The following is a 114,793-nucleotide window of genomic DNA, read 5'->3' as shown; positions in this document are numbered from 1 at the left end:
AAAAAACTCAAGTAAGACAAATGCGGTAGAAAAAAACACACACTAAATACGAGAATTTTTTTAAATAAATTATTTTTGCCCCAAACTCGAAAAATTGAAACTCAAATTAATAGCATTGATTATGAGTTGGACTTCAACTAAAATGACAGATAGTCGAATCTTGTGATTTTTAGGTATTCGAAGTCCTAACCTTGTATGGCACGTTAAACTTATAATATTATATTTGTTAAGGCCAATAAGAATTATAAATTAGTATATATTCATTGTATTAGATACCCAATTGATAAAGACTGATCACAAAAATTGTTTCCTGTCACTATTTGAATCTTGGAATTTTGACCTTCAATTGTATATATTACTGCATGCTTATTTTCTCTTTAGCCATATTAATATTGACAAGCGTTATGAGTAATTGAAAGATCCTACCTAAATTCTTTGAAATATTGAGTAGGGGTTTTTGTGGACCGGACCAAGTCAATATAGACCATCATAAGATATATTAAGATAAGTAACTGCCACTTGTATCCTATATAGTTTGTGTTCGGTTCTTGGAAAATTTGACGGATGATGTGAGAAAAATAAAATAAAAATGAAAAATAGAAATAAAGAAAAATGAAGTGAAGGGAAATAAAAAAATAAATTTAAAATTGATAAATTATTTTTATGTATTTCTTTAAACTCATTTTACTTATTTTTTTTTTCATATTATATAAGGATTGAATAACTTAAAAATGCATAATTTTTTAATAAATTTTAATTATATTTGATATTCTTTTATATTTTTTATAATAAAATTAAATTTAAGAAAACCATTTTTAATTTTTTTTCTTTACTTTGTATTTTTTGGGAATCAAATATTATATTAAATTCTCTTATTGAAATTATTCAAAACATGAAACATGTTGGTTGCTCAATATTTTAATTGAAAGATCCTACCTAAATTCTTTGAAATATTGAGTAGGGGTGTTTGTGGACCGGACCAAGTCAATATAGACCATCTTAAGATTTATTAAGGTAAGTAACTGCCACTTGTATCCTATATAGGTTATGTTCGGTTCTTGAAAATTTTGACTATGAGAAAAATAAAATAAAAATGAAAAGTAGAAAGAAAAAAAGAATAGGTGAAAGGAAATAAAAAATAAAATTAAAATTGGTAAATTATTTTTATGTATTTCTTTAAACTCATTTTAATTTTTTTTTTCTATTATATAAGGATTGAATAACTTAAAAATGCATCATTTTCTAATTAATTTTAATTATATTTGATATTCTTTTATAATAAAATTAAATTTAAGAAAACTATTTTTAATTTTTTTTTCTTTACTTTGTATTTTTCGGGAATCAAATATGGTATTAAATTCTCTTATTGAAATTATTCAAAACATGAAACATGTTGGTTGCTCAATATTTTACTCTCACTTAGCAATATTAAATTTTATTTACTTACATATTAGATTTGGATGAAGAAGTTAACCTTACAATTTTAAAGCTCTTCTTTCATTTCTTTACTGAATGCATCGTTCGTAGGGTCCATTTATAATACCAAATACTATACATATAAAAAAATTACCATCTGGTGTCATGTATGTACTTTTTTTTAGTCAAATGATTTGTATCTTAATTTCATTTATTTGTACTATTCGTTTAATAGTATAAACTTACCATATATATTCAACAGTCTAAATTTGGACTTGATAAGTACAACTGCAATATCTTAGTATAGTAAAACCCTTATAAAATAATATTTATGGACAAAGAGAAATTAATTGTTACTCATTTATCAATAAATAAATAATTTATTAATTTATAAAAAGTATTATGTTTCTATAATAGAGTACTATTAAATCTAAAAATAATGATTATAATTAATCGTAAAGATATAAAAACTCATAAAAAAAAAAAGATATGATGTCAAATTTTATTATCCTAAAAGATGAAGAAGTTTCAAATATGTGATGATTTTGTGCGTCGGTAGAGCCAAATAGTGCCCAAAAGGGGCATCTTGATAAAAATCATTAGGGATAATAAAATTTGATCCCTTAACCTTAAATTTTAAGGAAACTAGTTGTTTTGTCAATCTGAAATAAGTTTCATATATTATCCTCCCCAAAACCTCTTTCTTAACTCTATCCTTGGTTTCGTGAAAGAGTGAATCGATGAATTTTTACTTAATATATATATATAGGAGTTAATTTCACTCACTTCCCTTAAAGTTTTAGCGAAATACAATTAGTTTTCATTGGTTATATATAAATATATATATATTAATTAGAAAGAAGGTGAGTGAAAATATTAGATAAAAATGATATGACAGACATTTAATGAAATTTCAAATTAATGAAGCTGTGTATCGGTCAAATTATAGGAAGGTCAATAAAATTAACTCATATGTTAATTTATATTTTCTTAGGTTATTTCTAAAGATATTATTATTTTATTTATTTAAGTTTCTTATTAATTTAGTGCATTAACCCGATTGGCATAAGTAGATTTTATTATTTAAGCGTGGTTATTATTTTATCAAGCTTTTATGCTCGGATTTGTTTTCTTTAACTAGTTTTTAACCAAGGCGTTGCTCCTAAATGATACCTGGACTGTATTGTCGTTAAGTCGCTTTCATATCACAGCTCACAGCACAAGTTGCAATGATTGATAGCAAATTGCAGTGTTTGATAGCGTGGATATAATTGAACCAATCTTCACGCTCACCATTCATAGGCGCTCTTAACGCGTCATTGATGCTTTGATTTTCATTAAACTATAATACTCCTTTTTTTTAAGGGTATGTTTGGTTTTCAAATAAATAGAAAAGAAAATATAAAGGAAAGATAGAAGGTAATAAAAATAGAAGAAAATTTAAAATTTAATTTAAAATTAATAAATTATTTTTATATGTTACTTAAAATTCATTTTACTAATTTAACTTTTTCATATGAAAATTTAAAAATACGTAAGTTTTCTCTAATTAACTTAAGCATCAAAGTAATTATACAAAGGGTTCTCAATGTAATTTTTCTTAATGTGATCTATCATCTAGTTCTATAGTCATTCGGCTACATTGGGTTATTGAAAAATTTGAAGGAAAATGTGAAAAAAAGAAAATAGAAAAAAAGTATAAAAGAACAAAAATGGGAAATAAAAAATATTTTAAATTAATAAATTATTTTTATATATTATTTCAAACTTTTTTTTTCTTATTTTTTTAATTTTCTATAAAACTTAAATAATTTTAAAATATATAAATTTCAAATCAAATTTAATTATATTTATTTTTATATATTTTTTCATAGTGAATCAAATATAAAAAAAAAAAAAAAAAACATTTTTTCTTACAATTTTTTTTCGAAACCAAACATAACCTTAGAGTTAGGTTTTGAAAGCAATTCATATTTAATGTCTTTAAATGACAATATATTCATCACCATCTTTGGTCAACCAAAAGTTTTAGGTTACAGACAAAATAATCTCAATTTGTAAATCTAACCTCAATATTTTTTCAACCTAAAAAATGCTTAGATAAGTCTAATAACTATTTTCAAAAATGATTTTTTATTCTTTAAAACAAAACAAAAATAAGAAAACATGTTTGTCAACAAAAAAACCGTTTTCCATTTTTTATTCTTAAAAACAGAAAATAAAATATTTTCAAAAAACATTTTGTAATTGTTTGGGTTGTTTTCATTTATTTCATAAAAGTTGTTTTAAAAAATAACTATATTAACATGTAAAATGATTAAAAGTAAAGTAGTAAATACAAAATTATTTTTCAAACATATTTAAAAATATTAAAAATAAGTTAAAAATATTTCAAATTCCCAAATAAATTTTTGTTCTATAAAACATAAAAAAACAGTTTTTAAAGGTTATTCTCAAAAATTATTTTAAATAATTATTTTCGAAAACATTTACCAAACCTTATTTTTTATAAAAACATCCTTACTTTTTCTTATAAAAATAAAATTTTATTTTAAAACTCAAATATAAATAATCAAAATATTGAAGAGTATTTATGTTAAAAATGAATCACTTTTCCAATTCAAACATGTGACGGGTTAAATTTACGGATTTGAATCATTTCATCTCTTTTAATCACCTAATCCAAAGTTTTATTTACATGTCATATGGTCATTTAATTTACTTAAATCAATACTCCAACAACAAACAAACAACATATCATATTAAAAGTACTATTGCCATAGGAAATTAGTAACAAATAATTAATGTTCTCTATGGGACCTCCATGGAAGAACAGGGAAACCTGTCTCCTACCTCACATGGTACCAAGCCATCATTGAATATAGACAAAGATGCCCTGGCTTATTAATCAGACTGAAACACTGTCTCTATGATTATATGTACACTGAATATAAAAGTTTTTTGTCAATGTTCAGCATGTTGCTCAACTGTTCTTCTGTTTATGATCACAGAATTGGAAGCATTTAACACCCTTTAACATGGTTCAATTTGCTGAAAGAGAAACAGAAATGATTAGTCTATTTTGAAATGTTAAAAAAAAATAATAATAATAGTTTATGAAAATATTTCTTAAAAATAATTTCCACTTATTTTAAAAAATAAGATTTTGTTTGGGAACTTAAATATAAAAAAACTGGTTTTTCAATTTATTATTCATGACAGTGCGGGAAACTTGTATATAATATAAAAGTTTTCAAAGTATCATTATTATTTTCAACCGTTGCTCAAACCATTGTGAAAAAAAATTGAAAATGCCTTAAATTTGTTTTAAAAAATAAAATAATTTTTAAAACAAATTATCCAAAAATGGTCTATTGTCAAAGGCTTTTTTTTTTTTTTTTCAAATTAAAAATTGTTTTATCTTTTTTAAATTAAAAAATTGATTTCAAGAACAATTCTTAAACTAGACAATGCTTTTATAGTTATTTTTCGAGCTCCAAAAATACAGAGTAGTATTCGGTTCTTAAGATTTAGTTGATAATATGTATCACTCTTTAACACGCTTTCTTAACTGCGGATAGCTCTATCGCATTTTCTAACACCTTTCCTTAAATATAGATATCTCTATCACTTTCCCCAACCACCCTCTCTCAACTACAACCTCTCGTTTGATTCCATACCTTTATCTAGAAAAATAGGAATATCCATAAACCAAAAAAAAAAGAAAAAAATGAAATTAGAGAAATAAACATCCAATGAAATTCAAACTCATAACCTACCATTATATGAGATTCTAATATTACGAAGTTTAGAATAATATAAAAGCAATAACGCTTACACAGATTTTCCTACTTTAATTACTGATTAAGCAACTTGCAAACACATAAAAAGATTGAGAATTTGTTTAGCCAACATACAACAATTATAAATATCAATATATGATTGATATCAACTTCAATTATAGGAAAGGAAATTTGACAATCACTCTTCAATTTCCTTTTTATTTCACAAACATACCTTTGTAATGTTTGAAAACCAATTTATATCCAACGAGGATAGATTACATCTTTTATGATATTTGACCACCATCATTTAGGTAACCCATCCTCGGGTTTAAGAGTAACATTATTGCACTATAACATTACCTCATAAATAGTAAAAATTAAATTAAAAGCTAGAAGTTGCTTAAAAAAACTCCGATTAAACACACAAAATATTTCCATTACCCATAAGAACAATCAACGTTAGCATATCTTTCTGTTCGACTATGAAACTATCCTCAATTGTCTTCATCATTATTGGCTAGACTTTTTTTTCTCCAATGAGCATGAGTTCATTACATCACATCGCGCTTAAAGATAAGGTTGGAGTAACATGTTATGATCTTTTTATATTGGCACGAACTCTGTACGTTTCCGCTATGTGTTTAAAATTCAACTACCTCATAAATAGTAATTAGGTTATCAATAATCAAACTACAACCTTGAACTAAATATCTAGTGAGTATACCATAAAAATTAAATTAAAAGCTAGAAGTTGCTAAAAAAAAACTTTGGTTAAATCCACAAAATATTTCCATTGCTCGGAAAAATAATCAAGATTAGCATAGCTTTTTATTCAACTATGGAACTATCCTCAACTGTCTTCATCATTATTGACTAGACTTTTTTTTTTTCTCCAATGAGCATGAGTTCATTACATTGCATCGCTATAAGATAAGATTGGAGTAACATGTTATGATCTTTTTATATTGGCATGGACCATATATGTTTCCCGTATGTGTTTAAAATTCAACTACCTCCAAACCTGCATTATTATATTTTATCTACTAGATATTTAATGTTCCTTTTGAAAAGGGTCCATGTCAAATTCATTGGGGAACAATGTTGCTAGATTCCTTTTATGATATTGAATGGATATGTGGCTATACAATGCGTAGGAAACAGATCACATGTGGAATAATAGTACATTAGTTAGGGAAAAAGTTTATAATTAAAGTAACTTCTTTTAACCTTGGAAATACAATTTTAATTTATAATAGAGAAAATTTCTATAAGAGGAAATAAATTATACAAATGGGATCAAAATCAATTTCTTACCTAATATGAGAGTCTAATTGAATCGATTGATTTGTCCTGATCAGTATTGAGAAGGGTTTTAAAGCCTATAGTATTGTGCCAATATAAAGAAGGATTTTGAAGTCTGGTGGCCTTTTGTCCTAAACCTAAGATGAGGAAACAACATGTGTTTGAAAATCCTAAAAAATTAAGGATTTGTTTGATTTTCAAAAAATTATAATAAAAGAAAAAAATTGTTTAAGAAAATAATTTGAGAATGTGTTTGAAGTAGGATAGAAAAATAATTTATTACCTTTAAATTTATTTTTTATTTTTCTTCAATTTTTTTTTTCATCTAATTTTTCTCTCTAGTTTTTTTTCCTTGTATTTTCCCTCGAACTTTCCGTGACCAAACACAGCCTAAAAGAAACTTTGTGTCAATGCAAGAACTCTAGGCAGATGAGGGAAAGAATGCAGTTTCTCTTTACCGGTATTGAGTCAAATATTGTGTATGTGAAGGGTTAATTTGCATGCATAGCGACAAAATCTAGAGAAAAGTGACTTCCCCTCTGGGAAAATTCCTCCGTTTGGCTCCATAGAAAATATCTTTTCACACTGCAGGATCAGCCTCAAGCAGCTGCAAATGCCTTGAAATGGTTAGAATAAAATGGCACATGGAGAAGAAAACAAAGAAAAATATAAGCTGCCCACTACCAATCACGACTACTAAAAAATCTGCAAATCTTACACAGTAGGAAAATGATTTCCATGGAAACAAACAAGCAGAAAGAAAGTCAGATTAAGCCCATTTCCTGGATCTACTTTTCTGCTGAGCAAAAATCATGACAATGAAAAACAATACCGAAAGGGGAGCAGTGGAAAAACGAAAAGAGCAGTTCTGTAGGAAATGACTTGCTTGCGGTTAAGAGAAGAACTATACATGCAAAGAAGCATACAAGAGTGATATTGGTTCGGCTCGTCTTTGAGCCGATGAAAATGAATGAAAGAAGATGAGCCGAACCAATACCACACCATGTCTACTTCTCCAGAGAGAGTACTCCATCTATGATCTTCATTCAATGGTTAGGAGAATGGAGCTTCTTTCCTTTAAATAGATCCACCAGACCCCAGAGCTGTACTCCTACGAGCGAAGGGCTGAGAATAAGGGTGGACACCATAATTACTAGGCATATAGAACATTATCGCTATCAAGATTTAAATCAGGAATCCCATACCCGTTCCTTGGTTACAAATCAAACCAAACAAAGTGGAGGACCCTTTTAGGCTTTTAGCCATGGCACGTGGGATAATAGTACGGAAAAGCATTCCTAACATGGTTTATCGATGATGGAAATGATCATGGAAGTTAGTATAGCAACCCATTTCCCTTATAAAGATATTGTTTGTTTTAAACCCTTATAGATTTCAACATTAGGTTAATATCACAATCACTCCATGTAGTCTCACCCTATAATCGAGAGATCGATCGATTTTGATACCATTTGTAATAATGATCAATCCATGTATTACTTTGGCTCATTTTGATGGGATTTATTAACTTTTACGTTGGTTTAGTTAAAAAGGGTCACTAATATATATAGTTTTGGTAACTTCTTTTTTCTTTATATGATATGGAAGCTCGGTATAAAGATGCATTCCCAATATGGTTTATGGATCATCCAAATGCTCCTGGAGTTAGTTTAACAACTTATTTTCCTTTGTAGATATTATTTGTCTTAAGCCCTCAAAAGCTTTAAAATATATTGAAATCACAATCACCTCATGCAGTATATAGTGTTTTCTCACACCACATCAGGTGGTCGATTTTTATACTATTTGTAACAATAATCCGTTCATATAATATTTTTGGTTTATTTTGATACTATTTGTTCACTTCTATATTGATTTAAAAGTTGGTTAATAAGAGTCACTACAGGTATATAGTTTCAGAAATTTCTTTTTCCTTCATCTAATGTAGAATATTAGAGTCGGTGTTCATTCTTAACAGTAAAACCAATCATCATTGCCACAAGGACAATAAACCAAATGAATGAGAGATTATATAAATGTACAATCATGTGATTGTTCTATGTAAAAGGTGGTGAGAGGAAAGCTAAATGTTCCCCATTGTGCCTTAGGTTTGGTTAAAACACTGGAAAGCACTATGGGAGAAGATCATAAAGCAATGGATGGGATTAATTATCAATTTGTGAACAAATCTTTGTTTGCTTAATGCCATTACCAACCATTTGTTAAATGTAATCGAGGACAGCAACCCACCAAACAAGGTCGTTTCAATCAATTCTATGTCCATAATCTCTTGGAAATCTTTGGCATATATATAGGATATCTAAAGGATTAATAGAATCTTCTTTTCCTACTAAGGAAATTCAAAGGTTCGTTTCTTTTCCTTTTAGTATTCTTGTTCCGAATCGATCATTGACTCTGCTTAGTGGTAGCCTAAAATGTATTATGCTGGTCAAAAGGGGACTGTTATTTGTTTATTTCTCTCTTCATGAACACAAAAAGAAGAGGTTAGACACGGATTATAGACACGTATTGAGAGGTGTAGAGGTCTAGTTTGGTTGGTTTATGAAAGAAAAGTTAATCGAACTACGGTCAAACAAGTCTCTTTGTTGTCAAATAGGATCGATCTTATTGGCTTTTGGTTTTCCCATAGTGTGATCATGATATTTTTTACGAGGCAAAGTCCACAACCAAACTGCAAGGCATTAGTCTCACCTCGAGTATGGACAAAGCTGAGGTAGCAGCGGTTGCTTCGCTGTTAGTAGAGTTTTTATTCTTGGCATGATTTCAACAGATATATCTACCATGTTCAATTTGTCGTTAATGGGTGGATTTAATTCAATGTAGATCCGAATATATTCCCATGTATCAGTAAACGTTATCAGCAACTTTGTTGCTGTCAATAAAGTTTAAAGGTTATTCTTAGGAGGGGTGGTTATAGGGCTTATTGCTTAACATGTCGGCAAAGTTTAGGAGAGGAGGCAAGGTTCATTTCCACAGTCTTTGGATTTCTAGCATGGAATAAAAACTTTGGTTATGCATGGGGAAAGTAATTAGGAAAGAAAAAAAATGAATAAAAGAGAAAATAATTTTTTTATATTTGGTTTCAAGGAAAGTATAAAAGAAAATCAAATATAATTAAAACTAGGTATGATTTTATATATATTATGATTTAGGTTATCTATCTTTACTTTAAAAAGTTATCAATTAGTTACCATTTTAAACATATCAAAAAAATTATTAAATACTATTTAGAGCCCGTTTGGTGGTAATTTTATAAAGCGTTTCTAACATTTCTAACATTTGAAAATTTTTATCATTCAAATATTAAAAAGACTGAAAATGTTTTATAAAATCACTACCAAATACACTCTAAAACACTTGGGAGTTACTAAAATCATAATGAAATCTTTTTCCACCAGGAGGTCTAGCTTGAATTTTGGTGGCCAAGATGAGAGATTTTCTCAACCAAATAAATTTTAGAAGTCAACAAGGTGAATTTAGGATATTATCAACCTTGTTCAAGAACTTAAACATTCGTTCTATTCTTAAATCAAACTCATGATTGAGTGGGGTTGAGTTCAAGAAGAAATTTAAACAAAAAGATGTTCGACGAGCATAGATTAATGATATTCAAGTAATGAAAAAAAATTAAAAGTATATAATAAGATTCAACGTTTTAAGGTTATGAAGACTACAAGTAAAGTTAGGAACGGCCTAAGTGTAGGTTTATTATTGATAATGGAAGGTAGTATCCAAAGGGTTTTCACATGGCACCTTATGACCTTGCCCTTTACAACAAACAGACAATCATCATAGTGACATTAACTTTAATATCTAATTTCAAGAAATGATAAAAAAATTAGCATGCGAGTCGGTGAGGAAATAACCCTTATAAGTTATATTGTAAAGAGCATAATATTTTATAATAATAATGATAGTTGATTAGTGGGCCTAAACGAACTTTGTAATTTTAACATCTATTCAAAGCAAAGTGACATAAAAAGCCAAAATCTACTCAAAAATTAAGTTTTAAATGATATTCTAAATCTACCTTTACCTTGATTAGGTCTTTATTCAAATTCCTCTCAATCGAGGCATACTTCTAAACACAAAAACTTATCTTATTACCTATCTTATTGCGATCTCCACTTCATATGTTTAGGTCCAACCTTGGGGCTTGAGTCACAAAGGAGTTAATGAGTTAGATCTAGCCTCTAAAAAATATAAGAAATGTTAGCTCGACATACGTAGGATCCCTAACCAAACCTTATTACACTTGGCTAATGGACTTAACTAACTTGTGTACATCAAAGCCGTTGTAGCCTAGAGTATCAATTCATAAATTGTATCAGACGAAGGTGTTGTTTGTTTTTTGACTGAATAGAAAAAACCAAATATTTGAGTTTTTTCTGTTTAGCCAAAAAACAAATACCACCTAAGTTCATATATAATATTGAATGTGTTGAACTTTGATCTAACTATGAAATATTCAATCTTTATCATTATAAATCGTCTTCAACACTTTCTTTACAAATTATTTATCAAAATGGTCATTTCTAAAACAATGGTTAATAATTTTAGAATATGTTTAGTTCTTGAAAGTTAGGGAAAGAAAATAAAGAAAAAAATTATGAAAAAAGATAATTAATTATATTTGACAACTATTTTCAAGAAGAATTTTTTATATTTTGGAATATAAAAAACAGGTTATAAAATTATTTTTTATTTTGTATTCTTAAAAACACAAGACATGATGTTTTTAAATAACATATTTGAATTATTTTTATTTGTTTTTAAAAATTATTTTTAAAATAATTATACTAATATAGAGGATGATTAAAAATAGAGTATTATTAAATATAAAAATTATTTATAAAACATACTTACAAATATTAAAAATAAGTGAAAAACACATGGACTTTTGTGTTATATACAAAAAAAAAAAAAAAAAAGGAAAAAGGAAAAAGAAGGGTTACGGTCCTATGGATTCTTTCAGATAAAGATAAAAAAGGAAAATGGAAAAATCGGAGACGGTGTCGTTTTGCAGGCGAAGGATACAAAACGGTGCGTTTCAGGTGGTCACCTCTTCTCTGTTCTCTGAGCTGCCGTCATCGTTGTACGGAGAGCATGGCCAAACCCTAGAACAAAATTCCATATATCCCCACTTTCCACAAATTCAAATTTTCTCGGGAAAATTTTGGCCTAGCATTTTCGTATTCACAATCTTTTGATTGATAGCCGCGTCATCAAATTTTCTCGGGAAAATTCTCTCTCCCACGCACTGCTTTCTTATAGTGTTTGAGGTGTTGGGAGAGACATAGTTTTTATATGGCGGAAACGGTGCGGGAAGTGCTCTACGAGACGCGAAATCACGCTTCCAGACCTTATTGTTCCAATTACCCTCCTCAACAGGTCCAGGACCTCACTTTTGATTCTCCATTTTGCTGAAATTTGCTTTAATTTTCCATTTTTCCTTAATAAACCAATCAATGTACTTATTACTTTGTTTTTCGATTCAGCTAAATGAAGGTGCCAAAGGGAGTTTTCTGTCATTGCCTCGAGGTATGTGTAATCTTTGATATTTAGTCGTATTTTTCTCTTCATGACAGTTCAAAGCAATGGATTTTGATCCATTGTTGATTTGATCACCTTGTTTGCATTCATAACTTTTATGTTCTATATGTGCACTTTAAACGCTTAGTTCATGTTGAATTGTTGTTGAAGTTTATGTGATTTAAATGCTTTTGGCATCAGTTAGATGAGTGTTTTTATAATGATATAATTAAAAAAGAAACCAATACTCAAGCTATAGGTTTATCGAGAAATTAATAATATAAATGTGTTCTTGTCTGAGTTACCCATTTGGGTCATTTTTCACCCTTGTATTTGATTGAGGAGATTGTTCGGGTTGTCAGCAATTTCTGCTATATGTTGGATGTAACTGAGAGGGAATGTCCAAAAGGGCTTATGGTACTTTTAATTGGTTTGTTAGTTATGCTTCATCTATGCCTTTGATTCATGTGATATATCTAATAACATAGGACGATTGCATTCATGAAGTGGGATGGTCAAAGGTTGTACTGTTTTTCTCGAGTTATGCAATATAAGAAGAACAAATCATCATTGTTGTTCATGAACTTCTATCACTATGATAAACCCAAGCAACTTGTGCATTTGTGTATTTCCTTGCCATCAAATGTTATTATCTTGATGTCATTCCTTTCCTTCTTGTCCTTTTCCCCTTAAATTTTATGAAGGTTTGAGTCAGATTAAAGAGAAATGGAGTGATTATAGGCGTCCAAAAAAATTGAAGAGATGGGTATCCTTGTTTGTCTCCCTGAGGGGTGAACGTGTGGCTGTAGCTGCTGGAAATCAGATAACCATTTTGCAGAAGGATGATAACTACCAGGAGCCATGTGGCATTTTTACAAGTAAGATTAATTCATGATTTCATAGAATAATGTCTATGAAATAATGGTACAGAAATTGTTACCGTGGTGTTATTATGTCATGTCGTATTTAAACAACTTTCCCATCCCTGGGTTAGCAATTGATGGTCTCATCAAATTTTGTTGACTAAAACTGTTGCATACTTTCATAATGCAATCAGGTAACAGCCTTGGGACATTTATATATGGAGCCTGGTCAGAATCTCATGATGTTCTTGGAGTTTGTGATGACTCTGAAACTCTATATTTTATCAAAGGAAATGGTGAAGAGATGGCAAGAAGTACGAGGGCACATTTAAAAGTTTCTTCACCGATAATAGGCCTGATTCCGCAGGATGATTCTGATACAAGAGGATCTTGCTTGTAAGTATTGATTCTTGTTCAGCAGCTGCTGCATGAAACGCCCATAAGATAATTTCTTATGAGTTCCTTGTCAATCTTGGGTTATGTAGATGGAGGTTTTTGTTTTAGAGTTGATATAATCTCAGCTTTTATGTTTTATTTTTAATTTTTGTTTTTTCGGTTCAACTACTTCAGAAGTCATTGTAACTTTGATACCTGCTGAAGTGAATGGAAATGTTTATAGGTGTAGCTTCAATCTTCTTACATCAGATGGCTTCCTTCATAATATTGAGATCAGTCAGGATCCAGCTGTCTCCATTTCATCCTTTCGCACCTCGAGTAATGGCCTGACTTTAAAGAAGCAGTTCCCACAACATGTTTTCTGCTTGGACTACCATGTAAAACTTTCTTTGCTTATCGTGGTTGGTAGTGCCAGTAGCATATCAATCACCTCTAGTGGTACCACTGGTATGATTTTATACTTTTTGTGTTATTTTATTTTAGCCATAATCTTTAAGTGAAAATCTGAAATTTTAGCCAGCCTTATAGCTTGTGTGCTTTTACGACTGCAACCAAACAAACAATATATCTCATCTATGAGGTCTGCCTGGTAAAACAAATAGGAACAATTAGAGGTCTTTTGACCATTCTGTTCCTCTAAATGCTGGATTTTTTTCTTTTGTTGCCAAGAAGGTTCTCAGAAAACATTCTCATCAGTTCAGAGTTGTCTTCATGCTAATTTCGGCACAGGCAAGTGGCAACTTGTTCAGTGTAGAAAATATGTTGGGAGGTCCTAAGCTACTTTGTAGAGAGCCATATACAACTTGGCAGCTCATGCTTTAGTTCTAGGTTCAAGTCCAAGATGACATCATATTTTAGTTGAATAATGTTAAGATTTTTATTTATTTATTTATTTATTTATTTTTTATTCTTTTCTATCATTTTCAGTGAAGTGTGAACATGAACAAGAGCCTTTCAGATTTTAGTAGGCAGGTCAAAGATCTTCTAAACTTAAGTAGTTTATTAATTGTATGTTTTTCTTCCAGGATCCCATCATCTTTCTCTTTGGCGTAGAAGTAGTAGCTTAGATCTGGAACCAGTGTGCTCTACTCAGGTTGAAGGCTTATATTCCAAACCAAAAGGTTATATCGGTCAGATAACATCCTCAAAGGTACTAATCTCACCACATGGGAAATTCGTGGCTACTCTAGATCTGACAGGATGCCTGGATATTTTTAAGCTGGATGGAGAATGCTGTTCCCTTTCAAGTTTTGCTTATGGAATGAGAAATGACTCACAAGAGACAGACAATTTGTCAAATGAAGTGGGAAAATTCTTAAATGGTATTGTGGATTTCACTTGGTGGTCTGATCATACCCTTGTACTTGCCAAAAGGAGTGGCACAGTGATCATGCTTGACATTCTTAGTGGTATAAAACTTCTGGGAAATGATCCTGTATATTCTATGCCTGTTTTAGAAAGAGTACAGCAGTTCCAAGGACAATTTTTTCTCTTAGAGAGCACTTCATCCGAGGAGAAACACAATATATCTACTCATGGTGAAACAGGTGATTTGCATCATATAGAGCTGGTTACAGAAGATAGACTTAATCAGGCTGACATTGCTAGATTACAATGGAGCTTGATATCATTTTCAGAGAGATCTGTTCCTGAAATGTATAATATTTTAATTAGCAATACAAAATATCAAGCAGCCTTGGAATTTGCTGTTCGCCATGGACTGGATACAGATGAAGTTTTAAAGTCACAATGGTTGCACTCTGGCCAAGGAATAAATGAAATAAACACGCTTTTGTCAAATATTAAAGATCAAGATTTTGTATTATCTGAATGTGTTAATAAAGTTGGACCAACGGAAGATGCTGTGAAGGCTTTACTTGCCTATGGGCTCCATCTAACTAGTCGGTATAGGTTTTCTGAATCAGATGATCATGGGAATGGCCAAATTTGGGATTTTCGTAAAGTAAGACTACAGTTATTGCAGTTTAGAGACAGGCTGGAGACATTTCTTGGGATAAACATGGGCAGGTATGAGTCATATGACATAATTGCTTGATTTTTCCCCCCTAAAAACCTGCACTTTTTAAAACTAAATATAGTTATTTGAGTGGTGTTTTGATTAGATTTTGGATGAATTCCCTAGTTAAGCTTGGATGATTGTGCATGTGTGCTGAAAGGTGAAAGCCTATCTATAGATATTAGAGATGGAATATCCTTCCCCTTGCTGTGGGGTTTTCTTTTGCTATATTACCATATAAATTCCTGCATTCCAATTAGCATTTGTTTCGTTGCTTACCTTTTCTTGTATGCCTTGTTCTTCATCTTCTTTATTAATGAATTATCTACCTCGTGAATTTTATGTGCTTTTGATATCACGAGAGGCATAATTTTGAAATCATGAATCTGTATGCTCCTTTTCCGCTTCTATGGTCAATGACAGTGGAATGGGTATGAGAACAATATAAAACTGTTTATAGAAATAATTTTTTTTTTAGGTAATAAACATTGAAATATACAGCAAAAAAAAAAAAAAACAGTACACTCAAGTGGATAGGACACATACTATGAGCACCAAATGACTTTGCCACAAAAGAAAGAGAACAAAAAACAACTCTCTCTCTCAACACAATCCTAACTAATCTACAAAATCAATCAAACAATGTAACTCATGAGAAAGGTTACTTAGGAAAGAAAATTTCAGCTTTTGATCAAACTGCCCCTCATTTTCGAATGCTCGTTGATTTCTTTTCTTTCACCATTGAGGAGTAGTTTTCTTTACCTTCTTCCATTTTCTTCCTACAAAGAAGTCATGCAAACTTAAAAAAGTTTCTTTGATTGTAGAAGCGAGCACCCAAACTCTGCCAAATAAGGAGAACAATAGCTTCCATAAAACTTTGATTTGACATAGTGAAGGAGAATGTGATTAATTGATTCCCCTTCATTTTTACACAGAAAACATCTATTTGCACGAGATTGCTTTGAACCACATGAGCAACTAACTTAAATGAATCCTCACAAAAAACCTACATATCATCTTTAAATGACAGGTGGGACACCTCCACTCCCTAGCCGCCTTTCCCCCTCACCTTGAAGCCTAACAAATAGCCACCCCCTTGCCTTCTCCAAAGACAACTCAATGCCTCCATTGCCAACACAAATAAATAAGGCGAGAGATGGTCCCCTTGTCTCAATCCCCTAGAGCTCTAAAAAAACCAAAAGGGTTACCATTTACAAGAACAGAAAACTTTGCTATTAATATGCACCATTAAACCTATTCAATTCATTTATGGCTGAATCCCATCTTTTCAAGAATTTCTCAAGACTTTCTACCGGGACTTGGAAATCTACCTATGTTTCTCAAATGCTAGCTTAAGATTATCATTCCCATATGGATTAACTAAAAATTATTGACTTTGTAAGTATTAATAATTTTATTGTGTATTTTCGTTCATTTTACTTTATTTTCTTTGATGAGTATGAAGAATTCATTAATTTTATATTATTATGCCCTTCCCTAATGTTGCTGAATGCTTTCTTTACAAAAAGGAAATGTGTTTAAAGTTTACACTTTGTATCATATTATTAAGCTTTTTTGAGGATTCTTGTCTAGTTTGGGTTCCATTCTTCAGATGGTTTCCACTGACTTGCAGCTTAACAACCTAGTCTCGTGCAGGTTCTCTGTGCAGGAATACAACAAATTTCGCATTATGCCTATCAATGAAGCTGCTGTTGCACTTGCTGAAAGTGGAAAAATTGGGGCCTTAAACCTCCTTTTCAAGCGTCATCCTTATACACTCACTCCTTCCATGTTGGAAATTTTAGCTGCTGTCCCTGAAACAATTCCAGTTCAAACATATGGGCAGCTCCTTCCTGGGAGGTCTCCTCCTACCAGTTTTGCTCTGAGGGAAGAAGATTGGGTTGAATGTGAAAAGATGGTAAGCTTTATCAACAGACTACCTGAGGATAAAGACAGCAGCGTTCGCATCAGAACTGAACCCATTGTGAGGCAGATCTTGGGATTCTCTTGGCCATCAGCTGATGAACTTTCTAGTTGGTACAAGAATAGAGCTAGAGATATTGATACTTTTAGTGGGCAGCTAGACAACTGCCTGTGCTTGATTGATTTTGCTTGTCGTAAGGGGATTGGGGAATTGCAGCAATTCTATGAGGATATCACATACTTGCACCAGCTTATATATTCTGATGGCAGTGATTCTGAAATAAATTTCACCATGAATCTTTGTGCATGGGAACAGTTATCTGACTATGAGAAGTTCAAGATGATGCTTAAGGGAGTCAAAGAAGAAAATGTCGTTGAAAGATTACGTGATAAAGCAATTCCATTTATGCAAAATAGTTTTCAAGATGTAACGTCACTTTCTGAAGCTCTAGTGGCAGATAGTCTTTTTTCTGTAGATTATAAGAAGGCTGAGTCATTTCTGGTTAGATGGCTGAAGGAGGTTGCTTTGGAGAATAAATTAGATATTTGCTTGATTGTCATTGAGGAAGGGTGCAAGGACTTTGAAAGTACAGGCATTTTCAAGGATGAGGTTGAAGCTGCATATTGTGCTCTGCAGTGCTTATATTTGTGCACTGTTACAGATAGGTGGAGTACAATGAGTGCCATTTTATCAAAGCTTCCACATGTACAAGGTAAGTTGTGCTGTGTATGGATTTGATCTCAATCATGATAAATGATGTTTCCTATTTATAAACAGATATTATGATGGGATGGTCAGTCTTCACATTTGGATGAGGTTAGAGTACTCATGGCTTGGGATTAGACCAGGCTAAATGATCCAAAATAAACTTTCTCTAAAAAGTAGCTTAGGTTAAAACATTTTCATTATTGCATTTTTTCATACAGGAAGCAACTTTGCTTGTGTTTTCTGTGACAGTACATTGGAGATTTCATGGTTGAGAATCATCTTGAAACCAAGAATAAAAAGGATCATTAAAGAAAAAATTTCTTAATCCCTTATGGTAAAAAACACCAAAGGAACATGGTCATATACCATGATATCCAAAAGTTTCTTTTGTCCAAAATTTTCTTTTATTATGATCCAATTTTTTTCAGAAATTTGTTAATCTGGAAACCATGTTTTTTTTTCCTACTGTATTGCAAGGTAGCAACAGTGTGTAGTGTATGCCATGGAGATCCCCTGTATAACAGAGTCTAGTCGTAGGGTAGCAACCTATTGAGATACAACTCTATACAAGCTAGTTTGGAACTTAATGCTAAGACTATAATTACATAACTCAAAAACGCCTTGCTTCATGGCCGCACCTGACTCTTTGATTTGTGACCTCATAATTAGAGTTGATTCCTAGTTTGCCCTGTTATTGTTTCAGCAAGGAAACATATATGGTCAATCGTTTCCTCTTTTCCTTTTATTGTTTAAATTTGGATGTACATCTGGCATTCCAATAGGATTCCATAAATTCAAGGTGGTGTTGCAGTGCATGACCATTTTTTGTATATATGTGTACTTGTAGATTTAAATATATATCTAATTAAATCAATATCACCATCTTGGGTACTGGATTTTGTCTCCTTGAACATAATGGGGAATATCTATACCTGACAGATACTGAAAAATATTTCAAGGGCCTTGAGCAAAGACTTAAGCTGGCTGAAGGACATATTGAAGCTGGGCGGCTGTTGGCATATTACCAGGTCAGAGTTATGCTCTGCATGAGTGATTCTTTTGGGCTTTGGATATTTTATAGAGGGAATTATATGGATGAGATCTCTGTAATTGCTTTTTTGGGAGAATGTGTCACTAGAAATTGATGGTGAGTGCTAGTTATTCTCATTTTGGTGTCCCCAGAAACTAAACTGCAACCTGGCTGACAAATGATATAGGGGTTATATGGTATATTTTATAGCCATCTTCCATTGATTAGTCTTCCCTATTAAACTGGAAGCTGGGATGGAATGGTATGGTAAATGCATCTTCTTGATTCAAAGTAATTGGTTTTGCCTTTGTACCTTATTTGTCTAGAGCTGAATGTGAATCTATTTAAATCAGTTCAAAACAATCGAAATAGTGAGAATATTGAGAATATTCTTAGTTTCTATCTCTACTGAAATAGATGCCTGGAATAGAGAGAATACTCCCTTTCTGGAACTGAAGGGAAAAAAAAAAAAATCAACTGTAGGTACTGTGGATAATTAGAACAAGAGTGACTATAGTACATGACTTTTGATAAATGTAAATGTTATAACCCTGGATAGCACCATAGACTATCACATGCTTGCATGATGTGGGTTCTGGCTTTCTTGTATTTTATGGAATTCCCCTCATGAGGCTATGATTCATTACTTGAACTGCATTATGGTAGTTTACCTGGTTTTATGAGAGGGAATTGTGGGAAAACACTAGAAGATACAGCTTCTGTAACCATCTAGGGAGCAGTATGGTGCATTTACTGTAACATCTCAAATGACCAGCTGTCTTCTATCATGTTCCTGGAGAAGGTAGCCTATGGAGTGAAGTTAATGCTAATTTTTTATTTGTTTTTTCTGCCAGTCAAATGATAGTTTGGAGTTAGAACTTCAGTGTCTTCTACGTATAGAGAACAATAGTTATGCATGGAATTTTCTAGCATTCCCAATTATATATTTGCAATGTGGAATTCCTGATTCTAACATTGTGTCAAAAATGATAGGTGCCATTTTATGCTAGAGAACAATAGTTATGCATGGAATTTTCTAGCCTCCCCAATTATATATTTGCAACGTGGAATTCCTGATTCTAACAGTGTGTCAAAAATGATAGGAGCCATTTTATGCTAGAGAAAAATAGTTATGCATGGAATTTTCTAGCCTCCCCAATTATATATTTGCAACGTGGAATTCCTGATTCTAACATTGTGTCAAAAATGATAGGAGCCATTTCATGCCGCGATTCATGATTACTGTAGTATATTGTTGATGATTATGCATATAATTGACTGTGACAGGTAGACTTAGTGTTTAATCGCACGTATTTGTATTCAGGTTCCAAAGCCATTAAATTTCTTTGTAGAGGCACATTCAGATGAAAAGGGTGTAAAACAGATTCTTCGTCTCATACTTTCAAAATTTGTTCGTCGACAGCCCAGCCGGTCAGATAATGATTGGGCAAACATGTGGCGTGATATGCAGTACTTGCAAGAAAAAGTATTTCCTTTTCTGGATCTAGAGTATATGTTGACTGAATTCTGTAGGGGACTGCTGAAAGCTGGGAAGTTTTCTCTCGCAAGGAATTATCTAAAGGGTACTGGTCCAGTTTCTTTGGCATCAGAGAAGGCAGAAAATCTAGTCATTCAAGCTGCAAGAGAGTATTTTTTCTCAGCTTCAAGTCTCGCTTGCTCCGAAGTAAGTCATTAACAGGTTATATTCTATGATTGTCTAGGAGTATTTAAGGAATGGATTAATATATATTCAAGATTCTAAATTGTAATTTATTAATACGGCAAACTTCATACATGGTTTTATGTCTGCTTGGGAAGCTATAGAATCGCATCAGCACATCGTGATGCTGCTTTCCTTATCGTTGCACTTCTTTTTCTTGTAGTCCTATTGTTGTGAGTTCTTGCACAACACACATTCAAAAAGTTGGACATCATACATGACATGATAATTCCCTTCTGATGCTGATTTCATTTTGGTGTGGATGTGGTACATGATCCAACCTAGCAGCAGAAAAGCTATGGAAATGATCATGTTTATGCAATTCTAGGTGAATTCATAATGGCTAGGCTACTTGTTATTTTATTGTCCACATTCTTCACCTCTCCTTTTCTAGCTTGGATACACAAAACCCATGTTGCAACTTTTTCCCTTTCAAAAGTTTTAGTCCTGATGAGTTGGTTTCAATGTACAAAATAATTAGACCAGTAAATTTATAATTTTGCTTTGATGACACAGTCCACCCTAAAGGGAGGTTGGAAATTTGCTAAACATGGACCACAAGGTCTAGGTTTGGCAGATTTACCAATGGAGTATTTCTGTGATGTTAATCCTATGATTTATTCAAGCACAGGTAACCTCATTAATAGCTATAATGTACAAAATTACATTTCATGTATACTGTTTAGATCCTGTGTATTTTTAAAAACCTAGAGATTCTAAACTTCCATGAGTGTTACTTATAATTAACAGCTACTTCACTGTTGTCATAAAAAACTAATGAGATACACCAGGGGTTGTCTTCCTGAATATGCAGCATGATCAATATAATTTAATGTTATTGTGATTGAGACATTCTCAAAAATCTAATTTTGTTAAAAGTTAAATATATTCTAACTCTGATCTTTGCCACAAAATATCCCCATTCAAATTCGTCACTGATTATGCTGCTGTAACTTGTTTCAGATCTGGAAGGCTAAGGAATGTCTGAAGCTCTTTCCAGGTAGTAGAAATGTCAAAGCAGAGGCTGATGTAATTGATGCTCTCACTGTTAAACTTCCAGAACTAGGAGTCACTCTTTTGCCAATGCAATTTAGGCAAATAAAAGATCCTATGGAAATCATTAAAATGGCAATAACAAGTCAAGCTGGAGCTTATCTGCAGGTTGATGAACTCATTGAAATTGCCAAACTCCTTGGATTGAATTCTCAGGATGATGTATCAGCTGTTGAAGAAGCTATTGCAAGAGAAGCTGCGGTTGCTGGTGATCTACAATTGGCCTTTGATCTCTGCCTTAGTTTGGCAAAGAAAGGACATGGTCCCATTTGGGACTTATGTGCTGCTATAGCAAGGGGTCCTGCTCTTGAAAACATGGATATAAATTCTCGAAAGCAGCTACTAGGTTTTGCCTTGAGTCATTGTGACGAGGAATCCATTGGTGAACTGCTACATGCATGGAAAGATCTAGATACGCAAGGCCAGTGTGAGACATTGATGATGTCGACAGGGACAAATCCTCCCAATTTCTCAATTCAAGGTTCCTCTGTTATCTCACTTCCAGTTCACAGTATTCAAGATATTATTAATCTAAGAGATTGCTCTAAACTAGTTGAAGGGGTTGACAATGTTGATCAAGAAGATCATTTCAATGACATAAAAAACATGCTTTCTGTTGTTGCTAAAGATTTACCCTTGGAAAATGGGACTGATTGGGAATCTCTTTTGAGAGAGAATGGAAAAATTTTGTCTTTTGCTGCATTGCAGCTTCCATGGTTGCTTGAATTGAGTAGGAAGACAGAACATGGTAAGAAATATATTCCTAGCTCAATTCCTGGAAAGCAGTACATAAGTGTGAGAACTGAAGCTATATTGAGCATTCTGTCCTGGTTGGCAAGGAATGGTTTTGCTCCTAGAGATGATCTGATTGCCTCTCTAGCAAAATCAATTATAGAACCACCTGTTACTGGGGATGAGGATCTCATGGGTTGCTCCTTTCTGCTAAATCTTGTGGATGCCTTTAATGGGATTGAAATAATAGAAGAGCAGCTGAAAACAAGATTGGATTATCAAGAAATTTCTAGCATGATGAAGGTGGGGATGACATATAGTTTAGTACACAGCTCTGGAGTTGAGTGTGAAGGTCCTGCCCAGAGGAGGGAGCTGCTGCTGAGGAAGTTTCAGGAGAAGCACATGTCACATAGTTTGGGTGATTTTCTTTCTGCTTTATTTGACTCCTAAAATCTAGAATGGAACACTTTCATTTACAATGCTTGTGGTTTTCAAAAAATTACTTGAAAGAGGATATTGTTTGTGTTATTTTCCAAGCTATTACATTATTATATGATTTCTCATGTCCAATCTTTTGAATTCAGATGAAATAGACAAACTTGACAAAGTACAATCTACTTTTTGGAGAGAATGGAAACTAAAATTAGAAGAGCAGAAGCGCTTAGCAGATCATTCTAGAGTATTAGAGAAAATAATTCCTGGAGTGGAAACTGCCCGCTTTTTGTCTGGGGATTTTGCCTACATTAAGAGTGTTGTTCTCTCACTAATTGAATCAGTAAAGTTGGAGAAGAAACATATTTTGAAGGATGTGTTGAAATTAGCTGATACATATGGCTTGAATCACACTGAGGTATGCAGTTTTGCATATATTAATCTTTCAAAACATAATCTTAGAAGAAAAATGCATGCCTATTTTAATCTATTAATGGAATCTGTTTTAATTCCTTGTAGATGCTATTGCGGTTCCTAAACTCTGTCCTTATTTCTGAGGTTTGGGCTGAAGATGATATCATAGCTGAATTTTCAGAAGTTAAGGGTGAAATGCTTGCTTGTGCTGTTGAAGCTATCAAGATCATTTCCTTGATTATCTACCCTGCAATTGATGGAAGCAACAAACCACGCCTTGCTTACATATATAGCCTGCTTTCTGATTGCTACTTGAAGTTGGAAGAAATCAAACAACCATTACCAGTTATACATTCTGAGCCAGTACAAGCATCTACTATTGGGCTAGCTCATTTTTACAAGGTCGTTGAGCAAGAATGCAGAAGAGTCTCCTTTATTAAGAATCTTAACTTCAAAAATATTGCTGTATTAGGTGGTTTGAACATCAAATGCTTCAAAAGTGAAGTTCTCAATCACATTGATGAACATAGCTTGGAGGCATTGGCAAAAATGGTGCAAAACCTTGTCAACATGTATACTAACCCGATGCCTGAGGGTCTCATATCATGGCAGGATGTATACAAACACCATGTTCTGAGCTTGTTGATGGCTTTGGAGGCTAGAGCTAAAACTGATAACCATATTGAAAACCCTGAAAACCTTCAGAGCTTAATTAGTGAACTTGAGCAGAACTATGATTCTTGCAGACTGTATATCAGTCTCTTGGGACATTCAGATTCTCTGGACATTATGAAGAGGTACTTCACAGTGATCATTCCTCTTAAGGGTTATTCAGAGGGTCTACCTGATAACTCAACATGGCAGGACTGCCTCATTGTGCTTTTAAATTTCTGGATCAAACTGACTGATGATATGATGGAAACTGTGTCCCATGAAACTTCAAGAGAAAAACTCGAGTTTGATCCAGAGAGTTTAACGAAGTGTCTCAAGGTTTTCATAAGGTTGGTGATGGAGGAGAGTGTCTCCCCCAGTCAGGGCTGGAATACTGTTCTTGGCTATGTCAATTATGGTCTGGTAGGTGGATCTGCTGTTGAGGTTTTCTTCTTTTGCAGAGCTATGGTTTTCTCTGGTTGCAGATTTGGAGCCATTGCAGAAGTATTTTCTGAAGCAGCATTGAAGCGTCCATCCAGCTCAACTTTGTTAATTGACACAGAAGGAAACTTTGATGGTGTTCAGGATCTTCCCCATCTCTATTTAAATATATTGGACCCCATTTTACAGAACTTGGTTGCTGAATCCCATGAACACCAGAATTTACATCGTTTGTTATCATCTCTGAGTAAATTGGAAGGTAATTTGGAGGACCTGACGAGGGTCAGGCATGCAGTTTGGGAGAGAATAGTCATGTTTTCTGATAACTTGGAGCTACCAAGTCATGTTCGAGTTTATGCTCTAGAGCTTATGCAATTCATCTCAGGTGGAAATATCAAAGGCTTTTCTGCTGAGCTGAAATCTAACATTCTTCCATGGGAAGATTGGCATGAGTTGCACTTCACAAGTAAAAGCAGCGAGACTACTACCAATCAAGGACTCCCAGATCATGCAGATACATCTAGCAGGTTTACGAGTACTTTGGTTGCCCTTAAATCATCCCAGCTGGTAGCAGCCATCTCATCCAGCATAGAAATTACCCCTGATGATCTTTTGACTGTGGATGCTGCAGTTTCATGCTTCTCAAGATTGTGTGGAGCTGCCACCACGGATCCTCATATTGATGCTCTGCTTGCTGTTTTAGGTGAATGGGAAGGGCTTTTTGTGATTGAGAGGGACTTTGAAACTTCTCCAGAAGCACATGATACAGGAAACAACTGGAGCAGTGAGGATTGGGATGAGGGCTGGGAAAGCTTTCAGGAGGAAGAACCGGCTGAGAAGGAAAAGAACAAAGAGAGTTCCTTCTCTGTTCATCCTTTACATGCCTGTTGGATGGAAATCTTCAAAAAACTCATTATGCAATCTCGATTCAGCGATTTGCTAAAACTGATCGACCGGTCATTGACAAAATCAAATGGAATGTTGCTTGATGAAGATGATGCCCAGAGCTTGACCCAGACAGTACTTGGGGTGGATTGCTTTGTTGCTCTGAAGATGGTGTTGTTACTGCCCTATGAAGCAATGCAGCTGCAGTGTGTAAATTCAGTTGAAGAAAAGCTGAAACAAGGAGGCATCTCAGACACCATTGGCAGGGACCATGAGCTTTTACTCCTTGTATTATCATCCGGGATCATATCAAATATCATCACCCAATCTTCCTATGGTACCACCTTCTCTTATCTCTGCTATTTGGTTGGAAACTTCTCTCGCCAGTATCAAGAAGCCCAGTTATCAAAGCTCAAACATCAAGAATCAAACAATCCCATTCTGCTTCTCTTCAGAAGAACTCTCTTCCCTTGTTTCATTTCAGAGCTTGTCAAGGCAGACCAGTCGATTCTAGCAGGCCTGTTCCTCACAAAATTCATGCACACAAATGCTGCCCTCAGTCTCATCAACATCGCCGATTCCAGTCTTAGCAGGTACTTGGAAAGGGAGCTCCAAGCCTTGCAGGGTAAGGAGTTCGATCCCCAAGAGACTGGTTCCTGTGACACGTTGGGAAATACTGTTTCCAGCTTGAGAGGGAAATTGCGAAATTCCATCGAATCTGCATTAGCATCCCTTTCCAGCAATGTTAGGTAGAAGGTTTTTCTTGGAAGTTGGTTTGAACATGGAATTACACTGCTATTTTAGGGTTTGTATACACTGTCCTACAGATTTGGACAATTCTTTTGTCCATTTTTTTTTTTTTCTAAATTCAGGAGAGGTTGTTGGAGGGTGTTTGAGTTCTAAGAATTTATAGGTTTTGAGTTTGTACACTAAATATGGATTCTTTTTCTTTCACCCAGAAGAATACATTTGCATTACAATTTACAGTTGGTGCATTGATGGTTTTCAAATATTACTTCAAGGTATATTCATTTGATGAATTAGGAGAATTTGCAAATTTCAGCCTAATCAGCCTGAAATTTTTGTATATCCAGCGCAAAATCTTGGAAATTCAAACAAAATTGTCCACAAAAATTTTTTTGTTAAAATTTCTAGGAGCAATGCTTCTTAGAAGGTGTAGAAATGGCTCTAACAAAGTTTATTTCTACGCCATGGAATGTATGTTTAAGTATGAAGAGTTAGTCATTCGATTTTACAGCCAATGAAAATTCGGGACTAAGGAAAAATGTAAGAAAACAAAAATAAAAGTGGAGGAAAGAAATTCAATAATTTTAAAATATATAAATTTTTAATTATATTTAATTCATTTTCATTTTTTTTCTTGTTAAAATTAAATATTGAAAACTATTTTTTTTAAAATTAGATGATGTTTGTTTTTTTACTTAATTTTAAATAAGACTTTTATACTTAATAGTATTAAATATTAGGTTATTTGTTTTTATAATATTTTATTTTTATTAAATATTAAAAAATAAAAAAATTCAATATATTATTTTATTTATTTAGTAAAAAGTTTATAATAAATCATTAAAAAAAAAAAAATTAAACACCACCTTAATTTAATAAAATCTAAAATTTCAAATATTCGCTTTTTATTTTTCCACCATCAATCACACCTCTGTTTTAAACCCATTGCCAAAAATAAAAATAAAAATATTTGAACTTTTCTCCCAGCAAAATTCTCAATTTTCGCGGTAAAAATTTCAGACACGTGGCAAAAAACATTAAATGGTACTTTACGTTCTCAAGATACCGGCTCTATTCACGGGCCATGCAAGCTTTCGTATTCTCAACCTCAACCCAAAGTACTCTTACAGCGAGTTCCAATTATAAGATACTCGCGAAAGTCGTGAACACAACTCATATTTCACCTGACAAGTGAGTTGAAATTATATGTTCAACAGAAACGATATGATGGAGTCTGCATGAACCATACAAATTGTAGAACTCGGAAATGGAGAGATTGCCAGGAGATCTCTGTCTCAAGATTTTCTACTTGTTGGATCACCAGAACCTTGCAACTTCTCTTCAAGGTCAGTGAATATAATTTAATTTAATTTTTTTAATTTTTTTTCCTTTTCTGCAAATTGAGTTCTTGTGTTTTTTTGGGTTGAATTATCAATTGCTCAATTCTTGTGTTGCCTGTGTTGAATTCTCAGTTTTGTGGTGAGATCTAAGATGGGTATATGTTGAATATTGTTTTTTGATTTTGGTTTTATTTTTTATTTTTCATTTTTTTCTTCTTAAATTGTTGTGGTTTATGTGTGGAATTCTCAATTTGGTGGCAAGTTTTGTGCGTTGAATTCTCGGTTTTGCGGTGAGATATGAGATGGGCGTATTGAATTACCTTAAATTTTGCAATTTGTTTGTTTTTTTCCCTTCAGACCTAGTTTGGTTGCCGGGAAAGCTGGGAAGTAAATGAGTGAATAGAATTCTGGGTCTTAAGTGTTTTAGTTTTTAGCATTTCCGTCTTTCTTTGTAAATTTCAGATTGAGTGTTCTATTGTTTGTGTTGAATTCGCCCGGAATTGTGTAATTCTTGTCCTGATTTCTTGGTACCTTGTTTGGTTACTAAGAAAACCGAAGGGAGTGAAGCAAAAGCAGATTTTGAATGCTCTACATGATATTGCTTTGGGTTCAGAATAAAGAAAGAAAGAAAAAATGAAGATCACATCAATTCAGTCTCTGATCATTAAATTAGGGGAAGTTTTTGTTTTCCTGAATCTCAAACTATTCTGATTAAACCTTTCAATTCCCTCTTTCCCACCTTTTCTCAGCTGCCTAATAGCTGAAACCAACCCTTCAACTTGATTTAAACTCACCCTTCACCCTAACCTTCTTCTTGGCAAAAATCATCTAATTTTCTGGATCCACAGACTTTCCTTTCCTTTCCTTGTTTTTGTTGCTGAGTTCACAGCTTGAATTCTCAATGTTAGCTAGCTGATAAGGTTTGTTTGGTAAATTAACAAACATGGCTGTTTGATTTCATATAAAGTTTGCAGGAAGTGGAAGGTGTTGGCCTCAGACAACATTCTATGGTCAAACCTATTCAAGGAGAGATGGGGAGAAGATCGTGCTGCATTCTATGCCCCTACTGGTTTGAAATCATGGAAAGATGTGTATGAAGCGCAAGACCGGTGTGATCGAGTTGGATTGTAAGTTGAAAGCCTTCCTAATTGTGGTTGATTGCAATGGCTAATTTTTCCTGCATCCCAAACATCACTGAGTAATAATGTTGAGCAAATTGATTAGAAAACCAAATTATTTCCCTTCTCCAATCTTAGATACAACATTGATAATTGAAAACTAACATCGTACCCTGGACGTGAGCACAGCGCCAGAGAACCAAATTCTGTTTTTTGTCCCAATCTTAGTAAAGGAAATGAAAAACAGAATAACCCTAAAAGGTGTGTTTGGCATGCAGAATTAGGAATGGAAATGAAGGTGAACCATAGGATGAATCAAAATCCTTTTTTCTTTTTTTTTGTTAATAAGCATATCAGAATAGATAAAAATAGCAATAAAGAGGTTGGTACAAAAGTGGAACAACTAAAGGTTGCCAAAGTACACCAGGAGTATACAAAGGGAGCCAAATGAAAAAAGAAGGGATAGGAGAGGACAAAAATGGAAAAAAACACCTGCCCAACAATTACTTAGCGCCTAACCAATCAATAAAATCGATCAAAGACGTAGACTTTCCTTCTAAATGAGGCCTAACATAATCCTTAAAGGAAAGTAGAAAAGAGGATTTTAGCAAATGATCCAAAGATCCATGTCTTCAAAAGCCCTCTGATTTCTTTCACACCAAATGGTCTAGAAAAGACACAAAAGTGCAGTTAACCAAGCTTTCTGCCACTTTTTTCCTACCTGACCCCCATTCCAGCTTAGCAACATCATCCTGACTGAGGAACACATCACCCATTGTAATTCAAATAAGGAAAAAACCAATTGCCAAAGTAGGCCAGCTATAGCACAATACAGAAGTGAGTGATCAATGGATTCCTCCTGTTTACGCATAAAGCATCTATTTACTAGTGACACTTTCCCTTCTTTCCCAAGTAGCTTACCAAGCAAAAAGACCCACTCTCAATGGGACCCATGGGTTCCAAATGACTCTGGTTGGGAAGGCCTTTGCACCCCCAGAGTCCAAGTAAGAATAGAGAGCTTTAATGAAGAACTTTCCGTTTCTTGTACCTGACCAAATCATTGTATTCTCAACATTATGTCTAATTGAATGTTTTTGGATATTCCAAAGAAAGATCTCCAACTCCCAATCATGGAACTATCTAGAGAAATTGGGATGCTAATGATCCAGGTTCCCGTTTTACTCCCACATATCAGCTACCCACACATCCTTTGAATTGACAATAATGAATAATGTGGGAAAGACTCTTTTAGCAATATCTCGCCACACCACTTGTCTAGCCAAAACTTGATTCTCCTCCCATTTCCAACAAGGAAGTGGGTTCTGCTTTCAAACTTCTGAACAATCACCTGCTTCCACATAGAATCCCTTTCAAGGGCAAACTTTCATCCCCACTTACCTAAAAGCTCCATGTTAAGGATAAAAAAATCCTTAATGCCTATGCCCCCTTTTTTCTTCTCCACGCAAGCTTTAGCCCAACTCACTAGGTGAGGTTTTTTCTCTATAGCTCCTCCACTGTACAAGAAGTCTCTTTGTACCTTTGCAAGCCTTAAACTCACCTTTCTCGGAATCACTAATAAAGAATGCAAATCCTTACTAGAGTGAGTTTTAATTTTTATGAGAATTTTTTTTTTTATATTTTCATTCCCTATTTCAGTGTTCTAATACACTCTTTGTGCTAAATTCTAAAATTATCAAATGATAATTTATGTAATATGATGTTATACCTTGGTCAAGAGCAAAGCTTTGGTAGCAAATTGAATAGATACCTCTGTCTAATCTTAGAAGAAAGGAAGAAAGATGAAGAAAACCCTTAGTTTGCATTTGATATGTGACAATAGGAAAGGAATTGGAATGGGAATGGAGGAGAGTCACAATACCTTGTCTCGAACAAGAATCAAAATCCTTAAAAGAATCTGAAAATGAATTTTTGATTCATATTCCCATTTCTAATCATAATCCAAAAGTATTGATAAGTGGGAAATGCACTCCATTTCCTATTCCCATTCTCTACTCCGATATTCCAAACACACCCTTAAATATACAAATTTTAGGCTTGGGTGTAAGCAGAGCTTTAGCACAGTTGTTAAAGGCATGCTTAAAGTGCGCCTAGACTCAAGGTTTAACCACTACTTGGTTATAGCCTCTTGCTTGCTAAGACATGCTCCTTGTTTGAGAGATGTGTTTTGTTTACTTTATTTTCCCCTTTTTAACACTTCTATTCATAAACTTTCTAATTGTATTTGAAATTTATATAATTTCATTATCCTTTTGTTGAACACTTCTTTTAAATATTTAGAATGTTAAACATTTGTTACTTGGATTGGATTTTTGGATCATATTCTATAAAACCGGTATACATCGTAAGTCATGTTTCACTTTCTTCAAGCACGCGCCTTATGTTGCTCCTAAGCCTAAAGAGACTTTTACACCTTCTAAAACTACGAGCTCAAGTCTAAATAAGTTTGCTCTATATCAAAGGTGAATTAGCTTGAGGGCATTAGAAAGGACTTCTACTCAATTATATTCTGCATCATTAGCATTGTCTTGAGTTTGTGAAAAGCTGTATCCTCATAGCTCTTCCACATAAAGATAACCATGTAGTATATGTTTCCAGGGGCCTGAAGATAATCAGAGAAGGTGTCGGCGACTACTACCTTGTCCACCAAGGCGAAATCCAACACCATCTAGGTTCCAAGAGACAAAGAAAGGGGGCAACTAATTGTTCATTCAGTTCAGAAACAGGCTTTATTGGAGAAGGATGCTCAAATGGAGAGGAACCCTGTTTGGGGATTCTAGACAAGATCCTTTTCTTCATTGGGGATTTGGAAGTTGCTTCAACAGATGCCAAACGAGGCAGAATACTGTAATTAGTTTATCGATAACTGAAATTGTATCTAATCTATGCTCTGGTATGGAATCTGATCACTTTGGTTTGAATATTTACCTTCATTGATAATGTAACCATCTCATTTGCTCCATTCATTTCTTGTAGCTTAAATCCATCGGCTCGTAGTTAAGAGTAATATTTAAGCATTCCCTGATTATATATAATAAATACTCTTAATTTTATTAAAATAATTCATACTTGCCTGTTTTTGTTAGAATAACAAATTAAATTATTGATTTGTTATTTATTTTTCAAATAGAAGTCAATAAAATTAAACATATCATTTACATTTATGCATTCATCTGTATTCAAATTTAAGTTAAATTCAGATTAAAGCAAAATGTGCGAAAAGAAATACAAAGGGCTTGCTTGGTAAACAAATTTTTGAGGATCATTTAAAAAATATGATAGTTTTATATTTTTAGAATATTGTTTTGAATATAAATGCATAATATTTTCATAAAAAATAGACTAATTTTCATATTTGAGTTTACAAACAAATGCTCAAGTAACTGTTTTAACATCGTATTATTACAAGTATACAACAAGTGTGTTCTAGGCTTTCAATGGTCCTTCCCCTTCTCCAAATGGCATTTTAAGAAAAGCTCGAAACCAACTAAAGACGGGCATACGAACTTGCAGAAACCATTTATTATCACAGGTGAAAGAGGCCAAAAAGACCATGCCATTAGAGAGCAGTTACTTTAAGAAATGAGTTGAGCATAATTTAGCAGGCTGCCAATAGCATCCAAGTTTTTCCGGGTAATCGCAAAGTTTTGCTGAACATTCCTATAATCCCAGCATTAGTTTGATAAATTAAGGCTATGTTTGGTTCTGGAAAGTACAAAGGAAAGAAAAAAAATGATAAGGAAAATGATTTTCTCATGTTTGGTTGTCCTATGAAAAATATCAAAGAAAATCAAATATAATTAAAACTAATTAAAAACTTATGTATTTTTAAATTATTTAATCTTTATATTGATGAGTTAAAATAAATAAAATGAGTTTGAAGTAACAAAAAAAATAATTTATCAACTTTTAATATATTTTTTTATTTTCCTTCACTTTTTCTTTCCTTCTACTTTTCTTTTGTATTTTCTTTCCCTCGCATTTTCCCTCAAATTTTCCGGAACCAAACATAGCCTAAGGTTATGTTTGGTTCCCAGAAAATACTAAAGAAAGAAAAAAAAGGCAAAGGAAAATGATTTTTTTATGTTTGGTTGTCTTATAAAAAATATTAAAGAAAATCAAATATGATTAAAACTAATTAAAAACTTATGTATTTTTAAATTATTTAATCTTTATATTGATGAGTTAAAATAAATAAAATGAGTTTAAAGTAACAAAAAAAATAATTTATCAACTTTTAACCTATTTTTTTATTTTCCTTCACTTTTTCTTTCCCTCTACTTTTCCTTTGTATTTTCTTTCCCTTGCATTTTCCTTCAAATTTTCTGAGAACCAAACATAACCTAAGGGAAACATGTGGAAAAATATTCAAGTACTACTCTCATTCAGTAATGATTCTAAAACCAGATATATAAAAAAGAATAGCATCTGAATTACAAAAGCATCAAAATTACAAAAGAGAGCATTTAACAAGCTTTTATGCGCTACTCTGTTGATCTAACGACAGTAAAAATGAAATTATAAAAAGCTTAAGTGGCCCTTGCTTTTTCCTCCCTGCCCTACCTCCATTTTGTTTGCTGGGCAGACCACTGTTTTCTTATACACTGTCTGTGGTCCTCATAATAAAATTGAATTACAGCTTCAATTAAATAAGATTTTCAATCCGTTTATGGAATGAATCTAGTGCTTGTTCTCACCCTTCAAAAAATCTCTGTGGTCTGTCATCTGGGCATCACTCAGATGTTCAATGGCTCTGCCTCCATATTTTTGTCCTTCATTGATGCCCAATCTTCTGTCTCTGTAATGAATATGAAAATAGTGCCAGTCGTGAGTGCCAAGAAACCATAAAAATGGGAGGTTGAATAGAGCCTATATCGATTCATGGATTAGAAATTTTCTACATCTTGTCCACATGACAATCATACGTCATGTATAAGGCTCAAATGAGACTGGGCTCACTTGCATGCTAAGTTTAAAGCTCATTACATAGGCAAGATTACGGTGTAAGGATTATACTTACTTGACTTGTCAGCAATCACCATGAGCCGCCTTTGCAAGATAGATGCCACAAAGAGGAAAATCGAGCACATGCCAAACATGACAGTGATGGGGAATGCATTAACCTTCAAAAACATACCAAAAACAACTATTAAGCAACAGAAGGAACGATCACCAGAGAAGGAGCACATAGAAGTCTTCGCATGGTCGATATCCAAACTAAGGGCTGGTGAAGAATTGGATTGGTCCTTGGGTCATAACAAGATGGCTGCTAATGGATTAGATTAGTACTTCAGTCATAACTAGATATAGAGATTGGCATGCTAATAAGAATAGGATAGCCAACCACCAGTTTAAAGTTTATATGGGTTTTTTTTGGGTTCAGTTTGATTGAGGGTGCTCAAACAACGCAGGGAAAAAGGGGTGGGTAAAGGTTGAGTTGCCCTGCTCTTCACATAACCACGCCTACTACAATGTAAGGTCAAGCAGCGAATTAAGTCATTAAGGTTACATACATTATATAGCACGATGCACACAAAGATATTGAGGGGAATGCGGAAGAAGTTCATGATAGTGCTTCTAGCCTCCTCTGGAATGTACTGGGACCTCATCTTCATGATGGACGGCCAGAAGATCCCCACACAAGCCTCGAATGTGCAGAAGCCAAGAAGCTGGACACAACCTGCAAATGAGATGCTTCCGCCTTTCACCTTCGGAGGTTCTACCAAAATCTGCTCCAAATTAGCAATAAGTTAAAGATGGCAAGAAAAATTCAACACCCAGAAAGAAAATACCATATGAATTGGAGAATTGACATACATTTGTCACAATGGGAAGCAGGAGAGAAGCAGAAGAGATCACAAAAACGATCTGCATGTAACTTTCAGCTTTGAGTGATGTGCGGGCCAGCAGTCGAGAAGCAATAGAGCTTCCCAACATTGAAGCCAACATGAAAGTTGCAAAGATGAAACCATGGGGAATCTCCTCATCATTTGGGCTTAGAGCAGGAGTCCAGAGGAACACAAAAGTATACATTGAGCCTTCAAACAACGACTGAATTGCACCCAGCAACGCAATTTTCTCATCTGAACCACATGAAACATAATACTAAAGCTCCAAGAAAGGAGGAAAAAACTGAAAAGATGAGGAAACAGATGGATAAACCCATTGGGATAGCAAACAATGCATTCCTTAGGGGATAATCTAATTTAATGGTACAAGTTATTTACCTTTTTGCTTATTATAGAAAACATAAAGACAGACTCAGCATTTGGTAATCATATAACGGAAAATTTATATTCAACCATAGTATTTATTTGTTTAAAAAATTTATAACAACAAAAAGAGGAAAAAGAACTACCAATTAAGGCCTAGCTTCTCTGCACATTTTACATTAACTTTCTAAAGGCAAATTTAAAATAAAAAGGCAACCAGCAGGTCAGATGTTTGGCAGTTGATCAATGATAATTATACGCATAATGCATGTGCTTATGTATGTAGAGTTTCAAGGTCTACTCCATGGGCATTCATAGGCTATGATATCATATAAGATAGGATCAATGCATACAATGCAAAGCTTTGGGAACCTACCAGAAGCTATGGCAACAGCAGCTCCCTTGAACTGTGTAAGCAAGTCCTTGTTCTCTGAAGGATCACCATAGTTTTCAGACCATGATGACAAAATGACAGCCATACCAACAGCTAGAAAGCATGCAGCAGCATCAAAAGGGGCCACAGGGCCAAGGCTCAAGTTATCTACTAGTAGATTTCCAAACAACCCAGCGAGAATAGCAACAAGGCCATTGCCAAGAAATATCGCCTTTGAAAATGTCACAGACAACCATTGTTGCTCAAAGCCCCTCTGCACAGATTAAGGTGGAATATTATTACAATCATCAAAATGGACAGGTAATTCTGAAATAAGAATTCTACATCAGTTATTGACAAGATTTAGAGGGGTTTTTAATAAAGACATAAAAAGATGGTGAAAGCACAACTAGATGGTTCAGGTCCCCTAGATCAGGAAGTCCTTATGATCCGCCCAATTAAACAGTTAATCAATTTAACAAATGCAAGATAAATTTGTCAGCACTAATATATTTTAAGATTAAGGACAAAGTGACAACATCTCACCTTGTTGTGCTCGGCAACAAGCCATGACTCAAATGCTGAAAACAGGAGAGAAGTGGCGATACCTCCCAACACACGCCCCACCATTAAAATTCTGTACTGAGGTGAATGCTTGGTAATGCAGCTCAGTATATAAGTAATGCAATAAGTCACACAAGCTCTCTTCCGTCCCCTGCATTCATTGAATGAAGGCATTGTGAATCAAAACTAGGATTCCAATTCTAAAGAACAATGGATCCACAACAACATTTAGTAGGAAATCTCACTGTTTGTCAGCTAGAGATCCAACAATTGTGCCAAACAACATGGAGGACCCAAAACCAGCAATAAACAACTGTCCAATCTCCCCTTTTCCGAAGCCATACGTACTGTAGAGGAAGTACACATAAGGACCCTGCAACCAATCCCCGGCTATTGCCACATAAACATCAATCTGTCAGACATGGAAATAGAACTATGTCCGAAAATTTCAACTCATGTTTTATAGCAAAATTACCCAAAAACACAAATCTATTAGATGGAAAGACGAACATGCCTAAGAACTTCGATAAATATCAATTATTCTATACAATCAAAATCAATAATTAGCTTCACATGGTGGCTTCCTCTGGCAATCAAAGGAATTCCAAAAGCTAGAATGTATATTAGGATGCAGACAAAATGAAAAATCCATTCAAATTAAAACATTTCTCCAAAGCAAAATGATTATCATCGTGAAGACTTTTTAATACCAGCTATGATTTAGTGGGTCATCAACGACATGGATTGAATTAAAGCAAAGAAATACATTACATAATGAAGCGGAATTGACAAGGAATTAATTATTAAAAAGCATTCACATGATCTACAAAACCAGTGACTCCACTAGCTAATGGCCTCACAGCCCACACCCTCAACGCTCCGTTTGGTTGCCAAGAGAAAAGGAATATGCATTTTGAATCTTAAAAGGACCACAATAAGACACCCATTTTCCAAAACCAAACACAAACACCAAACCCAAAACTCACATTCCCTCCCCACATTTTCCTGGCAACCAAACACCCAGATCCGACTCCAAACCCAGATCCCACATTCAAAACAAACGGATCTAACAAACCACACACATGACACAGCAGATCCGCAATTGCGCAAGATCCACAATGGAAAAACAAAACACTAGTCAGATCTAGAAACCATTTTCCTGGGATTTGAATTTTTACCCATCATGAGAGAGTAGACAAGAAGATAATTGTTCTTGAAAGAATTGAAAGCCGTGGTGGTATTGATTCGGTCCTTGTTGTTCTTGCTGAGCTCAATAACAGCTACAACTGCAGAGAGTGCACCAAATACAAGGAAGTAGAAGACCTCCATTGCTGTTACAGAGAAGAGAGAGAGAGAGGGAGAGTTAAAGATTGTATGGAAAGTAGGATTCCAAGGTTATTGACAGACACAAATTTATAAGGGGAGCAGAGGATGGGGTTGGATCCTCTGCTGTGGGGGTTTAGTAAGTGCCTGCTGTTTGTGATTGTACTTTGGATGGTGGTAATTTAATTTAGAAAAATGCTTTAAAAATTTATGAATATTATGGATTTGTTGTGGATGTTCCTCATAAGTCATAACATCCTTAAAAAACAGCTTTTAGAATCATTGTTAAAAACATATTTTAATTATTTTTATTAACAATTTAATAATTTAAATATAAAAAATAAGTCAAAAATATGAAAAATAATAATAATAATTTTATTGTCTTATTTATTCGGTATATTATGAAGTATTTTTTTTCCCATCTTTTCCATCATCCAAATCAATATATAATAAATACTTAAAAATATATCATATTTATTTTAGAAAACAAGTTGTTTTCAAAACAGATTTTGAAAAATATGTTTTGGGAATCAATTCCACAAACTATTTTCAATTATTTATGAAACAATAATTATTTTTATGCTTAAAAATTTTATTATTGCCCACCTTCAACTATGGACAACAATTTATTCGTAAATATTTTTTATTTTAGTTGTTAAATAAATAAAAATTCTAAAGGTGATTTATGGGTACAAAAAATGAGATAATGAATTTTTATTTTTTAAGTACAAAATTATTTTGTATTTTGGATGTATGTGATATTCATAATTTTGAATCTATATGAATTAAAATTCTTACATAATTGGAAAACTTTTTGAAAACTTGACATTTTTTATTCCTCTAGTGAAGATCTCTTGCCACCTAAAAATTGATAGTTTTTCCTCCTAGGATAAGGAAAGTGAAAACCAAATATAATTTTTTTTTCTTTATTTAGGAGTAAATTTAATTTTTATAAATTTTATGCTAATAAATTTATATTAATTCCCAAACAATTTTCTCAAATGATTCTAACTTATGAATGCAATAAACATTGGGTTTAGCAAATATTAGTCTAATCACATTTTTTAAATTTTGAGAATCGTCTTTAACTTAAAAAATAGTTTGATGGTATTTGAATTAAAAATAGTTTTTTTTTTTTGTTAGATTTGTTATGAAATATGATTATTTTTACTAAAATTGTATATTATATGATACATATTTAATTTATTAAATAGAATTTTATAACTAAATAATTTTTAATTATTTTTTAAATTTGATCTTAAAAACTAATTTTTAAGAATAATTTTTTAAAACATTACTAAACAAATGAATAATTTTCTTAAAAAATAAAAAAATAATAATTTTTGTTGAAATGGAAATGAATTTTCAAATTTAGGCTTCAAATGTTACCCTATAAGACTTCATAATGCTATCATTGTCCCTAATTGTAATGGTCACCTCATTGTCCCATCATTATTTCCTTATGGTTGTTGCTCCATCAAGTCTTTGAAATCTAGCAGCATCGCCATTCATATATAATTTTTTTTTTTTTTTTGAAAATTCTCATAAATTGACATATTTATTTTAAACTATCACAATCAAGAGGGTGCCCATCACCTCAATTAGATATGAAATTGCCCATCAATAAATGTCTTGAAATATTTTGTTAGAGGTTTGAATTTAAATCTTGTCTTCATAATAATTTGGAGCCACAAACCAACAAGACAAATAAATAAAACATTAATGGAATATGATATTTTAAAACATCAAACAGGCAAAATTTAAAGATTTTTTTTAATTACAAAATAATAAGATGAGCATTATATGATAAGGAAGAAAAAATATGTTCAATAAATTCTTGATAAAAAATCATTTAAAATTTTTTTTTTCTACAAATGTATTATTTTTTGAAAAAAATTTGAGGGTGTTTCATTTATTTTTAAAAATTTTTTAACAATAATTTAAAATATAAAAAATATTTTAGGTATAGTACTTTTATTAACAATATTTAAAAAAAAAATTATTTTTTATGTTTGAGTTCCAAATATAATTTTATTCATGAATAATGAGAATTATTTTTAAAATCATTAAAAAAAATGGTTTTTAAGAATCTCGAAGTTTTGGGTCAAAATAGTCCTTTAAAAAAAAAAATGTAATATCTAACCACTCTTTCAAACTTATGTTCAAATTGATCTCTTTGGTACCACGTAGGTGTTGACTTCATTTTTGAATTAAAGCCATAGTTGTCAACTGCGACTTTAACTAGTTTTTTTTAATTAAAAATTATTAAATTATAATTTATGATTGAAATTTAAAAATATATTTAAATAATAAACTATTTATATTTAAATTTAAAAATCTAGTATTACTTCAACAAACATAAATTGATAAATAGAAAATATTATAATTGAAATCTCAATTTTCAATTGCGCCTTAAAAGTATACTATTATTTCGATAAAGATAATTTATCATAATACAAATAAATTAATATCTTAAAAAACAACAAATTAAATATCTTAAATGAATAAATTATACAATTTTATATATTATTTATATGTTATATAAGTTTATTATTTTAAGATTATTAATTTATTAATAAATAAAATATTCATTTATAATATCTTCTATTTATCAATTTATGTTTATTGAAGTAATACTAGATTTTTAAATTTAAATATAAATAATTTATTATTTAAGTATATTTTTAATTTTTAATCATAAATTATAATTTAATCATTTTTAGCAGTTGATAACTACGGTTTTAACTAAAATGACAAAAAAAATATTTTTAATGACATGGCTTCTACTTGGTACCAAAAATGTTAATTTGAATATAAGTTTGAAAGGGTGGTTAGATGTTATAAATTTTTTTTTTTTAAAAGGGTATTTTTACCCAAAACTCATAATCTAATCTGGCCGTTGTTTCAGAAGGTACAACCAAGGAAAGCTAGAAACCCACAGGATTGTAGGTGATCCATACCGCATATGACAGAAGCCCATGCTGCTGAGAGGACGCGGTTTCACATTCAAGTACAGTTACATGACACGTGGCAATATCTGTACGGTGAATTAAAGTAATACTGGTAGTCGTAGGTCCTCAGTGTGTCGGTGGTTTCGGTGTAAGCAATAGTGCAAAACGGCACGTCCTGGGATTTCTAATGTGGGCCCCACCATTACCCATTGTTTCTGGGCCGTTTTTGTAAAATGGGCCCACAAACTAGAAAAAGTCTTTGATAAATTAATGATTAATGGGCCTGGTTGGTCAGAATTAAAAAAATCCAATTGTTGTTTTAGAATTAATTAATTAATTTTTTAATGAAGATATGAAAGAATCAAGTGGTGCTCTAGTTATTGAGCGCAACCATCCTATGGTCAAGCTTTTGAGGTACATGAATCAGATGTGGTCTTTTTCTTTCTTTCTTTTTTTATTGCTTTGTGATTATTCGGAAGCAAGATATTTAATTGGGTTAATTTGATAGATTACCATTATTGAATTGTCCTGTGGATGACATGAAATGCAATTTTTTTTAACAAAATTTAGTGAAAAAAAAAGTGTGTTTTCATTCCCTCTTGGAAAAAATAAATAAATAAATAAAATAAGAATTCGGGTTTATAAAATACAAATTTTAAACTATTATTTAAAAATAATCAACATTTTATACAATTTTTTTATTAAATATATTTCATTTAACCAATACTATCTTTTAATGATACGAGTATTATCTTTAGTCATCTTATATATTAGTTTTGATCAATGAGTATATACAATTTGAATTATTTTTAAAAAATTTATATTTTATAATTATTTTTAATACTTTCTTATTATTGTTTTTATATATTTTTTTCTATTATTAATTTATCAAATATTTATTTATTGAATTTTTGCCATACTTTCAAATATAATTTGTTTTAAGGGAAAATCCAAAAAACCTTGTTGTTTATTTTATTAAAAAAAATTATAATATTAAAGTCAATATTATAAAAATAATAATAACTAATTTTCAATGCTTTTTTTTTTATATATATTTCTTCCACTATAAAAACCAAAACTAAATCTTTTCCTAAAAAATGTAGAATAATTGAGCAGATGAATTTCAGAGTTTGTTTGGAACTTTTTTCAAAATTTAAAAAAAAAAATTGAAAATAATTCTTAAAAATAACATTTTGTAAAGGTTTATCAAACATACCTTTGGAATTGAAAATTTATTTTTTATTTTAAAGAACATTAAAACTATTTTTAATAACAGTTGCCAAAGAGCCCTCAATGGTGTGGTTCATCGAGTTCTTCATGGAAAGTTTAAAGAAGCCGTACTTGTCCACCTGGAGAGTTTAAGAAAAGAAAGGGCGATGGTCATGCTTCTATTTATTACATGTCATGTGCTCATCATGAACTCCAGATTACAATTTTTGGACAAATAAAAGGAGAAAAATGTCGTGGCCAAATGACATATTTCTCATGGTATGTACTATGTACCCTATACTTAAAAGTGTAGGTTTTAAATGCCTTCAATTCTATTAATAAAATCATATATTATAACATATTTTTTAAATATTTATTTGCATTTTCAATTATTCATATATTTTTTATAATAAAAAATGATGAAATTTTCTATGATACAAAACAATAATATATAAGGAAGTTTTAATATTAGTCATTAGATTTTAGATTTTATTATATAGTTTGGGGAGTTAAAAATGAGATACTATTTGGGGTTTTTTTTTAAATAAATTAACTAATAAAAATATTTCAATACTAAAAATTAGCCCAAAAGTTTTGCATTTTTTATTTTTTATTTTTTATTTTTAAATAAATTAACTAATAAAAGTATTTTAAAATATTAAAAACATTAATGCATCCCACACCCATCACTCCTTTTATAAAAACATGGGAGGAGAAGGGGAGATGAAGGCAGCCAGCTTGGAAAACTTTTGTTATCGATCGTTTGGTGAGACTTTTATCAATTATCACTACGACCCAAAAAAGGATGAAATGTGGATGAAAGAAATCTACACACGAACACACCCCTTAAACCTCCACCACTCACGCTGATTCTTTCAAGCCTAAAAATCCACAATCTCCATGGCCCACACTCACTTCCCCCAAAGATCTCCCAAAACATCACCAGACCAAATGCCTCGATTTCATTTCACTCCAATTCATCGACAAAAGGGCAAAAGCTGCGGAGATTTTCGCAAGTCTCCCCCTCTTTGAAAAAATGGCAGCTCTTGCTTCGATCACTCCACACTCTTCTTCTTCTTTACATCCCAAGTCCCACCTCTCTTCAAACACTAGTCACCACTCCATTTCTTCGTACTGCGTGACCAGATCAGTTAGAACTAATAGGCAGAGACTATATTCAGAGTCTGGCTCTAGGGGCCTAAAGATCCAAAGTGCAGCAACAAAACCCGCAAAATCGCCAGGTATGTCTGTTTTTAGTGTGAATTTGAGCATAGTAACAAGTTTTTTCGTTCGCTTTCTGGAGTTAACGAGATGGATTGATCAATTCAGTGATTAAGTTCGGGTTTTGAGGTGCATACTAGACTTAATTCATCTAGTTGCTTCTTTGTTCTTGTTTTGAGGGATTAGCTGAGGAAGACTGGAAGATTAAGAGGGAGGTTCTGCTAGAGAAAAAGGTATGCACCTCTTTCTATGTCATATGGGACTCATTCAAAGATTTCAATGAACCAATAAACTAATTCAACAACAATAATTCAATAGTAATTTATGTTATTGCGCACCTGGATAACTCATAGATCACAAGCAGAATTCTTCCTTTTTATCCGGTGAGAACTCCTGGAATGTTTATGATTTGCAGGTAAGGAGTGTGGATGCCAAGGAAGCTCTTCGCCTTCAGCAAGAGAATAACTTTGTGATTCTTGACGTCAGGCCTGAAGCAGAATTCAAAGAGGTCAGTTCTTCATATTTGATATTGAAATTAGCAGTATGGAAGTCAGTACAAGAACTCATAACCCCCTGCTTATGTTATTGAGATTAAATTCTTCAGTCAATAGGAGCAGAAACAGAACACATTTTTTTTATATTTTCGGGTTGCAGGCTCATCCTCCAGGCGCTATTAATGTGCAAATATATAGGCTTATAAAGGAATGGACAGCGTGGGACATTGCTAGGCGTGCTGCATTTGCATTTTTTGGCATATTTGCAGGCACAGAAGAGAACCCAGAGTTCATGCAAAGTATATTGCTCTTACCTAATCATGCTTTGGGTCGTTGGATTGCTTCTGGATAATTCATGGTTTTGGGATTAACTAAATGTATGGTATCATGCTAACAGGTGTGGAATCGAAAATAGATAAGAGCGCAAAGATAATAGTGGCTTGCTCATCTGGGGGTACCATGAAACCGTCCCAAAACCTCCCTGAAGGCCAGCAGTCAAGGTGGTTCTTCTCCTCCTATTGTATCTTCCTCTTCCCTTCTCTCTGAAACTTCATTGTGCCACACCAACTTCTATGAGAATTATACTCTTATTCCACAATGTTAATATAATACCATTCTACCCTAGGATTGTTTGATGAAAACCGATAAATGAGGTAAGAAGCAAGAAAAATTCAAGATCATGACATTAATGTAGACCAGGCATGTAAGGGCATTACCTGATGCAGGTCCTGTTTTTGGTGGGTTCTGGGACCAGTGGATTGGTAACAGATCTAACCTTTCAGTTCAGCATTTTTGCAGCAAGTGGTGGTATACGAACTTGAACCTGTATACGAACTTCTATGAGCATTTTTGCAGCAAGTGGTGGTATACGAACTTGAACCTGCATGTCCCAAAGTGGGAGAACGAGAGTAAACTATATATCGGTTCTCCAACTTTCTGCATTTCTACGTAGTTTCAGCTATTTTGCAGAATTAGTATTATGACCTTGAAGATGGCATAAAAGAGCAGACAGGATATCAATTCTAATAGACACAAAAGATATGTGTTACTACTATAAGAAACATGAATAAAAAGGAAGGGTAAATAGATAGAAAGTATATGATCTTGCCTTTAGGTCACATACAATTCATGGGCAACAACTGACATTACAACTATAGAAGCTCTAAAAGCCATATGGTTCCAAGTATAATTCATTTTCTTGGATACAACCAAACAAGTTGGTAACTTGATGCTATTTTCTGCAGGTCACTGATAGCAGCCTACTTACTCGTCCTCAATGGTTACACCAATGTCTTTCACTTAGAAGGGGGACTCTACACATGGTTCAAAGAAGGCTTGCCATCAGTTTCAGAAGAATGAAATCTCCATCAGATTTAGTTATTTCTACAGAAGGTGGGTTTTTGTAAAAGGATCATGTATATCATCATTGGTTCGACTTGTGTCCTTCGTGTAAGAGTTTGTAACATATTTGGAGGCTTATGTTATGTATCTGGGATGCTAACTAGTAGGCTGTTTCTAACATTTGTTGCATATGAAAGAAATGGTTGCGTACCTGCTTACAAGCCACACCAGTGAATGAAAATTGCTACCACACAAAAAGGCAAATGACAGATTATTAAAAGATAGTTATGACAATAAAAAATGAATGTTAAAAATAACATTGTCAAGAATCCACAAAAGATCGAAAATCATACAGAACAAGGCACAAGTTATGGATGCCAAGTCATTAGTCAATGGTATTGGATAACAGTGTCATTGATAGTATCCTAACAGAAACCGGAGATCCCCACATAAACAGCATTAGATAACCGTTGATGTACATAACCGTGACAATGTTGTACCAAAAGCGTCACCAATAAATAACAAGCCATTGTAGTTCCTATAAGAAACAGGATTTTCACTCCAGTAAAACTCAAGCTTTCACAAGGTGGCAAGCAGCAATTAATTTCCTCCCTTTTTTTCAGAACCCAGTGTTGGTTTTACATATAAAATAATCAAGAAGTTTCAGGAAGGCGGTATACTGTGATCTCCTGCTGCTTGAAATACCGACGGTCCTCTTCGTCAACAAGAACAAGGTTCAAATAATATTTGACGCTGAATTTGTTGTTAATGTTGCGGTGTGTAGGTGTCAGCTCATAGGGACTAAGAAACAGTCTAATTGGAATTGATTCACCTGTAAAAAAAGAAAAGGCTTGTGGATTGATACATGTATGGAATATGTATGAAACCTGAAGTGTGGTTCTGAGGATACCTCTTACTGGAGCACCATCCATCAACTCAAACTTTGCTAGTGTCTCCGTCTCAACATGGGTGTTGGCCCCTGATCCTGTTGACTCTCGCCGTCTGATCTCGAGATCCATATTTTTTATCTTGATTCTTACAAGAAGAAAATATATCTTCCCGATAATAACATCTTTCAGATGATACCTGGATATTTTAAACTTCAATTAGCTATGACAAAGATCTTCCCTTCTAACTTAAACTCGAAAAAAAGGCAATAATTGAATCCACCATCCTACTCCCTAGTGCTTGTGCACAGGTGTGAAACCTCACCCAGACCAACCAAATTGTCCATACTCATTATGTCATGATTAAGCAAATATCTATTTGCAGTCAAGGGACAAAACTCAAACACCAGAAGAAGACATGTTATTCCAGGTTTCAGTACCATAAAAAATCTGGTTGGCAGTTGATTCCTATCTAAGAATCCAACCACCCAAAAAGGAACTGCATATCCAAGTCAAATGAATTATGTAAAACGTACTTGCTTTTATTGTACTCAAACTCAATGTGTAGGCAATCTTCAATTCCAACCTCCATCTGGCAAGCATTTAGATTATGTTAGAAGTCCGAAAAATCATTCTTAATGGGATTTGCATGCTAAACAGGATAGAAGGATAACCCAGCTCTACAGTACAATGATATCATACCCACCCAATACCAAAACAAAGACACTCTGCTCAATAAGTTTTCCAGTCTGTTACTAGATTCTACATGAATATTAATAAGGATGAGAACAACTTCCATGGTCATTTAAAATTTGAGATCGCCATTTGAGATAACAGTATGCAACAGGCTACAATAGGGGAAAAGGATTCCATAAAAACCATCAAGGTAGTAACAATTTCTTCTCACATACACCTAACCTACAATGGGCTATCTGTGCAAATGAAAGATTATACTAACCTTAATACTAGTGTTAATTTCCGGAGGTGGGGTATAGTTGCGAACCTGATGCATTAAGAATAACACCATTATAAGATCAAAACTGTATTAATAAAATTATCAAATTGATAAGACCAGAAATGCTTTATAATTTATATATTAAAAGATTGTGAGGCAGTAAAATAAGCATTATATAAAACTGTATTATTGATATATCTATTTAATTTCCCAGTAAGAAGCAACCATTTCCAAATTACAAATAAATAAATAACATCTATGATTTGTTCAAACCAACAATTTACTATATAGGCTGTCCAAGATTTATAATCTAAAATAAAGTTTCAAGGTTCTAGTTTAGCAAGTAACTCAAAATCACATTCCATAATAATCTTAAGCGTGCACAACTAATCTTAAATACTGCCAATATTAATAAAAGCAAGGCATAAATAATTCTCCTGTATATCTTAAATACAAAAGATCCTTTTTCCTCGGCTTTTGCTAGGGCAATATTAGGTAGTCAGGCATTAACCACAACCATTCCAGGCTAGGAACTGGTGGTTGTACAGTACAAGGCACAAACAGGTATTCTGAAAACCACCAAAAAACAACCATGAAAGATTTAACAGTTCTAGGATGAAGTGTCTGCTTATATGACTGACTCTTGAAGTTTCTTTTTCCCCTTTCTTGCCTGCGCCATTGCCCCAATAAGAGGGCTATCATGTCTCCAAGATTGTGGTGTTCATCCACATATTGTCATAATTCTCAGCCCTCTAGGAACTGCAAACATCAGTATCTGAGGGGCCAGATACATGAGAAAATTTTTGCGATCTACTGCAGATATGGGGTAGAGTTGCCGAAAATATATTAATTTGCACATAACCACATCCTTAAAAATTTTTTTTGATAGGTATAACCACATCCTTAAATTGATAATGTAAGAAATATGACTTTAAGGTATCTTTTCTTCTTCCTCTTTTTGGAGAAGAATATGCACGGAAGATTGCATGACCCCTTAAAAAAAAGAAGAATCATCAATTACTAAATGTTCTTCACAATACAGAAAGATTACCACAAAATCTTGGTATTCCACAATGCTACCACCATAGCCACGACTGATTGTAACTTTTAGGACATACCTGCAATGAACAAATTTGAGATAAATTGTAAATACTAGTAAAAAATATCACACACCATATGCTTTTAAGAATTATATTGATCAAAGCATTTTAAAAATTCACACTTTGTAGATTACTATACAATTAATCATTTCCAATTTCCGCTCATGCCTAAAGGGCGCTGAATTGATAAAACCAATTATTTTCAATTTACAAACTAAACAGCAAAGAAAGTAACACTAACATGTTAATATTCAACCAACATAAGGAAGTGACAAAGCCTATGAGCACATGAAGTACCAAAACTGATCCACATGGAAGAAGAATATCTTAAGTCAACTAAAGAAGAGTAAACCCAAAAAGGGAGGATCTACAATTTTGTAGATTCAAGATTAAAGACCCACAATCTTGAACAAAAAAGCTTGGACTTAAGAGGTACTACAATACTTGGAAATACAATTGCAACAAAAAGGTGAACAAAATCAAGTTTTGAATGGATTAATTAAGTGGAACCTGAAAATTCATTTTGATATCCTTGAATATCATATCAACAAAAAAGCACAATAATACAGAGCAATGACTTTATTTAGCTTTTCCAATGGATGCAGGGAAATTCAGGTAAGTGCTACTACAGAGTACAGATATATTTATATGCCTTAAAGAAATCTATTCCTAGCCTTGTTCATTGGATACACAAAGTTAAATAAAGATCAAAGTGAAGTATAGTCACAAAAGCCAGAGAAAAACTCACGGAACTATAGCAACAATTCATATGGTCAATTGTAAAATTCCAAAGGGTTAACCAACGAAAGAATATTAATACAGAGATTTACTATGAAAGCTTTAAAAAATAATAAATATGTTACCTAAGCCTCACATTAACCCCATTGTACGTCTCGTATGGCATTTCAACTGTAGAAAATTCAAATGGATATGTTTTCCTTTCATATATTTCTCCAGGCACATCCAGTTCACGAACTGCAAAAAAGAAGAATAGAAGTAAAACCAATCTCTTATTGCTGATAGGTTTGATTGTTGTTTCACCTCATGGTTGCACATACAAATTTATAAAATCAGTAGTATTAATGGCATGAGGTATAAAAATAGAAAGAAAAAGGAAAAAAAAGAAGCAAGGTTATTGTTTAACAAAGTGGGAAAAAAACCCTGGGCTCCTAAAAAATCCTAAGATAATAGCATGAAAGCCAGAATAAACTTACCAAGGGAGGTAAAATCATAGAAGTTGCCTCTGTCAAAATACATCTCTGCAAAGTGAAACGAAGTTTTCATTAATGTTTGAAAAACAAGAAACAGCAGTTCCACCAAACTGAGAGACAAGATTTATTTATTTTTTTATCAGAGCAAGACAAGGTTTATTCAGAAAAGGAGAAGAACAAAGAATGAAAATGCCAAAGAATAAAAAACAGTAAATAATTATAGTAAACACTTCCGTCAGTACCAGCTAACACAAATATTAGCTAGCATCCAAGTTAAATGAACTAAAAAATCCAAGTGTTAACAAGCTAACAGAGGATAGTGATTGGTTTCAAGCATGCCCCTTTTGACTAAAATTAATGAAGATATTAAATGAAAGTCAAATATCTAAAGAGGATTAGATATTCATTTATTGCCCTTGATGTCTGACTCAAGTGATAAAGCGTTATAATCTATCAAAAACAAAAATAAAAAAATAAAAAATAAAAATAAAAGGTGATAAAGGGCTGTGGAGGGTTTTGCAAGAGGTTCTAGGTTCAAGTCCCACTGGGGACAAAAATTTACCCATCAAAAAATAAACAAATAAATATCCATTTCTTAGTTAAAAAGGTTGAAGATAATATATCTAAAGCAGAGTGTAAAACCATGTGTAACAGAACAACCCGAAATCCAGGATTAACCTGATTAGGATGATAACAGTTAACCATACACAATATGGTAGAATAACCATGTGCAAGTATGCAACTATGTTAAATACTTTGACACATTTACCAGTACCTAAAACAAAATTTTCAACCTTCACATTCGCTTGAATCGCAAAACTATAGGAACAAGGAAATGCAATACAGTGTTTAATTCTTCCTTTTGACACGCATCATACTAAATTGAAAGCATTGAACAAAAATGTACCTATCTGACCAAGGAGCTCAATTTTCACACCATTGTGTTCAACCTTCTTTCCCTGAAGTGGTTCTATAGATATCTGAAAGTATTACAACATAACAATATTTTTTCAGCATCAAAATTATTAATCTAAATTATTTCCAGTTATTTTCTGAGTACAAAAACTAAACATACAAATAAAGATAACACATAACTATGATATCATGCAAGATACCTTTCCAGAAATGTTTTCCTGACTTTGAAAAAGTGGGACCATTACTGTCTGACCATTTTCTTTCTTTATTGGAACCTACAAAATCAAAATGCCATGTTAATAGCAAAATATAGATGAACAAATCTGAACTCAGATGGAAATTAAACAAAAGAATTCATCAATATTGCTCATTAGTCATTGAATCTAAAATTTCTTCAAGTAACAACATAAAGCCCCTAACAAAACCACAAGAATTTTATTAACTATTCCAATGACCAGATAAGGATCAAGACTAAAAGTAAATTTTTATCAGTTGTTCTTGAAGTTCTTCAAATCCCACCATAAAGGGCATCACAGGTCAAATTATATTATGAAGCCCACCAATCCCCCCATTTGCATAATTATGAACCCAAAAAATAAAGCTGAAGACATCCATTGTTCACAGGATGACATACGAGTGACACTATTATCCAAGGTTATTCATTTAGTTCCAGAAAGCAAATGCCATATAATTGATAAGATTCACGCCCCATTAAGCAATGGATAAGAATCTCCATTTTTCTCTTTCCTTCACTTTATGAATGAAATCAAACACAAAGCAGATATTAAAGTTCTACTAGCGTGCACCACCAAGCTCAACCAAATACCTGCTTCCGACTTTTTCCATCAGCAAATGTGATCGAAATATTACATGATGGCTTGAAAGCTCCAATTAGGTAATTCTGAAGAAAACAGAGTGAATTTTCACAACCAAACTTACAATTTCGTAATGGCCAAATAAATAAGAATTATGATCAATCTGAAGCTAGTTGAGAAACTTTACCATATTGTTTAAAATCAGACCCCCAATTCAAAAGCCTTATCTAGAACACCAGAAAAAAAATACAATGTCAATTTCAAATTTTAAGTCACAACATTTAGAATAGCTAAATATGCACAACTGGAAAAAATTCAAGCCGAGATTTTTTCTCCAAACCCTACACCTGCTCAGCTCTCTAATAGTGTAAACCTTCCTTTGGTTCAGTGAAAGAACAAAGGACATCAGACGAAATGAAACCAAATGCTTCCTTTATCAAATTCAAGCATTTTCCTTTTCTTTTCCCCTTTCTTTCATTCTTTCTCGGGGAGCAAACGGACGCTAAGACTGGAAATGACTGAAAATCAGTATTTCTTCCACTAACTGGAATCACTACACCTATAACTCCACACAGAGTCAAATCAGCATCAATGAGAAGAGTAAGAAACACGGATCACATGAAATCAATCCACAACCCGAAATTACTCTCAATTTTGCAACACATTGAGCAACAAGATCAACATCAAATGCCTACAATTTCGGTCACTTGGTTTCCGCTACTCTATTGAAAATTGTTCCCGAGAAAAAAAAAATGAAACAAAAAAGAAGTCCGGAAATTTTTATTATTTTCCGGGAAAACTAACGGGGGGAAGCGAGGGTGAGAAATTGCCGTACCTCGCAGTTGGTGGAGCAAAAACCAAATTGACTGTGAGCTGGAGCCGGAAAACGAAGCCTGAGGAATCGGAGGATTGAAATCAGAGAGTCTTTTGCAGAGATGAAGAAACTCGTAAAGCGAACTCGGTGGATCGACCGATGGGACTCCACAGTTGAAATATGAACGACGACGCAGTATCTGGGCCTAACGGGCCGGGTTCATTTGCACCCGCCCGGCCCTTTTTGATTGGGCTTGGGCCCGCCCAACGATTGGAATTTACCAAACTGTCCCTGTGGACAAATACATCAAATTAATGGTATTTATTGTAATTTTCTTATTAACGAATGGCATTCATTCTTTTGGCTAAAGAATGAAATTTACGCTATATATGCATACAACAAAACAATTTGTCAATATTATTTAATGTGAACAGTATTATTATTGTTTCATTAAGTTTTGTGTGCTTGACAGAGCAATTTATTTAACACCAACAATTCATCCACTGATTTAGGCCTAATAAACCAAGTTCGTTCATTTGCATGCACCAAATCCATATTGATTGGGTTCAGCTTCGTCCAATGCTTAGAATTTACTAAAATGTTTAACCTGACGATTCAATTTACATTTCGAGTCAAAGATATTTATTGTAATTTTTTGTCACATTTTGACAATTTTATTTAATTTAATGTCAATAATATTGGCCTTTGAAAGCTTTCAATTGGAATATTGAATTACTAAACCAAACTTATAAACTCAATGATGTATTCATAAACTACTCAACGTGAGGAGCAAGATTTATTTGAAATGATTCGTAACACCGACAAGCTATTTGGTACTATTCTAATGTATTAAATAATGCCGATTTACATAAGACAAAAAATATTTGAATCCATATGAGATGGGTTTTCTTTAAACCATAATTCTAAAAAGTTGGTATTGGTGCAATAAAAGTTTATAATTAATTATGAAGTAACTTTCTCGATAAGCTAAAAATATGTCTTCTAATAAAAGCATCGTATTAGTAAAACAAATTATAAAAAAATCATTTTGTTATCTTCGGGTTTTTTCATAAAGGCCTTTTCATTTTAACAATAGAACTTCAATATAATGGTTTATTTGATATTTAAACACAATTTAAGACTTACAATGCTTGGCTATTATAAACACGTTGGAATGAATTTTGTAATTTATCCTTAAATTAATTGTGCATTTATTTACTTAAAGCTTATATTGGATATAAGCTTTAAGTAAAATATTAAAATTAAAAGAAATAACTCATAAAATATAGACTCAATGAAATTATATTCACATAACATACAAATATATTTAATTTTATTATCTAAATAATTTAAAATATTATAAATATTCAATATAGATTTAATTGTGAATAAAATTTGGGTAGGTTTGATTAGGTAAATTCTTTTGTCTAAGTTTAGACAATATTGTACAATTTTATGTAATCCATGGTTTAAAATAATTATATTTAAGATAAAATATGTATTCCATGAAACAATTAAAATATTAGAAGTATGTTTGAAATGTTTGAACACAATTGGACAACATATTCTCTGTACGCCACAGCATAAAACACTAAGCATGTAAATGGACTAGGCTTGGGCCCTCTTGATTTGGGTTGTGGTGGCTTAAACTAGGCCCAGTGGGCTGTTGTGTTGGGCTTGGAATTCAAGTCTTAGTTTCATATGACCCAAGCCTAGTTATTTAATAAATATAAATACACTTAGTCAGCGTAGGTTTTAAGTTTCATTCATTACAAATTTATTCCATTTATAAAATTTATTTTAGAGAGATTTTAGGTAAAAGGATTTTAGATAGATATGTTTAATAATTCTTTAAAACATAAATTTTATATATAAATTATATTTATATGAGTGTTAATTGACGAAATTTGAAATTAATGATAAATTATTATAATTATACAAAAGAGGTATGAATGAAATTAATTCAAATAAAAAATAATTGATATCTATATATATTTAAAAGGTAATTCATAGTAATAAAAATTTAATTTTCAACATTCAGCTTAAAGTTAGGGTTCAAGAAATTAAGGCTTTCCATAACATGGACACATGATTTTAATAATAAATATGAGTATTTTTATTCAAAATGTTTTTTAATAAGAGTCCGTTTGATAGTGATTATTAAAAGAGTTTTTAGTTTAAAAGTGTTTTTGAAATAAAAAATCGCTTGAAGTATTGAAAATCATTTATAACGTTTTATGATTTTAAGAAGCGTTTTTAGTATTTCTTACACTTTAAATTTTTTATTTTTCAAGTATTAAAAATGTTAAAAACGTTTTCTATAATCATTGTCAAATACACTTTTAATATATAATTTTTTAAAAAACACTTTTAGAAAAAATGTATCCACTAAAAATACTTCGAGTAGTCTCTATAAACTCACCCGCTGCAAAATCCTAACCATACTTATTTTTCATTGTTTCTTCCTTTCTTTGCTTCCTTCCCCCATCATCTTCTTCCTCAAATTTTTATTTTTATTTTTATTTTTCCAACCAAAAAAAAAAAGCAAATAAACAAAGAAAAACACTTATCGAGTGTGCAACATATTTATTTCAAACTTCTAAGAGGTTTGAGTGAAATTAACCTGCAAAAAGAGTAAAGTATGATCAAAATAAAGGATTTGTAAATGAAAATTTTGTTACGTGTTTGGTTCATTGGTCTTATATATATAAAAATTTAGTTGTTTGGTTTCTAAAAAATATTAAAGAAAAAAAAATTAAGAAAAAGGATTTTTTGATGATTTCATAATATATATAAAATAAAATCAAATAATAATTTAAATTAATTATCATTTTTTAATTTTTTTTAATCTTTATATAAATAGAGGAAAATAAGTGAAATAAAATTTTAAAAATATGTAAAAATAATCAATTAACCTTAAATCTATTTTTATTTTTTATTTTTTATTTTACTTTTACTCTCCATTTTCTTTCCCTTACATTTTTCTTTTAATTTTCTTAAAACCAAATATAGTCTTAAAATAGAAAAAAAATACTTTTATGGGCTAAATGTTTATTAAAAAACTATAGTAAAAACATATTGAAATTTATAATAATTTTCATTATTGCATTAGAAGATGTAGTTCTCAACTTTTTATTTAGAAGAGCAAATCACTCCTTAAAGAAAATATTTTTAGGCTTTGAAAGGAGAAATAAATGGCGTTACAAATAAAAATATATACTACATATGCTCCTATATGATAAATACCATCACTTTGATGTTAAAATTAACTTTGATTTTGAGCTCTTCTAATTAATATTTTTTAAAAGAAAAAAAGACAATTATGTCCAAAAAAACTAAAAAAAAAAAAAAAAAGGCCTAAATAAAAATTATTAATAAAATAAATAAATGAATAAAAGTTCTCCCACTTCTATATGGACTATAGAACACTTTTCACAAATGAAACATATTCCTATCATTGATTGCAAAGAAAGGAAAAAAAAATAAACACCTCTCTACATCATCTAACTTTGAATTGGACTTATGAAACACCCTACCAACTAATTACACTAAAGAAATATTAAAATTTAAAATACATGGAAAGTAATTTATTATTAAACATGTTATTAAGGTATTGTAATTTATTGTGTTATCCAAAAAGAACCTCATGATCCATTTTTTGGAGCGTCCTTATCGGTGGAGCCCAAATCCAACGGCTCTTCTTTTCTACCACTTCTCCTCAAGAGCCCGTAGAGTTTCCGAAACTCCCTGACTGTGTGTACGCTCTCCCTGCAAATCACACCACCCGGTTCAGCTGACTCCTCTGTGGACCGGCCCGACGAGCTTTGAGTCAACCGAATTTTATTGGCTGTGTTGGTTTGCAATGCGTTGATAACCGATTTGAGGGCCCGGGTCGCGGAATTCCGATTTGATGTCATGATTTCGCCTATCTCGGCTGGGCAGAGACTCGCTCCGGTCTGGAAAATCTCTTCGACCTGAGGGAAAAGCCGGTGCTCTTTGATTCCTAGGTGGCTATCGGCTAACATTTTGAACGATGAGAAATCGCAGAGGCCGAACTGTACGTGAACGTCGATTCTGCCGGGTCTTAGGACCGTTGGATCGATTTGATCTGGGCTGTTCATTGTGAATACCATCACGCGCTCCTCGCCGCAGCACGAGAGTACTCCGTCCATGAAGTTCAGCACGCCGGGGAGGCTGACGGTCGTTGATTTATCGATCAGGAACCGGTCGAGATCCTCAATCAGGATCAACGACCGGGGTGTGGTTTGCAGAAGGAGGAGCTTGAGATCGGCATCGTCGGAGACCTGAGAGAGGTCCACATCGTAGACGTCGTAGCACAGGAGTTTCGCCATGGCGGCGACGAAGCTCGATTTTCCGGTGCCGGGCGCACCGTGAAGGAGGTAACTCCGTTTCCAAACACGGCCGAGCCTTTGGTAGTACTGCTTCGATTTGAGGAAGAGCTCGAGATCAGACTTCACCTTGCTCTTGAGATCGGAGTCCATCGCCACAGTTTCCATCGTCGCTTGATGCGTGAACGGAACAGATCTCCACCGTCCATCGCTCAACCGACGACTCTCGCAGTTGATGTACAGCTTCAATTCTCTCTCAAACTCCTCATATTTAGCCAGTATGTGCTGAAGGTACGGACGGAGAATCCTACGCTTATCCTTCTTCCTAATCCGCAACACAAAACATCTCCGACCGTCCGATTCTCCAACGACGTTCGTCCACGCGACTCTGGCGCCAAGGTAACTATCAAAAACAGTCTGGTTCGGGTCCAGAGACAAAACGACGTCGTTTGATCTAGAACCAGTCACAAGGTTCGCAAAATCAGAATCCTCCACTGAAGCCAAAGAGTTGATGTAAGCCGAAAGCTTCCGATACAGTTCATTTTCCTGCAAAAGCTGATTGTACTGCGGAACCCTATAGCACTGCCACACATAGCACATGTCCCCCAGAGACCGAACCCATTTTCTAACGATAAGAATCACAGAAGTTTTGAGTAGCAGACGGAGAATCAAGAAGGTGGCGGCGAATGCGAGAAGGAACGGGATTGAATCGGAAAGAATCATTGGTTCTGACTTCTGAGGAGTGAATTTCAATGAACACGATGAGAAGTCACGAAAGATAATATATGGTTTCGGGGAACAACTTGTGGGGGATGGTTTTAACGGTGGTTGAAGGTTTGACGACTGCGTTGGCCGGCTGCAGAGGAAGGAATGGGGTTCATGCCTCGGCCATCAATCTACGACTCATGACCAAATTAATTGTGGAATGAGAATAATGTGTATAGTGGAATGAGACTAATGTGTGTTTTCAAAAATAGTAATACGAATTTCCTATTAGTCTCCCTTGCCTTAATTATACTAACAGCTACGTTTGTATCATTTTTCTTCGGAGTCGCATGGTTCTTTGACTAAAGAGTAAAAACAACTCCAAATCTGAATTTTTTTTTTTAAATTTAGGGATCGGAGATATTTATGGAGTGTGTTTTGCGAGGCAAAAGTAGTGTTAAAAATAATAGAATTTTATTTTATTTTATTACTTTTAAGGCACGATTGTGACAACATTTGACAACTCTTCTGGCATTACTCCCTCTCTCTCCTACCAAACGTACCCCAACTTCTCATTGTTCTTACAGTACTAATAATTAATTAATTATACCTAACATATGACTGACTGCGTCACCAGACACCAACTATTCCACCGTCAACTTTGCTTTGCTCCTGGCTAAGACTCAGTCGCAATATCACTAAAATCCTAACCTAGTTGGCAAATTTGAAATTGAGGACTTTCAATTTAGACTAATATGATTTTTCTTGTGTCAGTTTCTCAATTGTACTTGTGTGTGATGGCTTGATGGGAAAGCCGCCAATGGTTTAACTTCAGCATAGTCTTTTGTCTCTTCTATGGATACATGTTTGTGTTGAATTGAATTGGAAAAAGCAAATCAGGATAGCGATTCCGGAAACTTTTTAACCCTACTTGTTTGAGTTTTTCTTTTTCTCGAGAAAATGGAAGAAAAAAAAAATTTGTCAAAAACAAAACGATGGATTATGGCTCAACCTCACTTGAGTTATTAGCGTATGTTGACTGATAGGATAAATTGGTCCAACCTACCAAACCGATCAAATTTTTATTTATTTTTATGAGTTATATATATATTTATTTATTTATATATTTATTTTGCGCTCTCTCGATTGACATGTATCCATTAGGGAAAGTGCGACAATAAGTAGATTGGATGCAACTTTCAATGCTTTAACCACCTCTACCAGGCCACTATAAAAATGAAATTGTCCTCATTCTGGTAACATTTAATATAAGATGACTCCATGCATAATTGTGGTGGTCCGAGAATTCCCAATACACCAACTTACGTTCTATATATTCATAGCCATCATTAACATAGGAACACCCTCATTGCTTATAATATGCAACAACACGACTGATGTTATTGCATCTACCATAAAAACTCGAGTTATCGAAATTTTGGTTAAATATATCTAACCCAATAGTTCTAAATTTTATCAAATATTTTTCATATTTTAAGAAAAAAAAATTAAAAGAGATATTCGATACGAAAGGTAAATGAAAGTGAGCCGAAAAACTAAACATCCTTTATAGACATGTGAGCATTGACCACTACTCTTTTATCCATTTACATTTTTGATTGTTGACTGGATTGTTAGAAAGGGTAAGAGTTAGGTGAAGGTCTCAACGACCCACTACTCTCGATTTTGTGGGTGCGTTTCGGGCCTGATCCTTACTGTTAAACCAAATCAAAATAAACCGACTTAGAAACCGAACCGATCAATTCGCTCTTTAACTTTATTTGATTATTAATAATGGATTAGTCCAGTTCAATTTGACTTTAATGTTCGAAACCGAACTCACCCAATGATTTATACGCTCCTAAAAATGAGGCTAGAGCTCTCTATTTTGAGTGTGAAATTACCCGAATTGGCCAAACCCAAATTCAGTGTAACACGTCTAGTGCCAGCTACATCCAGGAGGGTTCTCAATCATCCACAGCTGTTTTCTCAGGGGGGGTACTGGCCACATACGGGTCAGACAAGAACGAGAAGAGGTGGGTGAAATTGGAACACGTTTGGATACTCGTATGAATAAGTTTCCTAGTGGTGGTCCCTATATAAACACCATATAACCCAGAAACCAAACAATACTTTATACAAGTCTATAACTCCATTATTCATTCCCACTTGCCTGTTAGGACGTTGCAGAACAAGGACCCATACCCTATAAAACCCAGACTCAGACCATGAAGGTACAAATGCGGGAAAATTGGGCTCAACCAGACCACATCATCACATGAAATCCACTAATTTCATTCCCTATACTTGAGACGCTGATCTCGTTACTGTTATGCTAGGAAAATGCCTACTACCAAACTTACCTGCCTGGAAACATCCAACGGTTTCCAGAGTATAACAAAGGTAGGATAAAGACCCGGTGCTTTCAAGAAAAGAACCCCATCAACTTAACCGGGTAAAGAGACTCAATGATCAACAAACCCCTACAGAATTCCTTACAACAGTACACAACATGATGGAGGTTATCAAGAATTTTATAAAATATGGGTAGTGTTGTCTTGATACATCATCAAAATAAGGATTCTAAAGGACTTCCAAGAATTCATCAAATGCCTACGAACGTGACCCGAACGATCACAAATTCTGTGATAATATGGCAAAAAAAATTAAAAATATAAGTCATCTGGGCATAATTTTACAAACCAATTACCAGATTGCTGCTGGGAGGAGGGTGGGTGGCCTCCCTTTTTAAGGGTCTTGGGCATCTGATTGAAGGTTCATAATTTGAGAGAGCACAAGCTTAGAGAGCTCACCAATTGCAGATTGAACCTGATAATCATCTGGCTCCCTATTCCCTGACCACCCCGATGATTGTGGGTTCAAACCAGTGTATTCACTTGCAGCAACCTTTGTCTTTCTAGATGTGGCAAGAACTTTCTCCAGATCCAACTGTGACAATGGCCGTGGTGCCTGAAAAGGAACCATAAAGTTACCAAAAAAGTCAGTAATATTTCAAGAGCCTGCCATATCCAGCTACAGCAAATGCATTGTCTTTTGATTCATCGCTGAATAACACTTTTGATCCTAGGAAAGCCCAATAATTTTGCAGGGCAAAAGCTAGCTGGTCCAAAGAAGATGAAAAAGAACTTGAAACTGTGATATTTAGTTAAATTGTGTCGACTATCTTAGACAGATATCATTACAATTAAGCAAACATGATTTGATGCTAGAAAGAGTGAAGTGGAGGATGAGCAAGAGCAGCATCAAAAGACACTGAAATAGTAGTCAAATTTCCGGAGCAACAGGTGTCACCAAAAGATATGGAAAAAACCACCTGCCACAGAAACTACTACTGCAAGAAGGTTTTGAAGTCACTTCCTAGTTACAAAAACGGTATCATCTTCTGCAAATCAGATGCTTTGTTCCTTAAAATAAATATTATTATTATTACTATTATTCTCACCACCAACAGCATGTCATTTTTCATGACCTACTAAACCCTAGCATACCATCATAAAGAAAGAGATACGAAGTAGAAGGCAAACTAGATGATAACAGATAATAATGATAAGAATACTGACAGGAGATGGCTTCCCATTCTTCTCGTCATCTAGTAGCTCCCTGATAGGAAAATAGGCTGCTTTCTTGCAGAGCTCAAGAATATCTGAACCAGTGTACCCCTCACACAAGCTAGCAATGCGGTCATAGTTGATGTCATCTGCTACCTTCTCACCCTTCAAAACCACCTTCAGTATCTCCACCCTCTCTCTGCGATCCGGTATCCCAATCTCAAAGGCCTGAGGAAGACGTCGAAGAATTGCTTCATCAAGTTCCGATGGACGATTAGTAGCAGCAAGGACCATCACCCTAGCATTCTCTACATGAAACAACATCAAATTGTCACAAGTGGAAACCTTTTCCAACTAGTTTAACTAGCAAGTACAAGTAATCAGAGAGAGGCATTTATTTGAAAAGGGCAAGAAAAAAATGCACTTCATATGTGAAAAAGAAAGAACCACAAGGATTATAGTTGTTTAATGTATAGAATACTCACGATCAGTGGTAAAACCATCCCATAAAGCCATGAACTCAGTTTTCATGTTTGCCATTGCTTCATGGTCTGTTGTCCGGCGCTGACCCAAAAAAGTATCAACCTCGTCAATGAAGATAATAGCAGGTTGGAGTTTGTAAGCCAAGCTAAATACAGCAGCCACTGCAGAGTTTAGAAAAGATCAACGTTCAGATCAAAGAGAAACACTTGGTAGTGGTAAAACAAGACCAATTAAACAACTTTACAACCAAATTTTCAACAAATGCATCTTTATGCGATACAAAAGATCGTACTCAAACGCAAGAAAGTGCCACACTCAGTTAAGCAACTTTACGGTCCACTCATCTTGTGCTCATGCATCCACATTTTTTTAATACATCCATCAGCAGCTTTAGGTTAAGTTGGCTAGCCAAAACTAATGAAATTAAAAAATATTGATGATTGAACTAACTTAATCTACAATCCATAATAAATAGAATGGAACAAAGGCTGTTCATGCAATGTGACTCCTATGGCTGAACTCGGACATTGAGATCAAGCAGACCACACCCAAAGAGCATAGCAGAATGCACAGGACCTACCCAGTATACCCAACCTCAGCTCAACCAGACTCAAATCTTTTGAGCTCAAGTTAAGACAGGTGCAGTTGGGTTAAACAGGGTACAGGAGGTGAGGTAGAAGATGACTGTGTGCTATGACTGGTATCCAGTCTTTCATCACAACCATGTTCATTCCATTTGTCTCTAATTCATATAGTCAAGCATATATAGTGATTACTACAGGTGGTGCAAGCCAATGAAAAGCATCATAAAATCCTGTAACTGCAGCTTTCTAATTCATAACTAAAGTACATAACTTATCATATTCAAAAAAAAAAATGTAAAGAAAATTCCTCAAATCCAAGATAAGCAGTGAGAACATATTCCACTCACCAAGTTTTTGCGCATCACCGAACCATTTGCTCATTAAGTTTGATATCCTCACATTAATAAAAACGGCTCCAGACTCCTTTGCAATAGCTTTGGCCAGCATGGTCTTTCCAGTGCCAGGGGGTCCATATAACAAGACTCCTTTCTGGGGACCCAGAAGCTTCCCATGTGAAAACAGCTCAGGTCTTCGTAGCGGAAGAATTACCAGTTCAACTAATGCTTGTTTAATGGTTTCCAATCCTCCAATGGAATCAAATTCCACATCAATATGGTCAGGGTTTATGACATCACAGGCTATTACATCCTGATAATTGAAAAAACACAGATCAAACACACAAGCAACAATTATATTTCTGAACCTTCATTGTCTATAACTTAAATTTTCTACCTTATAAGGATGATCAAATTCTTCATGTAGAAATTTAAGACAATGTAAATTGCATGTTCTAATAAAATTTAAATAGAAGATTAGAGATTCCTTCAAATTTAATTTATATTCATCCTATTTCCAAACAAGAGAAAGAAAATGAAACCTGATTCCACCCAATTCCTTAACTTTCGTTTCCATTAATCAAATCCATTTTGCTCACAAATGCAGTTCCAAGCAAAAATTAAGTGGTTGAGCAAGAACTGATATCAGTAGCCAAAGAAACAAATAACTGTTACAATTTAGACCGTGAAAATCAAATCAAATATTATTTTATAATTAATAATACCACCAAAGAAAGAAATTGAAACCCAAGTCCTTATATTTCATTACCATTAATCAAATTCAATTTCCTCAAGAATTCAGCTCCAAACATAAAGGAATTAGAAGAAAGAAGCGAACACCAAACCCTAGTTCAAATATCAATCCCCAAAATGAACAATGAACTATATATAAACACTTCTTCTTTTTTCAATCAATTAAGACACTTCTTTTTTTTCAATCAATTAAGAAAATCCCATCCCATTCCTTTACTTTTATGTCAATTAATTAGATTCCTTCTCCTCAAGAATTCAGGTTTAACAAACAGCAAGTGATTATCAACAAGAACCAAAATCCAAACCCCAGCTCAAATATCAATCCCAGAAAAGAAAACAAATGCCAATACGAATTAGGTCACGAAAATCAAAACCCATGTTTCCTTTGCAACCAATATCAGAAAGAATTGAAAAAATTATTCAAGCAAAAACACATTAAAAAAAAGAAAAAAAACTGGCATAACCTCATATGAATTGGTTTGAATGAGGGGTCGACCCAAGCGCTTGGCGATTTCCTTCCTGTGTTCAAGGGCTTTTTTGGAGGATTCTCGGTTCGGGTCCAGATGTCGAAGCCCCGCAAACAACACCAAACAGCTCAGAGCAGCACTGGCTGCATAGAGAACCAGTTCTTGCAAGAACCGAGTCTCTCCCATTCCACTGATTATTTCTCCTTTTGCTTTGTGGGTTTTTTGGGGGATTTTTCTTGTGGTTTTTCTCAGTTTTTTGATGTGGCAATGGAAAAGGAAGTTAGGGTTCAAGGGAGATGTCGTTTGAGGGGAAGGCTCTGGGTTCTTGGAGAGTAAGAAATGAAATTATGTGAAAAGACCTCAATACCCTTATATCTATTTTTTATATTATTTTGTTAATATTATTGACCTCGCTCGAGCTTGAAGTCAAGGTTTATTTGAAATTATATTTACTTATAAATCTAAAGGTTTATTTGGTAATTATATTTTTAAAAACAGATTTCTGTTCTTAAAAAAAAAACGTATTTAATAATTAAAAATTATTATTTTTTTTTATTTTTAAAAATACAACATGCGGTTGATTAAAAAATATATATGAATAATGTAATTGTATGAAATATTATCGTTTGATTTAAGAGATATTTTTGAAAAACATATTTTAATTATCTTTTATTGTTTTTACTTTCTAATAAGTGTTTTAAAAAATAATTATATAAACACAGAATACTTAAAAATAAAGTAATAAATATAAAAAAATATTTTTAAAATAATTTAAAAATATTAAAAATAAGTTAAAAATATTTCAGAATTCAAACACACTTTGTTTTACAAAATATTAAAAAATAATTTTTAAAAATTATTATTAAAAAATCATTTTTTATAATTTTTATAAAATACAGTAATCAAACAAGAGCTTAATCACTTTTTTTTTTATTTTATTTTTTATTGAAAATAGAATTGCTTTGTAAAACTAAAATAAAAATTACATTAAGAAAAATAACCCCTTTTTATTTATTGTAAAAAATATAAATAAATAAATAAATAAAATCAAATTTTAATATAATTTAAAATTTATTTAATTTTATATAAAAAAATCAATAAAGTGAGTTTGAAAAAAATATATAAAACTACTTTGTTAACTTTAAATTTTTTATGCTTTTTTCTTTCTTTTATTTATTTATCATATTTTCTCTCAAAAATTTTAAAATCTAACCATAAGGTAATAAAATATTTGAAAATAAAATAGTATTTTTCCTTTTTTAAGTGGTAGAAGTTATTATAAATTCTTGACTAAATAGAAAAAGTCAAAAAATATATTTTTTTAAGGTAAAAAATAATATATTGATTTTTCTTTATTTTTTAATATATAATAGTAATAAAATATTTTAAAAAAAAACGACTTAATACTTAATACTAATAAATATTATTTAGTTTAAAATTCTATTTAAAATTAAGTAAAAAAACAAACACCACCTAAGTCTCATTATGAGATTTTAATTCATCTTTTTTATATAGTGTTAAAATTCACTTATATTTCATTGATTTTCACTCATATTCCCATCTACCAAACACATCCCGATATCAATTTACGGAATTTTGGCATTGTGGATTTTGTCTTTGTACATTGTGAACGTATCCAATAACACATGTTTACTTTTTGTAATGCTTTATTAAGCAATAGCTTGACTACTTGGTAGTTTGAACAAAGCAATCTTAGGGTTCTATCATGTGGTTTTGGGTTGGGCTAAGAATTGGGCTTGGGTTGGGCTAGGAATTGGGCTCAACCATGGGTAGCCCAACCTTAAATGCGAACTTTGGGTTGGAGTCTTAGGATACATAAATTGATATGTTAGCTTGGAAATGGAATTCATATTTTCGTTAATAAACTCTCAAAATATAATGAATGCTATATTTTTATTTTTAGTATTTGGTTAAAATAGAGAGTTTAAGGCTATGTTTAGTTCTCAAAAAGTGTTAAGAAAAGAAAAAAAAATGTTAAAGAAATAATTTTCTAATATTTGGTTTCACTATGAAAAGTTAAAAAGAAAATCAAATATAATTAAAAATAGTTAAAATTTTATGTATTTTAAAATTATTTAATTTTAAAATAATTAAATAATTTAAAAATCAAATATAATTAAGATTAGTTAAAAATTTATATATTTTAAAATTATTTAATTTTTTTATAATGGAGGAAAATAAGATAAATGAATATGAAGAAACATATTTAATTAATTTATGGACTTTGAATTTAATTTTTTATTTTTGTTTTTCTACTTCTACTTTTTCTTTCTTTCACATTATTCGATAACCAAACATAGTCTAAGGGTTTGTTTAGTAATATATATTTTGAAAAATTTTAAAAAATATGTATAGTTGTTAAAAATAGTTTTAATTTTTTTTCAAAAAATAAATTTTATTTAAAAACTTAAATATAAAAAAACCAGTTTTCTCTACTTAAATATAAAATTTTATTTCATATCATATTGATCCATATGTGAAATAATTCTTTGGGTCTTATTATTATTAATTCAATTTTGGACGAATTTAACGGTGAGTTTAGTTGTTAATGTTTTTTAAGGTATATACTTATTGAATGTAGTTAAAGTTAAATAATGACTTACATGTGAAATTAAAGTGCATATTACGATGACAAACGAATGTCAAAGCACACAAGGTATAGGTGAAAAGTGGTAAAGCATTACTCATCACGTTTAAACATCTCAGAGTGTATTCAAGTGTCATTTTAGGGAGTTCGAAACTTTCAAATTTATAGTCACATATTTTTTTTATCTAATTTTTATTTCTAAAATTTGTGTTTGATAAGTTTTAAAAGGGTAAAATTCTCTATGATTAAGTCATAAAGTTTTTCAAAAATTAAAGGGCAAGTTTGGTTGAAAATGGACACCCCAATAAGAGAATAGTCATTTTTAGAACTTTAATCTTCATCTCTTAAACCTCTAAAAATATTCACAGAGTATCATCTCTACATGTGATTCTTGAGAAGTACTTTGAAACATGTGGATATGCATGGTTGAGAAAGCAAACACAAACAATGGCCTTTTAAAAGAGATTCGTAAAGCACCCACAAAGAAAGTAATAATTATAATAAACAAAATGGATGGTTTAAGGAGTTAATACGTACAAAGAATCTAGGAATAGCATTATTGAATTTAATTTTTAGAAATTATATTTTAAAAATAAAATAATTTCTATTATTTAAAAAATATTAATGAAATAAAAATACGTCTCTTGACTACATTAAAAGTAAATGTGTTTTTGTAGACCCTAGGGCCAGAGTTTTTTTTTCTCACACTTGAAGTCAGTTGAGCATTTCATTTCCAGGAGCGGGGGGTCAGTTTCTTCAAGTGTAAAGTTGCATGGACGTGTGGCAAAGACGTGACTTGCCATGGTGGTAGCAGAGAGCAGGTGGAGGCTTGCAGGATAAGAGAAACAGAGAAAAGATAGGGAGCAGTTGAAAAAACAAGAGGATAAGAGAGAGAGCGAGAAAACAAATAGGGGAGTCTGGATTTTGGGAGCTGCAAGAAAGACAGCAAGGGTTGACAGAAAAAGAGAAAACAAAGGAGAGGAGTCCGGAAGAGGATAGCAGCATAGGTAAGTTTTCTACAACCTGCCGGTTCTTTTTTTTTTCACACGATTCTATTATATTTTGCGCATATGAGGATTCTATTTTGGTGCAGGAATAGGAGCATTGGAAACTTTTGCATATTCTTATGGGATTTGAGTTTGTTTGCATGCATTTTCATGCTTGATTTCTAATTTGTTTCTGCGGCCTCGTTTCGAGATCCTGTATGAAATACTGGCAAGTTTTCCTTTTGGAACCCTTTTGAACTCCATTTTGGCTCTCTTCCCACTTCACATGGCAGTAACAAAGCTACCATTTCCCATCAACCCATTTCTCTTTCCATCGTTGCCACTCTCTTACCTGAGCTTTGCACCTCCACCCATCATTTTCTACCATTCATCTACAACTAGTGGACGTCTGGGCCTTGCCAAAAGCGAAATATAGAAAATGGAGAAGGACAACCCAAGCCAAGCAACAATCTTCGTCCTCATGTACCTTGTCGGAGTTGTCTTCAGGTTCAGAGATACTGTTTCAATCCCGAGCGCTTCTCTTTACACTGCCGACGATAACTAGCACACCATCTTATTTTACCTTTCTCACAAAGTGATCGATGACGCCATTGATGAGAACTCCAAGCTGATCTTTATTCGAAAGGGCTTGGGTTGCGTTTGAGAGAAGTTTGGTTCAAAACTTGCAATTCGAGTTTCGAAAGCTCCATTTCCAATTCTACAGGTTTCGATGTAGCTGGAGAAGCAAGTCTGTAGTGGGAAATCGCCATCCTTTGGTGACTTGCATGGAACTCTACAGGTTTCGGTGTAGCTAGAGGAGTAGCGTATGTGACCAATTACTTTCCATACTTTTAGCTTGCTGCTAAGTCTCCACGGGATCAAATGTTGTTGGACGCCTTATTGGTACCATTTCTGATGAGTGTTTTTCTAATGACAACACTATGCACGGCTGGAAATAATGTTAATAGCCACTAGTGCTGCATATTCCAATGAGTGAGGTCTCAAACAAAAGGCTAAAGCAAGCAAAAAGAAAAAAAATCAACAAAGTACAATTTGATTGTGCACAACCTATTATAAAATATATGTAGCCTCTACATACACCATTAACATTTGGTGGGCCTATTTTTCATTTTTTTTAAAATGCCCTCATCTCTTTCTTAATTCCCCATTCACGTTTTCAAATATTAATTTTCAAAACTTAGGTTTTTAAATCTAATTTCCAAAATCCCAATTCCCAAATAATTTTTCAAAATTTCAATTTTTTTCAAATAATTTTCAAAACTCTAATTTTTTTAAAATCCCAAATTTTAAATTTAATTTTCAAATTTTCAATTTTCAAACTTCTGTTTTCAAATAAATTTCCAAAACTTCAATTTTTAATTTAATTTTCTAAAACTCCAAATTTTTAGATTTTCCAAAATTTCATTCTCGAAATAATTTTCCAAAGTTCCAATTCTTAAATTTAATTTTCCAAAATTCCATTTTTCGAATAATTTTCCAAAACTACCAATTTTCAAAATTTCCAAAATCCCAAAATTCTAAATTTAATTTTTAAAATACCATCTTCAAATAAGTTTTTCAAAAATTCCAATTTCCAAATTTAATTTTTAAAAATTCCATCTTCAAATAAGTTTTCCAAAAATTCTAATTTCCAAATTTAATTTTTAAAATTCCATTCTCAAAATAAAATATCCAAAATTCCAATTTCCAAATTTATTTATTTATTTATTTTTAAATGTCATCTTCAAATTTAATGTTTAAAACTCCAATTCCTAAATTTAATTTTTAAAACTCCAATTTTCCAATAATTTTTTAGACTTCAATTTTCAAATAAATTTCAAAACTCCAGTTTTCTTTCAAATAGTTTTAATTCCACTCCATTTTTCAAATATTTTTAATTCACAAATTTTCTTTGATTTTTAAATAATCTTTTGTTTTCCTTAACTTCTTAAATAAGCATGAACATGCAATTTTCATAATTCCAAAATAATGGAATTTGTGGGACCAATTCATGCAAGATAAATTGGGCTTTGGTGGAGGCTCTACATATGAGTTTTCTTTTTTGATTGTCAACTGTTATGCTTAATGAATATTGTCTGATCTTTGTCTTGCTATTTGATATGAATGTGATATATTTTGTATTCATTATTGTGCACTAACTCTGTTTCATGATAGCGCTTTATTACATGCAGCCAAAGGTATGCCCTCACTCCCATTTTGCTTATTCTTATACATGATTTGTTTTATTATTTGATCATTGCACTAATATCCATTGATTTCCTTATCAATTGTCACACTTGTTTCACTTTATTTAGTAGAGACCCGTTTTTAAGGATTTAGAGGATGCTTCGGTCTTTTTATCTTACATTCCCAATAGGTAACTTGACTCCTGGACCTAGACTCGATTTTTCATAGACCTGCTTTTCTAAATAAAGAATCACACTTAGGGTTTTTATTTTCTATTCTGTTTTCCCTTTAAAATAAAACAAAAATAATTGGCGATTCCAAGTCTTTTTTAAAAAAATCAAATTTTCACCAAATAAAAAAAAATGAGTCACATCATCGAGTGGGAACACATCGAGCAAAATATGGGGTCCACAGTTTTTTTTTTCCAATATGACATTAAAGAAAACCTTACAGTTTTAAAACGGGTCATTACTCTCATGGTATTGAAGGATTAAGAACAAGTCATTATAAATGGTTTCAAAATCCATCATCGCCTTATGGGATTAAGGGGTTACAAACAAGTTATGACAATTTTTGTTATCATTTGTAATGACTTGTTCTTAACAATATAGATATATCTATTTTGGATCCAATCGATTTTTATGACTTTAAGACGCGTTAGTAAAATCAAGAGAAGATAGTATAGACATAACATTATGTACTTTTTTCCCTATTCAATATAATATATCATAACAATCTTACTAAGAATCGTAAAAGTAGCTTATTAAATAAAAGATGGGTGTCAAAATAAATGAACTTTATTGGAGATATGAGCATCATAACGTCCTTTTTCTATTTTTTTTTTTGAATGATTGATATCCGAAGTGTCACAAGCCACTTTTTGAGATATTATTCATATGGCTTATTAAATACATTGTATTATAAAAGTACTTAATTAAATTCCTATTATTAGTGATAGTATAGAGAAATAATAATGTCGTATCTAAACTAAAAATAAAGATTATTTGATTAAAAAAGTCATTAAAAACCCAAATTTAGAAATTTAACCCTTCATCTTTTTTAACCTTATTTTGACAAAAATACCTTTATTTTTTTCTCTTATAAAAATAATTATTTATTTTAAAACATATTGTAAATACTTAAAATAATTAAGGACATTTATATAAAAATAAAATAAAATATAATTGAATACGATGTGATGGGATTATAGTAAAGGTAAAAAAGTAAGTTTTTTTTTTTCTATATAATTAATTTTCTAATTAGATAACATCATTAATGCGACACCAAAAAATATTCATTATTTATCCCTATCATAGGTTTTTACCCCAAAGTAAGTGAACTTTAATGTCGGTTTTTTTCGGACCTTTATGGAAATAAATGAATTTCATGGGAGTCAATGCCATGGAAAATGACATCATTGGTCACTATCTATGGACCGCCTTAAAGTGAAAAAGCAACATTGTAGACTTCTGAATACCTTTATAGCTTGTTGCCTAATATAATAAAGTCATGGACGACAAGCAACCAAGTATTAATCTTCTAAATGGATATTCCCAGAGAATTGCATTATTCAGTAATTGGAATCATAGTGATTAGCAATTTTGTGTCTAACTATGACTAGTTAATTTGTGAGTGAAAAAGAAAAAAAAAGTATAGTGTTATCAAAGTGATAAAATATTTTTTTTTTTGTTTTTTGTTTTTTGTTAATTTGAGTGAAAAATGATTAATATATGAAAGTTATGTTTGGTTTTCAAAAATAATAAAAATAAAATAAAATATTAAGGTTATGTCTTATTTTTGGAAAAATTGAGGGAAAATGTGAGAAAAAGAAAATAGAGAGAAAAAAGTAAAGAAAAATAAAAAAATAGATTAAAAAAAATAAATTATTTTTATATGCATCTTTAAACTCTTTTAACTTATTTTTTTCATTGTATTCAGATTAAATAATTTCAAATTTCATAAATTTCTAATTAATTTAAATTATATTTGATTTTCTTTCGTATTTTTCATAATGAAACCAAACTTAAGAAAACTTTTTTTTTTTAATTTTTTTTTCTTAATACTTTTTTGGAATCAAACATAGCCTAATTGTTTTTTTTTTTTTTTGGTTTTAATGTGAAAAACAATTAAATATGATTAAAATTAGTTAAAAATTTATTTTAAAATTATTTAACTTTTATATTAAAAAATGAAAATAGGCGAAATGATTTTTAAATTATATATAAAAATAATTTATTGACTTTTATTTTATTTTTTCTTTTAATTTTATGGAAATCAAATATAGTCAAAATATATTATTAATTTGTTATATACTCAAGGTATTTTATACCTTAGGTGTAACTAGATCATTGTTTCATACAAGTGTGAAAGCATTTTCATAGAAGAACAAAAATTGGAGAGTCCATGGCCATTGATAGTGATATCTTTTTGTCACCATCATGGCAAATATGGAATGTGAAAGAAAGCAACTACAAGAGCAAGAATCAACTAAATTAGAATCCCTATTAAAGAAGGGTAGAGAAGAATCACATTATTTTAGAATTGGGGTTGCATTATGATTATCAAAATCTTATATTTAATTGGGTCATTATCTTGTCACTTTACATGAATATGATATATTGATAAATGGACATCCTATTTTTATACCATAGGGTTAGGAAACCATCCATAGGCATTGTGTGTGGTCATTGTCATCTACCTAAGAAATTGGTGTACATCAAAGTTTTACCAAGAGTATTTTCCTATATTGGAATCTTTAGTCATCTATAACTTGTTTGAGTGTAACGATTTGTACTTTTAAATTTGACGATGTCAAATATCGTAAAAGATTTTATTTAAAAATAGAATTTATTAATATAGTACATTGTTAATATTTTAAAAATATTAAAATAAAATTAAAATTTTTAAAAAAAGGTTAAACTAAAATTCATATAAAATCAATTAAGTCTTAAATACAATAAAATTTTATTTTAGGAAAAAAACTTGTCATCATACACACTCCAAAAATATTATAAGAATTCAAATTTAAAAAATACAATTTTAATACATCTACATTAAAATAAATAAGATTTTACCTTTTAAAATATATATACACTATCTTTTATCATTGTATTTTATTTAATCAGATGATGTATATGGTAGGTGGAAATGAGGAGTATGAATGAACATCTTATTTATTTTTTCATTTCATTTCCATGTTGAAATAACTTAAAATGATGATGGAAATAAAATTAAAAGTGATTTCAATTGAAATGAAATCCCACTTATAAGCGGGATTTCAATTCATGGTATTTTGATTCCGTGTAAGTTATTTTTAAAAATATTTTTTAAAATTAAAAAACTAAAGAATTTTTTTAGATAAGCTGTTTTTAAAATAAAATTTTAATTTTGGTTTTGTAAAAAACTAAATTTAATTTATATATTATAAATTTAATTTATTTTATGTCTTATTAAAAATAAAAATAGTTTTTAATTACAAATAAAGTAAAAATGAGTAGTTTTTAATAAAATATGAATATTAACAATATAATAAAATCATAAATTATATATTTTTTATAAATAATATAAAAATATAGATATTAACATTAAGTGGTTTATTTGTTAAAAAAAAAATAAATAATAATAATTCAAAATTAATAATTTCTAATACTATTTATATGATTTTATAAATATTATATAAATATGGATATTGACATCTTATAAAAGCATAATTTATTTATTTTTTTTAAAACAAAGAATATTTATTTAAAATTACTATTTGCTAATACTATTCTATTATAAGGAATATAAAAACAAATATAATTTAATTTTTTTTAAGGTATAAATGAGCCAAATTTTTTATACATTTATTACTTAATTAAATTTTTTATATATATTTATGCATTAAAATATAATAATTGAAATCACCAAATTCATTCCTATTTAAAGATAATAATAATGAAAACAAAATATTCATTTTCATTTTCATTTCTTATTCTTGCTTTCTAAACACACCTTCCTTGTGTATACTTCAATTTGTTGTTGTTTCGTAGGCTTTTATTTTTTATAAAAGAAAAGTGGATTTTAACTTACTAATTTTAAAAAATATAGAAAAAGGAACTCGAATTTTTATAAATCAATTTTATCTTCATTAATTTAAAAATATTTTAAAATACATTCATTTTTTCATAAGTTAAATAATTATTTTATGAAATACCCTTTTTATTTTATAATATTAAATGAAATTATAAAAAAAATTAATTTATCATTTTAATTTGATAAAAGTATCTCATAAATAAATATATTATAAATTTTTATTATATGATATGAGATATGAATCATTGTAGAAAATTTCTCTATTTCCCTAATTAATAATGATTTTGTATCTATATTATATAAATCCACTCATCTTCTCATATTTTTTTTTTAATAAAATTGAATAAAAATTTTGTTAGTTGACATCAACAATAAAATAAAAAATTTAAATATTTTTAAATATAATTAAAACTAAAATAATTAAAAATTAAATACAATTTAAAATATAAAAAAAACTTAAAATTTAAAATAAAATAAAATATTAACACTTATTATATTTTCAAGTCTTTCTCCATATCTATATTTTCTACTAGTTCACTTTTAGTGAAATGAAAATTCATATTTTATTTTTATATTTTTAGCTTTAATTTTTAATTTTAATTATATTTTAAATATTTAAAAAAATTTATTTTATTGAATTGAAATCAACTCTTATTATAAATAAAAAAATTGTTAATAGATATTATTGACTTGGCAAGTAAAAATGTCATTTAAGGAAATAATTATTTAACTTATAAAAAAGTGTATGCATTTTAAAATATTTTTAAATGAATAAAAATAGATCTAATTTATCAAATTTAGAGTTTTTTTGTTAAATTTTTTTAAATTTGTGAGTAATATATATATATATATATATATATATATATATATATATATATATATATATATATATATATATATATATTTTAATTAAGGTGGATATGGAATCACAAATTTTCCTTTATTTTATTAATATTTTTAATTATATTATTTTTTTATTTATTATTTATAATTATTGATATTAATTTGGAAATTTACTTTGAGTTGGTCAAAAGTATGCATAACAATATCAGAAAAAAGGGCGTTAGAAGTTATGACGACACAACAATTTTCCGATCCTAGAAAAATACAAAAGCCTCAGAGGCTCGGAAATCCACGTGCCTCGAACGCACGTGACTCGACGCGCTAATCAGACAGGTGAATTGTGGACCCATATCTGACAGGCACAGGTGGCGTGACGTGATTGGCTGACTGTCCATTTTGTCAACTTGCGGAGAGGCGCAGCGTCTACATATCACTGTCACTATCTGTGTCACTTTGTTTTGATTTGATTTAATCTTTTGCCCTTTCCGATATGCCATGTTCCGAACGCAAGGCAGTGAAAGTGATGGCACTTTGAAGGGAGGGCTGAGCCCAATCCATCATCATCTCTGCTCTTAAAGGCCACTAACATCATCCACAATGGAGATGGAAAGTAGAGGAGAGGGAGAGTCAACGAGCAGTTATTGATATGGAAAGTGGAAAGGAAAAAAAAAGCGTAATAGTTTGATTAAGAGATTAAAGTGTAGTACAAACCCCAAATTTGTACTTCAGAGCAGTACAATGGAAGTGGAGGCTTAAGCTTTAAGATTTTGAAGGATTTTACAGTTTTAGTTGGTGGGGTTTTCTTGCTTCTAAAATTGGTTTTTTCGTGGGGAATGAGAAGAGTGTGGATAGATAGCGAGAGAGAAAGAGAGTGACCCATTTGGATGTTTCTGATGCTGAGGTCGGGTGAATTTTGAGGACCCAATCGGTGGTTTGTGGGTTTGATTGTGGTTTATGGGTGAATTGGTGGAGACTCATCTGGCTGATTTGAGGGATCCGAGTGGAGGGATTGAAGGTGATGAGTCCATATTTGGGGGTGTTTCTGGGTCTGTAGGGAGTCGTTGAGGTGTTGAATGAGGTTTCAGAAGATCAATCTCGAGGTTCGGGAAGTTTTTTTTTTTTTTGAGTTTTTCCCAATCTCAATCTAGAGAGAAGAAGAACGACAGAAAGGAGTAAGGTAAGATCGCCCTTTTCTCTGTCTGTTTCCTCTGTTTCATTTACTCTCCTCCGTTTGGCTGCCTGGAAAACTGAACCGGAAGGGAACATCAATTTGGTTTCCAGAAAACGAAAAAGCTCTCCCAAAGAGATTTTGGTTTTCTGGATCCCAAACAACGAAAAAAAAAAAAAGATCTAAGTTTCCCTGTCTTTTTTTTTTCTCGACAACCGAACATGCCTTTTCTCATTGAATTAGAATTTCAATCTGGATCCTTTTCATGCTTGAATTGACACCAGAAAAGAAGATTCCGATCGTAAAAAAATGGTGAGAGTGAACGGGGAAGAATCGAAGGAGATCGACGGAGTGGAACTGGAACAGCCTCAAGATGCGCAAGAGGAGCTGAGGAGAATTCCTCCATGGACGAAGCAGATCACCATACGGGGAATCATCGCCAGCGTAGTTATTGGAATAATCTACAGCGTGATAGTGACGAAGCTCAATCTCACAACTGGGCTCGTCCCAAATCTCAATGTTTCAGCAGCTCTGCTCGCCTTCGTCTTCATTGGGACATGGACAAAGTTGCTTCAGAAAGCAGGATTCGTCTCCACTCCTTTTACTCGACAGGAGAATACCGTCATTCAGACTTGTGCAGTCGCCTGTTACAGCATTGCTGTCGGAGGTCAGAGACTTAGGGCCAAATAAACACTTCCAAAAACCAGATTTTGAACACTCAACTGTTTTGTTTAATAAATGTATAAGAGTGTTTTTAAAAATAGTTTTTATATTTAAGATTTTAAATTGAAATAACTAAAGTTACTATCTGAAAACACATATTTTCATTTTTAAGAATAGAAAAAAAAAATATTTATTTATTTATTTTCAAAACTATTCTTGAAAATAGTTGTGAAACAGGAATTTTAAGTTTCGAAGTGTTTTTCAAAAACAATTTGAAAAACTGCTATACCATGTATTGAACAATAAAAGTCTGTTTGAAATTAGTTTTTATGTTTTAAAACAATTTTTAGAAAACACATGAAAAGAACTAAAAAATATTATTTCTTATTACCAAATGGGTGTTCCTGTTTTCTGGCTTTTTTTTACTTGGGAGAATTAGAAACTGTTTTGATTTTGTGAATTTGCAGTAGAAAATCGATCTTCTCTTCTTGCTTGTTGTGTGTTATATGCTTATTGGAGCTATTGATTATGGTACTGCAGGCGGCTTCGGGTCTTATCTGTTGGCGTTGAACAGGAGGACATATGAGCAAGCAGGTGTTGATACAGAAGGGAATACTCCAGGGAGCCATAAGGAACCCGGGGTTGGCTGGATGACTGGCTTCCTTTTTGCCACCTGCTTCGTCGGGCTGCTGGCCTTGGTGCCTCTGAGAAAGGTGATTTTTTCGGCTTTTCTAGTGATTTGGATGTAGAATAGCTTTAGTGTTGGTATTTTCTTGGTGAGAAATCAAATTGGTTTGTTCACGTTTTTCGTTCTTATGCAGATCATGATAATAGACTATAAACTAACTTATCCAAGTGGAACTGCAACGGCAGTTCTCATCAATGGATTCCACACTCCTCACGGAGACAAGATTGCCAAGTATGGATCCCTTTATTCTTATCTTTCTTGATCAAAACCGAGATAGAATTTGATGTAAACATGTCCTGATCCTTCTTGCAGGAAGCAGGTTCATGGGTTCGCAAAGTGTTTCTCCTTCAGTTTCTTCTGGGCTTTCTTCCAATGGTTCTATTCTGGTGGAGACAAATGCGGGTTCGTTCAATTCCCGACGTTTGGACTGCAAGCTTGGAGTCAAACGTATGTACCCCTCATCCTTCCTTTCATTTCCTTTCCATTGGGTACCTGTTCTTTATGCTTCAATCCTCATTGATTCAAGCAATTGGGTTCTACAGATTTTACTTCGATTTCAGTATGACTTACATTGGAGCAGGAATGATCTGCTCCTATCTTGTGAACTTGTCTTTACTCTTTGGCGCTGTGCTGTCTTGGGGATTAATGTGGCCATTGATGCGCCATAAGAAAGGAAATTGGTATCCTGCAACTCTATCACAAAGTAGTATGAAGGGCTTAAATGGCTACAAGGTTTGTGTGTGAATACCAAAAATGAGTTTCCATTAACTTGAGCCAAAAACCTCTGTGATTTACCAATATGCTCCTGCCCTGCAGGTTTTTATTTCGATCGCCCTCATCCTAGGAGACGGGCTCTACAATTTTGTCAAGATACTGCTTTTCACAGGCACAAGCATCATTAAAAGATTGAATAACAGGGGCTCAAATGCAAGTAAGTGATCACCCCTTTATTATAATCTATCAGTCCTCAAAGAAGGGCTAAAATGCAAGCAGATGAGCAACCCTTTTCTATAATTTATCAGTCCTCACAGAAGGGCTAAAGCAGAGAGGGGCGACATATGTTTTCCTGGTTTGATTGAATCCTTTCGAGTATAGAGCTTTTCTAACATGAGGTTTTTTCCATTGCAGTTTCTGATGAGAATAAGAATCAGGCCATGGGTGATCTTCAAAGAAATGAAGTGTTCATAAGAGAGGGTATTCCCATATGGTTGGCATGTACAGGATACATCACCTTCTCCATCATCTCCATCATTGTGATCCCCCTCATGTTCCCTGAGCTGAAATGGTACTATGTGGTTGTTGCCTACACTCTTGCTCCCTCTCTTGGCTTCTGCAATGCTTATGGTGCAGGCCTAACCGACATGAACATGGCGTATAATTATGGAAAAGTAGCCCTGTTTGTTCTTGCTGCCTTGGCAGGGAAGGATTCAGGTGTCGTTGCAGGGCTAGTTGGCTGTGGCCTGATTAAGTCCATTGTTTCCATATCTTCTGATTTGATGCATGATTTCAAGACTGGCCATCTCACTCTCACTTCCCCTCGATCAATGCTCCTTAGCCAGGCCATTGGGACAGCAATAGGCTGTGTGGTGGCTCCTCTCACATTCTTCCTCTTCTACAAGGCCTTTGATGTGGGGAACCCAGATGGAGAATACAAAGCCCCTTATGCTATCATTTACAGGAACATGGCAATTCTAGGAGTTGAAGGCTTCTCAGCCCTTCCCCACCACTGCCTCCAGCTCTGTTGCGGCTTTTTCGTCTTTGCCATAGCAGCCAACTTGGTGAGAGACCTTTCCCCATCAAAGATTGGAAAATGGATTCCTCTCCCAATGGCCATGGCTGTGCCTTTCCTTGTTGGTGCCTACTTTGCTATAGATATGTGCATGGGGAGTTTGGTTGTTTTTGTGTGGCACAAGCTCAACAGCAAGAAGGCGAGTGTGATGGTTCCTGCAGTCGCCTCTGGTTTGATCTGTGGAGATGGATTGTGGATTCTCCCTTCCTCAATCCTTGCCCTGGCCAAGATTAATCCTCCAATCTGTATGAGCTTCTTGGCGACTTAGAAAAACCAGAGGGAGAGGTATGGAGTAGGCAAGAACTATAGTTGAGTAGGAGACTTCATGGTTAATTTAAAGGCAGATGTGACAGAGTTTCAAATAAGTAACATGAATAATACACATTTGAGGTACACAACAATATGCATGTTCTATAATTTCTTAACATTCATAGATACATATATATATATATATATGAGTAACTTGCTCACATATTTCATCGTTGTTTTGAATATCGAGTTCTAATCTCTTTGACTTGATTCTTATTTTTCTGATAAAATATAATACATAAATTCTAGATAAAATAATAGAACATAAAGAAAATTGATTTTCATGATTGGATGACACGGTATGTGCATATTGAAGGACGGTCTAAGGAGAGAGAAAAAAAAACCTGGGTTGATCCATATAAAGCCTAATGCTTTTATGGATTGGATGGAATGTTTTATCAAAGTTTTCTAGGTTTTTTCTTTGAAGGTATTAGGTACTCATGTATAATGCAAAAGCTTTAAAAGTGTTTCAAAATTTTTAATTGTTGCTCAAAAAACTATAAAAAAAAGTATTAAAATAAAAAACTATTTTTCGAACAAATTATAAAAAAAACTATTTTTCGAACAAATTATAAAAAAAACTATTTTTTGTTAAAAGTTTGTTAATGCGTTCTGTGAGTTAGAAAATTGTTTTAAAAAGCAGTTTTCGAATGAGACTGTGGCCTATTTGGAAGCGTTTTAAAAAGCAATCATTGGTAATAATTTTTAAAAACAATTCTTAATTGTTTTTAAGAACAAAATTTTATTAACTTAAAATTTTGAAGTTCCATATTTTCATTGTTGCTTAGACAAAAACAAATGAAAACACTTAAAATATATTAAAAAAAAAACTGTTTTTTCAAGAGTCAAAAACTATTTTCAATTTTTAAAGAGCACTACATAGGATATAGTAAAAGGTGGGTTGCAGAGGGGAAAAGGGTAGGGAGCTCAACCATATGAAATCTAATGCCTTTATGGGCTGAATGGCCTTTTGAGAAGACAAGATGTATATCCAAGTTCCATCATTGGAACTGAAGTTGCATGAAGATGAAGATGGGGGAAGAATGGAGTGAAGTACGCAACTACATAAAGAATAAAATTTGGTAGGCCATCACATCAAAATGAGTCCCAATCCATTCCCTTTAGCCAAAATGGGTCATATTCTTCAAGCCTTGTCCAATACAGGAATTGACTAATGCCTGTTGCAAAACACTAAGCGAAGTGAGCTCATGAGAGCTGATGTGATCTGTTTTCATTTTGAGCCACATTTGTTTTAATTTCATTGAAAATCATCTTCAAAACCCAGGTGGTGGTTTAGACTGTTCTGCTGATGTTAAGAGGAGTTTACAGGCAGCCATTACGCACCACCAAACACATGTTGTATGATGAGAATAAAGGTTATACTTCCCTTCTCTTTGGCTTGATTTTGATATGCTTCAAAGCATTTCATAATACTTCAAAAGCCCATTATTTTTACATAAATAAGGTGTTTAACAACTATTAGGTTATATTTGGTTTTCGAAAAATATTAAAAAAAAAAAAAAATTTTAAAAAAATTTTCTTATGTTTGGTTTCAATATAGAAAATCAAATATAATTAAAATTTATAAATTTTTATATTTTAGAATTATTTAATCTTTATATAAAAATAAAAAATAAGTAAAATAAATTTTAAAAATATATAAAAATAATTTATTAAATTTAATTTAATTTTTTTATTTTCACTTTCCTTCAACTTTCCCTCGTATTTTTCCTCAAATTTTATGAAACCAAACATAGCTTTAGAATCACTTTTAGCCTTATTTGAGATAGTTTTATGCACCTATTCTTTTATTTTAACTGAAACCAAAATCATAATTTTTAATTCTTCAAAGATAGGGCTTCCACAAGCAACAACATGATTCTTCGCATATTAAGCTCTTTTAAAGCTATAAGCCCATTAAAAAAAGTTTTAACTTTTCCAAAAGGCAATTCAAACAAAAATAGAATAATTGCCCAAAGGGTTATTGAGGAAACATGTTTTTGATAGAGTGCATTTGACAATATTTTTAAAAAACAATCAAAACATAGAAAATGGTTTTAGAGAAAAATTAGGAGTGTGTTTGACAGCAATTCTAAAAAAATGTTTCTAATTTTTTTAATATTTGACCGATCAAAATTTTCAAGTGTTAAAAATATTAATGAGCTCTTAGTCGGTAACAATTTTAAAAACACTTTTACCAAATTAAGAAATCACTTATAAGCTTTTGATAAAAAAAAAAAAAAAAAAAACAATTCAACTAAATTCAGGTGAAATAGAAACAATCTTATTGGTACTCAAAGCAAACCATAGCTTTTAACTTTTAGACACGTTATTCATCTAAAAGGACAATGGAATTAAATTCTCTAAATCCTGATTTCCACTATGGATGGTGCAGAGGAAAGGCATATTAGCCGCAGAGTCAGAACTAGAGGACAACCCTTCCCCTATATCGTAGCCTGCAATTGCATTGCAGGCCCAAAATTATTCATTGAAGGGGGACTGAGATTGAAAAGATTTTCATCTATATAGATGTTCCCCTCAATGTCCCAGAAGCCTGATAGGGACAACAAACCTCTCCACTCCATATGGTCAATGCCTAGCGCCCTCAATTCCATTATCTTCAACCAACAAAAAGAAAAAGAAAAAAACCCAACTGGGTTTGACATAGAGCACAGTTTGAAATATATAAGGTCAACTCAAGCTCAAAGAATTTTTTCAAAGAACTTGGAGTTTGGAGTTTCAGAAGAAGTACAGGGAAAAAAAAACCCTCCTTTTTGATCAAATCTGAGAAAATTGCAGTATTGTAATCTAAGATGACAGCATATTCAAGCAAAATTGAGGGAAAAATTAGTAGAAATTTTTGACACTTCAACTACAAAATGCAAATGGATTGACTTAGAAAACACACAAAAGCTCTCAAATTCCTTTTCTTCAGTTTCCATTTTTGGGGGGTGTTTTTTTTGGGGGTTTAATCGATGAAACCTGTCTTCTGGAAAACTGCGTTTCGAACTCTCCTCAAATCTCTTCCTTTCAGCGTTCTTCCGACGCCCTCGACCACCGAAAACGTCATGACATGAGACCTCGCCACGATCTCATGCGGCGGAAGCATCTCCCCCTTCGTATCATCCTCGAGATCGTCGGAATCGTCCAGATCGGAGCGTCTCCGCCGTACGCCGTTGCTAGGCCATGCCGGAACATTGACCGGAGCCGACATGAGGAACTTGCCCGAGCCAGAGCCGGTGGAATCGCCAGAGCTCGATCCGGACCGCGGAATCGGCACTGGCGGGATCGTCCTGGCGGCGGATGTGGCGGAGAATGAGGGATCTAGGCCGGATTGGCGTCGGAGAAGGGTCGGGCGGTCGTCAGACAAGACCGAAGACAGGCCCAATCTCGCCGGCTGGAACTTGAGCCGGAGACTGGACGGAGGGCTGGAGTCCGTCGACGGCGACGGCGACGGCGAGTTTGGGCCTGCGGAATCGGGTGACCAGACCACGTCGGACTCGTCTAACTCGAGCGGGTTCGAATCCGAGTTGGGTTGTTTGAGTTGCCTCAAGAACCGATTTGTTGGTGAAGACGAGTGAAAATTCATGGCTCTCTGAAATTCGTACTTTCTGTCCTATTTTCCTTTGTCGGAAGTTTTTGAGATGAATGGTGTTTGGTAGTCGGGAAAATCAGGAAGGCAGAAAGCAAGTGGGAAGATGCTCTGTTGTGCGCCACACGGTTGGTTGATTCTAGTGCCACTAAAATGGTGCAGGTTGGAAACTAATAATTATAAATTTATAATAAGAATATTTGATCAGAAGTCTGTCACGGACGTTTTGGTCGTTATGAATAATTAGAAAGGGTAAAATGGTCTGAGAAGTATTTTCAACCCAATCCGATTAAAATATCATAAACCCGCAAAATACTGGTGTCTTGATTTTAAATTTTTTTGAAAAACAACCAAAATATTGGGCAAAAATTTTGAAAAATATATGTAGATAACAAAATAATATATATTATTGTATTTAGGCTTTATTTGATTATTGAAAAGTATTAAGAAAAAAATTATTAATTTTTTATATTTAGTTTAATTATGAAAAATAAGTAAATATATATATATATATATATATATAATTAAAATTAATTAAATATTTATACATTTAAAACTTATTTAATTTTTATATAATAAATAAAAATAAGTTAAATGAATTTTAAAAATTATATAAAATAATTTATTAACTTTTAATTTATTTTTATTTTTAATTTTCGTTTCTATTTTCTCTCAATTTTTTTGAAAACCAAACATGACCTTAATGTAAAGATAATAACTTTTTTAAGTAATTTTTTGGTGAAATAATATTAACGTGGATAGAAATTTTATTTCAATAAAAATATATTATATTTTAATATTTAAAATTAAAATATAGCTTTGAAGAAACATGAATTATGCAATGAATTATATTTTAATATTTAAAATTAAAATATATTATATTTATCAAATAATTAAAATTTACCCCAAAAAATCTATATTTAAAAATTAACTTAAAATTATACAATTTTTTTTACTCATTCCATATTTGTTTAATATTTTTCTAAAATTATCTTAAAAGATTATTCACCTAAAAAAATTAAAAGGTATCCATAAAATTATCAATTTTGTATAAATATTTTTTACTATATTTAGAAAAAATAAATTATTAAAATTTTTTTAATGAGATTTTATATTAAATATTTAATTTAAAAGTTATTTGAAAGTTTCATTAACAAATTTATTTGATATTTTTTTGTCGTGAATATATTTTTAAATCATTAAAATTATTGAAAGATGTATTAATAATTTATTTTATAAAATTAATTTTTATTTAATATTAATATTTTATGAAATATAAAAAATATTTCCATTAATCTTTTTAATATTGTAGTGGTTTGCAGATTACTTTATCTTTTTTATATTTAAAAATAAAAAAATAAAATTATAATTATAATTTTTTAAATAAAAATTAATATGATAAATAAAAAAAAATAAAAAAATAAAAGGATAGTATAAAAAAATTAAGGCAAAATTTTAAAAAAAGGTAATTATTATCATTGTCCTTTTTAGGGTAAGTTTTTAAAAAAACTCCTATTTTAAAATCATGGGGCGTTCTTTCAACATAGGCTCCATAGGGCCTGAGCCCAACATCTTGGAAGGGTCCTTAACTTCTCTTTCGTTTGGACTAACCATATGCATGTGCCGCGTACCATTAGGTCTAGGCCCAATTTATAACTTCTATGGGCTTGATCTGGCTATAGCAGGGCCCAATTAAATTTTATTTTTATTTTTAAAAAATATTAGTTAAAAGTTTTCTTTTGACTAAATAATAAAATTAAGAAAAATAATATTTATTAAATAAATAATCAAATTTATCTCATAAAAACTTAATGAAAATGTAAAGATAAGATAACCATATATTATATATCATTTTTCATAATAAAGAAATCAAATATTTTCTTTTGGAATCAATTGAAATCTTGGTTATCAATGATATTTCCTTTCAATCGGGATTATTTTGATTTCTTTTTAATAATTATTTAAATTATTCAAACACAAAAATATAAATAAACTAAAAAAATAATAGATTTACTTAATAAATAATAAAATTTATCATCTTAAAAACTTAAAGAAAATGTAAAGATAAGATAATAATTTTAAGATGTTATTATAGACCCCTCTTGGACCATGGGTTTTTTTTTTTCTCAAAGCCAAGAAGAGCTGATAGCTTGTTTTTGGAGGTGGGGCCGGTTTTCGGGGGAGCCAAACTGCATGGGACGTGTAGCATTGGACATGACTACCTTGCCATGGTGGTGGTTGAAGCAGTAGAGTTGGTGGAGGCTTGGTGGAGAAGAAAACCAGTTGGATGGAAGGACAGAAAGAGAGGTTGTTGGCTGAAAAGCTTAAGAGGGGATTCGGAAAAGGGAATGGGGGGTGGAGAAGAAAACCAGCTGGATGGAAGGATAGAAAGAGAGGTCGTTGGCTGAAAAGCTTAAGAGGGGATTCGGAAAAGGGAATGGGCTGGAGAACTGGTTTTAGGGGGGAATGGAACTAAAAAAGAAAGGAAAAACAGATGGGCAGCTTCAGAGAAAGATATGAGGGCAAAAAACAGGGGATGAGCCGATGGAAGGGCGGTCCATGGGTGCTCTGTTTTGGAGAGATTGAAAAAGAGTGAGCTGGGTGGAAAAACAAAGAATAGGGAAAGAAATAAGGTAGGGAGCAGCTGAAAAATAGAGAGTGGGGTGAGAGAATTAGGATAGCAAAGACAAAAAAAAAAAAAAAAAAAAAACAGGGGGAGTTTTTCAAGGATTGGAGCAGAGCAAGGGGAGCTGGTTGGCTGGATTCGGGGGTTGAGCTAGTTGTTGGGGGAGTGTTGGAAAACGTGAGCAGCTTGAGAGATATGAGAAGTGGAGATCTAGCTTTTCGGGAAAGGAAAACAGATAGTTGGACTTACGCGGGTGGCAACTTGGAAGAAAAGCAGAAAAATGGGTGAGCTGAGCATGGAAACTGGGGAGGAGAGGGGATGAAAACAAGTGGAAACGGATTCCGGAGAGAGAGGTAAAGTGTAGGATAAAATGAGACTAGGATAAGAGATTTGGGTGTTGAGAGTCCAATGGTTTTTTATTAGGAAGTTGTGAAGAAGTCATTACATGCAGTGGGGTTTTCCTCAGTTTTTTTTTTCCATTTGGGTTCCTTTTCAAAAGGTGATATTTTTCTATTTGTTTATACATCTGAGTTTCGTTTTTGTTGGGATTTTGTGATGGTGGGTTAGAGAATTTCTGCTTTGTTTTGGGAATCCCATTTCTGTTTTTGAGTTCTTGACTTATTATCATCATGATGATTGTTGGAAAATTTGATTTGCTTTTGCTGGGTTTTTCCACCTAGAAATGGAACATATGAGACTATGGGCATAACTTAGCATGGAAAACTCAAGTAAATGATGGGTCCCAGCATTATCAACTCATTTCCATTCTTCCCATTCTCTCATACAACCATCAAACCTATTTTTTCTCACTATTTCCTCCACTTAAACCAGTTCCAATTCTCTTTCACGCGTGTGCAACCCACATTTCCATTTTAATTCTCCATTTTTTTTATATCAAAGTTCATTTTTCCAAAATTCTCATTTTTAAATTTAATTTTCAAATAATTTTCCAAAATTTCAATTTCCAAATTTAAAAATTTTAAAACTTCATTTTTTAAATAATTTCCCAAAATTCTATATATATATATATATATTTTTAATTTCATTCTCAAACCATTCTTCAAAATTTAATTTTCAAAACTTCAATTTTCAAATACTTTTCCAAAATTCCAATTTTCAAAATTTCCTTTTTCAAATAATTTTCCAAAACAAATTTTCATATTCAAATCATTCTTCAAAATTTAAATTTTTCGAAATTCCATTCTCAAAATAATTTTTCCAAGATTTTCGAAATTTAATTTTATGAAATTCTATTCTCAAATTTACTTTTTAAAATATTTTCTCAAAATTCCAAATTTCCAAGATTTCAATTTTTTTAAATTTAATTATCCAAAATTCCATTTTCGAAATTTAATTTTCAAAATTCCACCCTCAAATTTACTTTTTAAAATAATTTTTCAAATTTTCTAAAATTCCAATTTCTTTCAAATTTAATTTCCAAAATTCCAATTCTTAAATTTAATTTCCCAAAACTCCAATAATCATTAAATTTCCAAAACTCCAATTCTTAAATTTAATTTAAAAAAAAAACTCCAATTCTCTGTTAATTTTCAAAATTCCAATTTCTTTTAAATTTAATTTCCAAAATTCCAATCCTTAAATTTAATTTCCCAATTTTCAAATAATTTTCGAAACTTCAATTTCTTTCAAATTTAATTTTTAAAATCTCAATTTATAAATTTAATTTTAAGAACTCCCAATTTATAATCACAATTTTTCTTTGATTTTAAAATAATTTTCTATTTTCCTTGATTTTTAATAAGCATGAAGACAATTTTCATAATTTCAAAACAATGGAATTTGTGAGATTAATTCATGCAAGATAAATTGGGCTTTGGTGGGGGCCCTACATATGATCTATTCTGATTGTCAATTGCTATGTTTAATGAATATTGTTTGATCTTTGTCTTGCTCTTTGATATGCATGTGATAATTTTATACTTGAACTAACCTTGTTTCCATGATAGCACACTATTATTTGCTGTCAAGGTACGCTCTCACTCTCACTTTGTTTATTCTCATACATGATTCATTTTATTATTTGATCATTTCATTGGTATCTATTGATTTCCTAATTAATTGTCATGTTTGCTTCACTTTATTTAGTAGAGACTCATTTTTAGAGACTTAGAGGGGTGCTACGGTCTTTTTATCGTACCTTCCCAATAAGTAATTTGACCCCCAGACCTGACTCGGTTTTTCACAGGTCTGTCTTTTCAAAATAAGAAGTCACACAAGGTTTTCTTTCTTATTTTGTTTTCCCTTTTAAAAAAAAATTAAAATAAGTGGCGACTCAAAGTATTTTTTCTAAAAACCATTTTTTTCACAAAATAAATAAAAAAACGAGTTTGTCATCGAGTGGGAACACATCGAGCGAAAATGTGGGGTCCACAAAATGGCGACTCCGCTGGGAAGGTTTTGAGGGTCAAACTTGAACTTAAGTTGAAGCAAATATGACGTTTGATTAGTCAATTGATGAATACTTTCTCTTTGTGTTTTTTTATGATTGAGTGTTCATAGCACATTGAGAGTTTTGATATGACGATTTTCCATGCCTAATTGCTATATCCATTTGCGACATTGGCATGCTAATGATATTGATCGATTCTATGCTTGCCATGATTATCTTGTTTGTGAAACCAAGGTTTGGTTAATCTTGATTTTGATGATAACAAAACAAGGTTTAGAACTAATGATTATATTTTAAGTGTGATTAGGCAAGATGATTTCCAAAGTGGCAATCCAAAGACAAATCAAGCCAATGAGAAATCATGAAGAAGAAGACCACCTCAAAGAGAAGTGCTTTTCAAGACCCAAGCTTCATAAGATCTCTTTGTAAGGTTGTTGGTGCACTAGGTTTTTTCTCATGCATTGCATTCTTTACTTATGCACCAAAATCATCCAAGAATTAATTCATTTTAAATCCTTTTAAAATTGGATGATTTCATGTTTTCAATTAAAACCTTATGTCAAATATTTTCCAAACTTGTTTTAAAGGTTTTAAATTGAAAAAGTTGGGTGTTGAGCCAAAAACGGCTCAACCGGTTGAACCGGATGAACAGTAACCGGTTGACTCACAGCTCAACCGGTTGAGGTTATGAACAGTAACCGGTTGACCCTCAGCTCAACCGGTTGAGGGGTATGAACAGTAACCGGTCGACCGTTTGAAAAATGCAAAAATTTTCTCTTTCTTCCAGAACGGTTGTTCAACCGGTCAAGGTTGAACCTCGTCCGGTTGAGGTCCGGTCGAGGTCCGGTCGAGGCCCGGTCGAGGCCCAACGGTCACCTGCCAAACATTAAATGCTAACGGCTAGTCAACCGGTCGACCCCCAGCTCGACCGGACGAACCCCAAACGGCTAGTTTGGCTTTTTTCTTCTATAAAAAGGCTCCAATCTTCATTGTTTCTAGAGCTTAACCTTCCTAAATCATTCTTGAATATATTTGAGCCTTAGAAGAGTGTTTTTGAGTGCACCATTGTTCCAAAACTTGCATATCTTTAGTGCACCATTCAATCCTAGTTTCTTGTATCATTTGAGCTTAAAGCTTTTGTACTAGGATTTTGTGAGATCTTTATTTGTATATCCTTGAGAGGAAGTTTTCCAAGAGTGTGGTATCTCTTGAGAAGTGTAAAGGGTGCTTGGAGCCAAAAGTCCAAGAGGGTGGATTGGAACCATAATCCAATTGTATTGCTTGAAGGCTTGGTTTGGAAGCCTTGAATTAGTGGAACCTCAAGCTTGGGATTGAAGCTAGAGAAGAGTGGATGTAGGCCGGGTTGCGCCGAACCACTATAAATCTTGTGTTTGCACTCTCTCTTCCCTTACTCTTTTAAGTTATATGCAATTGTGTTTATTTTGTTTACTATATATTTGCATATAATTGTCTCTTATTTTTACATAGTTTAAATTTGGGAAAAAGAGACCATCACCCTATTTACCCCCCCTATAGGGTGATTACCATAGTTTGGATTAGCCTCAAATTCCTAACATTGTTCACTTTGACATGTATGTTCATATTGTTATATATCCTGTTTGTTTTAGTGTTGATTCACTTGCTTGTATATTATCTTGATCATCTTGGAGCATGCTATCATTGCTATATATCCATCTCGATTATCATATTTCTTGCTTAGCTTGTGTGTAGATTTGGATTATATACCTGTGGTTTGCTTGACTGCTTGTTGCATGACCTATATTATCTTGCATGATGCATGTGTTGCTTGTCTGTGTGGGACACACACCTATCCTCTTATCTCCAAGTCCCTAGTCTCAGGTCGAACTAGTTTTCTTTGATCTCGTATTTCATATGAGACTTGTTGCTTTGTTTGCTCTTCGATCAAGTTAGTGATTAAGAGTAGGATCTAGCGATGGGCTATATCTATGTTTGAGAGCATTTTGGAGGTGGTCAACATATTGATGCTAATTGGAGTCCAATCTTTGAAGACTTGTATAACCCAAAGCTAGATTTCAGGATATTTGTGTGGCTAGCGTGTTTTCTTTTTAGCTTCATAGGATATTCGGATGCACCCACACCATTCACTATGCACTTTAGTCGACTACCGAGTGCTGAGATTTGCGAGAGCTTTCACCATAGGAAACCTCCTGGGATGTCGAGGTAGTGCATGTGTGGAGGTGATGATTACCTTGCATGGAAACGTCTCGTCTCTTAGGAGGCGTGCAAAGGGTTGCATATCGCTGGAGGGTACGATCACTTTTGCTAGGAGTCCTTCTTTTTTCTTTTTAGAGTCACCTTGACCTTATAGGTTGAGCCTTAGACCCTTCGATCAGGACTTCTTTCCCTATATGTGGGTACATCTGAGGGCCTTCAGAGTGTCTTTAGTTATAGTTCGGATCCAGTACTCTCTCTTTTGGTCTCCAGTTGAGAGTGCTTAGATATGAGTGCAAGTTTGAGTATCAGTTGGACCACCCCTTACTGTATAGTTTTGGTTTCCTCTTGTCGCTCGTTGAGTCTAACACACTTTCTCCCTAGAGATTTAAATAGTCTTATTTTCTTGAGTTGACACATTCTTTCGATTTGTTGTCACTTTCTGCTTGACGTTTTGGGATATGCTCATTGATTATGCTCACTTTTTTACATTCTTCATGTGTCATGGGCTCGGTACTTCATTCTTTGGTCGATTTGCCTATTTCTATTTTCAACCCGATATTTTCATTACAAAAAGGTGAAGGGCTTGTTTTCATATTCATATATTTTTTAAAGATCTGCATTGATCACCTTATCATTTTTCTTTATGGAGCTTGGGTTGAAAGTGAATCAGAGATATTTTGTTATAGATGGAGTATCGATCTCATGACAGTGTTGTTTTTCACACTTCATTCATTTTCTGGATCACTGATAGAAATTCTTTAGTCACATTTGTATCCATCTCACATTGGACACCTTTATGACCTTTGAGTTTCTGTCATATTTCCAGTTTTAGATTTCCATCACATGACCATATATCATATGATATGTTGTACTTTTGACTTGGGACATCTATTCATTTGCACATTGTGGTCTTGAGGCTTGACCTATCATAGAGGATATTGAGCTTATTGGCCTACGATCGGAAGATCGACCTAGAGAATTCGAGACTGTGACCCATTTCACCTTCTAATCAGAGCAAGTACCATATCTATATCCATATCCTGACTTTGTAGACTTGATGACCTACCCATTTTGAGCCTGACATGACACCACCCATTGGTACCATTATACGACCTTACCATCCTTATTCACCTTTGTATGCTATAGTAGCATTTCCTATTCTTTCCATCATTTCCTTAATCTGACTAGGTAGAGTCCGAGATGGTTAGACCTAAGGTGAGCTTTGCATGATGATAGATGGATCACGATGAAAGAGTGGTTTGACTGCTTGATGATATTGTTGAGGCAGAGGGGTTATCATGAAACATCCAGATCTGAGCCATTGCACATGACTTTAGAGAGTCTAGATGACTAGAGATGGTGATTTTATGAGATGATGGTGAGTGGCTTATGATGATAGAGTGAGGTGATGGTCATAAGGCTTTGATGATTATCACAGAGCATTAGTGAGAACTTTCACACGATTTCAGAGAGGTTGATATGACTATGTTGGACGAATGCCAGTCTTTAGGATTGACCACATGAGATTTTGAGAGTACGATGTTCGAGGTAGTGGTCAAAGGATGGGTAGTCATCATTTCATAAGCCCATTTACTTTATTACCCTTACATATAGAGTTACCTGTTGCTAGCCTATTGAGCCTCACACGAGCACATAACATTTTCTTTCATCACCTCATTTACTTATTACACCGGGTTGAGGACCCTATAGTGCTTGCATGCTTTGATTAGATACGTCATGAGTTCTAGACATGACATACATATTCAGGCCTCATTCCTCACTCTTCATTGTGATATTTTCCATTTTGACATCATCTCATCACTTTTTCCGGCATCACATATCACCACTTGTGATATTCGTTCTCTGTCTTTTCTCTCATCATTGCTTACTCGACATTATCCTTGTTTCACATTGAGTGGTGGTTTTTCACACGTCACTGCATGGAAGATTGTCACATTCTTTCCCTCTATTCACCCCATAGATAGTGGTTCAGAGATTTTAGTTTGAAAGGTTGTCTTGTTAGTGAGGATTCATGTTACATCTGTATGTGGAGAGGATTTGATCTTTTGGGTATGTATTTTCATGGGAGATAATTCATTATTGGTCAGAGTATGCACAAAAAAAAAAAAAAAAAAAATGCATTGTTCATTATACTGTTTTCCATTGAGCACATGTATGGATGTGCTAGTTTGCTTCATTGAGTTTATGTGTTATAGAGAGTTCGTATGTGAGCTTTTTTATGAGATTCTATCTTGGTATATGTTTTGGGTGAAAGTATGAGTCGCCCATTCGATTTTTGTAAAAGAGGTGAGCGACCTTTCTACGGTATCTCTGGATTATTGCTCTATCCATCATTCCATCATTTTTTTTATGTGACTTTTCTCCATGCTTTGATGCAGGTTTAACATCACTCACTTTTCTATCTTTTTGTCTTCTTCTATCTTTACTTTATTCATCCATTTCACTCTACCTCATCCGATTTCTTTCTTTTCTCATCCTACTTGATGTTTGACTTGGGTTTAGCATCCAAACTTTATTATTTCTTATTCGATATGTCCATTCCGTTATCATCACTTTTCGTGTAGGGATCCTTAGGTTCGTGACTCATGATGTTTTCTACGCATTGCATTTCATGCATGAGGGGTATGCGGATTATATCGTTGGATCTTTGAGCCTAGTTTCCTTTCGTTTCTTTCACCCTATTACTTTAACCTATGTTACATCTCGTGTCTTAAGACCACTCTGAGGTCATGACTTCACACATTGTGCTTGACGACTCATACATGGGCAATACTTGAGATTGGATGGAGATTATTTCTTGGAGTATACTAGACGAGGAGTTGAGACGATGGATTACACTGGAACATACCCTTCTTATCAGTGATGGATTTTATGAGATGATGTGATATACACTAGGGCATACCCCGCTCATTGATGACAGTTTCTTTCAGGATGATACCTTGCACTGGGGCATAGTTAGTTCGTTTCTTCACTTGGATTGTGATGGATTGGGAGTTGTGGAATGACCCTACACTAGGACATAGCCATTTCAGAGAGTGCTTTTATTGGAGATATAGTCACTCTACTCGATATTTTACATTGGGACACCCTTACTCATTCATGGTTGATTTTTTAGATGATGGTTTGTTTTGAGATACAATTACTTTAGAGATTGCACATGTTGAGACATAGCCCTCTCATTGGCGATGAACTTTGGTTTATCTTAGAGCATAGCCACTTCATTCAGACTTATAGAGCACGAGGATTCTGATTCATATGGATTATGTTGAGATGTTTCCATTTTTGGCATCAGGAGTAGAGATTGATTGATTTGTTGAAGTACACTACGCATGGTCCTCCTCAACAGTTGTTGACTCAAATACACTACTTTATAGTGGGGCGTAGTCGGGGTGGGAGCATTTTTCATTAGAATATAGCCACCCTATCGGATCCTTTACATTAGGGCATATCCATCTTTTGGAGAGATATCATATTGATTATTTACATTGGAGCATCTGACGGGTGATATTGAGATTATTGGATTATTTCATGTTATCATCATTGCATACTTGGACATAGCCACTTTGTTAGATATTTTGACATCGAGACTTGACTTTCTATTTATGATTGCTGTTTTTGATGGATTATGTAGCTATTGACACCTTGGGTTTAGTCTTCTTGGCATACTTGGATGATCTCGAATACCTGCCTACCTTTCATTTCGTATTCAGACATTTCACCCTTGACACTTTCATGTTTTCTATCTTACTAGAGTTTGATCATTACCTTCTTTTATCCCACACATCTCACCATGACACATGACCTCACATCCCTCTCTCGATTAGGAGAAAATGTAGATCAGTCCTCGATTTCTTTGATTGCGCTTTCATACATATTTTGGACTTTAGGTTCAACATCTTCCATGATGGCAAGACCTGATAGATTGTTGATTTATTAGTGATGATGTTTTGATTTTGACAGTTGGCATGCTGAGTGTTGATTTGCTTGCTCTTTGCATTTTGAGCACTGGTCATCATTGTTTTTATTCATCAGTTAGTTTTGTTTTGTTATCATGGTATAACGATGCATAGTCCTGTTTGACATTACCTATTTGAGGTTAGACATTTTCATTACATGATGGATGAGCATATTTCAAAACACATCAGTTTTGAGGCATTTTGTATCTCAGTTTGTTCACCGTTACATGCTGGGGCATACCCCATTCTCCGAGAGCATCAGACTTTTCAGCAGACTTTCATTCACCTTTTGATCTAGTTGTTGACCCCTACAAGTTGCATATTAGGGCATACCCTCCTTCCATGGGTTCATCAGACTTTTCACAGACTTCATTATCTTTTGACCTAGTTGTCAATCCTTATGAGTTGTCATACTGGGGCATATCCCATTCGGTCGAGTTTGCTTGCATCGTTATTTTAGTTATCCTCTGGCTTTTAGCCATTTGATCGATCGTTCATCTTATCAGTTCAGTTTCAGTTTTTAGGACCGCACTTATATCAATCAGCCATCTTCTTATCAGTTTGAGTTGGGACCGCACCTATATCGATCGACCATTTCATTGTCATGTTAGTTTGAGTTAAGGTCGCACCTATATCAATTGGTCATCTTCCTATCAGTTTGTGTTGAGACCACACCTATATCGATTGGTCATTTGTATTGTCAGTTTGAGTATTTGGGGTCGCATCTATATCGATCAACCATCTTTCTATCAATTTGAGTTTTTCGAGACTGCACCTATATCGATTGATCATTCATCTTGTCAGTATGAGTTTGAGTTTTCAGGGCCGCACCTATATCAATCGATCATCTTCCTATCAATTTGTGTTTAGTTTGAGTGGAGACCGCACCTATATCGATCGGTCATCGTCTTATCAGTTAGAGTTTGGGGCCACACCTATATTGATCGACCATCTCATTGTCATGTCAGTTAGAGTTTCAGGGTCGCACCTATATTAATTGGTCATCTTCCTATCAGTTTGTGTTCAATTCGAGTTGGGACCGCACCTATATGGATCTGTCATTCATCATGTCGGTTCAATTTGAGTTGGGGTTGCACCTATATCAATTGGTCATCTTCCTATCAGTTTGTGTTCGGTTTGAGTTAGGACCGCACCAATAGCGATTGATCATCGTCTTATCAGTTAGAGTTTGGGGTCGTAGTTATATCGATCGGTCATCTCATTGTCACGTCAGTTAGAGTTTCAAGGTCGCACCTATATCAATTGGTCATCTTCCTATCAGTTTGTGTTCAGTTCGAGTTGAGACCGCACCTATATCAATCGGTCATTCATCATGTCAATTCAGTTTGAGTTAGGGCCGCACCTATATCGATCGACCATCTCATTGTCATGTCAGTTTGAGTCAGGGTCGCACCTATATCAATCGGTCATCTTCCTATCAGTTTGTGTTTAGTTTGAGTTGAGACCGCACCTATATCAATCGGTCATTCATCTTATCAGTTCAATTTTAGGACCGCACCTATATTGATTAGCCATCTCATTGTCATCTCAGTTTGAGTCAAGGTCGCACCTATATCAATCGGTCATCTTCCTATCAGTTTGTGTTTAGTTTGAGTTGAGACCGCACCTATATCGATCAGTCATTTGTCTTGTTAGTTTGAGTTCAGGTTGAGTTTTGGGATCGCACCTATATCGATCGGTTAAGCGGTCATTCATCTTGTTAGTTCAGTTTAGTTTCGAGTTGGGACCGCACTTATATCAATCGATCATTCATCTTGTCTATTTGAGTTTGAGTTGGGGTCGCACCCATATCGATCGGTTATTGTCATATCAGTTCAGTTTTGAGTTAGGATCGCACCTATATCAATCTGTCATTGTCATGTCGATTTAGTTTCGAGTCGGAATCGCACCTATATCGATCGGTCATTATCATGTCAGTTTGAGTTTTTAGGACCGCACCTATATTGATCATCATCTTCCATGTCAGTATGAGTTTGAGTTTTCAGCGTAGATCACACCTATACCGTCAATCACATTGCGTCCTATCTTTCATTCTGTTTTAGGTGTTTTAAGTCATGGCGACCACATTCTCTTTTCCTTATTTTAGTGATTCCGGTCATTCTGATTGCGTCTCATCCTTTCCTTTAGATTTAGATGGCTCTGGTCTTTGCATACTTTGTCCTCACAACTTCATATTCCATCCTACTTTCATATAGTAGATGTGTGGTTTCTCCCTTTGTATGCATTTATTCCTATGCTCCTTGGTGGTTCAACTGCTACTCAACTTTGACATCGATTTTTGAATCACTTGTGGAGACATCTTAGAGAGAGTCTGGATCCCTAGTGCAACTTTAGAGGAACCTTGAGAGCTACATTTCTCTTAGGATTTTGGAGCACTTTTGTTCTTTGTTGGTTTGAGCGAGTTTGTGTTCTACTTGTGTACCTTTGGGGGTCTTTCTTTTTCTTCGGTAGAGTTCACTTTGTTCCACTCACTATTCACACTTCCTTTTAACTCTAGTATTCATATTCCTTGCACTCGTGAACTCTACCGAAGAGGGGCATATTTATAAACCCCTCTTGAACCATGGTTTTTTTTTTCTCAAACCCTGGAAAAACTAGCAGTTTGTTTTTGGAGTGGGGGCCGATTTTCGGAGGAGCCAAGCTACATGGGACGCGTAGCATTGGACATAACCACCTTGCCATGGTGGTGGTTGAAGCAGTAAAGTTGGTGGAGGCTTGGAGGAGAAGAAAACCAGTTTGATGGAATGATAGAAAGAGAGGTCATTGGCTAAAAAACTTGAGAAGGGATTCTAAAAAGGGAATGGGTTAGAGACTGGTTTTAAGGGGGAATGAAACTAAAAAAGAAAGAAAAAACAGATGGGCAGCTTGAGAGAAAGATATGAGGGCGAAAAATAGGGGATGAGCCGATGGAAGGGCGGTCCATGGGTGCTCTGTTTTGGATAGATTGAAAGAGAGTGAGCTAAGTGGAAAAACAAAGAATAGGGAAAGAAAAAAGGCGGGGAGCAACTGAAAAAAAGAGAGTGGGGTGAGAGAATTAGGATAACAAAGACAAAAAAAAAACAGGAAGAGTTTTTCAGGGATTGGAGCAGAGTAAGGGGAGCTAGTCGGCTAGATTCAGGGATTGAGCTAGTTGTTGGGGGGAGTGTTGGAAAACGTGAGCAGCTTGAGAGATATGAGAAGTGGAGATCTAGCTTTTCGGGAAAGGAAAACAGATAGTTGGACTTACGCGGGTGGCAGCTTGGAAGAAAAGCAAAAAAATGGGTGAGCTGAGCATGGAAACCGGGGAAGAGAGGGGATGAAAACGAGTGGAAGCGGATTCCTCATTTTTGTTTTTCCATTTGGGTTCTTTCTCAAAAGGTGATATTTTTCTATTTGTTTATACATTTGGGTTTCGTTTTTGTTAGGATTTTGTGATGGTGGGTTAGAGAATTTCTGCTTTGTTTTGGGAATCCCATTTCTGTTTTTGAGTTATTGACTTATTATCATCATGATGACCGTTGGAAAATTTGATTTGCTTTTGCTGGGTTTTTCCACCTAGAAATGGAACATCTAAGACTATGGGCATAACTTAGCATGGAAAACTCAAGTAAATGATGGGTCCTAGCACTATCAACTCATTTCCATTCTTCCCATTATCTCATACAACCACCAAACCTATTTTTTCTCATTATTTCATCCACTTAAACTGGTTCCAATTCTCTTTCACGCCTATGCAGCTCACATTTCCATTTTAATTCTCCATTTTTTTTATATCAAAGTTCATTTTTCCAAAATTCCCATTTTTAAAAATTTTTAATTTTTTTTTAAATTCCATTCTCAAACAATTCTTCAAAATTTAATTTTCAAAACTTCAATTTTCAAATACTTTTCCAAAATTCCAATTTTCAAATCCAATTTTCAAAATTTCCTTTTTTAAATAATTTTCCAAAACAAATTTCTATTATCAAATAATTCTTCAAAATTTGAATTTTCCAAAATTCCATTTTCAAAATAATTTTTCCAAGATTCCAATTTTCGAAATTTAATTTTTCGAAATTCTATTATCAAATTTAATTTTTAAAATATTTTTATCAAAATTCCAAATTTCCAATATTTCAATTTTTTTTTTAAATTTAATTTTCTGAAATTCCATTTTCAAAATAATTTTTCCAAGATTCCAATTTTCGAAATTTAATTTTCAAAATTCCACCCTCAAATTTACTTTTTAAAATAATTTCTCAAAATTCCAATTTTCCCATATTCCAATTTTTTAAAATTTGATTTTTCGAAATTCTATTCTCAATTTTATCTTTTTAAAATAATTTTTCAAAATTTCCAAAATTCCAATTTCTTTCAAATTTAATTTCCAAAATTCCAATTCTTAAATTTAATATTCAAAACTCCAATTTTCATTAAATTTCCAAAACACCAATTCTTAAATTTCGTTTCCAAAACTGCAATTCTTAAATAAGTGGACTCCAAGTTTTTTTTTTCTAAAAATAATTTTTTTTACAAAATAAATAAAAAACAAGTTTGTCATGGGAACGCATCGAGCGAAAAGACGGGGTCCACAGTTATATATTACTTTTTATAATAAAGAAATCGATTATATTCGGGAATCAAATGAAAACTCAAAAAATATATAATTTATACATAATTAAGATATTAATTATTGTATCCATTTAAGGCAACTAAATATTCTAAAAAAGGAAAACTCAAACATGGAATTATATGGTAAAGTATGTTTGGACAACCAATAACACCATCCTCTCTTGGAATAGAGTTTCCCATGGTACCAAACAGACGTTTTTAGACGGCTATCTAAATCTAACCAAACACCACGCAAAACGCATTGCTATCATTAGTCAATGTCAAAGTCCGTTTGTAGTGGCAAATTTGGTAATGTGATTAATCATTAGGGGCATTTGAGTAAATATGAGATCTCCTCAGGCTGGTCGTATAAATAGGAGGCTTTCCTTGGGTCGGCCTCGCGCACAATACAAAAGACCGCTATAAGAATCAGAGAGAGAGAGAGAGAGAGAGAGGGAGAGTCGTCGAGACTTTACTCTCGTAAGATTCATCTTTTTCTTTTTTGATTCCGATTGTGAATTCTGTATTTTTGATCCTTGGTTAAACTTTATATGAATTTTTAGGTTTTTCTTTTCCTTTTTTGTTTTTATTCTTTGGTTTTTGTGTGTTTTGTGCAGTGAACAGCAGAAGAAATGGCATCAGATCCGAAGATTCACTTGTTCGAAGAGGTCGCTAAGCATAATCAGACCAAAGATTGCTGGCTGGTTATTTCCGGAAAGGTCAGATCTTAATTGATTCGTTTTTGTTCTTTCCGAATCGGTTTTCTTAATAGTTTGGTTGTCGGGAAAACCGAGGAAAGTGATAGAAAATGAAATTATGCATGTTTGGTTTGGAAATTTCTGTTTTGATTTTCAAGCTCCTGTAAATATGTAGATTAATTCGATTTTTTAAAAAAAATAATTCTCGCAAAATTAGTTTTGAATTTGGAGAGAAAGGTCTCACATCGCATGTGATTTTCGCGAAGTGGTTAGAATTTGAACTGAAAGGAAGTAGCTGTAATCATTTCTGATTTTGGTGAAGAGTATCTGTGGTGAATAAGATTCAAAAAGTGTTTAAAATTTTCTTAATTAAGTTATTTGGTGGTTATAGACTCGGTACAGTGAAGGCTTTTGTTTTCTGGCTAATTTGGGAGTTTATAATGCTTTTCTTTTTCTTACCTTTTCAAGAATCATCTTTGCATCAAAGGTGTAGCCGTAACTTTGACAGATGTTGTATCGGATTCGAATCTTAATTTTGTTGTTTTTCATTTCTGGAAGCAAAAGAACAAAAGCTGCATTTCATTATTTTAAGGATTTCATGGCTTTGAGAATTATGTATCTTAGTTGCTAGACTGGCGAGAAACTTATTTTGCGTTGTTATATATTTAAGTGGCTGATTATATAAATCTCAGAATATAAACTCGGTTTAGCTTTCCTGTTGTTGAGCCAAAACGTTCTATTTCTCCTTCTTAATAGGCCAAGGCAAAATGTTCTATAAGCTACTCTTAGAAATTAAGTATTATTGCTACTCATTTATATCAAGTGTTATTATCAGAAGAGAATCAAGACCATGCTCTGATATTCCTTGGCTATTTATTGCTTTCTAGTTGCATAGAAAATGTGTGCAAAGGAAAGCGAAAAATCGAGTTGTACTGTAACAGCCATGTGAAGACATGGGCAAAAAACCTAGTTGTACTGTATCAGCCATGTGTGGACATGGGTCTAATTGTGAAGTAAAGCATCCAAAGGAACCCCCATGGCTCCTTAATCAGAAATGTCCAAGAACAAGAGGAAATTTTAGGAGACACCTCTTAATGGTCACTTAGAACAAAAAGTAAGAATTAACTAACCTGACATGTAAAATGATGACCTTCAGGCTTCAGTCATGTTTTAAGACAAAATTATCATTCTTACCCATAGGATCCAATCCAGATAAAAAGAGTATTTTAGATGGATGCTTAGGTTGTTTCACAACCCTGCTCAGGAAATCCTTGAGCAAGAGCAAATGATAGAAGTTTTTGATGTAAAGAGAGCTGAATTTTCCAGTTGATATTTGTTAGTTCTTTTCTCCTCATAATTTATGCTGAACATGATGGAATGTTATAGCAAAAACATACTTATTTATCGAATATATTTTCCAACTTTGTTTTATCATTTGAATGTACCTGCCTCACCAAATCATTTTACAGAATTTTGAAGTTATTTTTGAGGACCTTGTAATTTATGATTTCTCAAAGTATCATTCTTAAGGACTTTTTAATAGTTGAATGCAACATCAACAATGGAGTCCATCCTGCCCTGCAATTTTGAATGAGACATGGTTTTGGATGTTGGTGACTTTATTCTATTCTATTTAATTTGTTGATAAAATTTTAAAATCTCCATCTATCATAACAGGTGTATGATGTAACTCCGTTCATGGATGATCATCCTGGAGGTGATGAAGTTCTGCTATCAGCAACTGGTAAGTTATGATACATCACCTCTAGCTAATCTCACACCCCGTTGTCTACCAAACCGATTAGTGCCCCTACACACAAAGTGACTGAATTTTCTTCTGCAGGGAAGGATGCAACAAATGATTTTGAAGATGTAGGCCACAGTGATGCAGCCAGAGACATGATGGAAAAATACTGCATTGGTGAGATTGATCCATCAAGTGTTCCTCTAAAACGGACTTTCATTCCACCCCAGCAAGCCGCCTACAATCATGATAAGACCTCTGAATTTGTGATTAAGATTTTACAATTCCTTGTGCCCCTGTTGATCTTGGGCTTAGCCTTTGTGGTTCGACAATACACCAAAAAGGAATAGTCTGCTACTCCCTCCCCTTTCCTCTTTCTAAACCGTTAAATTTGTGGTTGCCTGCATTAGTTGAATAGCAGAAAGAAGTACTAGTCTCCTTGCTTTAGTTTTATCAATGGTGTTTGTGCGTGCCGAGTTGTTGTTTCGGGCTCATAGTCCTCTACTAGACTCCATTGTAGTTTACAGCCTGCTGTTGGCTTAACAGTTATGCTATTGCAGACTTTAATTTTGTTGGATCATAAGCAGGAGCCTTTTGAGAACTTTTACTTCATGATTTGGGTATTCTGACCTTTTTCATTTGCTTCTCCTTGTTCCAGTTCTCTGGCCAGATTGAACCTGTGGTATTCCCTTAACCCTCTCTATTTACCTTTATTTATTTACTATCAATTTGGTTTTGGAAATTAGATGATTTTATGTTTGGGTAACGGTGGGAAGTAGGGGGAAATGTTAAAAGCATTTCATGCCCGATTTTTCCTTCAAAGAAAAGTGGAGTTTATTATTATTATTATTAAAAAAATTCATTTTTCATATTTGGGTTTTTAAATAGAATTTTATCCCCAAAAAATAATTAAAATTTAATTTTTTATAATCGTTTTCAAGAACATCTACTTCAAAGATTTGTTAACTAATGACATGTCAAGATGCGTTTTGTCCAAAAGAGGAAACTACCCGAATTTGATTGTTTGCCGGACCATGAATTGACTGTTAACGAACTAAAGCTGGGTTGGCTGTCGGCTGTTTTTGCTCATTATGTTTTTGATTTGTCCTGGATTTTTTTTTTTTTGGGTCTTACTGATGAAAGCAAGTTTCGGATTTTAGGTATATAATTGTACCATACCATTCTCCAATTATTCCACAAAATAGTGAGAGGATTCATTTCATTATTTTAATCATGTTCCCTTTGAAGGTTAAATTTCCGTCAATAAGAAAGAAAATAGAGATAGCATAAACAAAAATTTAAAATCAATAAATTATTTTTATATTTTATTTCAAATCCATCACTTAATTTTAATTTTCTTATACAAAATTAAATAATTTTAAAATATATAAATTTCTAATTAATTTTAATTTTTTTTCCATTTTTCATTGTAAAATCAAAGATTAAAAAAACCATTTTTTAATACTTTTTCAAAATCAAATAGTTTAGAAAAAATAAAATAATTTATCTTTTTTAAGAAAAACTTTAAAATCCGATGCACTTCCAATTTTCTGATTTTAAAATAAAAATAGTAGTAATACAAGAAATCTTAAAAGGTTTTCAAAAGATTACCGATTTAAAAACTATTTAAAAGAATTATGGTATTAAAAACTTTTTACTATCTCAACTTTTAAAAATTTATAAAAATAAATTTTAGGGGCATGTGATACATTTATTCTTTTTCTTTTTGTACGAGACGTTGAATTCTCGTATAGAATTTATTCCTATTTTTTATTTCTAAAAATAAAAAGAAAAAAAGTACCAAACCAAGCTCTGAAATTAATTTTTAACTCAAGAAAATGATTGTCTAATTCTTAAAACATGTTTGATTGTTTGGAAGTGGTTACTAAACCAATCATACTCTTTCTTTCACACATTCCTTCTAAAAAATTGAAAACAAATGTATTCTGACAATTTATTTTCTTTCGTCAATGCATTCATCAACAACAAAATACGAGAACATTTTATTAAATTTTTTAAAATTATTTAATCTATTTTTTTTTTCACTCAAACTTTCTAATAACCAAAGAAGATGAATGAATACGAACGTTAATTTAGTTTTGCTGTCTTACGCTTATTCCATATTTATACTCACCCGATTCCCCTTTCTCTTTGGCTCAATTTCTTAACGCTCAGAACTAAGATAAAAAATGGTCAATAAGCGCTTAACTGCCACAGCTTTCTGAAGGTATTTAGGTAATTTTGATAAAAGTTCGAGACTTAGAAAAAGGGCTTAACAATGTAACTAACCGTTTTTGTGTTTTATTCCCAATGCTTTTACTAGGATATGTTTGATTTCAAAAGTAGGAAGAAAAAAATAGAGAAAGAGTAAAAAAAATAAATTTAAAATCAATAATTTATTCTCACACGTTACTTTTAACTCATTCCAATTATTTTAAATTTTTTTATATAAAATTAAATAATTTTAAAATTCTATAAACCTGTAATTAATTTTAATTGTATTCTATTTTCTTTTGGATTTTTAAGAATAAAATCAAAGAGAGTCATTTTTCTTAATGATAAACTACCAAAAGTAGTGTAGACGGAAAAAACATAATACAAAAAGCAACAAGACCAAGCCAAGGAGGAGCTTTGGCATGAGGTCTTAACAAAACACAATTTTTTATAAAAACATAATGGATTAGGGAAGGAGGAAAGGCTAAGACTAAGACACACATGCCCTTTCATTAATGAATCCAACAGCATCCATTATCAGCTTGCTGGGCACAGTTCAAAATCTAACATATTTTAGAGCATTTTAAATGAAATACAAGTAAATAAGATTGAGGATCAAATGTGGAACTCTTACCTTTTTCATCCAATGCAGTATATTGGTGATAAGCAAAAGCCCCCGCCTATTTCCCGTGGCATCGTGTTTTAGGAGATGGCGTCCCCCAAATAATTCAGGTTTTGAATCGTCCTATTGCTCCACTGAGCTTTGAAAGTGAGTAATAGAATAATGCTGCTGCATAAATAGCCCTTGGAATGCTTGTTCCAAGCAGTAGATAAGAGGGAGTTTTGAGGACCTCCATCTCCAAAACAAAGATCGAGTAAAGAACCGACCATTATAAATTAGTGAAGGAAGAAGTCGTGGGGACAGCAAGCAATCAAAAGGGCGTCTCTATCTTGTCGTGGAGACTGACTACCAAGTCATGGGCGTCGTTTAAGAGCTTCCACAGATCAAGGTGGCCAGCCATGCTGTTGCATTCCCTTATGATCTCATCCATGCTACTATACTTCTCTATAATCAGTTTTCTCTTCTGGAGAACCGAGGCTGCAATGGCATAAAGCAACAGGTCATCAGTTGGTGGTGCCCGCTGCCTTATTCTACTCCATGCAGACTTTCCGATCCCAGCCCTAACAGCTGCCTGATCTGCCCACATTACCTCCCACAGGCAGACTGTCTGCTCAAAGGATAATTCCCTCCTGAAGAGTACCACCACCATCCTATAGACAAAAAAGCAGTCCTCGGCTTGGAGCTTTTCTAAGTGTCTATAGAGGTGGGAGTCCTTGCTTTTGATGATTTTGGAGACTGTGTTGAGTTGCCTTCGGATGCCTATCTCATCGAGTCTAAAATTGTGTCGGGCCTTTCTCATGAAACCCACAAAACACCAGAAAGCCTCGTGGTCCTCCAGTATCACAGAAATAATTGGAGAAAGTAGATCACTCATGCCCTGACAGTAGCCAATTTCAGGGTCATAAAGTGCATAGGCTTCAAGAATGGCGACAAGACGAGCAGCATGGAATATCCTGGAGGGCTCAAGGTGATCATAATCCTTCAACCCAACAGCCTCTGCAGAACAGCGTGCTCTGCCTTCCGATACTGCAGCCTGAGCTGGTGAGTATGGGATCCACTCCGAATTGGCACGCACTGCATCAACACGGATGATCCGCTGCCATGTGGCAAAATCCTCGGCAGTACGGATTTTCGAATGTACTTCTGTTTTGGAAGGAGAAGAATCCTCCCCAGTAGGCATGTCTGGGTCATCCTCTTCCCTGCTTTCCATGCAGGGGAAAGTTTGACTCACATCAGGGTCTTCAGAAGAGTCCGAGTCAGATGACTCGGAATTGAGTACAGAGGCACTTGCACATGTGATTCGTCTTGAAACATCCTCTCCTTCCAGCAATGTACTGGAAGGGTGGTCCGAGTACTCACCATCTGGGCTCCTTTCCTCACTAGAAAGGGACTCCCTTGCACTAACCACATCTTCAGAGTCAGGAGAATCTGTGTCATGAATAAAACTCCCATTCTCACCATTGCCACAGGTTCCACCACTTTCCTTCAATTTATAGCTCTCACCACTGTGTTTTAGCAGTCGCCGACACTCTCTCCTAAGTTTCTCATATTCCTTTCTGCAACCATAGATCAATACAAATATAATCATGGAGTTAAATAGAATAATATAGAAACAAGAGGTCAGGATGGGAGTGAAAAAAACACAATCATCTTCTCCTTTGTATCAAATGACTATAAGGGAAAAAACACTTCAGTAGGGAGGAATCAGATATGAACCAGATGAAAAGTACCTATTTTGAGTTTTCACAATGTCTCTTTCTTCTTTGGAACTGTTCAAGTCATAGCTGTTGAAGAAACAAAAAAAGGAAAAAAAAAAAAAAAAAAACAACTCAAGTCACTGCAGAGAGAAGCTTTATAAACTTACCAATTAATTCAAAATGGGGGCAATACAAACATAGAGGATTGTCCCATAGAGCATCTTACCACAGAAAGAAATAATAAAAGAGAGAACTGTCGTTCTTTTCTAGATAATAAGGAACCATTATTATTAATTTTTTTTTTCAAATATAATTAATTAAATTAGATAAATAATCAAATATATTGGGATGCAATAATGTTGCTCTTAAGCCCGATGGATGGATTATCCAAATGATGGTGGTTGACTGCCATAAAAGGCTTAGTCTACCCTCACTAGACACCAATTGGTTTTCGAATGAGATGATCAAAGCCTAATCTAAGAATTAGTATCAAAATCAGAGTCATGGGTTCGAGCCATAAGAGCGTCATGTTGGGGTAGGGATTGTTGGGGTGCAACAATGTCGCTCTTAAGATCAATGAATGGATCGCCCAAATGATGGTGGTTGAATGCCATAAAAGGTTTAGCCTACCCTCATTGGACACTAATTGGTTTTCAGATGAGATGGTCAAAGCTCAATCCAAGAAAATATTTGGGGTTTTGAATAATGGGTGAGCGAATTAGATAAGAGGTAAATGTATCAACAAGGTCAAGGCTTATCTGATTGCAACAAGGTAAAGGCATGTCAATGCCATTTAGCAAGGAAATGCTCTTGGCATCTCTATTATAACATTATATTCCAAATTTTGTGGACATCCACACAAATGTTGGCCAAAATTGGAGGCATAGGCACTAATAGAACAGAAGAAATCATGGAAAATGACCAATAGCACCACCAAGGGATTCACAGGTCTGGTTGTAGATGGTGATTTGAATTACTAACAAACACAAAAACGCATGACACAGTGCACCCAACATGCTAATAACATATGTAAGCATGGATATAAAGTCATATTCACAGGTCTGGTTGTAGATGGTGATTTGAATTACTAACAAACACAAAAACGCATGACACAGTGCACCCAACATGCTAATAACATATGTAAGCATGGATATAAAGTCATTTTCCATCAGCATAAAGTGAGATGTTATTTCATGCTGAATTCAACATCAATAGACTTAGTCAGGATTAGGCCAGCCAACCTGATCCTTGAGTGGCCTTGAAAGGGTCAGGTTGGCCTGTGTTTTCCATTGGCTAGATTGGATTTTGAGTTATTAAACATCTACCCAACCTAAACTCAGGTTGGTCTTTGGCAAGATGCAACTCAGCACCTGAGTGGTAACCATTATTTTGTACACATCTCCATACAAAGGAGCAATTTTTTCGCATTTATGGAGCTTTTGAGGATACATTAAACAATAGGATATGTTTCTTGTCATAAAATATTATATGGGGAAAAACATAGCCTTGGCAAAATTTTAACTAACAAGAATAAATAATCACCAGTTTCTGATCCCACTCAGGCAAAAAGGGACTGCCTCTCAAACCAAAAGGGGTATCTTATCAAGAATGAACAATCATACTACTTGGAAGAGCTACATCATGACATACAGGAAATCTTTTTTCTTAAGAACGGAATCCACCCCAATAGCAAGACATTTATCCTAACTGCTAGAAACACTCCCATAAGATATGAGTCTGCCCCTCTACCCTAAACCACTTAAATATTGGGGAAACTCAAACTTGAGACTTGTGGTACCTTGCAGCTACACACTAGGATGAGCTTACTTAAATTTCAATTATGGAAGGTTGATAATTCTACAGGGATGAGTCCATCAATCATCTGGACTTTGGGAGGAACAGACTATCCAAATTCCCTCCCAGGATTGTGAAAACACCAAAGCACCCAACTTCAGTCCATGAGAAATATCAAATGGTGAAATATTAGAAAACAGATCAGAAGGTCCATCCAAATATATTCTATCCAATGAAAAAGAAAGTGTATCTCAAACATACAAAGTAATGACCAATGATATAAGAGAATGAAAATACTTACACTCCTAGGAGAAACGGCCAAACTTCTGCTCTGATACTTGGATCAACACCCTTCATTAAAAAATAACTAAATAAATAACGAGAGAGGGATAGAGAGACTGAGAGAGATTCTCCAATAACAGAGACAAAATTATACATAAAACAAAGAGAAGGAAACATGAGACGATGCAATTCTAAAACTTCTGAATGGAGCAATCATATAGATCAATTGCAAATATAACTCACTCCACTGCGAACTTTCTTCACTAACTTAACTCCACCATCACGGAGTTTCCCATCAGGAGTGAGCATATTTCTCCATTGGCGAGGTGAAAGTGCGTGTTTCTTTTTCTTGCGAGACCATGGTGATTTGAGACGCCCACTGAAAATCAAAGGATCATGATAATTAATTATCACAACGAATAAGAGCCAAAATTGCTGTAATGCAAGCTGCCAAAAACTCAAAAAGTATCAGTTCACAATGCAACAATACAGACAAATAGGTCAACCATATGTGATTTGCTTGTTTTTTCCCCCCACATTCTGCAAGCCCCGTTATCCAAGAAAAATAAATATGTGACAAGTGACCATGATAAGTTAGTCTAAATTAGATCATAAAGATGTTAGGAAATATTTTTTTCTTTTTTGGTGAGTAAGTCACTTAGGAAAGATATTGAAAACTAGCCAGCAAAAACAACCTAATTGTTGAGTAATACGAATAGTATATGTACTTAGGCTTTTGTAAAAAGCATTCCCATTATGACAAAATGATATTTTAAAAGAGATATAACATGAGTCGCCCACAGAACATGTTAAAAATTACATTAACCAATTTGAGATATCTCCATGCAACAAACATAAAATGAGCTGACAATCAAGTTCTGATTTATCAGGTGCCCTACAAATTTTGAGGATACGGAAAATTGTCAGAAAAAATAATAAGTACAAAAAACTGAATTGGTAGAGCTCTAAAGGCTTCTAACTTAAAGTTATAAACCCGAAAGAAACAGAAGTGCTAGGCAGAAAAACCCACATTGGGTGTCATGCAGTGAAGGTATTTTTTTCAGACAGCAATATATTTAATACTGGTTCAGAAGTCACCGGAAATCAAATGAACGCAGATATTTATGATCAACAACATATCAGAGGCTTTCGGTGAGGTGGCTTTTTTTCGATATATATATTTTTACTAACCTAGTGAGAGGGTGTTTTGTATGCTCCTTTTAGGTGTTTCCATTTTTTTGACATCTTTGTATACCTCCTGTGCACTTCAGATGCGCCCCCCTCTTTCTGTTGGGCGTCTTAATATGTTCTTGGTTGCCTATCAAAAGAATATATATATCTATATATATATTTACTAACCTATAATAAAAGACCTATTTAGCAAGGAAGCACCTTAATGGTCAACAATCCTTCTGCGCTAGTACTGAGTAAGTTCTCATTTGTTCTTCAGGAGAAATGAAGGGAAGGATAGGAAAATGCTTAACAGAGGAAGCATTTTAAGGTAATTGCTTTTCATTTGTCTCATTTGTCCAGGGAAGCAAACTGAGAGTAAGAAAAGGGAAACATGGCTTTAGACTATTCAATATTAAACCTAATAAGCTATTTCATTTTCCTCATGTGTCAGCACAACCTGAAAGCTGGCACATCATACGCAATTTGGTTCAAACTTCAAAATCAGAATGTATTACTTATTTACAGTAAGGGAAAATCCAAAACAACAGTCACAGATATTCATCCATCAAAACATTCAATTCATCTACTTTCCCAAACCTAACAAGGAAAAAGAAATCCACTCCAAATCCAACAAAGTTCACTATCACAAAGCAGGATCAAGATGCAAATGAAAAGGTCTAACTCGAAAACGAACACAAAATCAGCATCAGTACGAACCAAAAATGAGAGCGAAGGACTCAACTATAGAAATGGAAGCGAAACTACAAAGAGCAAGTGAATTGAGCTAAAAACTGGAGACAAAAACAAAAACTCTGAGATCGAGATCTGAAGCGAGTAAAGAACAATTACCAGACCTTGACCAAAATGAATAAAAAAAAACCTAGATACTGACAAACAGTGAAGCAGCTGAAGAAGAGAGAGAAACTCACCGATCGGGGGAACAAGAATAAGCTGGTGAGGAAGAAGCAACTACGAATAGAACCGATCGCAAATGAATCCACGACGATGACGACGACGAAGACGAAGACGGTGAAGAAGAATTTGAAGACGATGACGAAGTGTGAGTTCGTCTTAGGGCTCTCATCTATTGAACAAGTATGTGTATATATATAGAAATATATACATATACATGTGATTTCTAGGGTTTTCAGAGGCTATAGACGGTGTTGTTGATGGTGATTTATCTTGTTACCTACTAGTGAAACAGACAGCAGCAGCGATCAAGGCGAGTCCGGCGAAGGCCGTGACGGCGATGGCTAATCCAGCATTGGAAGTCGCCGTCGCCGATGACCAGAGTCCTCCGCCGGAAATGCCGGAGATGAGCATAGAAATGACCGAATTGCCCTTCAGAGGATTCTGCAGCATTACCAACTGAAACCTTCCCCCCTCAACTGCCTTTAACTTTTGGTGTTGCCTCTCGCTTTCTCTCTCCTCTATGCGTTTTTCTCTCTCTAGACTCTAGTGAGAGAAAGAAACGACTGAAGTGAAGACTTGAAAGAATCCTCCGAGCATATTACTCCTTTGGCTTTATGAATTATGAACGCTTTTCCTTTTGAGGAGATCGCGCTTCGTCAATGCTCTGCAACGACGTCGTTTTTATTCCCTCCAATCGTAGCTTCTTGAAGAATTTGTCTGAAATCCAAATATAAATATAAATGAAAATCAATATAAAAACCCAATGCAATCTTCATATTTTAAATAAAAATTAAAACATTCAATCTTTTTAATTCAGATATTATTTTAAAAAATAAAATTAATTAAATCAAAATTTTCTCTTTATATTTTCAAAATTAATTAAAATTTTATATTCATTCAAAATATTTAATATTTATATAATAAAATAAAATAAATTTATTTACTATTTCATTTCATTTTTTTTTCTTCTTTATTTCTTTCTATCTCGTCTCAAGTTTTCCAAGAACTAATCATAACCTATAGTTTTATAAAAAAAATCAAAATTTATGGTCACGAGTGTTTACAAACAATAATAGATATTTATGTAAAAATTAAAAATATTTTTAAATTTTAGGAAATTGGAAGATTTACAAATTATGATAAATTTTGAAAGATAGTAAATAACGACAGGTGAAATAAATTTCTAGAAGGGAAATTATTATGAAAATAAATTCCTATAAATGAAGGGGAATTTGATGAATTAAGTCTAGCTCTAGGATTCTCTTATAAAGATGGATTTGGTACATGTCTTGAAAGAGTGTCGATGTAAAAATTAAATCCAAACAAAGTCTTATATTTTGTTTGGTTAGTATTTTCAAAAATAGTTTTATACTCTTTTTAAAATAAAATATATATTTTTAGATAATATCTTTTAACTGTTTTTAGTTATTTTAACTTGCTTTTTAAATATTATTGTAAAAACTAAGGATATAAATATGAAAAATTATTAAAAATAATTGATAAATATAAAATTTATTTTTAAAACATAGAAAATATACTAAAAAAATGTTATATTTGATAACCGTTTTTTAAAACATTTTTTTGTTATTTAAAAAAATATATAAGAAAACATATTTGATAATCCAAAAATATAAATTAGTTTTATGTTTTTAAAAACAAAAAACATGGTATTTTTAGATAATATCTTTGAGTTGTTATCATTTATTTTTATTTATTTTTTTCACAATTATTTAAAAAAATAATTATATAATATTAATTAAAAATAAAATACTAAATATAAAAATTATTTTTTAAATATATTTAAGAACATAAAAAAAAAGATTTAAAACATTTTAGACTCCAAAACAATTTTTTAAAACTATTTTTGAAAAATAATTACCAAAGTTATTAAATTCTCAAAGAAATATTTATTTTGAAAAACATTAAAAAAAAAATAAAAACTGTTTTTAAAAACTATTTTTCAGCACTGGTTTTAAAAACAGTTTAGGTTAAGTTATTTCAAGGATGACAAATAAGAAGCCACCGTTTAGAAAACGCAACAAAAGCGGCAAATGCGAAGGCGAGTGCTCCCACGCATTCAAACTTTAGGATTTCTATCATCACAGCCCCCTCGAAAGAGGGAAATTTTGCAATTTCATGGGTCAACAAAGACAGGCGCAGGACGCCACAAAGAAAAAGAAGAGTCACAAAAGGTGACGAAACCCCACCCCAAAAAATAATAATAAATAAAAATTAAAAAAAAAAAAAAAGAAAGAAAGAGGAAAAGCCCTGGTGGCCCCTTGACGAAAAGGGCAGAGGTTGAGATGGGTGGGCTTTATTCTTGTTTTGCCAAACAGGGTTAAGGTGTTTGACTTCCCAAGCCACGAGGGTGGGAATGTGGGATTAGGCCATTTCAGGCTGAATAAATAAATAAACTACAAGATTATCATGAGAGCATCTTCTTAGGCTTGCTAAATCTTTCTTTAATAATGAATCATCGACACGGGTTTTGGCTGTATTTATTAAACTTTTGTTTTGGTTATCAACACCTTGTTTAAAATTGTTTATTTATTTATTTATTTATTTTTTGAAATCGAAACTACTTTTTTAAGAATTTATTCTAAAAATAAGTTTTTTTCTTTGAATTTTTTTATTATATTTCTAAAATATTATCATTCTTGAATACATTTAAAAATAGAAAATATTTTTAATTTTTTGGATTGTACATGAATACATATTATCGAAAAAATTAGAATATATTTGATAAATGTTTTTTAAATATTTTAGAAATAGTTTATGAGAACAATTTTTAAAAATTGTTATATAATGTTTTGTAAATAAAAGTTTGTTTCAAAACTTAAAATGTTTTTAATGTTTATATTTAGTTTTTATTTTTAATCATTTTTTATACTTATATAATTATATTTTAAAATAATCTTTATAAAACAAGTGAAAATAATTAAAACATATTATCTTGAATTTACCTTATTTTTTTATAAAAAATAATTTTTTAATTATAAAAACTGTGTTTTTTTTTCTGCAAAATAAAAAACCATTTTTGAAAACAGTTGTCAAACGAATTCCTAATTTTCATATTTGATTGTTGCTAAACTTGATTAAAAATTATTTATGATGCTTAAAAACTTTTTTTAAAACTATTTTTAAAAATATCGTCAAACAAACCTTCACATTTCTCTTTAGTAGCACATTTCCGACAATGTTTCGGTAGTATTAATTAAATTAAGTTAGTTAGAACACCGTGTGAGCACCACTACATTAAGTTAATCCAAATGGTTTAATGTTTGGTAAGCTCATAAATGTGAAAAACCCACAATATAATTAACCCAATGAGCCATGAAAGTGAGAGCAATCAAAATTTTCCTAAATAGTAGTGAAGATGGGTTTCACAAAACTTTAAACCAAGTCCAAGAAAAAATCAAATAAAAAAGGGTTGCACACACATAGATGTACAAATTTCATCAAATTTCATGCATCTAACCCACATGCTACTCTCAAGAAATCACACAAATGAACATTTCTAGTCTTCTACTACAAGTTGCAACATATAATAATAACATTAAAAATTAAAAAAATAAAAATAAAAAAATAAAATAAAACCCACATGGACTACTTGCATTGAAATTTTCTATGAGTGCGGGGGGTCCATCCGACCATGAGTCATGGTCCTTTGCATAGAGCATGCCCTAAAGTTGAGGGCTTTTCTCATGACCTACCACAATCATGGACAAAGGGATTCAAAGGGACATGATATGGGGTCCAAATCCAAGCTCTCTCTTCAAAGAGATGGTGACAACACAAGAAAACATGCTCATTTTTGCCTAAGAGTGGTAGGAGCTTCAAATTCTGTGTTACCTTGCAGGGGATTAAAGCTAAATCATGCTCTTAACCATGCAGAAAAGCACAATCAATTCGGTTTTCTACCTTCCAAATGATGGCGACAACATGTTGAGCATGCTTCCACATTGCATGAGAGTGCCCTAAGGAAATATATATATATATTGGTATGTAGGAATAAAAATGAAAATAAGATGAAAATAGGGTGAATCATAATTTGAGTAAGAACAAGATTTGGTTCGTATATCAATAAATTTTACATTTCTATTCCCATTATAAAAAAAACAATAGATTTCATTTGAGAAGTGTTTTTGAAAATAGTTTTTATAAATCGTCATTAAAAATTGTTCTTTCATATTTTGCAGAATAAATGTCTCTGAAAACAAAAAAGTTTTGTAACTTGTTTTCTATATTTTTAAATATTTTTACGTAGCGCTTTCTTTTTAATAATTTTATATAATTATTTTTTAAAAATAAAAATAAGTAAAAAATGTTTTCTAAAACGATGGTTTATACTTTTAAGAATATAAAAACTAGTTTTTATCTTTTGACTGACATTAGAATGTGTCTTCCTCTTTTTTTTTTGAATAAAAAATTATTTTAAAAAAGCAATTATCAAACAAGGCCTATAAAGGGATTGGAGTTGCTTTCAAAAGAACACATTCCCAAGTCTGCCATGGTGTAAGACCATATATCCTGCAGGAGAGGGAAGGAAGAGGATCACAGTGGCGTCCAGGGAGAGTAAAGTAAATGCATGGTGAAGGCTGCGGAGAACCAACAACTTCAGTCAGTAAAGCGTGTTTGTTCTTTTCGAAAAGCATATTCCAAATTCTGCTATGAGGTGAAGTTGTCGTATCTTCAAAGGACCCTTATCCGGAATAGTGTGAAAATGAGGTTGTCTCCTATCTTTTTTCTCATGCATTGAGGCCTGTTCTTTTCTTTCACTGGTTGCATGAATCTTTGATCTGGATTTGATCAGGCCCGCCCATGAACAGGCCACTTTGCTTTTATTCTGAGAAGGACAGGAGTGTTCTCAATAAATTTTATATTTGGTTCCAATGCATTTAAAAATATATAAGTTTTAAACTAATTTTAATTATATTTTTATAATAAAATCAATCATTTTTTTGGAATCAAATAGATCCTAAGATTATGTTTGGTTCCAAAAAATTTAAAGGAAAATGTTTCTAAAAGGAAAATATAAGGAAAAAAAATGAAAAAAATAAAAAATAGATTTAAAAATAATAAACTATTTTTATTTGCTATCTTAAATTCATTTTACTTATTTTAATTTATTTATATAAAAATTAAATAATTTAAAAACAAATAAGTTACGTTTGGTTCTAAAAAATTAGAAGGGAAAGAAAATAATTAGAAAAAGTGGAAGAAAAAAATAAAAATTCAAAACAAGTAAATTATTTTTATATATTTTTTAAAATTCATTTCCTTTATTTTCTTCCATTATATAAAAATTAAATAATTTTAAAAAGTATAATTTCTTTTAATTATATTTTATTTGTTATAGTGAAGTTAAACGAAAAAAATTATTTTTTTAACATTTTTTTTAATATTTTTTAGAAACCAAACATAATTTTATAAGTTTTTAATTATTTTTAATTATATCTAAAATTTTAAAATATTTTTCATAGGACAATCGAGTGTGAAAAAATAATTTTCCTTAGTATTTTTTATTTTTATTTTTATTTTCTAGAAGTAAATATAACCTAAATAAATTTCTAGGAATGAAGTTGTGAAACATCAAATGGACAAGGTGTAGCTTCACCTGACAATGGAATTTGGAGGCCAAAATGGCCACTAGGGTCAAAATATTATTCTATGGAGGTAATTCTTAAACCCATCATATAGTGACCCTTGTGCTACCCCCAAGAAGTCATGTAATTTTAATTTACTTTTAGACTTCAATTAAAAGCACATTTTAAAAATGTGACTCCTAATTTCGTATTAGAATGTGTATACCGAGGAACTTTTTATGATCAAGCTCTTAAGACTCTCTCCATGGGAATCAAAACCTCAGGATGCTAACTTCGTCCATAACAATCAGCACGGGACATTTAACTGAGGGTAGGATTCGAACCCAAAACTATGGATTTCTACCACACATCCTAGCATTCGGCCTAATCAATTGGGCCATCTTGACGGGCTTAAAAAAGAAAAATGCAGATTCAATATAAAATCAGAAACCACAATTGCAAAATATGGCTTCAATACAAAATCAGAAACCACATTTTCTCACATTTTCAAATTGGGATTTCAACCAAGTCTAAAAAGTAAAAAAAGAAAAAAAAAAAAAAAAACCTGTAGCTTTTGGTTGACTTCAAGAACTCAAATTTGATAATAAATTTGGGAAGGTGCATACATGGGATAATATTTTGGCCGTAGGGGTCATTTTCGCCCCAAACTTCTGGCAATGAACCAAAAGTTCCTCGTTCGAACCACCCAGTATTTAAGTGACGTAGAATGTAGGCTTGAACCTATATAGCCTAAGGTTTACTTCATTTGCATTTAGGACATTTGCCCCTCCTTCGGAGATTATCCATTGTCAAAGGAAGGGAGACTTCCAAACTTGAAGTGACTTTCAAACCTGGAGCTTCTCTTGTCCTAAGAAGATTCACACATCATGGTAATTAAGAATGACAAAGTTTGATATGATTCACCAACATAAGTTAGAACTAAAGTTTGATATGATTCACCAACATAAATTAGGACTTAAAGAGTACAAAAATTGATATGATTTGCCAACATGACTTAAATCTAATATGTTTTTCGCCAAAACAGCTCAAATTCGTATTAATTTGCATAACCCATTTAATAAATTCATAGTTTTTGGATCATCTCACATAACATGAATTTGATTTGAATTTACCAATTTAATATTCGTATTGATTAACCTGATTATAAATAACTATTTAATCTATATT

The 114,793-nt window shown here is 32.9% G+C and overlaps 11 protein-coding genes across 15 annotated transcripts; 5 read left to right on the top strand and 6 right to left on the bottom strand.

The window, feature by feature from the left end:
- The first annotated feature begins 11,581 nt into the window (after positions 1-11,581).
- On the top strand, positions 11,582-26,317 carry LOC117933461 (MAG2-interacting protein 2). 2 transcript variants are annotated; one of them, XM_034854830.1, is made up of 12 exons: positions 11,582-11,915; positions 12,023-12,065; positions 12,761-12,934; positions 13,114-13,315; positions 13,539-13,762; positions 14,341-15,343; positions 16,989-17,968; positions 18,904-18,992; positions 20,319-20,678; positions 21,678-22,917; positions 23,084-23,349; positions 23,451-26,317. In XM_034854830.1, exons 1-12 carry the CDS (start codon positions 11,832-11,834, stop codon positions 26,073-26,075), a joined length of 7,290 nt encoding a protein of 2,429 aa, XP_034710721.1. In that variant the 5' UTR covers positions 11,582-11,831; the 3' UTR covers positions 26,076-26,317. The 2 variants fall into 2 exon arrangements, with proteins under 2 accessions (XP_034710721.1, XP_034710722.1); XM_034854831.1 differs by lacking the exons at positions 11,582-11,915; positions 12,023-12,065; positions 12,761-12,934 and having other exon boundaries at positions 13,203-13,315; positions 13,520-13,762.
- A 909-nt stretch (positions 26,318-27,226) lies between these two features.
- On the top strand, positions 27,227-31,511 carry LOC117933069. The gene is made up of 3 exons (XM_034854435.1): positions 27,227-27,415; positions 28,377-28,536; positions 31,144-31,511. The coding sequence occupies exons 1-3, from the start codon at positions 27,337-27,339 to the stop codon at positions 31,394-31,396; spliced, it is 492 nt and encodes a 163-aa protein (XP_034710326.1). The 5' UTR covers positions 27,227-27,336; the 3' UTR covers positions 31,397-31,511.
- Positions 31,512-32,929: 1,418 nt separating this feature from the next.
- On the bottom strand, positions 32,930-37,085 carry LOC117933955 (molybdate-anion transporter). Its single transcript, XM_034855541.1, has 8 exons — positions 36,873-37,085; positions 35,940-36,084; positions 35,677-35,845; positions 35,134-35,404; positions 34,363-34,628; positions 34,059-34,274; positions 33,566-33,668; positions 32,930-33,343 (listed from the first exon to the last, which is right to left on the bottom strand). The coding sequence occupies exons 1-8, from the start codon at positions 37,021-37,023 to the stop codon at positions 33,282-33,284; spliced, it is 1,383 nt and encodes a 460-aa protein (XP_034711432.1). The 5' UTR covers positions 37,024-37,085; the 3' UTR covers positions 32,930-33,281.
- Positions 37,086-42,069: 4,984 nt separating this feature from the next.
- LOC117933767 (rhodanese-like domain-containing protein 14, chloroplastic) lies at positions 42,070-44,458 on the top strand. Its single transcript, XM_034855290.1, has 6 exons — positions 42,070-42,418; positions 42,585-42,631; positions 42,814-42,906; positions 43,053-43,191; positions 43,290-43,392; positions 44,137-44,458. Exons 1-6 carry the CDS (start codon positions 42,214-42,216, stop codon positions 44,249-44,251), a joined length of 702 nt encoding a protein of 233 aa, XP_034711181.1. The 5' UTR covers positions 42,070-42,213; the 3' UTR covers positions 44,252-44,458.
- A 146-nt stretch (positions 44,459-44,604) lies between these two features.
- LOC117933766 (vacuolar protein sorting-associated protein 26A) lies at positions 44,605-51,096 on the bottom strand. Of its 2 annotated transcripts, none has more exons than XM_034855287.1 (12): positions 50,952-51,096; positions 50,304-50,343; positions 50,128-50,202; positions 49,502-49,576; positions 49,294-49,366; positions 48,390-48,434; positions 48,039-48,150; positions 47,127-47,193; positions 46,079-46,123; positions 45,657-45,712; positions 45,144-45,319; positions 44,605-45,065 (listed from the first exon to the last, which is right to left on the bottom strand). In XM_034855287.1, the coding sequence occupies exons 2-12, from the start codon at positions 50,304-50,306 to the stop codon at positions 44,887-44,889; spliced, it is 906 nt and encodes a 301-aa protein (XP_034711178.1). In that variant the 5' UTR covers positions 50,307-50,343; positions 50,952-51,096; the 3' UTR covers positions 44,605-44,886. The 2 variants fall into 2 exon arrangements, with proteins under 2 accessions (XP_034711178.1, XP_034711180.1); XM_034855289.1 differs by lacking the exon at positions 50,952-51,096 and adding an exon at positions 50,464-50,554.
- Positions 51,097-54,318: 3,222 nt separating this feature from the next.
- On the bottom strand, positions 54,319-56,306 carry LOC117934201 (AAA-ATPase At2g46620-like). Its single transcript, XM_034855844.1, has one exon. The coding sequence runs from the start codon at positions 56,000-56,002 to the stop codon at positions 54,575-54,577; it is 1,428 nt and encodes a 475-aa protein (XP_034711735.1). The 5' UTR covers positions 56,003-56,306; the 3' UTR covers positions 54,319-54,574.
- A 2,194-nt stretch (positions 56,307-58,500) lies between these two features.
- On the bottom strand, positions 58,501-66,157 carry LOC117933441 (ATPase family AAA domain-containing protein 1-A-like). The gene is made up of 6 exons (XM_034854796.1): positions 66,122-66,157; positions 62,173-62,499; positions 60,968-61,268; positions 60,039-60,197; positions 59,566-59,861; positions 58,501-58,954 (listed from the first exon to the last, which is right to left on the bottom strand). Exons 1-6 carry the CDS (start codon positions 66,155-66,157, stop codon positions 58,733-58,735), a joined length of 1,341 nt encoding a protein of 446 aa, XP_034710687.1. The 3' UTR covers positions 58,501-58,732.
- Positions 66,158-73,383: 7,226 nt separating this feature from the next.
- On the top strand, positions 73,384-77,608 carry LOC117933059 (metal-nicotianamine transporter YSL3). Its single transcript, XM_034854422.1, has 8 exons — positions 73,384-74,050; positions 74,326-74,708; positions 75,245-75,417; positions 75,526-75,623; positions 75,705-75,839; positions 75,935-76,124; positions 76,209-76,323; positions 76,521-77,608. Exons 2-8 carry the CDS (start codon positions 74,351-74,353, stop codon positions 77,447-77,449), a joined length of 1,998 nt encoding a protein of 665 aa, XP_034710313.1. The 5' UTR covers positions 73,384-74,050; positions 74,326-74,350; the 3' UTR covers positions 77,450-77,608.
- A 2,631-nt stretch (positions 77,609-80,239) lies between these two features.
- Positions 80,240-81,253, bottom strand: LOC117933060. The gene has a single exon (XM_034854423.1). The coding sequence runs from the start codon at positions 81,077-81,079 to the stop codon at positions 80,459-80,461; it is 621 nt and encodes a 206-aa protein (XP_034710314.1). The 5' UTR covers positions 81,080-81,253; the 3' UTR covers positions 80,240-80,458.
- A 16,018-nt stretch (positions 81,254-97,271) lies between these two features.
- On the top strand, positions 97,272-99,948 carry LOC117933061 (cytochrome b5). Its single transcript, XM_034854424.1, has 4 exons — positions 97,272-97,361; positions 97,499-97,600; positions 99,257-99,323; positions 99,423-99,948. The coding sequence occupies exons 2-4, from the start codon at positions 97,514-97,516 to the stop codon at positions 99,671-99,673; spliced, it is 405 nt and encodes a 134-aa protein (XP_034710315.1). The 5' UTR covers positions 97,272-97,361; positions 97,499-97,513; the 3' UTR covers positions 99,674-99,948.
- A 2,017-nt stretch (positions 99,949-101,965) lies between these two features.
- On the bottom strand, positions 101,966-108,632 carry LOC117933090 (GTPase-activating protein gyp7-like). Of its 3 annotated transcripts, XM_034854468.1 has the most exons (6): positions 108,298-108,632; positions 108,035-108,184; positions 106,176-106,311; positions 105,952-106,001; positions 103,890-103,943; positions 101,966-103,715 (listed from the first exon to the last, which is right to left on the bottom strand). In XM_034854468.1, exons 1-6 carry the CDS (start codon positions 108,468-108,470, stop codon positions 102,470-102,472), a joined length of 1,809 nt encoding a protein of 602 aa, XP_034710359.1. In that variant the 5' UTR covers positions 108,471-108,632; the 3' UTR covers positions 101,966-102,469. The 3 variants fall into 3 exon arrangements, with proteins under 3 accessions (XP_034710359.1, XP_034710357.1, XP_034710358.1); XM_034854466.1 differs by lacking the exon at positions 108,035-108,184; XM_034854467.1 differs by having other exon boundaries at positions 108,035-108,387.
- Between the last annotated feature and the right edge of the window lie 6,161 nt (positions 108,633-114,793).

This window comes from Vitis riparia, chromosome 16 (assembly GCF_004353265.1).
Source record: "Vitis riparia cultivar Riparia Gloire de Montpellier isolate 1030 chromosome 16, EGFV_Vit.rip_1.0, whole genome shotgun sequence".
NCBI classification, from domain to species: Eukaryota; Viridiplantae; Streptophyta; class Magnoliopsida; order Vitales; family Vitaceae; genus Vitis; species Vitis riparia.
The sequence above is the reverse complement of the archived record's forward strand: the minus strand, read 5'-3'. Positions and strand labels throughout refer to the sequence as shown.

Excerpts from the sequence above, each read along its gene's own strand:
- LOC117933461 (XM_034854830.1), top strand. The coding sequence starts at position 11,832 with ATGGCGGAAACGGTGCGGGAAGTGCTCTACGAGACGCGAAATCACGCT. Across the intron at positions 15,344-16,988 it reads CTTGGGATAAACATGGGCAG|GTTCTCTGTGCAGGAATACA; the intron begins GTATGAGTCATA and ends AGTCTCGTGCAG. Across the intron at positions 22,918-23,083 it reads GCACATGTCACATAGTTTGG|ATGAAATAGACAAACTTGAC; the intron begins GTGATTTTCTTT and ends TTTTGAATTCAG.
- LOC117933069 (XM_034854435.1), top strand. The coding sequence starts at position 27,337 with ATGGAGAGATTGCCAGGAGATCTCTGTCTCAAGATTTTCTACTTGTTG. Across the intron at positions 27,416-28,376 it reads CCTTGCAACTTCTCTTCAAG|TTTGCAGGAAGTGGAAGGTG; the intron begins GTCAGTGAATAT and ends TTTCATATAAAG. Across the intron at positions 28,537-31,143 it reads CGGTGTGATCGAGTTGGATT|GGGCCTGAAGATAATCAGAG; the intron begins GTAAGTTGAAAG and ends ATATGTTTCCAG.
- LOC117933955 (XM_034855541.1), bottom strand. The coding sequence starts at position 37,023 with ATGGAGGTCTTCTACTTCCTTGTATTTGGTGCACTCTCTGCAGTTGTA. Across the intron at positions 35,405-35,676 it reads TTGTTGCCGAGCACAACAAG|AGGGGCTTTGAGCAACAATG; the intron begins GTGAGATGTTGT and ends TAATCTGTGCAG. Across the intron at positions 33,669-34,058 it reads TGTGCATCGTGCTATATAAT|GTTAATGCATTCCCCATCAC; the intron begins GTATGTAACCTT and ends ATGTTTTTGAAG.
- LOC117933767 (XM_034855290.1), top strand. The coding sequence starts at position 42,214 with ATGGCAGCTCTTGCTTCGATCACTCCACACTCTTCTTCTTCTTTACAT. Across the intron at positions 42,419-42,584 it reads AAAACCCGCAAAATCGCCAG|CTGAGGAAGACTGGAAGATT; the intron begins GTATGTCTGTTT and ends TTGAGGGATTAG. Across the intron at positions 43,393-44,136 it reads CCTGAAGGCCAGCAGTCAAG|GTCACTGATAGCAGCCTACT; the intron begins GTGGTTCTTCTC and ends TATTTTCTGCAG.
- LOC117933766 (XM_034855287.1), bottom strand. Across the intron at positions 45,320-45,656 it reads TTTGAGTACAATAAAAGCAA|GTATCATCTGAAAGATGTTA; the intron begins GTACGTTTTACA and ends TAAAATATCCAG. Across the intron at positions 45,066-45,143 it reads GGATGGTGCTCCAGTAAGAG|GTGAATCAATTCCAATTAGA; the intron begins GTATCCTCAGAA and ends CTTTTTTTACAG.
- LOC117934201 (XM_034855844.1), bottom strand. The coding sequence starts at position 56,002 with ATGATTCTTTCCGATTCAATCCCGTTCCTTCTCGCATTCGCCGCCACC.
- LOC117933441 (XM_034854796.1), bottom strand. The coding sequence starts at position 66,157 with ATGGTAGAAAATGATGGGTGGAGGTGCAAAGCTCAG. Across the intron at positions 62,500-66,121 it reads GGTGGAGGTGCAAAGCTCAG|AACCCAGAGCCTTCCCCTCA; the intron begins GTAAGAGAGTGG and ends TTACTCTCCAAG. Across the intron at positions 58,955-59,565 it reads AGAATGGGAAGCCATCTCCT|GCACCACGGCCATTGTCACA; the intron begins GTCAGTATTCTT and ends GTTCCTTTTCAG.
- LOC117933059 (XM_034854422.1), top strand. The coding sequence starts at position 74,351 with ATGGTGAGAGTGAACGGGGAAGAATCGAAGGAGATCGACGGAGTGGAA. Across the intron at positions 74,709-75,244 it reads TTACAGCATTGCTGTCGGAG|GCGGCTTCGGGTCTTATCTG; the intron begins GTCAGAGACTTA and ends ATGGTACTGCAG. Across the intron at positions 75,418-75,525 it reads CCTTGGTGCCTCTGAGAAAG|ATCATGATAATAGACTATAA; the intron begins GTGATTTTTTCG and ends GTTCTTATGCAG.
- LOC117933060 (XM_034854423.1), bottom strand. The coding sequence starts at position 81,079 with ATGAATTTTCACTCGTCTTCACCAACAAATCGGTTCTTGAGGCAACTC.
- LOC117933061 (XM_034854424.1), top strand. The coding sequence starts at position 97,514 with ATGGCATCAGATCCGAAGATTCACTTGTTCGAAGAGGTCGCTAAGCAT. Across the intron at positions 97,601-99,256 it reads GGCTGGTTATTTCCGGAAAG|GTGTATGATGTAACTCCGTT; the intron begins GTCAGATCTTAA and ends CTATCATAACAG. Across the intron at positions 99,324-99,422 it reads AGTTCTGCTATCAGCAACTG|GGAAGGATGCAACAAATGAT; the intron begins GTAAGTTATGAT and ends TTTCTTCTGCAG.
- LOC117933090 (XM_034854468.1), bottom strand. The coding sequence starts at position 108,470 with ATGCTGCAGAATCCTCTGAAGGGCAATTCGGTCATTTCTATGCTCATC. Across the intron at positions 108,185-108,297 it reads GCTGTCTGTTTCACTAGTAG|AGCCCTAAGACGAACTCACA; the intron begins GTAACAAGATAA and ends TCAATAGATGAG. Across the intron at positions 106,002-106,175 it reads TGAAGAAAGTTCGCAGTGGA|GGTGTTGATCCAAGTATCAG; the intron begins GTGAGTTATATT and ends TTTTTAATGAAG.